General features: G+C 45.1%; 1 protein-coding gene across 1 annotated transcript; it reads right to left on the reverse strand.

The window, feature by feature from the left end:
- Positions 1-37,474: 37,474 nt before the first annotated feature.
- IKBKB (inhibitor of nuclear factor kappa B kinase subunit beta) lies at positions 37,475-99,312 on the reverse strand. The gene is made up of 22 exons (XM_068272287.1): positions 99,157-99,312; positions 93,130-93,252; positions 90,855-90,949; positions 90,474-90,591; positions 88,133-88,202; positions 84,385-84,473; positions 78,670-78,759; positions 72,291-72,415; positions 69,721-69,828; positions 67,025-67,154; positions 64,966-65,160; positions 62,909-63,023; positions 61,036-61,159; positions 57,564-57,715; positions 57,115-57,176; positions 51,791-51,900; positions 50,380-50,429; positions 50,183-50,282; positions 47,143-47,290; positions 46,605-46,675; positions 41,542-41,632; positions 37,475-38,618 (listed from the first exon to the last, which is right to left on the reverse strand). The coding sequence occupies exons 1-22, from the start codon at positions 99,166-99,168 to the stop codon at positions 38,547-38,549; spliced, it is 2,250 nt and encodes a 749-aa protein (XP_068128388.1). The 5' UTR covers positions 99,169-99,312; the 3' UTR covers positions 37,475-38,546.
- Positions 99,313-106,391: the final 7,079 nt, after the last annotated feature.

Here is a 106,391-nt window from a genome sequence, read left to right on the forward strand (position 1 = left end):
GGAAATCTGGTAAATACACTGCCACCACTGTCCGGTTGTATGGAGCGGACAGTCTCCAACGCTATCATAATACGGTAGCCAGCCCAATCACGTTCAACACGCTCAAGTCACCGTTCGGGGAATAATCACTTCCGACGGCTTAAAGACTGTGAGCAATGTGACGTTAAAGAAAGGTTACTGGGTCCCTATATGATGCAATCTCGAATTGTATTTATAATCGAGAAACGAAGTTATCGATTTCGCACAGGAAATCTGGTACTAGCTAATCCTAGAAGGAAGAAACGGTTATTTACAACCTAGCTAGCAAATCAACAATTTATAAGCAAATCATAAAACAATGCGGTAGTATGACTGACTCTTCAGAGGGCAGATTCGTTATAGCAGCAATCAGATGACCAGAAAAGGCACACAACTGAACGATAAAATCGTTAGTTTATTTCTAAACTACATACACACAGCTTATTTTAGAACAGATTGATTGGACAGAGAGAAGAGAGGAAGAGAAACAGAATGTCTGATTATATACAGTTCAAATACCGTTATTGGTAGTCCATGCGGCAATCGCAAGTCTTTGGCGAAAGTCCCAAAATGGCGGTTGCCATGCGGCCAACAGGCCTTTGTTAGAAAGTTCAAAGATGGAGGTTGGCCCGTGTCCCTGCGGGCTGCCAGGATGTTACTAGGCATCAGATTGAAGGTAAAGGACGCTGGACTTTTGGATCATGTCAGTTTTGTTCCTGACTGTAGGTGGGAGGAGTTATGACACATACAAGTCCAGCCTTGCAATTTGAATAAGGCAATGCCCCCTTAGGCAGGGAGAGGTTTTGGGCCAATTCATATTTTGCCCGCTCTCAGCATGCCCGTAGGTAATATCAAGAACCCGGATGAATATTCACAATCAGCGTAAGTGTGTGAATCTGCTAATACCAAACACGAGGAGTCTGGATCGCTAATAGCACCGTCCCCCCCTTTCACCTTACTGGCACTGGTTCCGAAAGATCCAGAGGGCTGAAAATCTCTCAGGACCAGGGTCATGTGGAATCTAATAAACTCCGTGAATTTGAGGGAACTGCGATCTTGGGAACACCAGAAATATTACCAAATTGTGCCTATTTATTAAATACAGTTTCTACAGTTTGGTTGAATCTTTGGGTGCCCAGATGGCGTGATAAGGATCATTCCTGTCTCCTTTCAACTCAGGCCACAAGGCAGCTAGGTGTCGGACTCCTGGTGGGTCTGTGCCGATCAGGCTGGAGAAAGCTACAATTTATGAGCTTCTGTCAACTGATATCTACCCTTCACCTGATGGATGAGGTCATAAACACCTCAGGGGGTCCCCTGTGCTGGCAGAGAATCTTTTCAACAGGAGGCTAATTAACTGACCATGAAAAGATTTCTCCAGCCCTTTGGTGAAGGGAAAAAAAAGTGTATTTAAACCAAAAACTGTCAGTTTGGGTGGTTTGCGAAGAACTAGCGTTGGTAACTCCATGACGCATTCGATATGTCATATCGACGGCGTCACATCTCCCCCCTTTACAAGATTGGGGAAGGAGCGGTTAGCAGGACCTTGACTGAAGCAATACCAACGTGTTACTTGGGCTCCGTAGAGCGGGGCAGCCTGGGTTCCACATGACCTTGGGGGTTGCCCTTTTTGTGTTGGTCAGTGGTTTAGCCAGGAGGCTACAGGGCTTCGCAAACGTCCTGTAGTATCCCGCTGTTCCCAGAGAGGCCTGTACCTCTGTCATGACAATCTGATATGCGTCTGGTTCAACGGTCAGATTGTCAGCTGACAGCTGTCCTAGTACCAGGAACGAGTGATCGCAGTGTTGCTCCCAAGTCGGGGGGAACACAGGGATGTCATCCGGGTACGTGACTGTACAACCGTGCTTGCTTTTCCACAGGTCGTTCCACGCCTGGAGAAAGGTGGCTTGGGCATCCATCATGCCAAAAGACATCCGCATCGAGGCGTTTAAGTCCAAGGGCAGGGTGAATGTGGATTCCAGGCGTGCCTTGGGCACGGTTGGAATCTACCAGTATCCGTAGCTCCGATCTATGATCGTTAGGTAGTTGGCGGATGCCAGCCAATCCAACAGATCACCGAGGGGAGTCATGGGATACGCAACGGTTATTGGGATGTCGTCCGGCATCCTATAGGCCTCACAGAACATGGTGGTCTGTGAGCTAGAGGATTTGCGGAGGACAGCCATCTGTAACATCTCCTCATACTTCATCTTCACTTTTGCTTGCAACTCCGGAGAGGCGCTGTAGGGGATCTGCCATAAGGGCTTGTGAGTCCCCGGGTCCCTTCTGTGAACTGCTGTATCCTGCCCAGGGTTGCTGCGAAGATTTCGCTGTGGGGGCGCAGTGTGCTTCAGCGAGGCCTTCTGGGAGTACGAGAGGTGGGGGGTGACTTTCACATCATCCGCCAATTCTCGTGTGGGAGCTATCAAGCCTGACAGGGGACCTGTGTCTTCCTGTTCTAAGTGGCCGTACTCTCCTAGAACTAACTGCGTTCTATCTGACTGGGCTTCTAACAGATCCACATGGACCGTGCTTTCACCTGGGGTGTCAGTTACATGGGGAATGGGTTCACTGGAGTAGTTACCATTCTCCCTGTACACCTGTAGTGGAGCTTCCACTGCTGGCGGCTTAGCGGTCTGGCCACTAAGCGCACGCAGGTTGGAGTCGCTCTGTAGTATCCTCACGGATGTGGGACTACAAGTCTCAGCCAGCTGCCTAGTGTGATCTGAGGTCAGCTGCTGAAAATCAAACTCTCTGGGGTCAGAGCTGACAGGAATGCCTGCAGGCTCTGAGCTCAGGTTACCAACAGTACTGTGTGTGTCTGTCTGCACAGGTATACCACAATAAACATCACCTTTTGGGTAAATCAAAATCACGTCAATATTGACATTGGTCTGGGGGTCAGAGATATCAGGGGAAGTCAAGACTCCTCCAGATAGTCCTGAGTCCGGACTACCGGTGACACGGAAGGCGTCATCCAGCGTACTCTCACAAACATGCACAACATTATCAAAAGCATTTGCATAACATGATATGTCATTTTTAGCATGAGTGTCACCCGCCTGAAAGTCAGAATTGTCAGAGGGAATCCCTGCTGTCAGCTCTGAGTTCATGCGGCTGGCCATAGAGCATGTAATGGCCAAAGAATGTACAGCGTTTCTATCACAATTATCACTGACACATGCAATTTCATTAGTAATAACAGGTGCAGAAAAAGATAAAAGACAGTCAGTTGCTGGTACATATAAATCAGAGGGTACCTCCCGCCCAGTGGCATTAGGTACAGTAAGCAATAGCAGGTAAGGGTTTGACATCTCCCTGTTTCCCAAAGGCTTGTACAGTACCTGGTGGTCAGGGAGTCCTGCTGGGAACTCCTGCATATCAGCAGAAAATTCCGAAGGGCACACAAGCGTGCCTAGATCAGTGCCAAGCACAGGAGGAGAGGGAAACTCAGCAACAGCCCGCTCTGGAAAACCCACCCCCCATCCGGCCTTCTCGGGACCGGGGATAACAGGGTTGTGGTGGTTGGGCCTGACTTCAGTCAGGGTGAGGAGCTTTTGTGGGAGAATATCTTCCTCTGTGGCAAGGTCGGAACAGACCAAGGAAACATCTGCTTCTGGAGCACTGGAGCAAAAGATGATCTGGTCGTCCACTGGAGCACTGTGAAGATTTCCGGAACCGTAGAGCATCTCTGACACGCTGACAGGCAGTGCAGAGGGTGATGCAGGTGACGGATCAGGGTTGCTAGCCATCTTCGGGCTAGGGATGGTCGTTCTCTTCCTCTTGGGACAGAAGAACTTTATGTGGCCGGTTGCGCCACAAAGATTACACGTGCGAATGGCAGGTGTGTCAGACTGGGATGCAGCAATAGCAGCAGCTGCAGGTCTCGGTGGCACAAAGCTCACCGGACCAGGAGGAGCGAATGCAGTAGGCTTACCTCCTTCCAAGTCTTGGGACAGTGTTCTGTGACTGTCCAGCACCAGGGTTCTCTGGCTGTCAGGTACAGGAACCTGATGGTACGCCCTCTCAGAGGTGCATACAGGAAAGTCTCGTTCCGTGCCCTCTTCCATGGCAGGAAGTTTTGCTGTGGGGGTCACGGGTAGAGGTTTGCATCTCTCCACCGAAACACATAGTGAAGAGTGCAGATTCGATTGGGTTAGCTGGGCCAACTCCAATTCATGTGGGAGCCGTGGCTCTTTGTTCTGGAGCTTGGTCTGGCGAACTCGCTCTTCGTGCTCTGCCTCTAGCCGGAGCTCCTCCGCCTCCAGGAATATGCGCAGATCCTGGCCGGTCAGGTTTGGCAACCATGACGGGCGTATCAGGATTGCAGGGTATAAAGGCATTAAGCAAGGTGGCGACAAGGATTCCATCTCTGGGGTAATGCCACCAGCTCAGCCTTGTTTGTGCTGCAAGCAGCAATGCCGTGCGATTCGCAGAGGGCATGCAAGTTAGGAACTGACCAATTCTGGTTAAACTGAACTGAATCAGACATTCAGAAGAGAAGAGTACAAGAAAGAGTAGGATATAGCAAAGAAAAAGTTAGGAAATGTAGACCAATCTATTGCTATCAATGTGTATCGTTTTGTGCCCAGAACTTCGGTTCTGCAAGACAGGATACTTAATGACCACTGTCTTATTGTTCTGGTTGCAAAGACTGAGTTTGTCAGATCTTTGCGCTCTGATTTCCCAAAAGCTGGCTATGCCTGGTTTTGGGGTGTGCTATCACCACCACTGCCAACCAATGTGACAATCCAGCCCCGCGATCCCGTCGAGATCTGCTCCCGTTAGCGTACGCAGGAAGTATGGGCGCAGACGGACAACGAGACCGGTTGCTGGATCGTCAGAGGGAAGAAAGAAAAGGGCGACAGAGCGTGCCAATCCCGTCTAATCTGCTCCCGTTAGCATACGCAGGAAGTACGGTGAACAGACTGACAATAAAGATTGGTCGCGCAGCTGCCGACAATATGTAATGGGACAAACATCCACCAATCCCGTATTACTAGGCCACTGTTGCCATGCAGGTCTCATGCACTAGAGACTGCTGGAGGCAAATTCACTGTGTGCGTAGTAAACGGTTAAGATTGGTTGGAGGTGCCCATACATGTACAATTTTGATTGTATATACAATCTGTAAACTAAAAATATCGATTTCGCGCTGGAAATCTGGTAAATACACTGCCACCACTGTCCGGTTGTATGGAGCGGACAGTCTCCAACGCTATCATAATACGGTAGCCAGCCCAATCACGTTCAACACGCTCAAGTCACCGTTCGGGGAATAATCACTTCCGACGGCTTAAAGACTGTGAGCAATGTGACGTTAAAGAAAGGTTACTGGGTCCCTATATGATGCAATCTCGAATTGTATTTATAATCGAGAAACGAAGTTATCGATTTCGCACAGGAAATCTGGTACTAGCTAATCCTAGAAGGAAGAAACGGTTATTTACAACCTAGCTAGCAAATCAACAATTTATAAGCAAATCATAAAACAATGCGGTAGTATGACTGACTCTTCAGAGGGCAGATTCGTTATAGCAGCAATCAGATGACCAGAAAAGGCACACAACTGAACGATAAACTAACGATTTTATTTCTAAACTACATACACACAGCTTATTTTAGAACAGATTGATTGGACAGAGAGAAGAGAGGAAGAGAAACAGAATGTCTGATTATATACAGTTCAAATACCGTTATTGGTAGTCCATGCGGCAATCGCAAGTCTTTGGCGAAAGTCCCAAAATGGCGGTTGCCATGCGGCCAACAGGCCTTTGTTAGAAAGTTCAAAGATGGAGGTTGGCCCGTGTCCCTGCGGGCTGCCAGGATGTTACTAGGCATCAGATTGAAGGTAAAGGACGCTGGACTTTTGGATCATGTCAGTTTTGTTCCTCACTGTAGGTGGGAGGAGTTATGACACATACAAGTCCAGCCTTGCAATTTGAATAAGGCAATGCCCCCTTAGGCAGGGAGAGGTTTTGGGCCAATTCATATTTTGCCCGCTCTCAGCATGCCCGTAGGTAATATCAAGAACCCGGATGAATATTCACAATCAGCGTAAGTGTGTGAATCTGCTAATACCAAACACGAGGAGTCTGGATCGCTAATAGCACCGTCCCCCCCTTTCACCTTACTGGCACTGGTTCCGAAAGATCCAGAGGGCTGAAAATCTCTCAGGACCAGGGTCATGTGGAATCTAATAAACTCCGTGAATTTGAGGGAACTGCGATCTTGGGAACACCAGAAATATTACCAAATTGTGCCTATTTATTAAATACAGTTTCTACAGTTTGGTTGAATCTTTGGGTGCCCAGATGGCGTGATAAGGATCATTCCTGTCTCCTTTCAACTCAGGCCACAAGGCAGCTAGGTGTCGGACTCCTGGTGGGTCGGTGCCGATCAGGCTGGAGAAAGCTACAATTTATGAGCTTCTGTCAACTGATATCTACCCTTCACCTGATGGATGAGGTCATAAACACCTCAGGGGGTCCCCTGTGCTGGCAGAGAATCTTTTCAACAGGAGGCTAATTAACTGACCATGAAAAGATTTCTCCAGCCCTTTGGTGAAGGGAAAAAAAAGTGTATTTAAACCAAAAACTGTCAGTTTGGGTGGTTTGCGAAGAACTAGCGTTGGTAACTCCATGACGCATTCGATATGTCATATCGACGGCGTCACAGAAGGATCCTGGCATACGTGTTCGATTTGTCCAAGTGATCGTTTACAAGCTCTAAACAGATGTTGATAGCATCATCAGTGGATCTGTTTGCTCTGTATGCAAACTGGAATGGGTCTAGTAGAGGGGTGGTGTCAAGCTTAATGTGGGACAGAACTACTCTTTCAAAGGTTTTCATGATGTTGGAGGTGAGGGCCACCGGCCTGAAATTGTTGAGTTCGGAGTTTCCCTGCTTTTTGGGGACCGGAATGATAGTGGACTGTTTGAAGCACGCGGGGACCTTGCCTTCCTGAAGGGATTTGGTGAAGATGGGGGTCAGGATGGGAGCTAGCTGCTGTGAGCATGTTTTCAGGCAGGCTGGTGACACCCCATCAGGCCCAGAGGCTTTCCTCGCATTCAGTTTTGACAGGTGGAAGAGGACGTCAGCTTCACACACAGCTGGAGGTGGTAGGGTCAGGTCTGGGACATCATCGTCTTTGGCTGTGGAGTGGGCAGTAGCTGTCTCATGCTCCGCTGCTGCCTCCTGGTTTTCAAACCTGCTGTAGAATCTGCTTAGGTCCTCTGCTAGCTTGGCACTTGGCATTGCCTGCTGGGGGGAGAGCTTGTAGTTCGTGACAACTTTGAGCCCTTTCCAGACAGCTTGTGGGTAATTTGAAAGGAGGTTGCGTCTCAATCTTTCCGCGTACTCCTTTTTGCCGGCTTAGTTCTCGCTTCAGGTTGTTCCTTGCTGTCCTATAGTCCTCCTCATTTCCGGCCTTGTGCGCTGCTTCCTTGCTTCTCCTCAGTTGCCGTAGTTTGCTTGAGAACCACGGTTTATTGTTAGGGTAGACTTTGAAGGACTTGGTAGGTATGCAGGCGTCCTCACAAAAGCTGATATATGAGGAGATGTTGTCTGCCCACTCGTCCAGGTTTGGAGCTTCCAAGGCCTTCCAGTCAGTGCAGTCGAAACAGGCCTGGAGTTGGAGTTTGGCTTCACTTGACCACATTTTGGTTTGGTAGACTTGAGAATGGGTTTCATTGACTCCAGGCGCCTCCTGTAGGTGGGGATCAGGTGGACGAGAGAGTGGTCGGAGAAGCCCAGTGCTGCCCGTGGTATGGCTTTGTAGGCATCTTTCAGCACTGTATAACAATGGTCGAGGGTGTTCCGGCCCCTGGTGGGGCAGGCCACATGCTGGTGAAAACGTGGCAGCTCATGGCAGAGATTGGCTCTGTTGAAGTCCCCCATTACGATGAACAGCGAGTCTGGAAGGGATGACTCCCACTGTGTGATGGTGTTGCTCAAGTCTCGCAGGGCGTGTCTGGCATCGGCATCTGGAGGGATGTACACTCCTACGAGGACAAAGGAGGAGAACTTCCTGGGCGAGTATATCGGCCTGCAGTTGACTATCAGAAGTTCTAGCTCGGGGGAGCAGCTCTTGGCTAGTATCGATGTGTTTAGGCACCATGATTGGCAGATGTAAAAACAGATACCGCCTCCCTTCTTTTCCAGAGAGGACAGTGCTGCGGTCTGCTCGTATTAAGCTGAAGTTTGGGAGCTGAAGGGCATTGTCTGGGATGTCATCCCGTAGCCACGTCTCTGTGAAGCAGAGGATTGGGGTGTTGCTGCTGAGCTCCCTGTTGTCGCTGAGAAGACGGAGTTCGTCTAGCTTGTTAGGGAGGGAGCGGACGTTTGCCAGGAGGACTGAGGGGATCGCCGACCTCAGCCCTTTTCTTTTGAGTCTCACCTGAGCGCCTGCCTGGCAGCCTCTCTTCCATCGACGTACAGGGGGCGCATGGACTAAGCCTGCAATTTGTTGGGCATGGTTCCATACCTCGTTATATAGCAGCCTCACCCCCGGGTGGGTGCCGCATGTTTCCCACTGGAGGAGCTGCACCCTGGAGTAGATGTTGCGCTGGGGTGGCATAGGGGGAGCAGCTATGTGTGGGGGGAGTGGGGCAGTGGTGCTTATTGACCCGGACCAAGCCAGCATGTTGTAATAACAGATAGACCCTACCGTGGCAGACTGCAGGGTGCAAGCTCACTAGCATAGCAACAGGTAGGGTGATAGGTGAGCAGGCGCAGCAGACAGTCCATCCAGTGAGTGTGGCTCAGGCTGATTAAAAAGCATTGCGCCAGGCCTGAGTGACTTTGCCAGTTGTAGTGTGGCGGACACGCAGGATATGGGCTTTGTAGTGGGCAAGCTGAAGGGCAGTGGTAGTGGTAGTGGGAGCAGACAGAACACAACAGCTGTATACAGTTCAATGCAGCGCCAGGGTGCAGTGGTGGTTGGAGAGTTAGTATATAATGTGATGTATGTACAGTGCCTGGGTGAAAAGTTCAACTTAATAGGTAGGCAGTACTGATCGTACGTACCAGGGCTGTGGTGCAGGCAGTGCAGATAGGTTGTGGTATACAGTTATATGTAAATATATGTATTTCTCTACTACAAAATGTGTAAGATTGACCCTAAACTTTATTCCCATCCTTTAAATTTATATATTACTAATTTTAAAATATTAATATGAAGGAAAATGAACCAGGATAGAAAGTACCAGTGTGGTTTGAATTATAACATTTTTCTTATGAAATCTTTATGGTATGCGTGACTAGGGGTGTGACGGGGCGTGATCAGGGGTGTGGCTTAAGTGTCCCTTTTTTCACATCTCAAAAAGTTGGGAGGTATGGAATAGAATGTTCACCAAATACATAAGAAAGCAGTGTTTCCCCCATGATGTGTTGAAATGGGAGATTTGCATCGTGGATGTGCAGAGGATAAATCTGCAGAAACCCTATGATGCTATCGTGCCAATGTGGACCAAAATCTCAAAGGCATGCCATGAAGAATAAGGCAGTTAGGAAGACAAAAATGGGTCAAACTCAAAATTAGCATGACATACCTCAAAGTGCCCAGTGAAATTTATAAGTTTTCCTTTCATATTTCTTTTGGTTCATTTATTAGAATACCATTTAGTAATCATGAGACCCTAAATTGCCAAATACTGCAATGATAACCCCAAAGTAGCAAATGCAGCCACTGTGACCATCAAATAATAAATGCAGCAATTGTTACTTCCGACGTGAAATGCAACAACCATTACCTTCGACACATTAAACACAACAACCGTTACCTTTGACATATGAAATGCAACAAACATTACCGCACCACAGATACAATGAGACAAACGTTACCTCCGACAAATGAAATGCAGCAAACAATTCCTCCGACACATACAATGAGGCAAACAATACTTCCGACTGGCCACACTCTAGGCATAAAACACTAAGCGTTGCGTAAAACGCAGCGTTTATGCGTATAATGTTACTCAATGGGCCGCATAAAAAACGCATGGGTATGCGTTTTGTAATATGCGTTTTTAAAACGCTGGTTTTGTTGCATATTTTTCAAAAACGCATCAAAAACGCACATAATGAAAGTCAATGGTAACGCAATGTAATGCATTTTTATATGCGTTTTAAAAAAACAACAACGTTTTCTGATGTATTTTTGTTTCCTGTTGTCTTCCTAGTGATTTGCATAAAATGCATATCAAAAACGCATGCAAAACACATACATATGCGTTTTGTACATGCAAACCGCAAACGCATTAAAAAGCAAGAAAAATGCATGTGCAGGAAAAAAAGACAAAACACAAATGCACAGAAAACGCATGTAAAACCCACTAAAAAAGCACAAACGCATATGTAGTGCAACGCAACCTTTTCCACACTGCCAAGTGTACAGTGTGCACACAGCCTCCAACACATCTTTCCAATAGTCATCAACTCTACTGTATATGTGCTTTGAATATTTATAACCTTTGTCAAACTGTTCTCCTTTCCCTCCCTAAAGTCCTGGGCCATATGCAATTCCCTTCTTCTCCTGAGTTTTCTCCTAGGTGATATTTTTAAACTTGTTAATTAAATGACTTTTAAGCCACCAGAAAGCAAGAAAACACTCAAGATAATTGTTATCAGTTTTTCACTTACTTTTTGGTACTTTTTTAGCTAAAAATTGCTGGAAAGTTATTTTAAATTGAAGATGAAAAATTATCTCCTTGGAGAAAACTCAGGTGAAAAAGTGAATTGCATACGGCCCCTGGAGTGTAAAACTATATATTAGTTAGATATTTACCTAATTAGTCGAAAGCCTCTGGATAGTCCAGAGTCATCATGGATCCTTCTCCAGCACACCATCCCAGCACTGGGCTTGCACAAATACAGTCCATTCACACGATAGTAAAATCTCGGTAGTAAATACAGTGGTTTGCAAAAGTATTCGGCCCCCTTGAAATTTTCCACATTTTGTCGTATTACTGCCACAAACATGAATCAATTTTATTGGAATTCTACATGAAAGACCAATACACAGTGGTGTACACGGGAGAAGTGGAACGAAAATCATACATCATTGCACACATTTAACAAAAAAAAACCCTGCAAAGTGGGGTGTGCGTAATTATTCAGCCCCCTGAGTCAATACTTTGTAGAACCACCTTTTGCTGCAATTACAGCTGCCAGTCTTTTAGGATATGTCTCTACCAGCTTTGCACATCTGGAGACTGAAATCCTTGCCTATTCTTCTTTGCAAAACAGCTCCAGCTCAGTCAGATTAGATGGACAGCAGCAGGGCCGCGCTACCATAGAGGCAAAGGAGGCAGCTGCCCCAGAGCTTGTAGGGGCCCCCAGTGGCTACAAGAGGAAAAAAAAATTTTCAAATCGACCTTATAGTTTTTGAGAAAATCGATTTTAAAGTTTCAAAGGAAAAAAAATACACATTTAAAAACCAGCCAAATTTAATGGTTAATAGCAAATCCACCTTAAATTCTGGAAACCCTAAATTTGCAGGATATGTTAATCATTGGGAGATCATTGGGAATAAGAGGAAAAAACAATTTTTCAAAAAGACCTTATAGTTTTTGAGAAAATCGATTTTAAAGTTTCGAAGGAAAAAAGTATACTTTTAAATGCGGTAAATTTCACTTTTAGTAGCAAACCTAACGGTAGTGTAATTTTACATGTATCAAAAGAAAGAGCAATAAATTTCCTGACGGGGTTTCCAGGGGGTCCATACGCAGCCGCAGCGCTTTGGCCAGGGATCGCTATACAGCCGCAATATGGCTGTATGAAGATCCCTGGCATTTTTTTCCTATTTTCCCAATTTTTTTTTTTATGTTTAGAGTGTGGGAATTTTTTTTTTTTAATTATGTGGGGTCCCCCCTCCTGAAACTTTTTAACCCCTTGTCCCCCATGCAGGCTGGGGTAGCCAGAATGTGGAGCTCCGACCGATTGGGGCTTCAAACCCTGACTATACCAGCTGCAAAAAAGGTCCCTTAATGTCGATTTTTGCTCCGGGGTATCTGTTGGGGGGCCCCCCCCAGGTTTATTTTGCCCTGGGGCCCCATTGTTGCTTAAACCGGCCCTGAACAGCAGTTTTCAGATCTTGCACAGATTCTCGATTGGATTTAGATCTGGACTTTGACTGGGCCATTCTAACACATGGACATGTTTTGTTTTAAATCATTGCATTGTTGCCCTGGCTTTATGTTTAGGGTCGTTGTCCTGCTGAAAGGTGAACCTCCGCCCCAGTCTCAAGTCTTTTGCAGACTCCAAGAGGTTTTCCTCCAAGATTGCCCTGTATTTGGCTCCATCCATCTTCCCATCAACTCTGACCAGCTACCTGGTCCCTGCTGAAGAGAAGCACTTCCAGAGCATGATTTTGACACCACCATATTTGACAGTGGGGATGGTGTGTTCAGAGTGATGTGCAGTGTTAGTTTTCCGCCACACATAGCGTTTTGCATTTTGGCCATAAAGTTCCATTTTGGTCTCATCTAACCAGAGCACCTTCCTCCACATGTTTGCTGTTTCCCCCACATAGCTTGTGGCAAACTGCAAACGGGACGTCTTATGCTTTTCTGTTAACAATGGACAATGGCTTTCTTCTTGACACTCTTCCATAAAGGCCAACTTTGTGCAGTGCACGACTAATAGTTGTCCTATGGACAGATTACCCCACATGAGCTGTAGATCTCTGCAGCTCCTCCAGAATCACCATGGGCCTCTTGACTGCATTTCTGATCAGTGCTCTCCTTGTTCGGCCTGTGAGTTTTGGTGGACGGCCATGTCTTGGTAAGTTTACAGTTGTGCCATATTCCTTCCATTTCTGAATGATCGCTTGAACAGTGCTCCGTGGGATGTTCAAGGCTTTGGAAATCTTTTTGTAGCCTAAGCCTGCTTTAAATTTCTCAATAACTTTATCCCTGACCTGTCTGGTGTGTTCTTTGGACTTCATGGTGTTGCTTCCAATATTCTCTTAGACAACCTCTGAGGCCATCACAGAGCAGCTGTATTTGTCCTGACATTAGATTACACACAGGTGCACTCTATTTAGTCATTAGCACTCATCAGGCAATGTCTATGGGCAACTGACTGCACTCAGACCAAAGGGGGCTGAATAATTACGCACACCCCACTTTGCAGTTATTTAGTTATAAAAAATGTTTGGAATCATGTATGATTTTCGTTCCACTTCTCACATGTACACCACTTTGTATTGGTCTTTCACGTGGAATTCCAATAAAATTGATTCATGTTTGTGGCCGTAATATAACAAAATGTGGAAAACTTCAAGGGGGCCGAATACTTTTGCAAACCACTGTATTTATATTTCACTACAGCTAAACCTAACCTTATATCACACCAAATCTTTCCTCTACCGATGCCTAACCTTAACCAGTCCCCCACAGCTAACCTTAAAGAGAAACTCCGACCAAGAATTGAACTTTATCCCAATCAGTAGCTGTTACCCCCTTTTACAATCTATTTCTTTTCACAAACAGACCATCAGGGGGCGCTGTATGACTGATATTGTGGTGAAACCCCTCCCACAAGAAACTCTTGAGCAGGTACTCCTGGCAGTTTCTTGTCTGGGAACCTTGCTGCATTGTGGGAAATAGCTGTTTACAGCTGTTTCCAACTGCCAAAAAAATATGCAGCAGCTACATCACTTGCCAGCAGTAAAAATGTCACCATGTAATAAAAACAAAAGTTTGCTTTCCTAAAACAGAAAGAATTTGCGATAATTCAGGTTGGAGTGAGCTCGAGATGTCTCCCAGGCACCACTGCTGAATATATGCAAATTAACCATTGTACCCTTAGAAGCTAAACACACCTCCAGAACCGCTGGAATGCAATGATGTGTCAGCTTGTTAATATGTACAGAGCCATAATAATCCAATATGCATACAGACTGTTTCGGATTGTTTGATCCTCATCAGTGCATGGCATGGATTAATTTGGCTCTATGGAGTAGGGCTTGTAAATCCGAGAGGTACCATGTAATAAATGTCAGAATGTAAATCAGGGATTTAAAAGATTTTACAATGGGCAAACACTGACTAAATCATTTATACATAATCATTGTAAAAATTAAGCACTTTTTTATTACATTCTTTTCACTGGAGTTCCTCTTTAACCACCCCCCATGGTTAAATCTTAACCATTCCCTTCATTGCAAATACAGTTTAAACGTACGTACATCTTTGAGCGTCACCATAGGGGTCTATTGAAATAAAATTAAAGAGGAGAAATTTGGGCGTCCCTTAAATATGTGGAGTCAACATAAAAAAGCATTTATTTTTTGCAGAAGATACTGCAGAAATTACCATATCCTAGTATTAATATCCAAATCGCAAAATTATGATGTAAGATGTATGTTTTCGGGCAGGTTTCTACTGGGGTGCAACATCCGAATTGAAAACCCGTGCTGATGCAAATTTGCATCTGAATTACTATAGCCGTGCCATATAAGGCTGCTAGGATTCCGATGCACTCTGCAAAAAATGCAGCCGGCAGAATTGTTTTTGGGTTGTGCACAATTTGGATGCAGTCTATTGATTTCATTACAGGCTGCGTTTCTGTATCCAAAATTGCATGCAGAAAATGTCTGCAATTTGGGACGAATAAAAAAACAAAAACGTTAAATCACACACAGTGTGAAGTACCCATTGCCATAACATAGATAGAAGGAGTGGCAAGACACCTCCTCTGAATATCTATGCCAACTCTTCACGGCACCAATGTTACTACTCCCCCACCGAATAGGCTCTGTGGGCCTGATCCAATTCACATCTTCTAAGTGTTCTCCTAGGATTTAATTTTTCATCTTTGGTTCTAAATAACTTTTTGGCACTCTGCAATTGAAAAAGTACCAAAAAGTAGGTGAAAAAGTTCTGTCAAAATTATTCTAAGTACAGTAGAGTCCCGGTTATCCAAACTCAGCTAACCAGCATTCTCATCCAACCAGCACAAAAGTATTCACAGTGGTGAAGGCCAACTTTGGATGCTGTTTGTGGGCTCTGCTGTGCTTAAAGGATACCAGAGGCGAAGCATATTCTATAAGTGGGGAAACAGGCATGTATAGGCAGCAGTCCTCATGCCCACCACTCCCCAGTTCTTCTCCATCCCCTTCCATTGGCTCACAATTGGCCCTCGTACCAGACCCCTCATGGGTCTGCCAGGTCACACACACTAGAGTGCAGATGCTGGCCCAGTGGTGCGAGTCCTTGATTGCTCTCCCATGGCCGGGAGCGTTCTGCACATCTGCACTATGAGTTGTGGCTTAGTGTGCATGTGGAGAACAAAAGCCTGAAAGGAGGTACGGGGGATATTTGCAAGCCAACAGAGGGGGGCATAAAAGCATGGGGGGAGCAGTGGGCATGAGGACTGATGCCTATACATACCTGCTCTGCTCCCCCCCCCCCCCCCTCATTTTTAGAATATGCATTGCCTCTGGTATCCTTTAAAGACTGTGTCCCACAGCTCCTCCAAGGTTAATGTCATTTCAATTACTGTATTTTAACATGTGATGCTGGGCATATATGGTTCGTTTCTTCTTATCAATCGAGCCACTGATGGCTCGATTGATAATATCCAACGTGTCCAATCACCGTGGCAGATCGATTCTGCGCTTGATCCCCGCAAGCAGACAATACAAAAAAAACGAGCGGCAGTTAAGAAGCGCCCGCAGGGACGAGCGGGAATCGATCCACGCGCCCGTGCAGACGAGCGAGGACGCGCCGGCATCGAGCCAGCAGCTCGATTCTGGCGCATAAACGCACCGTGTATGCCCGGCATAATACAGAGTACATAGTATGTACAGTATATAGAGTGGGGTATTGTCAAGCAACCAGATTGTACTTATCCAGAATCAGCCGATTCCCGAGACTCTACTGAATTTTCTTGCTTGGGCAAAAAAGTGGATCAGGCCCTAAGTCTCTTACTTGTATATTGCCCCCGTCTTGCAATATGTGACCTGTCTTTGAATCATTGCTAAATCTTGTATTGCTTCCCCTATTTATTATAGTGTAGCATAATACAGTATGTTGGTGCTTTATTATAAATAAAACTAATAATTATAATAATGCAGTATTTTTTCCAAATGATTGGCAGCTGTAGACCCAGATGTTTTTTTTGCAAATGAATGCAGTCTGCATGCGACAGAAAATGCCCATGTCCACAGCTGCTGAACATACTTTTCAATACAAAAAATGAGAACCTACCTGGATTAAAAAAAAACAACAAAAAACAAAAAAAAAAACAGACGGATGCAAGGTTTCCCTGGGAGCCAAAAATAATTTCACGTTAGAAGTAATGTATCTTCCCATAGCCAAAATGTATGTAAATAGGACAGTTTTGGAAGGAAAAATAAAATTTAATGTGTATAAATTGCAAAGGTTTTTATTTCAATTCGCAATTCAATGAAATGTCATAGAACATAGCAATTGCATAGACATATCCATTACCTTGTGAAATCAGGATAGGGCCTCATTCACACTGTCAAACACAGATGGCCATGCGATCAGAACGCAACGCACGTGATCACACAGCCATTTGCGCAGCCGTGCATTGGTGATCCCATTCTCTTCAGTGAATGGGTCAGCGCTGCGTGTTGCTGAAAAATGCATGCAGCTTTGCGATATCACATTGTACTGCTGCGCAGCGCATGTAGTCTGAGCATCAGAGTGCAGTCTATGCATTTCTGATGTTCTTGCCGATTGCAATCCATACGCGTTCCTGAAGTGTGCACAACAACAATTATAGTGTGAACAAGGCCTTACAGTTTGCCCAGGAAGGTCATAGTGAACCACATAAATCATAATATTTTTAGTTAGTATTTATATAGCGCCGACATCTTCCGCAGCACTGTACAGAGTATATATAGTCTTGTCACTGTCCCTCGAAGGAACTTACAATCTAGTCCCTAACATAGTCATATATCTATATTGTGTAGTGTATGTAATGTAGTCTAGGGCCAATTTTAGGGGGGAAGCCAATTAACTTATCTGTATTTCTTTGGGATGTGGGAAGAAACTGGAGTACCCGGAGGAAACCCACACAGACACGGGGAGAACATACAAACTCCTTGCAGATGTTGACCTGGCTGGGATTAGAACCGGGGATCCAGCGATGCAAGTCTAAAGCACTAACCACTATGCCACCGTGCTGCCCGTGTGGTGTCAGCTCTGTACAAGCTGACACCTCATTACATTGCAGCGGTTCTGGAGGTGTGTTTAGCTTTCAGGGACAACAAAGGGAGGATTTGCATATTCAGCAGTGATGCATTGTGGGACACCTCATATGCTCACTGCAACCTCAATGAACGCAAATACCTTCTATTTTAAAGGGAATGTGAGATGAAGGAGGGTTGGGGGGTGTTAAAAAAAATTATACATACCTGGGGCTTCCTCCAGCCCCCTCCAGGTTGTTTGCTTGCTCGGTGTCCTCCTGGATCCTGTGCAAACTCCCAGGACAGTGCTCCGTTCTGGGGGGTACTGCACATGCGTGGTCCGGCCATGTTTTTGCCACCATTAAGCTCCTGTTGCCAGGGGCTGTGTGCGGCCGGACTGTGCCTGTGCCGACTGGCCCTGACTGAAGGACTTTTGGGGATGAACTGCGGAGGATTCAGGCAGCGCAGGAAGACGCAAGGGCTCGATCAGCCTGGAGGGGGCTGGAAGGAGCTCCTGGGTATGTATAATTTTTTTAAACCTCCCCCCTCGCCATCTCAGGTGTAATTTAAGAAGGCAAATTCCTGTCTTGTGAAAACAGCAAATGGATTTATGTTTAGTAAACAAATAGGGATTGGCCAGTTCTCTGCTGTGCCTCAGAGCATGTAGCATAAAGTGCACAAAACTGGTTTTTCCCCAGTGCTTCTTGCTATTACACGGATGAGATGTCTTGCCCTTAGGATCCTGCCTTGAAAAAAACAATGTCTTATCTAACAGTGTCTTTGCTTCAAGCAGATTCTGTAAAAAAAATATATATATATATATATATATATATATATATATATATATATATATATATATATATATATATATATATATATATATATATAAAAAATATATACATATATATAAAATATATACACACATACAGTATAAAATGCTAATTTAGAAACATGATGACAGTAAAAAGCATCTAGTCCTGCCTATAGGGAGCATTACAACTATATAATTTAAATTTAGACAATGAAAAGATTGTGTAGCCGATTCACACTTTGAGAGCTTTTTAAACGCCAGAGATTTTGCTAATGCAATTCTTTGGGGGATTTTTACAAAATCACATCGCTCCAGTGTGAACACACACATAGGATAACATTAGCAAGAGCTTTTAAAATCACTAGGGCTTAGGAAAGATCTTGTAGTGTGAACAGCCCAAAAAATTCCAATTTTGATGCTATTAAGTCCAGTGGTGTAAGGATTCAAGTTTTGATACTAATAAGCTATGTTCCCACTGGGGAGTCGCCTTGCTTTCCTGTAAAAACAGAATCACAGCGGAGGGGAAAAGTCGCATGTCGCATTGCACATTATGCGTGTGGTGCAATGAAGCATAGGGTAAATATAAAGTATGCTTTGCTGCAACTGTTAATGTTCGCATTATGCAGTACCGCGCATCGCGTTATGGAAACGGATCAGTCGCACCGCACTGCTAACATGCCGATGTGAATGTACCATTAGAGTATAATTGCACTGCGCTAGAAGTGTGAAGGTAGCCTTAATAGCCATAAGGTGGCCATTAATGATCCAATCTTTTTCATCCAATTTTACCATATCTATGAGTATTAGGCCTCTTTTACACTTGCATTGCATTCCAGTGACGTACTTCCTGTCCAACAAGGAGTACATCACTGGGCGAGGGTTGGCGAAGGACCTGTGGGGGAATGGCATATGACACTGTCGGCACACTCTGCTACAGGGTCAAACAAATTACATTTTCTGCCATGGGGGGTGGAGCATGGCACCGCAAATGCAACGGCCATCTGTAAAAACGGCCCCAAGGTAAATAGAGTGAATATATTGAATGGTAAGAAATGGTAAGACTAGATGAAAAAGATTGGATCATTAGTGGCCAGTATTAGGCTCGGTCCATGCCTAAGGGAAAAACGCAGTGTTATCCAGATCAGACATCAGAGGAACTGATGCGCAAACAAAGGAATTATGTGTATAATGTCAGAGGTAATTTTGAGAGAGGCAGTATTTGTATATCAGTTAGTGCTAAGATGGAAAAATAATTTCCGACTCTTCAGTTGTATACCTTGGGACTCGGATGTTCTGGAAGATTTCATCAGTGGAGTAAATAGGAAATAACTTGTTGCTGGTGATCTCCAGCTCCTGGGCATCCTCCAACCCAGAGCTTTTATGATGACTGTAAATCTGTCATTTTTACACCACAAGTAATACAAGTTTTGACTCTGTTCTGCTGTAGGTCCATATAAATATCACCTGACAACATGGTCACGAAAAACAAAACCGCTGCATATCAGATTACCCAAGAAGTGAGGCAGAGCTTGTGCTCTCTTTACACTGAAGGGTGCTGAGTAGCTTGTTAAAGTGGACCCGAGATAAACTTTTACTGATTGCATAATTGTGTTCCTTTCATATACATCATAGGGCATTCCTCAAGCCAAATACTTTTTTTGTTTTGTTTTAATACTCTAAGTTTACACCTAGGCTGTGCGTTTGCAGTTTGTTTTGCTCCACCTCATCGCACAAAGGCACAAACACATGACCCTGTGGCATAGTTACATAGTTATTTGATTGAAAAAAGACATACATCCATCAAGTTCAACCAGAAAACAAGTACAACACCAACCTACTCCCTCACATATCCCTGTTGATCCAGAGGAAGGTGAAAACCCCTTACAAGGCATGGTCCAGGCTCCAAAAGGAAAAAAAATCCTTCCCGACTCCAGATGGCAATCAGATAAAATCCCTGGATCAATACCACTGGACATTACCTAGTAACACCACTGGACATTACCTAGTAGAGTGTGCCGACAGGGTCATATGCATAGTGCCTTCCCCGGGGACCTACTCCCTGCTTTACAGAAAGTATGTCACTGGGATTCCCAGGTTTCCCCATCATATTCCCATCATTACCAGCATACACCCCGCCACTAACATTTTTTAGAAAATTATGCGTCGCCGGTTACTTCCGTTGCATCGCCACGGAGGTCAGCGGGTAATGTGATGTTGACTTTGCGGCGGATCGGGCACTTCCGGCGCAACGCAGTTAGTGTGCTAGGCCCCATCTCATTGCCGTTGTTACCCTGCGGTAAAACAGGGTAATGAAAATTAGGTTTACAATGCAAGTGTAAATGGGGCCTCAATGGTAAGGGTTCCTTTGGTTTCCTTTACTAGAGCATGGGGAGGATCAACAGCCAGTTGTGATGAAACGCGGAAAAGCCGCTGCCTCTCAAGGTGAGGCGGCTGTTTCCGCATCCAGCATGGCGTCACAACGCCGAAAAAACGCCGCATGATGCATAGGCAGAGCGGCGGAATCCGCATTGGTAACGGCGGAATCCGCATTGGTAACGGCGGAATCCGCATTGGAGGCGGCTCCCGCACTCGGTTCACTGGATACATTGCAAAACAGTACTGGTATGGCTGGGACTGATAGTCCACCTAGATTCAGAGTGACACGCGCGCGCGCGCACAGAGGCAGAGCTTAAATAACAGCCAGAAGGGAGTCAGCTGACCAGGCGGGTCAGCTGACATTTTCCACTACTCTCATTGGTCCGGCAATTAGGGAGGTCCTGGAGAGGTCCTTGTGTATATATACTGCTGGCTGTTCACTTGCTCTTTGTCTGGCGTTGCGAACACATACGTGGGAGCACTCAGACCCATAGTCAGATCCTTAAGTGTGCCGGGACCAGCTGGAGCTGTAATCCTACACTTAGCTAGATTCTGTTGATAGCTTAAAGTACTAGTTTGATTGTGATGATCTGTTATGACCTTCTGCCTGCCTGACCATCCTCTTGTATTCTGATCTTGTACCTTGCTATTCTGATACTCTGTTGCCGAACCCCGGCTCGTCCTTAGACTCTGCTTCTGCCTCTTGATCTTGTACCTCGATATTTCTGATACCCTGTTGCCGAACTCTGCCTGTACCTAGACTCCGCCTCTGCCTTCTGAATCAGTACTTTATCTGTTCGTGTGTTTCGATCTGGCTTGTGTGACCTCGAGAACCAACCTCACTATTGGAGGCGGTTCCCCGTCCTGTTAGTGACACTTTCTCCTGAGTGTCACTCTCAGACTTACCTTCCTACTCGCAGCCTGACTTCTCCCGCCTTGGAGAGTTCAGGTCTTCGGAAGGAAGCCGTGCAGTACTCACCACTGCACTGAGGCTCAGTCCTCTTAGTGTTACCGTTACACCAAACACTACACTCAAGTACAGAGGTTAGCTGGTATATCGGATTATCGGTGATACTGCAGATCACTTATAATCTGGTATACATCTGTATTCCCAGTGATACTGCAGATCACTGGTAATCAGATCCTCTCTGTGCTCCACCGTTCGTTACAGAACGCCAGACCAAAGACAAAATGGACGCACGCACTGGTCCTCTGGGTGAACTTGCCACCTCAGTGGATAATGTCAATCGAGTGCTGGGTGAACACAAAGCATTGATTGAGGCTCTGACAGGGTCCGTCCAAACCCTCCAGACGTCAGTGGATGAAGTGCGATCCCCTCCTAGCGCAGACATACGCATGCCCGTTCCAGAACGGTTCTCTGGCCCCAGATCTGACTTCCGCAATTTTAGGAGTAGAGTGTTATCATATTTTGAATTAAGACACCGATCCTCTGGTACTGAGGCCCAGAAAGTCACGTTCATCAAAACTTTACTGGCTGTTGATTCTCAGTCCTGGGCATATAACCTGTCCCCCAGAGACACAGCTCTGACCTCAGTAGAGGAATTCTTTAAGGCCATGGCCGTAATTTACGACGACCCAGATCTTGCTGCGACCTCTGAGCGGAAGCTCAAGCTTTTAAGGCAAGGGTCCAGTCGAAGAGTACGTGGCCGAATTTCGTAGGTGGTCAGTTACCGCCAGATTTGACACCTATGCCCTGATGGATTACTTCCTGTCTGGGTTGTCGGAGGAGGTCTCCGACCTAATGTTAAAGGGGAACTGAAGTAAGAGGTATACGGAGGCTGCCATATTTATTTCCTTTAATCAATACCAGTTGCCTGGCAGCCCTGCTGATCCTCTGCCTCTAATACTATTAGCCACAGCCCCTGAACAAGCATGCAGCAGATCAGGTGTTTCAGACTTTAAAGTCAGATCTAACAAGACTAGCTGCATGCTTGTTTCTGGTGTTATTCAGATACTACTGCAGAGAAATAGACCAGCAGGGCTGCCAGGCAACTGGTATTGATTAAAAGGAAATAAATATGGCAGCCTCTGTATACCTCTTACTTCAGTTCCCCTTTAAGTTTACCCGAGCCCAAAACAGTCGATGAGGCCATCTCATCGGCCATTCGAGTCGAACGTAGGCTATGCCATCAGAGACAGACTAGGGGCAGTCACCGTGTCAGGGTGACATCTTACGCGGCACCTCCCGCTGCACCCCTAGTAACGCCATCTCTGCCTGTCTCACCCTCTCCGGCCTTGCCTCCACCCGAGCCAATGCAGATTGGTCGATCAAAACTGACCCAGGTGGAACGAAGGCGGAGAATGACTGAACAACTGTGCCTGTACTGTGCAGAAGAAGGGCATAGAGTGCGAAACTGCCCTAACGAGCCGGGAAACGAGTCTGCCTAGTAGTAGTGGGGGGTGACACCCTAGGCACACAATTCTCACCCCATAAAGAGAAAAAAATTGCTTCTTCCTTGTACGATTACATGGGATAATAAGTCTGTAGCCACTGAGGCTTTTATTGATTCTGGCTCAGCGGCTAATTTTATGAACTTTGAATTTGCTCAGGAGTTGGGTATTCCTCTCACTCCAGTGAGACCCTCCATTCAGGTCACGGCAGTAGATGATTCCCCTCTGCAACGGAATCGTTCCCTGTCACAGACCCCGGAGGTGAAGGTCACGATAGGGGTACTGCATGGGGAACAACTACAGTTTTTCATATTACATATGTCAACCTCCACTATCATCCTAGGCATGCCGTGGTTACAAGTCCATTCACCACAAATAGACTGGGCTACGGGTCAGGTAACCAGCTGGTCCGATCATTGTCGCCAGCAGTGTTTAGGGAAGGTGACATTGGGCCAGACCAGGGTTCAGTTGGAAGGGGTTCCAGTACAGTATTCTGAGTATGCCGATGTGTTCTGTCCTAAGGCCGCTGACAAGTTACCGCCGCATCGCCCATTTGATTGCCCCATTGATCTCCAAACTGGTTGTATGCCCCCTAGGGGTCATCTTTACAATTTGTCCGGGCCAGAGAAACTGGCCATGCAAGAGTATATTCGTGAGAATTTAGCTAAGGGGTTCATTCGACCATCCCGGTCGCCCGCAGGTGCAGGGTTTTTCTTTGTTAAGAAAAAAGACAGGAGTCTGCGACCGTGCATAGATTACCGGGGCCTGAATAAAATCACGATAAAAAATCGTTACCCCTTGCCCCTAATAGATGACCTTTTCACTCAAGTTACCAACGCTAAAGTCTTTTCAAAATTAGACTTGCGGGGCGCATACAACCTGGTGAGGATCAGAAAGGGCGATGAATGGAAGACGGCCTTTAACACACCCTACGGGCACTATGGGTACTTGGTGATGCCCTTCGGGTTGTGTAACGCCCCGGCCGTCTTCCAGGAATTGATTAATGAGGTATTCAGAGAGGTGTTAGGCAGGTTCGTGTTAGTATACCTGGACGATATACTTATCTTTTCCAACAACCTCTCTGAGCACAGAACACATGTCCGAATTGTACTGGACAAACTGAGGCAGAACTCGCTTTATGCAAAGTTGGAAAAATGTATTTTCGAGGTGACATCTGTTTCTGTTTTGGGGTACATTATTTCCACTTCGGGTCTGTCAATGGATCCTGCCAAGGTCTCTGCTGTGATAGAGTGGCCCCAACCCGTGGGGTTAAAGTCTTTGCAGAGATTCTTAGGCTTTGCTAACTACTATCGGAGGTTCATAAAGGGGTACTCCACTGTTATCTCACCCCTCACTAGTCTCACAAAAAAGGGGCAGATACTAACCACTGGACCCCAGAAGCCCTACAAGCGTTCTCTACCCTGAAAACCTTGTTTTGTTCAGCACCCATCCTGAGGCATGTCGACACCTCTTACCCCTTTATTGTCGAGGTGGGCGCCTCGGAGGTCGGGGTGGGGGCTGTGCTGTCTCAGCGATCAGGGTTACAGGGAAGATTACATCCTTGTGCTTATTTCTCTCGTAGGTTCTCCCCGGCGGAGAGAAACTACGATATCGGCAACAGAGAGCTCCTGGCCATTAAACTTGCTTTTGAAGAATAGCGTCACTGGCTGGAAGGAGCAGAGCATACTATTACAGTGTACACTGATCACAAGAACCTGGAGTACATCGAGGGGGCTAAGAGGTTAAGTCCCCGACAGGCTCGATGGTCATTGTTCTTTTCGAGGTTCAGGTTCATTATTACATACACCCCGGGCAGCAAGAACATCAAGGCAGATGCCCTGTCCAGATGTTTTGAGCTGGAGACAGCCCAGCCCTCTGACCCAGAATCCATTATCCCACAGAGGTTAGTGCTAGCGGCAACTGAGACTTAGGAGGACTGGTCAGAGACTCTGAGTCCCTTCCAGCAGGATGTCCCTGAGGGGAAACCGGAAGGGGTTATGTTTGTGCCCTTACCCTTTCGTCTCCGCATTTTACAGATGTTTCATTCCCACAAGGGCATTTTGCCAACAAATGGGCATGAAGCTGTTGTTTTCATCGGGCTACCACCCACAGACCAATGGTCAAACGGAGAGAACCAATCAGTCTTTAGAGCAATTTTTGAGGTGCTCCGTTGCAGAGGCGCAGAACGACTGGGTCAAATTTCTGCCTTTCGCGGAGTTCGCGCAAAATAATTTGAGAAGCTCTTCCACTGGATTTTCTCCATTCCAGTGCTACGTACACACATGCGACAACGATCGTTCGTTGTTAACGACGAACGATCTTTTAATTGACGAAAGAACGACCGAAGTAAAGTTAGTTCTAAAAAGTGTGTAACGATCACATCGTTAGAACGAACGTTACACCACGTAAAAGCACTTAATGCGCCTGCGCATAAAATTGTAAAATTCCATGGAGAAAAAGTGAAATGCGCATGTCCAGCCTGGTACGAACGATCGTTTCCAACGATGTACCACTTTTGCAAACGATCGTCGTTGGGAAAAATCCGCCGAGACAGAACTTTCTTTTGTAGCGATTTGGCTCGTTCGTCGTTAGACTTAATAGTCGGTGGTTCGTTTTTTGTAACGATCGTCGTTGGTAAAGATCGGGGAACGATCGTTACAAACGACTATAGTCGCATGTGTGTACGCACCTCAGGTAGTGTCTGGAAGATTGCCCAAATTCTCACCATTGCCAGTGGCCTCCACCCCGTTTCCAGCTCTGGAGGCCTGGCAAAAGTCTTTTAAAAACATTTGGCGCACGGTGAGAGATAGTTTGCAAAAGGCGTTTTTGAATCAGAAGGGTCAAGCTGATAAAAGACGTTCGGTGGAGTGGAGCTTCCAGCCAGGAGACTTGGTGTGGGTATCCACACGTCATTTGACCCTGAAACAGCCCTCAGACAAATTGGGCCCCAAGTTTGTCGGTCCGTTTCCGATAGTGAAAAAGATTAACAACGTTACCTATACCGTTGATCTTCCCGCCAGCATGCGTGGGGAAAGGTAATTTCCCTGCTCAAACCTGCAGTCCATATGGGCCCTACTCCTCCTCCTCCTGTCCTGGTAGATTGTCAACCTGAGTTCGAAATAGAGAAAATTTTGGACTCGCGCATTGTCCAGAACCTCGGTACAGTATCAGGTACACTGGAAGGGGTATGGCATTGAGGAGAGACAATGGGTACCGGGGACTTGCATGCATGCGGATGAATTGAGGAAAGAGTTTCATGCCTTACACCCCGAGAAACCTGGTAGGAGTTGTCCGGAGTCCACTCCTCGGGGAGGGGTACTGTGATGAAACGCGGAAAAGCCGCTGCCTCTCAAGGTGAGGCGGCTGTTTCCGCGTCCAGCATGGCATCACAACGCGGAAAAAACGCCGCATGCCGCATAGGCAGAGGGGCGGAATCCGCATTGGGAACGGCGGAATCCGCATTGGAGGCGGCTCCCGCACTCGGTTCACTGGATACATTGCAAAACAGTACTGGTGTGGCTGGGACTGATAGTCCACCTAGATTCAGAGTGACACGCGCGCGCGCACAGAGGCAGAGCTTAAATAACAGCCAGAAGGGAGTCAGCTGACCAGGCGGGTCAGCTGACATTTTCCACTACTCTCATTGGTCCAGCAATTAGGGAGGTCCTGGAGAGGTCCTTGTGTATATATACTGCTCGCTGTTCACTTGCTCTTTGTCTGGCGTTGCGAACACATACGTGGGAGCACTCAGACCCATAGTCAGATCCTTAAGTGTGCCGGGACCAGCTGGAGCTGTAATCCTACACTTAGCTAGATTCTGTTGATAGCTTAAAGTACTAGTTTGATTGTGATGATCTGTTATGACCTTCTGCCTGCCTGACCATCCTCTTGTATTCTGATCTTGTACCTTGCTATTGTGATACTCTGTTGCCGAACCCCGGCTCGTCCTTAGACTCTGCTTCTGCCTCTTGATCTTGTACCTCGATATTTCTGATACCCTGTTGCCAAACTCTGCCTGTACCTAGACTCCGCCTCTGCCTTCTGAATCAGTACTTTATCTGTCCGTGTGTTTCGATCTGGCTTGTCTGACCTCGAGAACCAACCTCACTATTGGAGGCGGTTCCCCGTCCTGTTAGTGACACTTTCTCCTGAGTGTCACTCTCAGACTTACCTTCCTACTCGCAGCCTGACTTCTCCCGCCTTGGAGAGTTCAGGTCTTCGGAAGGAAGCCGTGCAGTACTCACCACTGCACTGAGGCTCAGTCCTCTTAGTGTTACCGTTACACCAAACACTACACTCAAGTACAGAGGTTAGCTGGTATATCGGATTATCGGTGATACTGCAGATCACTTATAATCTGGTATACATCTGTATTCCCAGTGATACTGCAGATCACCGGTAATCAGATCATCTCTGTGCTCCACCGTTCGTTACACCAGTGTGGTGGTTTGGCTTGTAATAGGTGATTAGATCACTTAATAACAATCTCTGGTTTAAAATTGAGTTGTGGAAGCAAGGGGAGATAAAGAAACGGTACACCAGATCATTTAACTATAAGCTTGTATTAAAAACTCAAAGCAACTGCAACCAATGGAGGCAAGCATCTAAAGCTACAGGCTCACACTCAATAGTTATTGCTTGGAACGACAGCTGGTGATCGTTTGGGTGACAGGTTTCAGAACAAACACTGTAGACATGTTGCTTGGCTACAGCCGGGCAACCTATTCTGTCCAATGAAGAGAGAGGCAATGAGAAACAGTGAGAAACAGCAAACCAGCAAGCCGTTTCCCATGGTGGGAAGAACAATTCAAGACAAAACCATTCCTTATTTATTAGACATGGTGGACCTTTATACCACACTGTGGGGGACTGGAACGCCGAAGCTAAACTTCTGACCAACGCAATCACAAGCTATCGTCTCTAACGTCAGTGATCTAACATGTGTATGCAGCTTAAAAGTAGTTTTGTAATATATGCTTTCTCAAAGAGGCATGCTTATCAATATGTGCAGTTGCTCTGGTGACCGCAGTTTCTTTACCTCCAGTTTTCACAAAGTTTACTGCTTGTAAAGCACAGACCCAACTTCTAGTGGTTAAAGGGAAACTGAAGCAAGAGAGATGAAGAAGCTGACATAATTTTAAACCTTGCCTATTTCCTGGCAGCCCAGCTGGTCCTCTAATACAGCACTCCTAGCCATAGACTCTGAACAAGCAAGCAGGTAACTGGTATTGTTTAAAAGTAAATAAATATGGTAGCTTCCTCATACCTTTTGCTTCAGGTTCCCTTTAATGGACAGCCTGCTTGGTTCTACAGTAAATGCCAGACTCCTTTTTTTTCTCAGTCTAACTCAACCTAATAACATCTTGTGGGATAAAAATCTAAATATTTTTCTTCACTATCGATTCAGTGGCTTCCATAAGTTTAATTGCCACACGTTATAGAACGTGCATACAGTAGAATTCCAGTTAACCAACCAGCACAAATCGCCGGGCGTACTCACCATGGTGAGGGAACAACTTCTTAGGCAGTTTGTGGGCTCTGCTGTGCTAAAAGACTGGGTTCTACGGCTCCCCTGAAGTTAATATACTTCCAGTTACTGTAGTTTAATATTTACACACACAGAACACGCACTTTTCTCATGGCGGACTTAAAGAAAACCTGAACTGAAAATTAAAAGTCAAAATAACCATACACAGGTCATACTTACCTCCCGTGTAGTCTACTCCTCAATCTCTTTCTCCTCTCCTGTGTCCCATTTGTCCACTGTGATCGATGCAATTCTCTGTCCTCCATTTTCAAAATGGCTATTACCCCATAACAGCTTCCTGGTCAGCACACTGTTAAACTGTAACATTGCCCACTTGAGCCATAGGGAAACATGGCACCATCATCTGTCCTCTCAGCTATAACTGACAGCAATGGATATATTTCAGTTCTGACAAAATGTTGTCAGAACTGAAAGGGATCATTGTCAAAAGAAAATGGTGAACTTCTGAGAGGAGCTGATTGCAAGGTAACAATGGAATGTTCATTTGAAGTTAACTGATGTGTTTATTTTAAATAACTTTTCTCAGTTCAGGTTCCCTTTAAAGCACCAGAGCTGCAGCCACTAGGGGGCGCTGAGAGAGAGACCCGCTAGGAGGCGCTGAGAGAGAGAGAGCGCACGCGCAAGAGAGAGCTGTAGTAGCTAGGCCTATTTTTAACATTGCATCTCAAGCATCCAGAAAGCACACTTATCCCCCCAATAGCCGGTCTCCCGTCAATGCCGGATAACCGAGACTCTACTGAAATTGATGAAATAATCTCACCATTTCTTACATGCATTTAGTTTAGGATAAAATATGCAGACACAGTTTTGCCATTGACATTTTATTGAAAATGGTTGTGTTGCTTGGCAAATCCTTTGCATTCAGTACAGAACACAATTTGGTGTATTCTACAGCATAATAGCAGCAGGTTCTGGTATAGGGAAGTTGGTGTGAACCAGTACCCACTATTCTGGGTAACAATATCACAAGTATTCCTCGACACACACACACATATATACTATATATTAGGAGTAGTCCATAATTGTGTTTTGGATACTTTTTAACTATTCCCTTGTGCTTTTACTTTATAACTTTTCATATTTTATCTGAAAACACACTAGAATTTAAATGACTACAAAAAGTCCAGGCATCCCGTGAGCTCAGCACAAGTACCCCCACCTGGAGGTATCACATATGGTGAAGCTGGACTGTGCAATGTGAGGCGTCTCTTCTAACTGCACTGACACACAAGCAGTCCCTAGAGCATACATGTCAAACTCTGGCCCGTGGGCCAAATCTGGCCCTCAGAGCTGTTAAATTTGGCCCCCAAGTGGTTTCCCCTCTTTGCATTATGTTTGGCCCACTCTAGACCACCAGGGAAGCTATATTGGAGCCAAGAACACAAGGGAAGTAATATGGAGGCGGTATGGGGAAAGCACTAAACACTAGGGAACTGTATAGGGAAGGGTGGGAGCCACTAGACACCAGGGAACTGAACAGGGGAGGGAGGACCACTATGCCACCAGAGAACTTTATAAGGCAGGAAGGTGGCCAGTAGACATTGAGGTTGGCCCATGACTAGGTCCCAGTGTTCAATTTTGGCCCACTTTGTATTTGAGCTTGACACCTCTGCACTAGAGGAAGCGATTCCAAATCCTTACATGAAATAAAATAGTGCATCTGATTTGCAAACCTGACCGGCATCTATTTAACCATATAATTCCTCTTTGTTTGTATGCATGAATTGCAGTCAAACAATCACTTATGCACCTACCTTTTATCAGGCCCTGCCAGAGCCGGGACAAGATCCTCCAGCACCCAAGGCTGAGACACCAAAGTGCGCCCCTCCATCCCTCTTACCCCAGCCGTCACATACCAATTGCTATTAGACTAAGAGGTGCCCCAAGGCCCCACCCCCTTAATTTCTAGTTATCTGGCTTGCACTCACTGCCATGTATACTCCTTTGTTATTTCTGCCTGCTTCAAACACAATAGGGGAATGATAGCTGAGTGAGATCTGCACCCCCTCCTACACTGCACCCTGAGGCTGGAGCCTCTCTTGCCTCTGCCTCGGCCCTGCTATGGACTAATGATGCCCAGGAGCGGAATGCAAACAACTGATACCCAATACCACACAATGTTTATAGTAATGCTGTAAAAGACTGAATAACAGCACAGTGGAACAAAAACTGTGTTGCTCTGCTTCCCCAGCTCAATAGCACAGACTGCTGTTACTAATGCTTGGTTTGGAAGCCTAGCCACAACACTGGCTTCTGCCAAGTCTCCTCCCACTCAATGCCACACCTTCCTCCATCCCCACCCACCACTTCTGTGCCACTAGGTCTTTTTCTCAGCCGTTTGGTGACCGCATCGCTTGTACCCTGCAAACATCATGGCCAGTCAGCTGTGGAGTAGGGAGAGGGATTGTATTGGAGTCCATAGCCGGATCATTATTGGACTGTGGGTTTTGCCATTAACAAGCAGAGTCCCGTTTGTGACAGCAAAAAATGCAGCTGCAGTAGTAAGGCTATATAGTGTGCTGCTGAGGTAGTCATGCTGCATAATGGGCAGCCTTACTGCCAGATAGACATGCTATCACTAAAAGAAAACATGCAGGATCAACAGTCCAGGGACACATTAGTAAGGGCCCTTTTCCACGAGCAGCTGATTGGCATTGAAATGACCGTCACACTCTCACAACTGCTCGCTGCTGCTTAGTAAGGGCCGGTTCACTCTCGCTTAAAAATAATGTACCGTCAGGACGTTTTTAAGTTCCACTTAGCGCAGGAAGCGGATTCTAATCCTGTCAGGACGTTTTTTAAGCTCCACTTAGCACAGGAAGCAGATCCTAATGTTAAAAATATAATCCGCATTCACTTGTTAAAAAAAACGGATCCGCTTAGCACGTTATGCTTAGCAGAAGGCAGAGTCCGAACTTGGCACATTTTCCCGGACCAGACGGGAAAATGTATGCATGAAAGCCTATAGGCTAGTTGCCTCGTCCGCTTCGCCCCTTTCGACATAATACTCACGTGTCCCGCCCTCCTACACAGCCCGGTGGCCGGCATAAGCATGGGGATCTCCATTGGGCTGCAAAAGACTAATGGGAATCCTCAACAACAGGGAGAATTCTCATTGGTTCATGGTGGACCAATGAAAATTCTCCCTGTTGCTATGGAGAATTGGCCTAATGCTGCCTATGCAGAGCCCCAAGCTCCTGCCGGCCTCTGGGTGGAATATAAACAGACCGAACGGCGGGATAGGTGAATGGTGATGCGTATGGGTGGACGTGATTGACGCAGGAACGGATGAGAAAAATGTTGCAAGCGGATACAAAATGGACGGAACACATCTGCTTAGCGGATGCACTTACCGTTTCCATTTTGCACCCGCTCTAGTGTGAAACGGCCACAACTGCTCACTAAGCACACAGTTCAGCTGCACGTGGAAAAGGACCCTGAATCAGGCCCTTTGACAAAGAAAAAAAATGAAAATAGCTTACTACAAAATTACTAAATTACAATCATCAGTCTTACAGCAACTATTCAAAAAATATTTACTAACACACACTAGTCTCCCTTTAAGCAGAATGAAAAAAAACAACAACATAATATTCTATTGACAAAAAATAGTAGTATTAAAACTCCATGAAAGCACTTTGTCATTAAAAAACATAATAGGCAATTGATATTACATTATCAATAAAATTCATTTATTCTAAGGCAAACCATGTTTTGTTTGACAGAACATGCAAAAATATTGTTTTTTAATATAAAATATAGCTCATGTTTCAAATATAAAAATATTTATTTTTAAACATTTCTTATCATTTTCTGAAATTAACCAATAAGGACCATCATTTCCCTGTAAAAATCTTCTTTAAAATACAGCAACATGATGAGGTCTGATGTCCGATATAAACAATGCCTAAAAAATGACAAATCTAATCGCCAACTTCCATCACTTGTGTGTAAGCTGCGGGCAGCTCAAACTCAATAAATAGGACACAGGGCTTCAAGTGGAACTAAACTCAGAACTTCCGCTCTAAAAAGGTAAGCCACAGCATGATAACCTTTATGGTAAATTATCTTCATTACAATTTATGGAAATGCTTAAAACCCCGAAGTTTTAACTTGGATTCACTTTCCAAGGAGAACTCAAAGGGTTAAGCATCAGTGTTGATGTACGATGATGATGATAAGGCAGTTTGACCTGGCTAAACAGGCATACAAACACAGAGCAGTTTATTTCATTAATGACTATATGTGGAACAAAGACTTTTCATTGTGTGCTGTGCAAGAGTTTGGGCCAGCTTTAAACACGCAGAAAGCTGAAAGGTAATACAGGACGTTTCTCATACTACCAGGTCGAGCTTTACTGTCACTGTTCAATTTGTTTGCATTATTATGTTTTACAGGACAATATATGTGTAGCATAAAGACTAAGGACTTCTCCTTGGCTTCATAATGGACAAGCCGGAAATTGACTACTAAGATCTCACCATTGATGTCCCTAAGACTAAAAGAAAAAAATGGTCCAGCGCATTGACCTGCAGTCATAAAAAAAAATTGTATTTTCTGGACTGATGTTCCATTTACATCTATAAATATTTCGCTTCTTCCCTTTGTACTTACTAGAAGTATAGAAGGCACATTTTCTGGCAAGCGTACCTGGATGTTAAAGAAGTACCCCAGGCAAACAGCTAAACAAAAAGCTGCAGTATGTATATAAAAAGTAGAACTCAACTGCAAATGGATTTTATAATTATCTCCATCTATCCTTGTTACTCAGACAGACAAAGGCCTCAATTCACTAAGCTTATCTACTGTCTTTAATAACTCTTCTAGAGTTGTTACCATGGTGATCAGGCATGTAGTATTCAGGAAACATTTTACCTCAGGCAAACCTAAAGTTAACTATTCTGTTTTTAAGTTAACTCTTTAATCCTTAAAATAACTCCAGAGTTAAAGACAGGCTGTTCATTAACTGCGTGTGAAAATAACTACAGAAGAGGTAAGGTAAGGAATGAAGAGATAAGATAACTCTCTCACTATGTGGAGGTAAGTTTTCTCTTGCCTTATCTCCAGCATGATCTTAGTGAATTGAGGCCAAAGACATTTATATCGTGCTTTTCGACTGACGGACTCAAAGCAAAAGAGCTGCAGCAACTGGCCACACTCTATAGGCAGTAGCAGTGTTAGGGAGTCTTGCCCAAGGTCTCCTACTGAATAGGTGCTGGCTTACTAATACCCATACACCTCTGCCAGTCTGCACAAGTAGGCACGTGTACCTGCACCTGCATTTTGTATTAAGGTTGCTGTGTAAGTACTCACAAGCACGATTGGAGGCTCACCCCTGCATCATATCCCTGACAGGATAAACTATAAAAAACACATTATACCTCACTTGTGTGTTTCTAGCCACCTCTGTGGTCATTATTCATAGCTAGACTTAATGGTCACGGGTGTGGTTAGAAATGTGTAAGCTTTTGCTGCATCCGTTATTTTGTCTGGGATTTAGCATGTGGCCAAGTTGCCACTTACAAGCCATATAACTGGAGTGTAAAGGGCTGTATAGACCCTTAAAGGGACCTGAAGTGAGAGGCATTTGGACGTCGCCATATGCATTTCCTTTAAAGTGTACACGAGATGAAAAAAAAAAATCATACATACCTGGGGCTCCCTCCAGCCCCCTCCGGCCTAATCGCTCCCTCCGCGCCATCCTCCGCCTCCTGCATCCTGGTATCTTTGGCCAGTCTGGGCCAGCCACGCGCGCTCCCCGCCTCGCTCCCGCAACCAGGAGAGTTCAGCACAGAAAGCTCCCGATGACGGGAGATCAGCAGGGCAGGCACACGTAGGCCCTGAGTGGCAGAAGATCCCGTGAGCCCTTACGGAGAAGGCAGAGGATGGCGCAGAGGGAGCGATCAGGCCGGAGGAAGCCCCAGGTATGTATACATATTTTTTTTTCGGCTCAGGTTTTCTTTAAAACAATTCCAATTACCTGACTGTCCTGCTGGTATTTCTGGCATCAGTAGTGTCTGAATCACACACACCAAACAAACATGTGGTTAATTCAGTCAGACTTCTGTCAGAACCATCTGCTCTTCATGCTTGTTTATTGCCTATGGCTAAATGTATTTGAGCAGTGGTGTAACTAAGGAGCTGGGGGTCCCAGTGTAAGTTTTTATGCCCCAAGCATATGGAGCCAAATCTATTCAGTGCAGTTGCAGTGTCAGAGAGGTGAATTTAAAGTAAGGTAACAGTTAAGTATTACCACTATGCAATGTACATGTAGAGGTGTTAATTACCAGCATAGCACCAATGAAAAGCTAATAAGATGGATGGATGGATGAAGGAGCGTCACTAGTGGGCCCATCTGGTCCAGGGCCCCAGTGCTGCGGTCGCAACCTCTGCATCCCCTATTGCTACGCCACTGTATTAGAGGCAGAGTATCAACAGGACAGCCAGGCAGTTTAGATTGTTCAGAGTAAACTTGAAATGAAAAACGTATGAGATGATTAATTGTGTATGTTTAGTAAAGTAAATAGTATAGTACTGTATATACATATATATAAGTATAAGCCTAATTTTTGACCCAAAAAAAGGGGGTTTTGGCTTATACTTGTGTCACTACTTTACAAGTAACCCCCACAGTGCCCCTACTATGTGCACATTGGTGCAACAACTGAGGGAGACCACCTACTTTAAATTTCCATGGGAGGTCCCAGCTAACCTCATCTCCAGTTGTAGCCTTGGAAGGCATACAGGGACAGTGTCTACTGAGTGGTGAGAATCCTTGCATTCCTCTATAAAGTTTTAGATACATGACTATGTGGCTCTGCATTCCTTGCTTTATCTTTATGCCAGCTTAAACTTTACAACAGGAGTTCTTTGCATGCCCATCTCCATTGTAGTCCTATGTTCTGGCTTATTATTGCAATCTGCTGAATTTATGCTGCCTATTTAATATATGGTTGTGGCCAGCCATGGCTGTGAGTGGTGTTGTGGTTGTGCCACCCCCTGGCTTAAACTCTGGTCAAACTTTTTTTCCTTTTTTTTTTTAGGTAAAAATTGGGTGGTCGGCTTATACTCAGGTCAGCTTATACTCGAGTATATACAGTAATATGCTTGGTTTAAGGGCTTAAAACTTACAGAGCAGCCCCGGAAAACCTGCCTTACTGATCTTTAAAATAAACAGACTTAAAGTGGCACTTAACTCAGAACTTCCTCTCTGCTGTAAAAGATTAGCCACAGCATGATAACCTTATGGGAAAAAAAATCTTCATTACAGTTTATGGAAATTCTACAAAAGTTCTACTTCGTTTAACGTTTGCAGAAGCCACTGAAAGGGTTACATCTCAGTGTTTATTATATAGAGAGCTGCCTTGGCAGTGCTCTCCTGCAGTCTATTCACAGTTGCTGATGAGATATAAGACAGGTTGATCTACCTAAACCAACAGGACACCGATAAGTGAATTTCTTTAGCAACTATATGTGGAATAAAGACTTGTATCGTATGTGTTCAAGTCCACTTTAAAATCCCTTTGAACTTTCCAGCACAAAAACCTTATCAGAAGCCTCTCTCATACTCTATTGCCTTCTATTTACATATTTACTGAATCCGAAGAGCTGTTCCGTGAGCTTATTTGCATAGATGACTCTAGGTTTTTGTTTTTTTTTAACATTTGTTGTACTGGAAAACAGAAAGGGACTTTTTTTTTAGTACATCTAGTAATATATGTACACATGTTTATCTCCTCATGTCACGCCACTTCAGCTACACTTTAAAAGGAAATAAATAGGTCAGCCTCCATATGCCTCTTGCTTTAGGTGCCCTTTAACAATTATAATATAATAAGGAACAGTTCAGCGCTCAACAGGTAATAAACATAGTCCTTCCCAGTGAGAACTCTCACAATTCCTATATCCGATCACCGATTAAACCATAGTCCATAGGCACATCAGTCTTTATAAAAAGGACCAAGTCTTTGTGGCTTGATGCTAATAAGTTGTATTATCTTCATACATTCCCCATAGAGAAACAATGTACGCTCACCAGATTCTGTGGCTAATCCTTTCAGATCAGCAAAAAGCGTGTTTGGCCTTGCCAATTATCATCAATCGCATCCGCTCCAGCAATGCTCCTCAGATATCCGGATACATACAAAGAAAATGAACAGCAATAGCATAATACTGTTTAAATACTCTACAGTTTAAAATTGCCACCAGTGCTCCCAGTTTCCAATTCAAACACCGCGTGTGCCTCCACCTCACGGATACACAAGCCTCTCACCAGATGCGGGCGCCGACCCGTAACAGACCAGCACAACAGCGTTTTTCTATATCAGTAGTGTCGTTTCCTCCAGATTAATACTCCTAGAGCTCAAATACGGTTGTACATAGCGTAATTCCGTTTTATTTAATACATAAGTAAAAATAGTGCACTTACAATTTCCATCTAAAATATGCGCATATAAGATTAAGAACAGGATCCTTCAGCGTCTCGCCCAGGGCGGAGCCTGAGGAGCCGGCGAGACGCTGAAGGATCCTGTTCTTAATCTTATATGCGCATATTTTAGATGGAAATTGTAAGTGCACTACTTTTACTTATGTATTAAATAAAACGGAATTACGCTATGTACAACCGTATTTGAGCTCTAGGAGTATTAATCTGGAGGAAACGACACTACTGATATAGAAAAACGCTGTTGTGCTGGTCTGTTACGGGTCGGCGCCCGCATCTGGTGAGAGGCTTGTGTATCCGTGAGGTGGAGGCACACGCGGTGTTTGAATTGGAAACTGGGAGCACTGGTGGCAATTTTAAACTGTAGAGTATTTAAACAGTATTATGCTATTGCTGTTCATTTTCTTTGTATGTATCCGGATATCTGAGGAGCATTGCTGGAGCGGATGCGATTGATGATAATTGGCAAGGCCAAACACGCTTTTTGCTGATCTGAAAGGATTAGCCACAGAATCTGGTGAGCGTACATTGTTTCTCTATGGGGAATGTATGAAGATAATACAACTTATTAGCATCAAGCCACAAAGACTTGGTCCTTTTTATAAAGACTGATGTGCCTATGGACTATGGTTTAATCGGTGATCGGATATAGGAATTGTGAGAGTTCTCACTGGGAAGGACTATGTTTATTACCTGTTGAGCGCTGAACTGTTCCTTATTATATTATAATTCTGAGTGTAGCACACACTTTTTTGCAGAGAGCGATCCAGGGGCATATTGGGCAGTTTTTTTGGCAGCCAGAAAGTGGAGATTAATTATAGAGGAGCGCATGATATTATTAAGAATTTTAAGCCCTTTAACAATTGCCAACAAGACTGATTGTTAGTGATTATCTTCGGAGACCACTTCACTGGACACGTGTGTTGCTTAGATTCAGCTTTGCAGCCTGTTCTTCTCTGAAGAGAGGAGGTGGGTGGAGCCAGGAATCGGCTGTCACAGCACATCACAATCGTATCAGTTGATAACCATCTAGCACATAACCACCTCTAGCACACAGCTAAAGAATGTGCCACTGGTGAGAGTTCCCTGCCCTGTTTGTGTGATGGTAAAGCAAATGCTATAAAGTGGGCCTGAGAAGAAGAGAGATAAAGAATTGATACTTACCCGGGGCTTCCTCCAGCCCCATGGACACTGTTGCCTCCCTCGCTGTCCTCCCTGCTCTCTTCGTTCATCTGCAATCTCTCCCGGTATTAGGGCTCCAGTCACGTCAGTCAGGGTCTATTGCGCTCCAGTTACAGGGAGCGTTCTGGGCCAGTGCAGTACTGCCTGAGCAATAACGTTAGAGATTACAGAGGAACGGAGCAGCTGGGGAGGACGGCATCGGTGTCCTTGGGGCTGGAAGAAGCCCCAGGTAAGTATCAATTCTGTTTAGGTTCACTTTCACCATCTGCTGTGGTGAGTGTGCGAGTTCCTGAAGTTCTGATTACATTCTTTATATAGCCATGTTGTGTCCTGATCCAGTATATAAAAAGAAAAAAGAAAAACTCAGGAAATCCTAACATTGCTGTGGCCTGGGAGGCAAGGGCTCACAGATAAAAGAACTGTCTGTTTTACTCATAGCAATGAATCAGCTACTCAGTTTCATTGTCTAACTCTAACCTGTGCAGACTACATGAAAGTGATCAGCTGATTGCTTGCCAATCTTAGAACATTCCATGAAATGTCCTAAAACAGGTAGAGATTCCTAATGGTACTCCTCTGTAGTTGCAGCTCAGCCTCACGTTGCTGTCAATTCACAGCCACCACCTGATTCCTCTTCTTGTGGAGGCAGCCAAGACCAATCAAAGGACTGGAAAAAAATAAATAAGGAGAATTAGTGCTGCATTTAAAATTCTGCAATAATAAAAAAAAAGACATTTTTATTTAAAAAAAACACAAACATTTAAATTAATAAAAAAAAACAACAACCTTGCAGCAGCAATCAGATGCCGCCAACAGAAAGCGCTCTTGATGGCCAGAAAAGGAGGGCAGATTCGCTTGTATGCTAAGTTGTATGGCCATGCAGCACACTGTTAAAGATGCAGTGTGCTGAATTGTAAAAAAATGAACTGGTCACTAGGGTGGTGTAAGCCTGTGGTCCTAAAGCGGTTATATTTACTTCTGCTTAAAGTGGATCCCAGATGAACTTTTACTGATTGCATAATTGTGTTCCTTTCCTATTGTTTATAGGGCATTCCTCAAGCCAAATACTTTTTTGTTTTTGTTTTAAAGAGAACCCGAGGTGGGATTTAATTATGTTAGTGGGGCACAGAGGCTGGTTGTGCACACTAACACCAGCCTCTGTTGCCCCATGGTGTGCCTCCAGGACCCCCCTGCGCGCCGCTATACCACCCGCAGTGCTAGCGACACGCAGCGTGTCGCCAGCACAAATGTTTACCTAAGCATGTCTGTTAGCGCCGCTCCCCCGCCTCCTCTGTATCGGCGCTACCCGCCCACGTCACTTCCCTCCAATCAGCGGGAGGGAAGGGACGCGGGCGGGTAGCGCCGATACAGAGGAGGCGGGGGAGCGGCGCTAACAAACAGGCTTAGGTAAACATTGTGCTGGCGACACGCTGTGTGTCGCTAGCACTGCGGGGGGTATAGCGGCGCGCAGGGGGGGGGGGGCTTGGAGGCACACCATGGGGCAACAGAGGCTGGTGTTAGTGTGCACAACCAGCCTCTGTGCCCCACTAACATAATTAAATCCCACCTCGGGTTCTCTTTAATACTCTAATTCCCTATAACCGAAAGAAGCCACGCCCACAGGTTTTCAGAGAGCCAAGGCACTTTCAGGCAGTAGCAAGGGCTCATGGGAGCTCAGTCTGGGCAGGAGGAGGGGGAGGTATTACTAGCCAGAGATTTCAGAGGCAGATGTGAGGAGGGAGGAGGAGGGGGGAATTAGGTTTTTTTGCTCAAGGTGCAGATAAGCCTGCTTCTGTGTAATGTTTACAAACAACATGGCTGCTGTCATTGTATCACAGGAATAATCAATCATATTCTATTAAAGCTGTTTGCAGCTAGATTTGCTGTGTAAAGTATCTAAACTTTAGATAAGATATTTACACAAGTTACTTGTTATAGTTAGTTTTTCATCTCGGATCTGCTTTAAAGAGACTCCGTAACAAAAATTGCATTCTATTTTTTATCATCCTACAAGTTCCAAAAGCTATTCTAATGTGCTCTGGCTTACTGCAGCACGTTCTACTATCACCATCTCTGTAATAAATCAACTTATCTCTCTCTTGTCAGACTTGTCAGCCTGTGTCTGGAAGGCTGCCAAGTTCTTCAGTGTTGTGGTTCTGTGATGCATCTCCCCCCTCCAGGCCCCTCTCTGCACACTGCCTGTGTATTATTTAGATTAGAGCAGCTTCTCTCTTCTCTCTTATCTTTTACAAGCTGGATAAATCCTCCTCTGAGCTGGCTGGGCTTTCATGTACTGAGGAATTACATACAGGCAGAGCTGTCTGCACTCTGCAGGAAGAAACAGCCTGACACTTCAGTGGAAGATAGCTGCAGGGGGAAAGAAACACACAAATGTTCTCTTGAGATTCAAAAGGAAGGGTGTATACAGCCTGATTGTGTATGGATGTATTTTCTATGTGTGGACATACTGTACATCAACCTACTTCCCGGTAAGATGCACTGTCTTTCCCAGGAGAGGAAGTTAGGATGTGTGCTCCTAATCCATTGATAGGTTTGATGCAATGAATGTGTTTGCATGTCTGCACTATGCATGTTACAGGGCCAGAGTTAGGACACCTATGTTTACTTGGGTACTTCTGCGCAGTATAGGTGATTAAGCATAAGAATGCATTCTTCTGTGAACTAAAAGCCTGGCTTTTAATTTAGCTGTAGGGATAACAGTTGTGCCTGGATGAGTGAATCTGTGAATGCAATTGTTTGAACATTTGCATGTGAGTGTGCGAAGGGTTAATAGATTTTTGCTGTTTTTTTAGCCACACCCCCTTCAGCACCTCCCTTTCCCTAATAATTTATTTAATGTCCTAACTAGAGGCGATGTGCCTGGATATATGTATGTTTATTCTTATCATTGACCCCTGTGGCTAGGGTCCAATTCGGTGCACTCCCCCTTCCCCTGTATGTTTGTCAGCATGCAGACAGCTTATGCTGGTGTATGCGCATTGTGCACATGGACACATAACGTTAGCTCCCTTGTGCGATTGGTAAGATGCACTATCTGTCCCAGGAGAGGACGTCAGGATGTGTGCTCCTAATCCATTGATAGGTTTGATGCAATGAATGTGTTTGCATGTCTGCACTATGCATGTTACAGGGCCAGAGTTAGGACACCTATGTTTACCTGGGTACTTCTGCGCAGTATAGGTGATTAAGCATAAGAATGCATTCTTCTGTGAACTAAAAGCCTGGCTTTTAATTTAGCTGTAGGGATAACAGTTGTGCCTGGATGAGTGAATCTGTGAATGCAATTGTTTGAACATTTGCATGCGAGTGTGCGAAGGGTTAATAGATTTTTACTTCCTGTTTTGGTGGCCATTTTGTTTGTTTATAAACAAACTTTTTAAAACTGTTTTTAACCACTTTTAATTCGGCGAGGAGCGGCGAAATTGTGACAGAGGGGAATAGAAGATGTCCCCTAACGCACTGATATGTTTACTTTTGTGCGATTTTAACAATACAGATTCTCTTTAAAGCTGATTTTCCATCAGGGACAAGAATGATACAGTGGCAGAGGTGTTGCAGGCTATACTCACCATAAGGCTGCAGTCTGGCTCCTCCAATAAACTTTTCATGGATGACTCCAGGTCTCCACACAGCCTGCGTGACTCTATAACAAGATCCTCACTGTGGGAAGATACACAGAACATCCAAAGCAGTGCATTATTAACAGCGCTGGTCATATTACTGAATACAGCCAAGTACAAATATATAACTGCTTTCCTTGAAAATAAGAGAAATACAGAAATCCTCACACCATCATGAAGCAGATACTCCTCTCCATGCAGATCAGATGTTTCTGACTGAAGTCTGGTTTTATTAGCTGCATGCTTGTTTCAGGTGTGTGATTCAGACAGTACTGATGTCAGAAAGATGAGCAGGAATGCCAAGCAACTGGTATTGTTTAAATGGCAATAAATATGTCAGCCTCCATATTCCTCTCTCCACAGATGTCCTTTAAAGGGAACCTGAGGTGAGAGTGATATGGAGGCTGCCATATTTATTTCCTTTTTAAACAATACCAGTTGCCTGGCAGCCCCCCTGATCCTGTGTCTCTAATACTTTTAGCCCCAGACCCTGAACACGTATATGCAGATCAGGTACTCCGACTCAGCTGACTCTGGTTTTACTGGATTAGCCATATGCTTGCTCCAGGGTTTTGACTCAGACACTACGTATGCCAGAAGATCATCAGGACTGCCAGGCAACTGGTATTGTTTACAAGGAAATAACTATGGCAGCCTCCATATTCCTCTCACCTCAGGTTCCCTTTAAAGAGACTCTGAAGTGAGTGAACCAGCATGTGTTTACTGTAAAGCACCTTACATAGTGCTAAACCGCTGCCAAACGGGTTTTTACCCCCCTGCAAAATCCACGACTTTCTTGCCTCCATGCGTGTCAATCGCCACACGGATCTCCGCCTCTACCCTGCCCCTCTCTGTGTACGCAGATTGAGAGGGGCGAGGAGAGGCGGCGATCAGCGGGGATTGACGCGCTAAGAGGCAGAGCTACAGGGCTAAGCTCTGCCTCTTCAGGAAGCGCTCCCCTGAGTTTACAGAGGGGATTTTGGGGTATAAACCCCTTGTTTTGCTGCGGGATAGCGGCGGTTTAGTACTATGTAAGGTGCTTTACAGTAAACACATGCTGGTTTACTCACTTCAGTCTCTCTTTAAAGAGACTCTGAAGCGAGAATAAATCAAGCGAGAATAAATCTCGCTTCAGAGCTCATAGTTAGCAGGGGCACGTGTGCCCCTGCTAAACCGACGCAATAGCGCCGCTAAACAGGGGTCCCTTGACCCCCAAACCCCCCACTGCGACACTTGGTCGCAGACTTGGTCGCTCCTGGAGGCAGGGCTAACGGCTGCAGCCCTGCCTCCAGTCGCGTCTATCAGCGGCAGATTTCCGCCTCTCCCCCGCCCCTCTCAGTGAAGGAAGACTGAGAGGGGCGGGGGAGAGGCGGAGATACGTGCTGACAGACGCGCGTGGGGCAGGGCTGCGGCGGTTAGCCCTGCCCCAACCAGGAAGCGCTCCCCCGCATTACGGAGGGGATTTGGGGGATCAGGGACCCCCGTTAAGCCGCGGGATAGCGGCGGTTTAGCAAGGGTACATGTGCCCCTGCTATCTATGAGGTCTGAAGCGAGATTTATTCTCGCTTCAGACTCTCTTTAAGCCACTGATCCAGAACTAGAAGGCACATCAATTGCTCTGACTAAAGTTTGATCAAATTAGCCGCATGCTTGTTCTGGGTGTGCAAATCAAATACTGCTGCCAGAAAGATCAGCAGGTCAGCCAGGAAATTGCCAGCACTCAAAAGAAATTAAACACAGCATATCATGCTCACTACTCGGTTACAAGTGTAAATGAACTTGCTGCCTGCTGACCTTCAGCCTGTGATGTCACAACAGCAGCCTGGCTGCAGCAGCGACATCCATCTATTTATGCATGAAATAACCATTAGACAAACTGCATCTGCTGAAAGGATCGGCCCACACTTGTTTCAAAACCGTATCATTGGCTCTGTTTTTTTACCCTGGACAAAAACGGAGCAACGGATACCAATGTTAAAAATAGCGGCCGTCTTCACACACTTCAAAAAACGAATCTGTGTGCATTCCGGGGGATCCGTGGGCTCCGTTTTAGAAAACGGAGAGTCCGGATTTGCCACATTTTCACAATGCCTGGATACCCGCAGAGGCAATGAAAGGCAATACAAACACTGATCTCCCTCTACACAGTGAACTTTGCACACGAAACGGATCCTAAAGCAGATTGCCTGCTGCCTGCTCCTCCCCTCAGCATCAGCTTTGTGGACCTCTTTATCCAATAGAAACACACGGGAAGTACTCGTTTTTGACATGTTTAAACAGACTGGAAACATATGCTGCAAAAGCACAACATTTAGAAAAACGGATCCGTTTAAAACGCATTCCGATCTGCAACTTGACAAGTGTGGACCGACCATAATGCAGTAAAGAGGAACACACAGGCAGGGACTGCCATGTATGGTTTCAACCAGTAACCCATGGAAGACTGATCAATAAACATGACATTTTTCACTGATGCTTTAGGCGCATCCACATAAAGTCTCCCCTGCTAATTTGGTTTCTCATGGCTCTGCTTTAGCCTCCAATTAACCTGAATTGCTGGATTTGCCATTCATTTATGTTCTGAAACTCTTACCTTTAATTCTCTCTGGTGCTAAAAGCTTTATTTCCACAAATCTAACAAACAGCAACTCTAACCAGGTAACCATAAATATATGCAGACGGTATGCAAGTGTCACAGACAAATGGTATGACATTTCTGTCCCTCAGCCCTACCTAATGCCACTGGCTGGAGTTATTGGTTGGATTTATGGATGAATAGAGTTGGTGAATGTCACTCTACTGGCACACTCCAAGGTTTACCAGTTCTATTATAAAAGGCATTTCACAAAAACTGCACACTTCTAAATTCTCTATCCCCAAAACCCCTGAGTGCAAAATGCTATTTCCCCTCACTCACCCCATAACTCCACTCCTGGTGTAAAATACTATTCCCCAGCGCCCAGAGCAAAACACGATCTCCCCGGTGCTAAATAACCCCTACATACCTAGAATAAGCCACCCACTGCAAATGGCTTCCAAACACAAAATATGTCCAGTTGAAGCAACCTCATTTTACTTCAGACATCTGTTTTGATAGGAGGCAGATGATTTCCTACTGCTTTTATTTTCAAGCAACAATTACCTAAACAGTTCATATATAAATTCCAGGCAAAATAAAAATGGACAGTGCAGTGTCCCAATCACCTCCCAACTTAGCTATGCTCCCTGGGGCCCTTGCAGAATCTATGTCAGTGTAGCACCTCACCTACCCACCAGCACTGGTTAGACTCTACTCTGCCAAAGACTTTGCAGAGGCCCCAGGGAGCAACAGTTAAAATGGGGGGAAGACACCTTGTGGGCCCCTAGAGGCTCTGGGGCCCTCGAGCAATTTACCTCCCCCTTTACCTCTATGGTAGCACTGGCCCTGGACACATACTGTGTCTTTTAATTGGCTGACTGGCTGTGCTCTGCAGGCAAGATTAATTTCAGGTGCTTTTTGGTGAGTTGGCATTGCCTTCCTATGTTTTTTGCATTCAATTCTACTAGTAGTAGTGGGTGATTTCTCTGGTGGGGAGGGCACTAGGAGGGCCGTCCATTCTACACAGTAAAACAATAATGGTATCTGGGAGCAACACGCTTTTTTTTTTTTACAACCAAATTAAACTTCAAGGCTTTATTAGTTCCTCCTGAGGCAAACAAACAGTAAAACTGTTTTCAAACAGTCTTGAAAAAGCCCAAATCACAGGGCGAAACGATCATCGACCCTCCTCCGTACCTTGCTTTGATGTCTTGCGCCGATAAATCTATGGTTTTTACTGTAATTTGTTTGCTTCAAGCGGAACTATTAAAGCCTTGAAGTTGAATTTGGTTGAAAAAAAGTGTGTTTCTACCGGATACTATTCTTCTTTTACTGCATATTGAGTTGTTCTCTGATCTGGATGTTGCAGCGCAAGGATGTATTAAGAAGTTGATGGGCAAATATTGGGTGCACTACACTTTGCCTCTGTTACAATATATCTGTTTATTCTACCCCTTGAGGTGTAGCGTGCGGTTGGGGGTCCCAAGTGGTCACAGAGCTCCCTCGACAAATATACGGACATCTTAAAGGAATACTATCGATCTATGCATTTATTTTTAAATGCTGTATGTTGTAGCACACATTAGGACAAGTACTAGGAGCAATTTGATTCCTCACACAGCTGTTCCTCTCAGCTGTAAAATCCTCCATCAGTTTTGGATACAAAATGTATCTAATAGGGCTCCCAGAGGGCTAGACCATGTCTCTGCACAGGGGAGTTGCTATCAACTCCTCAGTTTATAGTTTAATTATCACCTTGCTGAAATAATCTTATTGATATGGTGGTAAGGGGTTAAAGATTCTAGCAATGTGTGTTTATTATCTTTGCTTCTCTTGACTGATAAAGATACTAATAATGCTAATTGTAAACAGTGGTCTGCCCCTCTCAGCAGCTTGTAAAGTGGATGCAGCCTGGAGTGAATCACCACAAGCAGGCAGCCAGGCAACCAGTCTGAGTGTAAACACAGACTAGTGTTATAGCTAGTTATATTCCAGCAATATTACAGCTCATTTAGTTGCCTGTTACAACCTCAGATCAGCCCATTTCTCCTCATGTCTCCTGCATGCTGTGAGTGACACAGTGAAATATATTTGTGAGCTGTGTGAGAAATGAATTTTTAAGCAGGGATAGAGACCTGGGTGAATAAATAAAGTGCCCCTAGCACTGGTGGTAATGTTTACACTAATATAGAGTATTAAAAAAAAAAGTCGATTCAATCGATAGTATTCCTTTAATACGGTAAGAGCACCCTCCAGCTCATTTATACATTGGTTTTGGAAACTTTGCTTATGCTCCAGCTAGGCTAAAAAAAAAGAAAAGGTATTTGAGCTTTGTCATTTCTAGTGAATATGCAGTTGACAGTGAGTTAGGGTAAGGCAGAAGAGGTGTAAATAACTGTGGAAACTGGCTATAAAGACATGCGGCACCACTTACCACCTCATGATGTTCTCTTGCACTGGGGGATTCGGAAGAGTTGGCGGATTTACTGGACCTCGCACTTTACTCTGCATAGAAAGAGAAGAGAGATTAGTGAAAAATGAGACATTTCAGTTGTATTGATTGTATTTTAATGCCGCTTACAACAGCCAAGTGAAAGATAAATGGCAACAACACCTGAAAAATCCTGATTGCAATATACCACTCCAAGTCGCCAAAAAATGTGGGGTAGTAGTGTGTCATCACTGAAAGCATTATGACATCTCAGTGTGACATTACATTATATAGAGGGTAAAATTTAGGGCTTTCATTTGGCTCCCATATAAGGAAAAATATCAGGGCACGCCCACCCTGGGCCTGGTACTGCAGTGCAACCAATACCCTGTGGCCTCGAATGACATCACAGAAGCACCATTAACTGGGCAAATGTGGCTGTAGACTATAAAAGGAAGTAAGGCCCTCTTATCCTAGTGGTGACAAACCGGCGATAAAAGCAGATAACATTATGTGACTTCTGGTATTTTTCCATCCTTACACAAGCAATCCTGAGTAGATCCCACAGTTCCTGCTGTCTCTTCTCCTGCCTCTTTACCACCATTTTCTCATCTTCTCTCATCAGGTTCATGACCTCCTTCACCCGGGGAGCGAGTTCCAGGGCTTTCCTCTTACACGTGACCGTCTTACTGGAGGACAGAAAAAGAACATACATAAATATTCATCCCTGTGCCTTAAAACCCTGTCCCACCTTCCTTGACTGTTCACCGTTGATAAAAGGTGAATTGAGGACTATGTCATTACTCACACAATCCCCATATTTGATGCAGCAGTTGCATAGAAATTTCCTTTCAAATAAGTCAGTCATGTGACCCAGGGATCGCTTTAGCTGTCAAAACAATGATCTTCCCCAGCACAGAGCCAATCTTCTGTCAGCACAGTGTTCTCTTCCTATCCAGTACCTGTCTGCCTTGTGTGTAATAAACCCAACCGCAATCTCAGATCTGCACACGAGCTTCTTCTATGCTCTTCTACAATTACCTCCTCACATTCACGTGTACAAGACTTCTCACGTGCCTCACCCCTCCTCTGGAATGCCCTTCCACAACACATCCGCCACTCTCCCACCTTTGAAATCTTTAAACGCTCCCTCAAAACCCACCTTTTCCGACAAGCATATTCTCTAGCTTAGGCCATGCACCCACTAAATAACCTAATTGCGCACTGCCTGTACATATACTGTATACTTCCCCCACCTCTTGTTTCCACCCCATTCCTTTAGATTGTAAGCTCGCAAGGGCAGGGCTCTCACCCTTTTGTGTCATGGAATGTTATTAATTTAATTGCTTGCACACTGTTAGACATTTATACATTTTAGTCATCCTGTTAAATCAAATTGTAACCAGCAGTGCTGTATCTTGTATCAGTGTTCATATTTGATGTATCTCATTGTCTGTATCATTATGTATCCCTTGTTTGTTTTCTTACATTGTACAGCGCCACGGAATATGTTGGCGCTTTATAAATAAATAAATAATAATAATAATAAAGCGTTTAACCCTTCACACACCCAATCTAGCATCTTTATAAAAGTTGTTTGCGCCTCTCTGGCTGAAATCAGAAACCATATTTCACTGCTCTTTTATTTAACCCCTTTCAAAAGACACGAGGATAAAGGAAGGCTTAACATCTGTAAGGGAAACAAGTGCCCATGGGATGTACTTACCTCAGGAAGATGAAGCCTCTGGATCCTAATAAGGCTTCCCCCTGTCCTCAGCCTGCCCCATTCAGCGCTGGCACCCCAGGACATTACAAAAACAATCCCAGTTGGGGTGCACACATGGGCAGTAGTGGCTTCCCGCTCAGGTTCCTGCAGAAATAATCAAGTGGGATCGGTTCCACTCTACAGCACAGGCACAAGGCGTTCGCATCTGCACAGTAGAGCAGACCTGATCAGACTTGGCTATTTCCGCCAGAGCCACTACTGCACATGCAATCATCAGGCCTCCCCTCAAAAAAACCTTCCCTGAACCCAGATGCAATGACCAGCTACAGACCTGTCTCTAACCTTCCCTTTCTGGGTAAGGTAATTGAAAAAGCCGTATACCTCCAGCTAGAAGCCAACATCTTACAAAACAACATTTATGACCCATTCCAGTCTGGCTTCAGGAAACATCACAGCACTGGAACTGCCCTCACCCAAATATGCAACCACCTGCTCATGGCAAGAGACAGAGGAGAGTGCTCGATCCTCATACTGCTAGACCTTTCTGCAACCTTTGATACAGCTGACCATGACATCTTGATAAGCAGGCTACAGGAATACTGCGGCATTGAGGGCATAGTTCTTCAGTGGTTCCAATCCTTCTTGAGTGGCAGAACCCAAAAAGTGCCTATGGGGCCCTTCCTGTCCACCTCCGTACCACTTAAGTGTGGGGTGTCCCAGGGCTCAATCTTTTCTCACCTGCTTTTCACAATTTACATGTTACCTCTTGGAAAACTAATCCAAAAACATGGCCTGACATACCACTGCTATGCTTATGACACCCAACTATATCTTTGGAGCAGCTAAATATTACTTTGCTCCACTGAAGAAGGGTAGGAGAAGACCTGCTACCATCACTATGGTTATGTCACTTAGTTTGCGACTGTTCAGTAAATGTTAAATCTTAATAAACAATTTGGCCTAAGGCTTAGACAATGGTCTCTATTCACAAAACTTCTCATAAATTACTTATCACTTACGGTAATTGATAAAAATTAACCTTTAAAGGGACTCCGAGCAGTGCAGAAACTATGGAAAGATGCATATCATTTTAAAGCTCTCTTTCTCCTCTTTCCAATGATATATAAACCGCCGCCCTACACCTTTTAGTTTTCGCTATTTTCGCTATTGAAATTGCCGCGCCCGCGATTTCAATCGCGAAAATAGAGAAAACTAAAAGGCGTAGGGTGACGATTTAGGTGTCGTCAGAAAGAGGAGAAAGAGAGCTTTAAAATGATATCCATCTTTCCATAGTTACATTGTATTACACAGAGCGACTTTTTCCTAAAGTCAGCACTGGGGAAAGTGTCGTCCTGTGTAATACAAGTAACTATGGAAAGATGGATATCGTTTTAAAGCTCTCCTTCTCCTCTTTCTGGCGACACCTAAATAGTCAATCTACGCCTTTTAGTTTTCTCTATTTTCGCGATTGAAATCGCAGCCGCTGCAATTTCAATCGCGAAAATTAAAAGGCGTAGGGCGGTGGTTTATATATCATTGGAAAAAGGAGAAAGAGAGCTTTAAAATGATATGCATCTTTCCATAGTTTCTGCACTGCTCGGAGTCCCTTTAAGCACATTAACAAGCAAAATAATAACTCAAATGAAGTTTTTCCTGATTAACTTCATTTCAATATTACTTTTCTTATCTTAATTATATTATATTTTTGGTCTTTGGGAGCAAAAAATGATTTTAGTGCAAAACCCCAAAAAATCTGTGCATTGCAAAATGTCTGAAATTTCACATCATAATTCTGAATTTTGGTGCAAAATTAACACTTTGCTTAATTGGAGCTCGTCACTACTCAGGCACATACCTGAGTTGATCGTATATTAGTGTTACTCTCTTCTCAAAGCTCTGGATAGCCTGAAGGAGGAGTCGCACCATTTCCTGACTGTCCCCTCCCGTTCTCTGATCTGTGGAGAGAGAAGTGTGAGGACAGGTGATGGGGGCGGGCTCAGCATCTGCGGATGTCATGAGAACCAATAAGAGAGCAGCGCAAGCTCAGCCTACCTCTCGGCCTCTCTCGTAGTTTCCGGAAGAGATCCCTGGCTTGCTCCTCTCTGTAAATACACAGCACACAACAGCAGATTTGTGACAGGTTTTATTTTACTGTGGCACAGCTGTAAGGGCTCGTTCACAACATGACACACGCACACGGAAGCGCGTATGATGTGTGACACATAAAAACGGCAGAAGGGCATAGACAGCCCTTCTGACGTTCACATCATAGGCGCTGCGCTGCAGCAGTGCGATGCACTATGATGCGCTTGCGTACTGCTGCATGTGTTCTGTCCGCAAGTGCAGCGCTTACCCATTCACTGTAATGAATGGGATAAGCAGAGCAGTGCAAATGGCGTGCTATTGTACGCGCTGCACTCCGATCGCACAGCCATCTGCGCATGCTGATGTAGACGAGCCCTAAGGAAGCAAATGTAAATATTTTCCATACAGCTAAACAACTGTATTATGGCACTTAAGACATACTTCCAATTTTAAAAGATAATTGTGCTTAAACAGAGGGTGGGGCTCCAATGCCACAATCTATGTAATGACCAATCCGTCATCTGTAGCTCCTTTTCTACCTACTAGTTTCTTTAGAGTAAACAATATCATTACTGTTTACAACTGCCAGTGTGGACTGGGTGGGGATTATGCCTAATTGGCCAGATCTCTCTATTCGGACATCCTAGGCAGGAGGTCCAGTTTAAGCTTTCTGAGGCACTTTTGGGGCATATACTTTAGATATCTGTACTTTTGTCGACTGTGTTGGATTCAAATGGACCATTGCTATTTTTCCCCCTATGCATTTGTCTTCATGCACTGTGCATGCTATGCCTCCTATTCAAAAGCAAACTGCCTTGTTCAAAGTAGAAGGAGATGGGAGTTGGTGTGTCAATTATTATTACTGATTCGTATTTATATAGCGCTGACATCTTCCACAGGGTTTACATCTGTATTGGTTTATGCACTTTTAGCACAAGGCACTCGCACTAAGCTCTTTTCGGTTACCACTGACGAAGCCCACATTTTAGGGGGGTGAAACATGTAGGATTTTTTTATGTAGGGTGTTAACTGTATTGTCTATTTAACAGTGTGAATTGAGGTCACACCTACTGCCAATATACTGGGGTTGTCAAACTTCACAAAGCCTCAATCCATTCTGTATCTCACTTCACAAATATGTCTAGTAGAGGTACCAATGTTTTGGTTTTTATCACATTTATTAAAAGTTTTAGGTCTTAGTCTCCTCTTATAAGGTTAAAACTTGTGGATAAGCACTTCAGCCAGACAATGGCATTTTTTACAGGCGGTCTAAATGACAAACATTCTTGTCCTGTTAACATTAATGAAATCCCTTACATTGGTGTTCTTAGATCTGACCCATTAGGTGACCTATTTGAGTGAGGATCTGATCACTTACAGGTCATCCAGAGTACCGCGGTGTCTTCTACCCAGAGGATTTCTTTGGAGATCCACACTTTCTGTCTGCAAGACCATCATTTTCTCCACTAAGTGCTGCACTTCCTGCTCCTGAGAATGTTAAAAACAGTTGCAGCCAATAATTAATATGGATTTTTTTCCTCAAGAAATCTGTAGTCTTTGTTAACAGTATAAAAATACTGATTTACGACAACACCACTTAAATATTCATGTGCCCCAATATCATAAGAACTTATCGAGTTTATTGCACGTTTCACTTTATCAAATTGTACAAGGTATTTCCTTCATAAAAACGTGGCTAATTTTGTAAAGGAAATCTGTAAGGAAACAAAAAAAAAAATGCATCTTACCCGGGGCTTCTACTGGCCCCCTGCAGATGTCCTGTGCCCGCGCTGGGACAAACCTCAGGTCCCCTGCCACGGCTCAGCAACGTTTTCGGCGACTGAGCCTGTTGCTGACCACTGCGCCTGCACGGCCCTGGCCGTGCGCGTCCTCGTTTGCGTCCCATGTGTAGGCGCAGTACAAGGTTTTCTGAACGCGTATACACCAACCAAGCGCAGTAGCATGGAACTTGCAAGTTGGCAATACCAAGAGTGAGTAGTGGGGGGGGGGGGTTGGATACGATGACGGAGGACCGTTTTGACCCGGCGCAGGATGTCTGCAGGAGGCCGGTATAAGCCCCAGGTGAGTTAAACTCTTTTTTTAAAGTCCTTACAGGTTTCCTTTAATAGTGAATTATAACCAATGCCTGAAGTACGTTTCGCTGCCAAATCCTGCTTTCTTAGAGGCTCAGCAAGAAAATATAGCTTCCTATACATTTCTTTACAGCCAAGTGAGAGTACAGCTAATATCCAAAGATGGGGATCAAAGTCATCATGATCTAATACTATAAGTAGGTTCCAAAGAGACTCAAAGAGCAAAAATTAAATCTCCAGGATAATTATTTAATTAGATTCATATACAATCCCAATTGTCTTCTGATCCAGTTCTGTGCTCTTTGGAATCAACTACTAAATAGCACTAGATTATGATGGCTTTGATCTCCATCTACAGATATTAGCTGTATACTCAATTGACTGTAAAGAAGAGTATATGAAGCTAGATTTTCTCGGATCTGAGGAAGCTGCATTTTCATAGAGAAACATGTGTCAAGCATTGGTTATGTAACGCACTATGAATATTACAATATTAGCCTTCGTTTTGTGAAGGAAATTTCTTGTACAATTTGATGAAGTGAAATAAACGTGATCTGTTCTTATGGTATTTTACAAGTATATTGAAGTGGTGTTGTTGTAAACCCCTATTTTTGTACTGTTAGCAGAGCCTTGGAATATTCTAGCAGTACAGGCAGAGGAGCTGCTTATGCAGAATCTTCTTCCAGTAGATGTTTTCCACTAACATTCCTACAGAAGGTGGCCTGTAACATGATGCAATGACAAATGACAAATTCATAACAACTCACAGCAGCCAGTGACAGCGTGACATTTAATGCTACCCTTGTGGTGTTGCATCTCCTCTGGGTGATCCAAATTCCTCTTGTATGCTTTAATAACAGGTGTGAAAACTGCAGCTGAATCCGTCCCTAGAATGTGTGTATGTGTATACAAGCATGTGTGCCTGCGTGTGTGTTTGTGCGTGTGTCTGTGCGTGTACAAGCATGTATGCCCGATTGTGAATATGCGTGTCTGTGCGTGTACAAGCGTGTATGCCTGATTGTGAATATGCGTGTCTGTGCGTGTACAAGCGTGTATGCCTGATTGTGAATATGCGTGTCTGTGCGTGTACAAGCGTGTATGCCTGATTGTGAATATGCGTGTCTGTGCGTGTACAAGCGTGTATGCCTGATTGTGAATATGCGTGTCTGTGCGTGTACAAGCGTGTATGCCTGATTGTGAATATGCGTGTCTGTGCATGTACAAGCGTGTATGCCTGATTGTGAATATGCGTGTCTGTGCGTGTACAAGCGTGTATGCCTGATTGTGAATATGCGTGTGTCTGTGCGTGTACAAGCATGTATGCCCGATTGTGAATATGCGTGTGTGCGTGTACAAGCATGTATGCCTGATTGTGAATATGCGTGTCTGTGCGTGTACAAGCATGTATGCCTGATTGTGAATATGCGTGTGTGCGTGTACAAGCATGTATGCCTGATTGTGAATATGCGTGTCTGTGCGTGTACAAGCATGTATGCCTGATTGTGAATATGCGTGTCTGTGCGTGTACAAGCGTGTATGCCTGATTGTGAATATGCGTGTCTGTGCGTGTACAAGCATGTATGCCTGATTGTGAATATGCGTGTCTGTGCGTGTACAAGCGTGTATGCCTGATTGTGAATATGCGTGTCTGTGCGTGTACAAGCGTGTATGCCTGATTGTGAATATGCGTGTCTGTGCGTGTACAAGCATGTATGCCTGATTGTGAATATGCGTGTCTGTGCGTGTACAAGCGTGTATGCCTGATTGTGAATATGCGTGTCTGTGCGTGTACAAGCGTGTATGCCTGATTGTGAATATGCGTGTCTGTGCGTGTACAAGCGTGTATGCCTGATTGTGAATATGCGTGTCTGTGCGTGTACAAGCGTGTATGCCTGATTGTGAATATGCGTGTGTCTGTGCGTGTACAAGCATGTATGCCTGATTGTGAATATGCGTGTGTGCGTGTACAAGCATGTATGCCTGATTGTGAATATGCGTGTCTGTGCGTGTACAAGCATGTATGCCTGATTGTGAATATGCGTGTGTGCGTGTACAAGCATGTATGCCTGATTGTGAATATGCGTGTCTGTGCGTGTACAAGCATGTATGCCTGATTGTGAATATGCGTGTCTGTGCGTGTACAAGCGTATATGCCTGATTGTGAATATGCGTGTCTGTGCATGTACAAGCATGTATGCCTGATTGTGAATATGCGTGTCTGTGCGTGTACAAGCGTGTATGCCTGATTGTGAATATGCGTGTCTGTGCGTGTACAAGCGTGTATGCCTGATTGTGAATATGCGTGTCTGTGCGTGTACAAGCGTGTATGCCTGATTGTGAATATGCGTGTCTGTGCGTGTACAAGCATGTATGCCTGATTGTGAATATGCGTGTCTGTGCGTGTACAAGCGTGTATGCCTGATTGTGAATATGCGTGTCTGTGCATGTACAAGCATGTATGCCTGATTGTGAATATGCGTGTCTGTGCGTGTACAAGCGTGTATGCCTGATTGTGAATATGCGTGTCTGTGCGTGTACAAGCGTGTATGCCTGATTGTGAATATGCGTGTCTGTGCGTGTACAAGCGTGTATGCCTGATTGTGAATATGCGTGTCTGTGCGTGTACAAGCGTGTATGCCTGATTGTGAATATGCGTGTCTGTGCGTGTACAAGCATGTATGCCTGATTGTGAATATGCGTGTCTGTGCGTGTACAAGCGTGTATGCCTGATTGTGAATATGCATGTGTGCGTGTACAAGCGTGTATGCCCGATTGTGAATATGCGTGTCTGTGCGTGTACAAGCGTGTATGCCCGATTGTGAATATGCGTGTCTGTGCGTGTACAAGCGTGTATGCCTGATTGTGAATATGCGTGTCTGTGCGTGTACAAGCATGTATGCCTGATTGTGAATATGCGTGTCTGTGCGTGTACAAGCATGTATGCCCGATTGTGAATATGCGTGTCTGTGCGTGTACAAGCATGTATGCCCGATTGTGAATATGCGTGTCTGTGCGTGTACAAGCATGTATGCCCGATTGTGAATATGCGTGTATGTGCGTGTACAAGCATGTATGCCTGATTGTGAATATGCGTGTCTGTGCGTGTACAAGCATGTATGCCCGATTGTGAATATGCGTGTCTGTGCGTGTACAAGCATGTATGCCTGATTGTGAATATGCGTGTCTGTGCGTGTACAAGCATGTATGCCTGATTGTGAATATGCGTGTCTGTGCGTGTACAAGCATGTATGCCTAATTGTGAATATGCATGTCTGTGCGTGTACAAGCATGTATGCCTGTTTGAGTGTATATGTGTGCAGGCGTGTGTGTGTACAAGCATGTATGGCTGCGTGCGTGCGTGCGTGCGTGTGCGTGTGTGTGTGTGTGTGTGTGTGTACAAGCATGTATGCCTGCTTGTGAGTTCTTGTCTGTGTGTGCGTGTTTTAGGACATGGCTGTGTAGGTCTTAATGTAATCCCAAACCCAGGAAAATAAAAGAAAGAAATGGGGGAAGCCTCTGGATAGTCCATACCATTCCAGCGCTGGGTCCCTCCAAACATATTTGACCTGGCAGGTTGAATAGGTTTCTCCCCACAGCAGTAAATAAGCGTGTCCATACTGCGCATGCGCAGGTATGGATCACGTAGGTCCAGTAGAACAAAGGTGGCTTTATTCCTCCGTGCACAAGCACTTGCTTTCTATAGGGCCTGTGCAGCGCATACTGGGCAGTACGGTTACAGCTGCACTGAGCGACCTAGTTTGTACGAAACTTCCCAGGATTTCCCGATGCAGGATATGTGTTCTTGCCGGTTGTTTGAGAAGTCAAGCAACTGGCCCACAGTTAACACTAACCCAGTTAATACTTCCCCTCCCCCCATAGATGAAATGCAGAGCGCAGTGCAGCAGAAAAAACTTGCTAATCCTCTGGGCGCCGGTTCTCTTCCCTTCCTGAATGCAGCTCTCATGTGCACGGCTCCGATGAGTCACGTGAACTGATGCGGGGGAGCCGTACGAGCACACAGCAAGTTACGGGAGTGAAGTAGACCGGCGCCCGGAGGATTTGTGAGTCGTTTCCGCTGCAACGTGCTCTGCAAACTTAGGAACGCCCCCATTCTCCTCCACCAGGCATGCTGGTTGGTTGACTGGAACTTTACTGTAGTTTCAATTGGCCTTTTCCTGTACAAATATACCGGTCAACTCTCTATGATCAGCATGTTCTGCTCCATGGAGAGGGGAAGCGTAAGGGCCAGCAGATGCGAGCTGCCAGAACATATGGCAGAACAATGATTTTCTAGCATGTACGGATACTAACTAGCTGTTGGTTGAACAAATGTACTGGGTGACCCAAGCTGCAAATGTGTAGGGCCTTTAGGGACATTTCACTGTGGGTTCTTCCTGGAACAGGGACTGAGTGAATGTATCAGGTAAATTCTGTTACTATATTTTTCTGCTGCTTTATACAGTAAATATATACTTAAAAGGTATAAATGTAATTTCTGACTGTAAACTTTAGATTCCAGTATACAAGTTGCGTACAACGTTATAACTTCTATAGCTCAGGTATGCCTCCTGCAAAGTTCTCCTGCCAGCTCCAGAATGATATAACTTACCCTGCCGCACTGCTCGACCACTTGCTCCATCTCTCTCCATGTGGAGAGCAGCTTCTCAGAGGCTAAAACAAGAGAAGGGATGGGTGAATATTGGGGACACAATCCAGCTTGTGATAACCATTACATGCAAAACACAATAGACTGACTATTCTATCTATTTTCCTGCAGTCAGCTCTGGTAAATTCTTAAAGTGATATCTAAGCCTTTAAAAAAAAAAATCAGTTTTACTCACCTGGGGCTTCTACCAGCCCCCTGCAGCCGTCCCGTGCCCTCGCAGCCACTAGCGGTTCCTCCTGCCCCCCCCCCCCCTGCCAGCTAGTTTCGTTTTGCCACCAGGCCTGCCCACGCGTAGTCTTCTTCACATTCCCATTCACAATAGCGTCCCGCACAGGGCGTTAGATAGAATGCAGCTCTAATCTTTGGTAGTGTGAGGGCTTAATTATACTTACTGATGCCAAACTCCATCTGCTCGCTGTATTTATCCAGATCGATCTGGATACTGCTCCGGAAGAAATCCAGTTTGGCTTTCAGCTGCTCACACTCAGAGGTCATCAGATTCTTCTTTTTTGAGAGTTCTGTATTGTATCGCAGAAGGTTCACCCTGCAAGACACAACTCTACACTGACAATTCGGAATAAGGAACATTTAATCTGCACCAAACCTTAGGGGCAGTCATTTAGAAGAGCCCAACAAAATCCAAAATGTAAAAAGTGTGTACGCAAAAAAAATTGTGGTATGCACTTTTAGTAATCAAAAACTGGTTTCTCTCATGCATGGTGTGCAGCCACATTCCTGCTCCTCACCGATTGGCTGACGGCAGTTCAGTGTGACACGAGGCTGAGAAAGCAAATACACCTCAACTCTCACCTCTCTGCAGAAGCTGCTGAAATCTGATCTATGCTGTGCTCACATGTGTTTACAAAGCAAGCTAGATATGACAGTGCAGTTCCTACAAAGTTCAATGGGGAGGGCTGGCAATGCATACACCATTTCAGGCAGGAGAAAATAATAAGGGAGGAAATTACAGGATTGGCTTCAGTCAGAGACAGTACAGATGGAAAATGCCTGGAACAGTTTTCTCTTCATTTACTGTATAATGTGGACAGTATAATACATATGTTATGTAAGTAGAACAAGTATTTATCTACTTATATGTGTGTGTTATTTCCTGGGATAGTATGGATGTCCCTGCTGCTTTAATCCATCTCTGATCCTGGCTACTGACATTGGTGAGGAACTTACCTTCTAGTGATGGGAATTCTGGCTCTTCTCAGAGAATCGGCTCTTCTGAATCGACTCCCATTAAAGAGCCGGCTCTCAATCGGCTCTTCATTAAATATCACTAGACACCACTCAGAATCGGAGTAAAAGCCCCGCCCCCATCTCCATGACAACTCCAGACTGCTTCTCTGACTGGTGCAATCCCTCCTGCTACTGCTCTGCTCCGCCCCATACACTCCTACAAGCTAAGAGAGGAGGACTACATCTCCCAGCATGCCTCAGTGCCCTTTATTACACAGCAAATCAGAGCTGTGTGGGGCGGCTGAGGCATCGGCTCTTTTGAAACTGAGAACCGGCTCTTGCCGTTCGCCGGCTCGTTCGCGAACGACCCATCACTATTACCTTCTCAACATCAGGAAAAGCTGCTGCACCAATGCATTTACAGTGTGCAGGGATGAGTTTTAGATTAAGCCCAATCCCTCTCTCCAAGTCCCATTGTCTCTTGTCCTTCGCGCAGGCTGGTATAAGCTAGGGATTGAGGAACCTACTAATGTGAGTTTCTGGCCACTGAATACAAATGTACAAGATCCAGAACACTGGGGAATAATCTGTGAAGTGGAGGAGGGAGGGGCATAAAGATTCCCCTTTTTGTAGACTTGAACAATGCCAAGATGCTAGTATACTACTCCCTCTAAATAAGTCACTTGTGAGGCCACATCTGGAGTATGGGATACAGTTTTGGGCACCACACTATAGAAAGGACATTGACCTTCTAGAGCAGGTACAAAGACGAGCAACTAAATTAATCAGAGGGATGGGAGATCTCACTTACCATGAACAGTTGGACAAACTGGGTTTATTAAACTTGGCAGAAAGAGAGGTGACCTGATTAACATGTATAAATACCTCAGAGGGCAATACAAAAGCTTGGCAGATGAGCTTTTTGTCACTAGGGTTGTACAACAGACAAGGGGACATGATCTGCGGGTGGAGGAAAAAAGTTCCTGCCATCTATTTAGAAAGGGGTCCTTTACAGTGAGAGTGGTTAAATCTGGAATCTCTTACCTAAGGAAGTAGTTATGGCAAACTCTATATTAGCATTTAAAGGGGGCATGGATGCTTTCCTTGCATTGAAGGACATCCATGGCTATAATTACTAGGTAATTCCCGGAAGAGTTGATCCAGGTATATAAGAAGGGGATTCCCTGGCATGCACAGAAAATGGGGGAAGGGGGGGGGGGTGTTGTTTTTTATCCTACCGAGTGATAATAATGTGTCAAACTGAAATCTTTGTTTAACCACTGCAGCCTTCAGTCGTTTTTCACCTTATGCATCCAAGCAATTTCCCCTCCCATTGATTCGCCAATAACATTATCAGTACTTATCTCAATGAATTGATCTATATCTTGTTTTTTCCGCCGCCGCCTATCGGCGTTAGGCGGTCGTTAAGTGGTTAAAAAAAGTTCAGACCCTTAGGTAACAATTTGTGGGGGGTTTTTTAATTGTAATTTTTTTTTAAATTACATTTATTTTGGGTATTTTTTTGGAATGTGGGGTGTAAAGAGTTAATTTTAAATGTAATAAATTGTATTTATTTAAAAAAAAAAAAAATGTATGTAGATGTAATTTTACTATTTGGCCACAAGATAGCCACAGTCCCAAAACATTTTTTTTAGTCCAGTAAGGAAGCGCTCTCGCTTACAGGATGTGAATGGAGGACGGGAATGTTTTTTTTTTTTTGAGAAACATTGCGGCTTTTGAAAGAAGCCGTCGGTCTTTCTAACGGGGACAATTCGTTCCCATTCACTGATCTCCAGGCTAACAGGCGGCGGCACGGGAGCGCGCAGCAGCATGAGAGCAGCCTTTTGGACGTAGCAGCTACACCCAAAAGGCAAAAATGGTTAAAGGATACCCGAGGTGACGTGACATAATGAGATAGACATGTGTATATACAGTGCCAAGCACACTAATAACTATGCTGCTTTCCTTTTTTTCTTTCTCTGCCTGAAAGGTTTAAAAATCAGGTATGTAAGTGTCAGTTCCTGTCTGAGTCAGACTGCAGTGTATCCTTCAGTGATAAGGAATTACAGTCATAAAACACTTTCCTAGCAAAAAATGGCTTCTCAGAGCAGGAAAGCGATAAAAAGGGTCAATGGTTCATAGACTTTAGCTCTGGCATACATCAATGCATGTGTCATTGAGCAGACAAAAATGAAACTGTAAAAACTTAAAAAGTAAATTTAAATATAAAATACAACTGAGGGATATCTAAAAAAAAAAGTCATTTCTAGTAGAAGGAGGACAGATGCAATTGTCTATCTTATCAGTTTATTTTCACCTCGGGTATCCTTTAAAATAAGAAACAATCTCAAATTGTTAAAAATAATGAATTTAAAAAAAATGTTCATCTTATTTTTTTTAATCTGTACTCTTCTATTTCTATCTATCTTTCTATCTTTGTTCTTCCGTATATTTGATATATGTGATTGTTTTATTGCATGGAAAGTACCACTGTTTGATCACAACAGAAACATGTATGCCAAACATAATGCTACAGTGTTTGTTTCGTTCGAAAAAAAAGCACCAGCAATTCCCTTATGGCTATATGCTCGATCGCAGACAATCCCATATAAGTAGGTCATTCTGTGTAAAACAAATATATGAATAGTGTCAGCAAGTGATATTTCATGTGATCCTTACATAGTGGCACGCTGCCCCATCTGTAGTTTGGCACAGTCTTCTTTCAGCATCCGTATGGTCTGCCAGATCTGCCCCCACACTCTCCGCATTTGTACATAGTTCAGCTGGTGCTTGGGGTCCTGCACTGGAGACAGAACAAAGAAGGGTGCTGTCACTAGACTGCTGTCATATTCCAGCAGACCATTCGCTATCTGGCCTTAGGACTGTATTTCAGTTGTCATGTATCTGTACTTAAAGAGGATCTGTAACATCAAAAAGATCCCCTGGGGGGTACTCACCTCGGGTGGGGGAAGCCTCCGGATCCTAATGAGGCTTCCCACGACGTCCTCCGTCCCTCAGGGGTCTCGCTGCAGCCCTCCGAGAAAGATGACGTCAATATTTACCTTCCTGGCTCCTGCGCAGGCGCTCTGACGGCCGTCGGCTCCAAAGTAGGCGGAAATACCCAATCGCCGTCGGGTCTGCTCTACTGCGCAGGCGCAAGTTTCCGGCGCCTGCGCAGTAGAGCGGACCCGACTGAGATCGGGTATTTCCGTGTAGTTCGGAGCCGAGAGCAGCCACAGCGCCCCCGCTGGAGCCTGCAAAGGTAAATATTGAACTGACAGTCGGGTCTGTCGCCGGCTGTTCGGAGGGCTGCAGCGAGACCCCCGTGGGACAGAGGACAGTGTGGGAAGCCTCATTAGGATCCGGAGGCTTCCCCCACCCGAGGTGAGTACCCCCCAGGGGATCTTTTTGATGTTACAGAGTCTCTTTAAAGAGAAACTGTAAAGAAGGATTTACAGAAAATCTGTAACAACCCTGCCCCTTCCCCGGGGTATACTTACCTAAGGAGGGGGAGGTCTCAAGAGCCTCATGAGGCTTACTCCGTCCCCTTCGGGAATGCCAAACACCTCCTGGAACACCAAACACCAGCTAGGTAAATATTTACCTACAGCAATACTTCGTAGGCGCGGTAATGTCTTTCCGACTGGGCTATTTCCACCTGAGCCCAATCAGAAAGCCGCTACTGCTCAGGATGGCAGTAGGCAAATATTGAAGACGCAAATGCGCCTGTGCCACAGCTGACATCCTTGTTGGCTGTGTTTTCAGGGCGAGACAGCGTTGGATCTCTGAAACTTAGGAGGATGGGGAATCCTCATTAGGATCCAGAGGCTTCCCTCTCCCGAGGTAAGTATCCTCAGGGTTATTTTTTTGAAACAGATTCTCTTTAACTTCATGCCAATCAGTAGCGGATACCCATTTGCCTATGAGAAATCTTTATCTTTTTTCAAATACATCATCAGGGGGTCTGTATGGCTGATATTGTGGGGAAACCCCTCCCACAGTGTGATGTCAGGACCCAAGTCCTGACAGTTTCCTGTCTGTGAGCCTTTATGTATTGTGGGAAATAACAGCTGTTTCCAACAGCCAAGCAACCAGTATCTCCCTCTGTGCATATGTATATCTATAAAAAAAAAAACAACCTTTAGCCTATCGTACAGTTAGTGGGTGTGATTATAGATAATGGCAGTTGGTGCTGTCTAGTTTTTTTCCTTGTCTGCCAGTAATAAAGATGATGACGTGCTGGGTCATTGTGGGTCAAACAATATGAACAAATTACATGGCGAATATCAATTTCTTCAAATCTCTCTTCCATTTTTTAACTTCTCATTTTGCAATAGTGTGCCTTGTGTATCTTCTGATGTGCCAATAAAATTGAAGAAATCTTTTATACCCTACCCATGGTGTAGAGGAACATTCTTCGTTTGCTGCCTGTCCAGAGACCCGTGTTTCCTGCTCCCCTGGGCCATGTTCTCATTTTGCAATGTACCTATTGATTTATTTTTTTTCTCCTTTCTCCGACAGGAATGACATAATGTGATCAGCAGATACTCACACACATAGGCAACACTATCAGGATGAGGTCGGTGAGTAATCTGAGGCTCATACACCGTTTTCCGATTATCAAAAAGAAATATTAGGTCGCTTTCACCCTGACGCGGCTCACTGACCTGCGGACAAAAAACATAAGAAATCATAATGTGTCACACTGATGATGCTCTAGGGCAGTGGCCCCCAAACGTTTTTGGTCCAGGGCCAGGTAAACATACTTCAGACCATTGGGGGGCCGGAGTAAACATAAAATGATGTAGAGAAGACAGCGCCTATTAACATGTGCAGTCATCATGTCATCTATTTAACCAGAGCAGATGTTATGCCCCCAACTCAGCAAGTGCAATTATACCACCAACACAGCATGTGCAGACAGTATGCCCCCTCCCCCCCCCCCCCCAAACTCAGCAAGTGCAGATAGTAAGCCCTCCAACACAGCATGTGCAGATATCATGACCCTAACATAGCAAGTCACATGTGAGCCATAATATCACCCAATATACCTGCAAAAGCATGCAGCACAATCTCCCCCATACACAGACACACCACCCCCTCCGTTCACTCCCACACTGACCATGCCCAGGAGAGAACTCCCAGCAGCAGCCATTCATTCAGTCAGTGCCCAAAAATATTCCTTGTGTGCTAGACAGTGAAGCATACCCAGGTGACAACCTGCAGCACAATTGGACTACAGTGTTACCTGATATGGAATTTGATTGGAAGCCAGAAAATGACTGTTTTCTGGCTTCCATGTGCTAGCACTGCAATTCTAGATGCAGGCCACCAGTGTTTAAAGATGCAGTGGGCCACATCTATAAGCAATACATCCTGCACATGGGGGCCGGTAAAAAGGCCTCAGGGGGCCGCATTCGGCCCACGGGCCTTAGTATGAGGATCACTGCTCTAGGGACTTACAAAGACCTTTAACTGATGCATCACCAAATCACTATATCACAAAGAGCCATATAAATCTCCATACGCTCTACTAGTGGTACTAGTGATGACTAAATGCCCTGAGATAGCTGAGTGCAGAATCCATAGCTCCATAGATTTAAAGAGTAACTGTCAGGCTGCAAAAGCTAATTTAAACCTCTATTCTCCTGTGTTAAACAGTTTAGAAGGAAGCCAAAAAGGCAATACTGAAGTTAAAAATCTCTCTTACTTTTGATGTGTGCTGACAGCAAGGCTCTGTATTCCCAAGCCCTTAAAAAGGACGAGAGGCCGCATACCATACAGCAAAGCATTCTGGGGCCCTCCCCTCGGCTGCTAGTGAGAAGTTACAGGCTCAAGTTACAACAGCATGTAATGCAGCCCAGCTCACAGCACTGATAAATCTCCGGGCAGAGTACACTGCAAGAGTCCACTATTGTTCCTAGCCACATGGCTAATTAATATTTACTGCACAGTAGTGTTATTCATTACAAGCTTTTTTGTGAGTGGAATCATTAGGAAGCAGGGAGGACATGACAACACAATTGGCTTCATAGGAGACAGACAAACCTGGAACCTGCCATGAGCTCTCAGGAGCATCATTCTCTGCAAATACTATATAAAAATTATGTGAAGTACAAACGTGGACAGTGAAATGCATATGTAATGTAAGTACAGCCAATATTTAGCTACTAATATTTGTGTTTATTTTCTCTGAGACCTTATACCTAACAGCTCCTCTTTAAAGAAGATCTATAAAAACTCTCCCCCCCCCCCCTCCAATCTATTGTTTCTACCACAGGTAAGGCCAATTCTGGAGAAGCCAATATGTTTTTGGGGGGCTGTAGAAGATAAGTTGAGCACCTGCAGGAATAACGTGCAAACATGATATCATACAAACTCCATGCAGCCCAGACACGCCATGCTGCCCAAACACAATCTTCTACAGTGCTTTGCTAAGTGTCGGCATACAATTTAAGTAGAGGTCATGCTATAGCCATAGGCCCCAGTAAACCAGACTTCAACCCTTGTAAGTACTTCCCCATTTACTTATCTACAATAGAAAAAATCTGCTGATTATCTGCATATACCAACAATAGAGTGTAGAGAATGTGCCTGTATTATTCTCACCATGTTGTCTGACACATATTGTACGAGAGGCTGATGAGGATTCAGTGCCAGGCCAGAAGCTTGTAGTAGTTCTTGTTCCTCCTCCGGAATGCCCGTGTCCTGCTGCAAGCGCATCTTCAGGGACTGCAGAGTCTCCCCCTCTGTCACCGGGTACATGTGTGTGCAGCCAGACACCATGTTCAGCACAGACAGCAGCTGGGGACAATACAAAGATGCTTATGTGGAGAGCCATAGAGATTTTACCACTGCAGCCAAATCAAGAGCCCACAACCAAATATTTCTTATATATCTTACAAACATCAGAACTGCAAGAATAGCAGGACTGCAGGAACACACCAACAGGCAGTTTATCAGGTCATTAACCTCCTCGTATGCTATTTATGCATACTTATAATTACAGTGACCAGATGCCTCAGTTTACCTGGAAAGTAGAAGTACCCAGACGCACTCCCCTGGTTGTAAATGAGGTGCAATGATCCAGCCACCAAAGTATCAAGTAGCACTTAAATATCTGTATTGCAGAAAGATCAGCACACTCAGATGTATAATGCAAAACTTTAAGCTCTTTTAATACAAAAATGTTTCCATAAATGCACTTTGTGTACAACAAGGACCAGCAACTTGCAGTAGATAGGCGCCAAAGACACCCAAGGCCATCAAATGCCTGCTGGCCGACTTGTGTAAAGAGTCTGTGAGGGATTCCAAAAGCCACACTCCAGAGTAGTCATGTCTCAAATCATGGCGACAGACACTGGCCTAATGCTGTTTCGGGCATTTGCCAGTTTTCAAGCCAATAAATGTGCACTCCTGGAGACGGGCAAATGCCCGAAACAGCATTTGATGGACTTTGGGTGTCTTTGGCGCCTATCTACAGTGAGTTGCTGGTCCTTGTTGAACACGAAATGTATTATATGGACACTTTTTGTATTAAAAAAGCGTGAAGTTTTGCATTATACATCTGAGTGTGCTGATCCTTCTGCAATACAGATGTCCCAGTTTACCTGGGACATGTCCCAGCATTAGGGTCCTCCATCTCAGGCACAAATACTGTAGGTCCCAACCAATGTCTCAGGTGAGCTGCCGAATGCCCCAGCTACCAGACTCTGTAGTTCCACAATTGTGTCCCGTGCTCCATGCCTGCCTCCTGAAAACACTGGCCTGCCCACAGATCAGAGGCAAAGTTGGGGGGAGTGAAGGGCCACCCTATTACTCTGACTACCAATCTTTCTTCTTTTGTGTCCCCCACTGGAAGCATTCGGGCTAGTGGAGCCGCCTCTGCTACGTAAGGTGCCTGTAGGCTCGAGCCTACAGTGCCTTAAAAGAGAAATCGTAACCAAAAATAGAACTTTATCCCAATCAGTAGCTGATACCCCCTTTCCCACGAGAAATAGTTTCCTTTTCATAAATGGATCAGGGGGTTCTGTATGGCTGATATTGTAGTGAAACCCCTCCCACAGTGTGATGTCCTGACCATGGTTCTGACAGCACAATGTGGGAGCCTTGTTGCATTGTGGGAAACAACAGCTGTTTCCAACTGCCAAAAAAGCAAGCAGCTTCTCCTTCTACTGACATCACCCGCCAGCAGTAAAAATGTCACCATGTGATTAATGTCAAAACATAAATCAGGTAGAGGAAAGATTTTACAATGGACAAACACTGACTAAATCCATACATAATTATTGTAAAAATGAAGCACTTTTTTATTACATTATTTTAACTGGAGTTTTTCTTTAAGTTAAATCTGGCCATGCCTCTGGTACTCAAAGATGATGCAATACTTTAGGATAAACAAATAAGGGGCTTTCTAGGGAACCAGGACTTTAAAGATACACTTTGCAGTATCTGGGTACTGCACACAAAAGAAATCCAAATTGGGGAGTTAAGTCCTCCAATCGACATGCACTTCTGTTATGTTCTGATATGCAGTTATTTCATGCAGCCTTACTATTACAGCTCTATGTGATGCAACTTTTAGTTTGTAATTACGCAATGACTTACAGTATGTGTTGTAATGATCTCTGCCAGTTCTGATACTTTTTTTTTTTTTAATTATACTCACCTTGAGGTTAAGAATGGCATCCAGAGCTTGAAAACAGCCAACCTCTGAGTTCTGGGGATCTGTGCCCCTCTGTCTGGGGTGCCACATTAGCATGCACTGCAGCCAGCGCTCTAGCTTGGTAGCCAGGGTCCTAGGACAGAGAAAACAAACATAGCTAATGTACATTTACTGAGAAACATAAAAGCCCAATTAAACCTAAAACCAAACAAGTCAAAGTCTAATAACAGTAGGATCAGTGATTATTAACAGTGTATAAAAGCAAGGTGGTGGACAGAACACCTGTTTCATGGGCCAACTACAAATGCCAAATCCCAGTACGGGTTTCATGCGCTTCCCCCTGGATCCATCTGCTGGCTGGGTCATTCAGTTGTGGTCATGTGACATCCAAAGTGGGAGGAGCCTGTGTTTTCGTGGTTTTTTTTTTTAACACCTCTGCTTGTTGCTGCTCTCTGGCTTAAAGAGAAACTGTAACCAAGAATTTAACTTCATCCCAATCAGTAGCTGATACCCCCTTTCCCATGAGAAATATTTTCCTTTTCTCAAACGGATCATCAGGGGGCTTTGTATGGCTGATTTTGTGGTGAAACCCCTCCCACAGTGTGATGTCAGCACCTCACAGGACTGAGGTACTGACATCACACTGTGGGAGATTTGTTGCATTGTGGGAAATAACAGCTGTTTCCAACTGCCAAAAATGCAAGCAGCATCTCCTTCCAGTGACATCACCTGCCAGCAGTAAAAATGTCACCTTGTGATAAATGTCAGAATGTAAATCAGGGAGAGGAAAGATTTCAATAGATCTCAACACTGAAGAAGTCTTTTTACATTTCAAAATAGGTAAAGCTGTGTCACATCATGTCAGATTGAGCCTACAGAATCATATATAAGCCTCTGTATGTTACATTCACTTATGTACAGTTCTGATCCAGTTCTATATAATGCCTATAGAAGAAACGTTTTAAGTAGCGCTGTTCATTTCTTTGCTATGTTTGATTTAATTCTGGTCAGCTGCTCCCACTTGATAGTTTTTCTTTGGTGTATATGCAGAGCCTCTGTTTGGGTTCAAGGTGCGTTTTGTAGTTCCTGGGGGGGCTCAGCGCATCTCTGAGCTGAGGCCATCCAGAGGCGGCCTGGTGATGCGCTGATCCCACTTTTTCTGCGCAATTCTTAAATTTAAATTTACTGGTAGCGCGCCCAGGCTATGCATATGCATAGGTAGGTTTTAGTTAGTGTTAGGTCCCCTCCCATGGAGGAAAGACTTCTACGACAGTGGGAGGGACAAGTACCTAACAAATTGCAAATTGTTAGTGAAACTAACATCCTCCAAGTGGTAGACAGGTCATGTGTGTGCTCATTGTGTATTTGAATCCCATGAGTGGGGTGTGCACTTTTTTGCAGGTAAGCACTCATCTGTTTTTAAGTAGCGCTGTTCATTTCTTTGCTATGTTTGATTTAATTCTGGTCAGCTGCTCCCACTTGATAGTTTTTCTTTGGTGTATATGCAGAGCCTCTGTTTGGGTTCAAGGTGCGTTTTGTAGTTCCTGGGGGGGCTCAGCGCATCTCTGAGCTGAGGCCATCCAGAGGCGGCCTGGTGATGCGCTGATCCCACTTTTTCTGCGCAATTTTTATAGAAGAAACGTAACGTTTCAAAAACTTGCAATAAACCATGTACAGTTAGTCATTAAAGGTATCACCGGAATCAACGCTTGTTGGTATGATGTCAGCATTTCGGCTCCTCGACTAGCACCGGACCACACCTCACTTGCCTGCTTTCTGGGAACCACAAATTCCTACCTCCACATACACACATGGTTTCTACTGTAAAGGCCCATACACACGTCCGTTTTTTGTGAACGACGGGTCGTTTGAACGTCCCGTCGTTCTCCCGCTAAATCGGACGTGTGTACAGACTGTCGTTCGTGTGATAAGAGTGAGTTTGAGCGATCCGCCCGGCGGATCGCTCAAACTCACTCTTGTCACGCGAACGGCAGTCTGTACACACGCCCTATTTAGCGGGCGAACGACTGAACGACGGGACGTTTAAACGACCCGTCGTTCGCAAAAAACGGACGTGTGCATGGGCTTTAATACAGATTCTGGGAACAGTTATCTAGCATCTACTGTTTCTCCTACATTGCGCGTCACATGGTCATTTCTGACTGACCAACTCAGCACATGATTCCACAGAGCAGAGGAAGAAAACTGTATTGCAGTTCCCAGCACATGTGGCCAATGAAACAGGACTTCTGTCCCGCAATTTGCTACTATACAGGTAGTCCCCGGTTAATGAACGAGATAGGGACTGTAGGTTCGTTTTTAACCTGAATCTGTTCTTAAGTAGGAACACTGTGCCATCTCTATCCCCTGTGCCTCCTCTGTACCCCCCTGTGCCTCAATTGTCCCCCTCTGTATCACCTCTGCCCTCTGTATCTGCTTATACAATTTTAAAAGCCATTTTTTCTTTGAATTTTTTAAAATTGATTTTCTCAAAAACGAAGTCCAATTTGAAAAAAAATGTTTTTTTGACTTGTTCCCATGGAAACACAGAATCCATGGCATTCGTATCAGCGGGTCGTTCGTAAGTCGGATGTTCATAAGTCGGGGACTACCTGTACTCGGATTATATTTTGTAAAGAGATCAATGAACAGAGAGAGTATAGGAGCAGATGACAGTACAAGCAAGGCATCAGTCTTACTCGCTGAGGTGATTGGGCGTTGGCAGAACACTGGAGAATTTCACCACTCCTGATAGGTCCTCATACACCACAATGTGTTCATTGCGTTTTTCCCGGATTTTTCCATGCCTGTACACAAAAAGAAATACAGTTTTGTAATATAGGTGATACACACAGAAATAAGACACTGGTGACCGCTTCCAGAAGGATGACTGTATGCAAAATGCATACACTATGCATAATGAATGACCCATTGGCTTCTTAGTCATTGGCTATTTTTACAACTTTTTATTTAGGGCCTGAGCCCACTAACGCAGTTGTGTCCACTTCTGTCTGCTTTTCAGCATCCATAACATTGATGTTGTAACTGAAAAGTGGACACAACTGCATCAGTGGGCTCTGGCATTTAATGTTCAGCTAAGGGCGGGTTTCCACTTGCGAAGTGATGCGAGTGTGGCTACGTAGCCACATCGCATCACTTCCGCCGCTGGCCGCATCATTCCGATGCGGAAGCGTATTGAGGAGATGGGACGCACCTGCGGACGGACGCGGCCGTGCGAAAATCTGCAGCATGCTGCAGATTTTCGGATCGCTCCGCACTGCACAACATGCACGTAGTGGAAACTCTTCCACTGGTGTGCATGTGTTTCAGGACACCTGCAGTGCGGTGCGATGCGGCTATATAGCCGCATCGCACCGCTCCTAGTGAAAAACGGGCCCTTAGGGCCTATTTCCACTACACGCAGTTTGGATGCAGAATTGATGCAGAATTGATGCAGAATGGATGCAGAAAAACTGACTCCAATGAATGCCTATGGGAAAAGCTGCATCAGAAAAATCGCGCTTCGTGGAAACAGGCCCATAGACATTCATTGGTATCAGTTTTTCTGCCTCCATTCTGCATCCAAACTGTGTGTAGTGTAAATAGGCCCTAAATGAAAACTCATCCCATTACACTATACTGCAAATGTGCTAAATGATGCTTAAAGGGAACCTGAAGAGAATAAAAATATTTAAAATAAAAGACATGACATAGCTGCAAATGAATATTACATACTAACCTCACCGTCAGTTTCTCTCAGAAGCTCACCATTTTCTTCTTACAGTAATCCCTTCCAGTTCTGACAAGATTTTGTCAGAACTGAAATATACCAGTTGCTGTCAGTTAAATATCAGCAGCTGTCAGTTACAACTGAATGTGCAAGGTAATGTCCATGTTTCCCAATGGCGCAAGTGGGCGATAACAGTTTAACAGTGCGCTGACCAGGAAGCTGTTATGAGGTAATGGCCATGTTTAAAATGGAGGACGGACAATTCGATTGATCACAGTGAACAAATGGAGCACAGCAGAGGAGAAAGAGATTGAGAAGTAGAACACACAGGAGGCAAGTATGACCTGTGTATGGTTATTTTGACGTTTTATTTTCAGTTCAGGTTCTCTTTAACCCGACAAATAACCCTCAGAGGCAGGGTGCACACTTTTGGAGGCGTTTATTGCCCAGGAAAATCGAGAACCAATCTTAATCAATCTGCTAGTTTACACATGAATGCGTTTTTCCCATGTAGAAAAAAATACCTGACATCGATGCAGCAGTGCGTACTTTTTCTCTATACATTATATTACAGGCGTCCCACAATGCTGAATATCCAAAATGTCATACTTTTTGCAGAGATCTTAAAAACGAAACTGTAAATCCGATTAAAACAAACTGTTTCACTTACCTGGGGCTTCCCCAAGCCACCAGCAGCCATCCTGTCCCGCGCCGGTCCTGCACGATCCTCCATTCTCTTGCCAAGGCTGAGTTTCGCTGCCATCAATTAGTACGTCGACAGCAACTGCACCAACTCAAGACGCTATTGCGGGCTGGAACGCAAAGAAAGCTTGCATAGCCCAGGGCGCACAGGCTCAGTTGCCTCGACTTACAAGATGCCATCGACGGTAACGAAACTTAGCCACGGCGGGAGAATGGAGAATCGTGCAGGACTGGCGCAGGACAGGGCGGCTGCTGGGGGCTTGGGGAAGCCCCAGGTAAGTGAAACAGTTTGTTTTAAACTAATTTACAGTTCCGCTTTAAATAGCGAAAGAACTGGTGCAAAGGAATGTGGCCCAATTAAACAAATAAAAAATTATGTCCAATATCGCGACAACCAACAGACCCTCGGCCAATGTTCCCCTAGTGTAACGTTTCTCCCCGTGCTCTGGCACGTGTGACATAACTATATGCACCAGTGCCACATGGTACAGGCACTCGCTGTGACAACAGACACCGGAGGAGGCCAGGAGTAGTGCCGGCAAAGAGCTAAGACTTCAAAACACCGGGCATAGGGGAGACACTTTACACTTGGGGGGCCCAGCAGGGGGTGGTGCGAGGGCAATTCCAAAAAGATTTCATTCCAAAATCTACTGGAAATCTCTGTGCAGTGTGTGGTCGGGTAATAGATCCCTCTCTGATCAGATTCCATCAGAGAGGGATCTAGCTAAAGGTTAATCTGGCCATACATGGAGTGATGTATTGCCAGCTTTGGTGAATTGAAACAAATATTGTGAAGAGAACCGCAAATCCTCTCAAGATAAGTAGACCAGTGCTCACCATTGTACAGGCTGCCAGTTTGGAAGAAAAGGCCGAAATCCGGTTATACATTCAAAGGCCAAAGTGCCAAAACTCCAATAATCCACTGTAACTGTGTACTTCTGCTGCTCCAGTAACTCCGGGGCCTGAGACACAAGGAGGAAACACATCACACAAAGATAGCAGCCATAGTGGACACAAGGTGGAGGAGGTCATGTGACATGGAAGAGCAAGATGTCTGTCAGAATACATGTATAAAGCTATGTACATACATTTCTGTCACACAGTATACATGTGCAGCCCACCGATCTGATATGCACAGGAACCTGCTTGGAACAAAGTACCGGTCAGAGGAACCATCAGACACACACGTGTTCTTCAGCTGTTTGACCAACTGACCACCGAAGGGGAAATTAATCAGAATGATTGACTCCCGAAAAGTCGCCCATAAATCAGTTTTTGGCTTACATGTACCAGACCTAAGACCCTGTGCACATATGCAGTACTGGTTGGCTGGAATGATTAGTGAAAGTTTCAGGTGACCTTTCTTTGTAGAAACACACTGCTCAGCATTCAGCTAGCTGGACTGGGAAGGTGATCCAGAGCGAGCTGTGGTGGAGAATAACAATAGCAGCAGGGCATGGGGTTCCAGGATGTCTGATTGCAAACTAGCAGCTGGCCGGTGTTGTGTCTGATTACACTGCCTGTGGATTTGCGCTGCCCCGCATGCGCAGGAGACTGTGCGGCCACATTTCCTATAGAATGATGCTGCTGGAGGTAAAATACTAAATATCTCCGCTCCCACACCTCTTACACTCCCCAAATTTTCAGGGTAGAGAAGGGAGCCCCTGAACGGCCTCTATGCCAAATTGCAGCTCCCGAGACCCGCTGGTTCCCGAGATAGATATCTCTAATCTATCTCCTGAACCAGCGGGTCTCGGGGGCTGCAATTTGGCATAGAGGTCGTTCGGGGGGTCCCCTCCCTACCCTGAAAATTTGGGGCCCGTTTCCACTAGTGCGGTGCGAATCGCTGGGATTCCACCGCTGACAAAATCGCATGCGGATGCGATTCCGCATGCGATTTTTGCCCCGATTTCGCATAGGCAGGCTATGAGCGATTTTAACCATGTCACTGCCTGGTTCAATTTGCATTAGTTTTCGTGCGAATTTGCACGCGAAATCGCGGCAAAAAACGCATGTGCGTTTTCCATATTAAATACATAGCCTGCGAATCGCCTGCATTCCTCACGCAGGCGAATTCTGCAGGCCCTACCGTGCAGAAAAATCCTGCACAGAAAAACGCACCAAAAAACTGACAAGTGGAAACAGTCTCATCCACTTGTATTGGTTATGCGAATCCGCATGCAGACAACGCATGCGGATTCGCTCTAGTGGAAACGGGCCCTAAGAGGTGTGGGAGATATTTCGTATTTTATCTCCAGCAGAATCATTAACTTCACACTGAGCATGCGTGCTACTCAGTGTGGAAAGGAGCTTCCGGGCAGCGCAATCAGACATTACACCGGCATCAGGGGAAACCTGCACACACCCTGCAAAGCTACCCGAGAGTCAAGAGCTACTGTTTCAGGTGATCAAGGTTAAGGTGGCCATACATCTAGAGATTTAGCTCCACAATCAACCATTTGTTTCGATCAATGTATCGAATCGAGAGAGAGTCGAGTGTGTTCCAGTATGCCCAATCCATGAAAAGTGGCTGATATGTCGAATCAAGCAGCTTAGTCGACCAAGCAGGATGGAAGGTATTGGTTGATTGCACAGGAATCGCCTACTGTTCATATGTCATTCGATTGACTCAGAATCCATTTTTTTTGCATTCAGAGCATGGAGACACAACATCGGTCAGATGGATTAGTAAAGGAGAATCGCATAGGATATCGCCTGCAGTGTGTGGGCCACTAGTCAATCGACTTTCAATCAACCATACTGAAGTCAATCGACCAATAAAGTCGATTGCTTTGTCGATTGAATCAGAATCGCCAGATGTATGGCTACCTTTACAGGTATGCACAAACCCTAACAAAGCTTGTATGTAATACTATTCAGTAACAATATCACGCACACGCACGTACAATATTCCCCTCAAAATAAGCCGTTTGTTTGAACTGTGGCCATAGCGATAGCAGTATGGACAACCTCCTGTGACTAGAGTTATACAGGCACACCAGTTACACTTTTACTGTTGACCACAGATAAAGAATAAAAAAAAAAAAAAAGTCAGTTTCCTGTTTAATACGTGCTTGTATGTGAGAAAATGCATCTTACATCAGAACCCCCCCACCTTTACTGAAAAGAACATATAAACAAGCTAACCAGTGTGCATTTCCTTTCCCACAGAGGCCAAGCATGACCATTACTGAAGCTATTAAATAAAGAGCTACAAAACACACCACAATAGCAACTAACCAGATTTCCCTGTACTACATATTAGTTAAGAGATAATTGCTGACAGTTAAAAGGGAACCTGAAGTGAGAGGCTGACAAATTAATTTAAATTTTAAACAATACAAATTGCCTGGCTGTCCTGCTGATCCTCTGCCTCTAATACTTTAAAGGGAACCCAAGGTGGGTTTTAAAGTGGTCTGAAAGTCAGTATTTCTACTTTGCTCTAAAAGATTCCTCACAGCTTTAAAGCTACTATCCCAGACATTGTTTTTTAGCAGACCATCACTGAAATGGTTAAACAAAGCATTTTGTCCTGCTATTCAGCTTCAAATCCGCATCCAAACTGGAGATAACAGTATCTTTGTTTATATTCCAATGTTGATTCATTTGTCTGTAACAAGTAAAAAACACTTTCTGAGAAGCTGTCTCTGCTTCAGGCACACACACCAGTTCAGAACAACTCATTAGAAGATTTTAATATATAATAAAAAGCTGTTGGAATAAAATGCAATGACAGTTTTCAGGGCAAGGAAAGCTACACTTTGGAAACTTGTAATTTGTAGACAGACAATATTACTTGTGCACAAAAACAAATATGATAACTGTATGAATAATACAAAGTAGAAAAACACTTTTGTTGAATGTTATGTCAGAGTTTCAGACCACTTTAAGAATCCTATTAGCACACATAGGCTGGTTCTGCATATAATCACCAGCCTCTGTTACTATACTGTGCCCACCCAGGTCCGCCCTGCGCTCTGCTGTCCCCCATAAATCAAACCGCCGTGCTAGCAACATGCAGCGTGTCGCTAGCAGGCCGTTTACATGTAGACTGTCACTCTCGGCCAGGAAGGGACGCAGGCGTGGATCGGTGCTATGGAGGAGGTGGGGGAGCGGCGCAGAGTGACAGTCTATATGTAAACAGCCTGCTAGCAACACGCTGCGTGTCGCTAGCATGGCTGTGTGATTTATGGGGGACAGCAGAGTGCAGGGGGGGCTGGGGGGAGACAGTATAGCAACAGAAGCTGGGCATTATATGCAGAACCAGCCTCTGTGTGCTAACAGGATTCTTAAAACCCACCTCGGGTTTTCTTTAAGCTTAGAGACCCTGAACAAGCATATGCAGATCAGGCGTTTCTGACAAAAATCTGACAAGATTAGCAGCATGCTTGTTTCAGGTGTGTGATTCAGACACTATTGACCAGAAAGTTCAGCAGGACTGCCAGGCAACTGGTGTTGTTTAAAGGACTTACGAGGCCAAAATGTCTAAAAAAGCAAAGTACCTGTAAGCTGTTTAAATGCACGGAGGACGCCGTTCGCGCCCTCCGTGCAGTTCCGCCGGGTCCCCTTCCTGAGATCGCCCCCCGCGCCGACCCCGACCCCCCAGGCCGGGTCGGGCTCTCGTGCCGCTCTCAATATGGCCACTTCCATTGGCCGCGGCTGCGCAGTCCGCCTGGCCGCGAATGCGGCTGTGCAGCTCTACGGCCAACCCCTCCGATCCACGCTACAGTGCGTGGTTCGGGGGGTTGGCCGTAGAGCTGCGCAGCCGCACTCGCGGCCAGGCGGACTGCGCAGCCGCGGCCAATGGAAGCGGCCATATTGAGAGCGGCACGAGAGCCCGATCCGGCCTGGGGGGGTCGGGGTCGGCGCGGGGGGGCGATCTCAGGAAGGGGACCCGGCGGAACTGCACGGAGGGCGCGGACGGCGTCCTCCGTGCATTTAAACAGCTTACAGGTACTTTGCTTTTTTTAGACATTTTGGCCTCGTAAGTCCTTTAAAGGACAACTGTAATAAAGTAAAGAAAGAAGAGCAATCAACTCAATAAGGTGTGGAAACGTGACATTAGAAACACAAAATATATACTCATGATGAGTCACAGCCCCAACACCATCCACATGCACAAATTCTAGATTTTTGGCTTTGGAAAAAGTTCTTTAAAGAGAACCCGAGGTGTGTTTTAAGAATGTTATCTGCATACAGAGGCTGGATCTGCCTATACAGCCCAGCCTATGTTGCTATCCCAAACCCCACTAAGGTCCCCCTGCACTCTGCAATCCCTCATAAATCACAGCCGTGCTGTGTTTACATCTGTAGTGTCAGTCTCAGCTGCTCCCCCGCCCCCTGCATAGCTCCGGTCCCTGCCCCCGTCCCTTTTCTCCAATCAGCAGGGAGGGAAGGGATGCAGGCGGGGACTGGAGTTCTGCAGGAGGCGGGGAGAGCAGCAGACTGACACTATAGAGATAAACACAGCCAGCTCTGACAAGCTGTTTGTCAGCAGCGTGGCTGTGATTTATGAGGGATTGCAGAGTGCAGGGGGACCTTAGGGGGGTTTGGGATAGCAACAGAGGCTGGGCTGTATAGGCAGATCCAGCCTCTGTATGCAGATAATATTCTTCAAACCCACCTCGGGTTCTCTTTAAAGAGAACCCGAGGTGTGTTTGAAGAATATTATCTGCATACAGAGGCTGGATCTGCCTATACAGCCCAGCCTCTGTTGCTATCCCAGACCCCCCTAAGGTCCCCCTGCACTCTGCAATCCCTTATAAATCACAGCCACGCTGCTGACAAACAGCTTGTCAGAGCTGGCTGTTTATCTCTATAGTGTCAGTCTGCTGCTCTCCCCGCCTCCTGCAGAACTCCAGTCCCCGCCTGCATCCCTTCCCTCCCTGCTGATTGGAGGGAAGGGATGGGGGCAGGGACCGGAGCTATGCAGGAGGCGGGGGAGCAGCCAAGACTGACACTACAGATGTAAACACAGCCTCACAGCACGGCTGTGATTTATAAGGGATTGCAGAGTGCAGGGGGACCTTAGTGGGGTTTGGGATAGCAACAGAGGCTGGGCTGTATAGGCAGATCCAGCCTCTGTATGCAGATAATATTCTTCAAACCCACCTCGGGTTCTCTTTAACCACCTGTAGTTAAAGTGGACCTCAACTCTTACACAGGACAGAAGGACAACAAAGAGAAATGCACCCAGTATGCATTTAGAGAGTTTAGCCTGTCTATTTCCCTCTCATTTGTGTCTAATCACAAGTTGTAATCTGATCTCTCCCCTGTGTCACATGACTGCCACGGCAGAGATGGTAGATAAGCTCATTTGAAAGCACGAGCTGTTAACAATATTTTTGCTTCCAAGAATCAGGAAGTGGAAATAGTGCAGATTTATTTTAGGATTTGTATTAGCTGCAACAAAGAAATGTTTTTTTGTTTAACCACTCTACGACCGCTTAACGCCGATTGTCGGCCGCAGAGTGGCTCCCACAGGACTGCCTAACGCTGAAAGGTGTCAAGTCCTGGGGAGGACATTAGCGGGGATCGCGCAACCTCGCTTGACAACAGTCTGCCATCGGCCATTTGTTTTGATTGTACAGGGCTGCAGTCTAACGCAGCACTGTACTGGGGCCAGCCCTGTCACTTCGCTGTCCCCAGACCGGCTGCGAACGTTATCCCCTCTTATAGGCTGATGCCTATGAGAGAGGATTGCCCTGATTGGTTTTTGGGGGCAGGGAGAGGGGAGGGGGAAAAAAAATACACATTTATTTGAAATTATATAGAACATAAAGTAATAAAAAAAACAAAGAGCAGCCTGCAGCAGTGATCAGATTCCACCAACAGAAAGCACTGTTGGTGGCAACAAAAAGAGGGGAAAAAAAGGCCTGTGATCCTTAAGTGGTTAAAGGTTATTATGCTGTTGCGTATCTTTTAGATCAGAAAGGACATTCTGAGTTCAGGTCCACTTTACATCTATGCCAGGCCTGTGGCTACGCAAGCCTAACATGACATTGATTTGCCACACTGTTCCCCCTTCCATACTACCGTAACACACGTAATGCTCTGCATAGCATCTATAGAGGACTCTGCTACTAAATTGTTGGCTGAGGAATCGAGTCACAAACCCTTCCGGTGACAACCATTGAACATGTGTACACACCTTTATGGTCTCATTTCTCTCTGCAGATGCATGACAAAAATGACATTATTACAAGTGTCCCCTTACCAGATATTGCAAGGTGCCCACAAAGGAGGTGCAGAGGCTGCCTTGGTCCAGCTCTTTGGCATATCCCAGGTCTATTATTTTGTGAATCAACTACAAACAACAAACAACTATGTCATTCAGAGAAATAAAACTATGCATGTGTCAGTAATCAGCCACAATACACATGTTGGTAAAGCAAGGCAAGCTAATACTGGCCTCAGTTAGGTGTTACCATAAACTCAATATAAAATACCGATCGGAAGCTGCCGTTGTGAACCAGATTAGACACTTGGGCACCAGCACTTCGCTAATGCATAGCCAAACGCCTGACATCAGCTATAACATCAGCTGTAGTGTATAGCCAAGCTGCATACTCAACCTATATATCAGGCGCTCAGCTATACAATAACTGCTGACACAGAACGTTACATCTGCTAAGGGCCCTTTCACACTAGAGGGCTTTTTCGGCGTTTTAACGCCACGGCCAAAGTGAGCGTTTTCCAAGGTAAAATGAAAGTCCATAGACTTTCATTTTACCTTTCACATCTAACGCCGCGTTTTGGAGCATTGCGTTTCAATGCTCCCAGGCGCTTTTTCTGGGCCTACCGCGGCGTTTCTTATTACAATTGATAGTGATGTATTGGCGTTAAAACGCCTTCAAAACGCCTGCAGCCAAAACGCAGCGTTTTAGCCTTTTACCGCTGCCTGTAGTGTGAAAGAGCCCTCATGAACACAAAGGAGGGTAAATATCGGTTATGGTTATAGTTTAGGAGTTATTTTAGGAGGGTTGGAGTTAGGAGAGAGGGTAACATTATATAGGTAATATTGACAATTAGGGTTCGGTGTCAGGAAGGGTTATATGTTGGAATTTGAAAGGGGAAATGGTTTGTTAAAGGAAAACTGTAGTGAGAAGAATATGGAGGCTGCCACATTATTTCATTTAAAAAAAATACCAGTTGCCTGGCAGCCCTGCTGGTCTATTTGGCTGCAGTGGTATTTTAGTCACACCCCAGAAACAAGCATGCAGCTAATCTTGTCAGATCTGACAATATTGTCAGAAACACCTGCTCTGCTGCATGCTTGTTCAGGGTCCATGGCTAAAAGTATTATGCTGGGAATGCACGGGTCAATTCTGGCACTCAATCGTTTTGCCTGATCGATTCTCTTATCTTTTTTAAATTCACTTCAATGATAAATCGATAAATCGAGCGGCAAAACAATCGAACGGTGATCGTACATGTCGGAAATGATCTACCTAACCATTTTATCAGCTCTGAATCGAGCCGTGTATTCCCAGCATAAGAGGCAGAGGTTTAGCAGGACAGCCAGGCAACTGGTATTGCATAAAAGGAAATAAATTGGGCAGCCTCTATATCTCTCTAGCTTCAGCTGCCCTTTAAGTGATAGCTGCGCGGCAGGGAGATGTACTAAAAACGTGATTATTAAAAGGACAAAGATACCAAAAATAATATCATGGCACTTCAAAGTCTTGCAAAAAAAAAAAAAAAAAAAAAAAAAAAAAAAAATCGATACAACTTTATTCATACAAAAAAAAAAAAAAAAAAAGAGTAAAATGAGTCATAAATTAGTTTTCTCCTATGTTGCTGTCACTTACAGTAGGTAGTAGAAATCTGACAGGTTTTGGACTAGTCCATCTCTTCATGGGGGATTCTCAGGGATTTATTGGTTTTCAAAAGCACTTAGTGAATGGCAGTTGCTCTGTCCAACTGCCAAAAAACTGTGTAGTGAGCAGGGAAGCTGGCCAGCATCATTGTTTAAATCCTTTTTAGGGAATATCTATATAAAGAATAAAAGCCTTGCTGAGAATCCCCCATGAAGAGATGGACTAGTCCAAAACCTGTCACTTCTGTCAGATTTCTACTGCCTACTATAAGTGACAGCATTATAGGAGAAAAGTAATTTATGGCTCATTTTACTCTGGAAAAAACATACTTCTTATTTGTCTATGTTTGCACATATTTTAAATTGTACTATTTTTTGCCATAGTGCCCCTTGGAGTTTATAATGTAGGTTATATAACTAGTACAGAGGCACTTCAGGCGGTAACAGGTTTTACTGAAGACTAGAAGCACTTGGCTCCCAAAAATAGAACATGACTCACAAGCTAAATTAGCACAGGGGGATTTTCTTGACAACAGCATGTTCAATTCTGTATTGAAAAGCCCCTCACTACATCATGCTCCAATTCTGTAATCCTTTGACTGCATCTGATAGGATACAGCACTAGGGTGAAAGTTATTTAAGGGATGGGCCCCTTGACACCCACTAGGCCCCAGGCACTTGCCTAGGTTGTCTGGTGGATGATTTTGCTCTGCTCTGGCGAGCCATATTATGTCAATGTAATGAAACTTGTGTATGGGGATTTGCATTGTGCTTCTACACAATCATTTGTACTTAATGGATTGTTGTATTAATAAAAATTATTACAATTTTTTATTGATGTACTTGTGATTGTAGGTATGGATTAAACACATTTATACTTTATTCCTCTTTCACCTTAGTTCATTTGACATGGACAGCACACCCACACAACATCCAGCTCCTTGGCAGCAGTTTATTAACAGAAATGGTTCATGAAATGCAAAGAATCCCAACTTGCATGTAAATGTAATGCAAATTGTATGCAGACTAATTTGCATTTAATCTGCATGCAAGTAAGGCCACATACACACATCAGACCATATTCTTTTGAAAATGAAAGATCACAGACCAATTTTACCCCCTTCCATGTAGTATGAGAGCCATACCTACACAGTCTCTTTTCTATGGAGCTGAACTCCCCATCAAAAAAAAAATCTTTGCAAGATGCTGCACACACAGATGCTGTACAGACACAAAAGATCAGTATCTGCAAAAGATCTGTTCCTGCCAAAGATCCGTTCCTGCAAATTGCATTCATAGTCTATGAGATCTGCAGATCATCATACACACCTTGTTTAACCACCCTGGCGTTCTATTAAGATCGCCAGGGTGGCTGCGGGAGGGTTTTTTTTAAATAAAAGAAAAACTATTTCATGCAGCCAACTGAAAGTTGGCTGCATGAAAGCCCACAAGAGGGCGCTCCGGAGGCGTTCTTCTGATCGCCTCCGGCGGCCAGAAGTAACACGGAAGGCTGCAATGAGCGGCCTTCCGTGTTTTGTTTACTTCGTCGCCATGGCGACGAGCGGAGTGACGTCATGGACGTCAGCCGACGTCCTCACGTCAGCCGCCTCCGATCCAGCCCTTAGCGCTGGCCGGCACTATTTGTTCCGGCTGCGCAGGGCTCAGGCGGCTGGGGGGACCCTCTTTCGCCGCTGCTCGCGGCGGATCGCCGCAGAGCGGCGGCGATCAGGCGGCACACGCGGCTGGCAAAGTACCGGCTGCGTGTGCTGCTTTTTATTTGATGAAAATCGGCCCAGCAGGGCCTGAGCGGCAGCATCCGGCGGTGATGGACGAGCTGAGCTCGTCCATACCACCCGGCTGGTTAACTGACATTCATCTGCAGATCAGACAATCGTCTGCAGATCTGAAAATCCATCCTGGTGGATCTGATCTGCAGATGAATGTCAGTTAAACAAGGTGTGTATGATGATCTGCAGATCTCATAGACTATGAATGCATTTTGCAGGAACGGATCTTTTGCAGGAACAGATTTTTTGCAGATCCCGATGTCTACAGCATCTGTGTGTGCAGCATCTTGCAAAGATTTCTGTCTGATGGGGACTTCAGCTCCATAGAATAGACTGGGAAGGTATGGCTCTCATACTACATGGAAGGGGGTAAAATTGGTCTGTGATCTTTCATTTTCCAAAGACTATGGTCTGATGTGTGTATGAGTCTTTAGTGCGCTTCTGTCTGCTTTTTATCAGCACATAATGTTACAGTTTGATACGCGTTGCTGAAAAGTGGACAGAAGCGCACTAGTGTGAATGAGGCCTAAGAATTATCTGCATCTCATTGGCCAGCTCTAGTGATTAATGCTTTTATAATTCTTGCGCATCCATTATATTTCTATTATTTCTATTCACTATGCCATATTTAATATCTGACCTGGAGTCTTTTATTATGGGCAGGGCTGCCATCATCCCTTTAAATATTGGCACATCTAAGTTATGCAGGTTCTGGGGCTACTAACACAATCAGTACCTTAAAGAGAGCCCGAGGTGGGGTCAAAAAAAGAAAAAAAAAAAAAAAAGTAGGCTATCTGATCCGCTAGGCTGAGCGGATCAGGTAGCTGCAAAAGCCGCCACTCCCGTGCGTCGCAATGGCCCACTTTCACTTTTGTGACCTCTGGGTCACGACGCTGCACTGAGAGAATGTGTGTTTCTCGCAGAGTGCAGGGAGGCGGGGGAGTGGCAGGGGGCGCGGCAAGGGAGAGAGAGCTGCCCAATGGCAGCTCAGGAAACCCTGCAGGAACGTCCCTAGCGGACGTTTTGAACAGGGAATTCCTCTTACCTGTGTTTACCTGGTGTAAATCTGGTCACTAAATTCGGGAGGCTGTAACGCAGCTCTGGGGAGAGGGGGGGGGGGGGGGGTTGGCAGAGAGCGGCGGTTGGGGGACATAGAGCCATGTCTTGGGGCATAGAAATGCCTCTGTGTCCCATCTGCCCCTTAAGATCCACCTCGTGTTCTCTTTAAACGCATCTAAATGTATAATTCCCATGTGCCAGTAATTAAAGGTTGATCTGGCAACACTTCGTATAGCTTTAGCTAAGCATACAAAATATGACAGAGATGATGACACAAGACTCAGTGGTAACAAACTGGCCCCGGCATGCAATTCACCTCTTACAGCTCAGTTGTTTAAAGGACACCTGAAGTGAGAAGGATATGGATGCTGCCATATTTATTTCCTTTTAAGCAACACTTCTTAGCTGTCCTGCTGATCCTCTGCCTGTGAAGGTGCCCATACATCAGGCGATGATGGGCAGATTCGACAAAGCGACAGATCTCTCTGATTGAATCTGATCGGAGAGAGCTCTGTTGGCTGCCCATACACAGCAGGCCAATTCCCAATCGATTTCAGCATGCCTTGTGACGGCCACATCTGCCTCTGTCCCCCCTAAAGTTTTATGTGCTCCCCAGTGTCCATGCATTTATAGTTTACCAGTCTACTGTCCCACAGAGTCCGCACGCTATTTCTGCACTGGCGCCCCACATGACTACCGGCGCATACGGTAGCTCGTGGGGTGCATGTGATGTCACATACGTGCGCCACGTGCAATATGCTGGTAGTCACGTGGGGTGCCAATGCAGCAGCAAAGGGGTTTCTGTCGCATTCGTACTTATTGCACAACTTTACCACAGCTCCCAATCGAGCACGACAGTCAGAGATTTCCCAGCATGTCCGATCGTTACATTCATCCAATTTTGGCCCGAAATTGGATGAATCGCCAATTAGGCATGCTCTCGATTATTAGGCATGCTGTTAATGACACGATGATGTTTGATTGGCGTCTAAGTCGACAGATATATGGCCACCTTAGCCATAGATCCTGAACAAGCATGAAGTTTGACTGAATTTGATGCGTGCTTGGCTCAGGTCTGTGATTCAGACACTACTGGTGCAGGAAAGATCAGCAGGACACTAGGCAATTGGTATTGTGTAAAATAAAATAAAAATGGCAGCCTCCATATACTTTAGGTGTCCAATAACAGCCCATATAGTAACTTAGTTCTGTATTCTCTATACACATGTAACATAAGCTGGTGTTCCCCCCTATGATGTCAGCGTACCCTGCCCTCGCCTTGCTGGAGGACGATGTTCTCTGGTTTCAGATCTCTGTGAATTATTCTGTTTTCGTGGAGATACCGAAGAGCAGAGGCTGGAAGAAAAGCAAACAGCTTATTTCATATGCAAGCTACAATATGGCAGAAGTAACACATAACATTTCTATTGTCATGGTTTGCTAAAGTGGCAGTAAGCTTACCAGTTTAACTTACCTAGGGCTTCTTCCCGCCCGTTGTAGTCCTCCTAGTCCCTTGCTGTCTTTCCGCTCTCCTTCCTTCAGCCGCTGTCCCCTCCACAAGCTGCATGCACGGCCCCAGGCCAAGTGTTCCCCCGTAGATAGTAGCATGCTACTCTTGCGCACCTTCACATGTGCTGAATGCTCCCAGCAAGGGGAGAGTGATCAAGTCTCCTGTTGCCCAAGGCCGTGCATGTGCAGTAGCCCACGACGGGCTCAGTTGGCCAGATTTTGGAGCACAGCGGCTGAAGACAGACAAGCAGTAGACAGTGAGAGTGAGTTAAACAAGGGAGCTTTCCTAAGCCTGTGTGGGCAATCAACGACAGAACCTGTGTTTTTGTTTTGTTTTTACTATATACGAGAATGGTTGGTGGCGGGAATTTTGTGGGTTGCCTCCCTGTCCTCCAAATTTGGTGGCTGTATGAGGAGTTATTAACATCACAGGCCAATAGAAACTGTCCCTACAGCTGAAAGATTGTACTGTAGAAAACACTGCTGAGGCAGCCTGCCATTTTGGGGGCGTGGCATACTGCAAAAATCAATCCAGGTGATCACACTAATTGTTTTGCAAAATGAATGCTGAAATTGTTTATAAAGAAAAAATATTAAGAAACAAAAACCAGTCATCATTATGTTAATATTACCTACAGACAATAACACTCTAATCCTAATCTTGCTTCAAAGTATCCACATAGATCTAAAAGAAAATTACTTGACTAGAGTTATGCCTAGTACACACCATACAATTTTCTATAAGATTTTTCTGTTAAGGTGCGTACACATGCACTACCGCCGGCAACGACGGGTCCACCGGACCCTCCCGCTGGGCGGGCGTTCCAGCAACAGTAGTGCCCGTGTACAGTCTGACAGGCAGACTGATAAGGCTGTTTAACAGCCATATCAGTCCGCCGACAGCGCGAACACACGTGCTACTGTCGGCTGAACATCCGTCCAGCGGAAGGGTCGTTGACGGCGGTAGTGCGTGTGTACGCACCTTTTTTTCTGTAATGCTGGGAATACACCATACAATTTTTTAGATTTACCTGCCAGATAGATAAATTTCCAACATGTTGAACTTTATCTATCTTACCATCTATCTACTGAGCAATTAAGCATTGTTCTACTCAGCAGGAGATGACCAGAAGACAATGCACCAGAGATAATGACCAGTCTCTACAGAAAATAATGTAATTATGCATTCTAACAGAAAAACTAGCAGAAAAATCTAACAGAAGAATCTAATGCTGGGGATACACGGTATGTTTCTGTACCGTGTATCGACCAGCTGATCCGGCCAGCTGATAATATTCAGCTGGCCCGATCAAGTAACTCGACTCCCGCCCGCTCGATCCCCGCCGGCAGACAATGGCAGGGAATCGAGCGCTGATAAGGAAGCGCCGGCGGGGACGAGCGGCAATCGATCCGCGCGGACGAGTGGGGACGCGGCTGGGGTCGATCCGGCGGCTCATCGAGCCGCCGGTCGACCCGTCTATTCCCAACATATCAGAAAAATTGTATGGTGTATTCCCAGCATTACTGGGAATACACGATTCGTTTTGTAGCTGATTAGATGATTCGATAGATAATTTCCGACATGTCCTATCTCCCATTCGATTGTGTTGCCGCTCGATTTCTGATAGAAGTGAATGGAAAAAGATAAGAAAAACGAGAGGAAGATAAGAATCGAGAGCTGAATCGAGAGCTGAAATCGAGGGGCAAAAACGATCGAGAGCAAGAACGCACGGCAGAAACGAACCGTGTATTCCCAGCATTAGACTTTAAAGGACCACTGAAGTGAGAGGAATATGGTGGCTGCTATATTTATTTTCATGTATTTCCTTTTGAACCACGCAAATTGCCTGGCTGATCCTCTGCCTCTACTTTTAACGAACAAACAACTTCCAAAGGAGTCATGTGGAGGTAGCTTGCTTAAAGTGAACCAGAGACGAAGCACCCTCATGTATTTTACCATATAGATCAGTGGGAACATTAGAGAAAACACCTACCCTGCTTTCTGTTTCATTCTTCACTGCTCAGCTTGCTTCTTATCAGCCCTGATAAAATTCCTGACTGAGCATTCAGTCTGGCTTTCCTCAAGAATCATTATAGCTGAGTCATTACAGCAGAGCCAGAAGGAGGCAGGCTTGGGCTTGAAAAGACATCAGAGAAGACAGACTCAGCTATAATGATTCCTGAGCAAAGCCAGACTGAATGCTCAGTCGGGGATTTTATCAGGGCTGATAAAAAGCAAGCTGAACAGTAAAGAATGAAACAGAGAGCAGGGTAGGTGTTTTCTCTAATGTTCCCATTGATATATTTCAGTGGTGCCCAACCTTTTTATTTCCTGAGGGCCGCACTTCATATCAAGGTAAATTTCCCAGGCTGGAACACATACATACAAAATTTAAATATAAATCTAACATTTTTCTAGTAACAGTTAACATGGTGTTGGAAGAGGAAAGAAAACGGCAAACCAAGAATTGTTGTACTCACCATTTGATGCCCATTTTCTGGGTTACCTGGGTGTATGTGCAGAGGCTTTCTGGGTGATCCCCCACCCCGCCCAGCACAAGTGCTGTGTGAGCTGAGGGTATTGAGGCCTACTATTCAGCAAAAGCCAGGGTCTCAATTAGTTGCCGCAGCCTAGCCGCTGGTGAAGAGCAGCGTGGAGCAAAGTTTTTTCAGCTTCAACAGATGGTAGGGTGAGATGTAAGACTGTCCCCTGAGATGAAAGGCCGGAGCAGTAGCAAATCATCTGGGAGAGGAGAGCCAAAGCAAGAATCCGTGCTGAGGAGGAGGATCGGGGATTGTGTCATAGGTTTACACAGCGTACTCGCGTTCTTTGCAGTAGCGCTGTGATAGAGACTCTCGCCCATTGGTTGTTGCAGGAACCTCCCTCCAATAGGAATAAGGCTGATTCCTATTGGAGGGTGGTTCCTGCAGCAACCAATGGATGAGGGTCTCTAACTATCACAGCGCTACTGTGGAGAACGCGACTACGCTGTGTAAGCCTATGACATAGTATGACACAATCCCTGATCCTCCTCCTCAGGACACTTCCGCGGGCCACAAATGGCCCATGGGCCTTAGGTTGGGCACAGCTGATATATATATGGTAAAATACATGAGGGTGGTTCATCTCTGGTTCCCTTTAAAGTGTACCTGAGGCGGTTCTTCAATTAACAAATTGGACACAGAGGCACGTCCTTCATATGGGAACATGCCTCCGTGTGACCTTTGTGCCACTCTCAGCCCCACCGTGCTGCAAAAGTCTACAAAGTATGGTGCAATTAAAAAAGAACATTAATATTGGCAGAAACATCTTTATTGTAATGCCCCCTTTTGGTGGTTTATTCTTGCATCAAAAATCACATGAAGTGGAGTAAAACTGCCCCACCCACACCTAGAATGGTTGTGACTCTAGAAGATAAATAATAAAGAATCTGTATTGACTCCTATGGGTTTCTGTACTTTATACATTGTCAGTGGCAATACTGAAGAAGAAGATTTCTACTTACAGATGTCACTCAAGAGAGTCAGTATTGATCCTTCCTTCAGTCCACAGCAATTATCATACTGATTCAAGTGCTAAATAGAAGAAAATATAAATTACTACAAGACATTTCCAGTTTTACATACAGACCAATAAAGCGATATGGCTGGTTGTATTTTACGCTGTTTCTATCAGGAACACATAGAATTCAGTTTAGAGTCAAGCCTGGAGTATGGTAAGTATGCGCAATCTAAACTAAACTGCAATAAGGGTACAACAGTACGACTGCATTATTAAGTGCAGATGTTTAAAAGTGGACCATTGCAGTAAGCTTCCGCTTTGTCAGAGGCTCTATATGCAGATGTCACTCTGCATAGAGTCTCTGACGAATCAAAACTGTACCATGAAACGGCTGTCAAGCCGCTGTTTGTACCCTCACTGCTATCCTGTATATGTATGTGATGTGCTTTTAACCAACTGATGAATACATAAAGCTAGGAATTGTTACCCCAGTGCCCGGTTACCCTCTCCATTTATCATTATACCTCAACGTCAGCACAGGTATGCAAGCTGTTTTAAGGCACTCTGCCTTTGGAAACGTCTAGTACCAGTATCTTGCTTCTTCTGCTTTAGGCAATGCTTACACATTCAGTGGTTTGCAAAAGTATTCAGCGCTCTTGAAGTTTTCCACATTTTGTCATATTACTGCCCCAAACATGAATCAATTTTATTGGAATTCCACGTGAAAGACCAATGCAAAGTGGTGTACACATGAGAAGTGAAACGAAAATCATACATGATTCCAAACATTTTTTGCAAATAAATAACTGCAAAGTGGGGTGTGCGTAATTATTTAGGCCCCTTTGGTCATAGTGCAGTCAGTGGCCCATAGACATTGCCTGATGAGTGCTAATGACTAAATGGAGTGCACCTGCGTGTAATCTAATGTCAGTACAAATACAGCTGCTCTGTGAAGGCCTCAGAGGTTGTCTAAGAGAATATTGGGAGCAACAACACCATGAAGTCCAAAGAACACACCAGACAGGTCAGGGATAACGTTATTAAGTAATTTAAAGCAGGCTTAGGCTACAAAAAGATTTCCAAAGCCTTGAACATCCCACGGAGCACTGTTCAAGCGATCATTCAGAAATGGAAGGAGTATGGCACAACTGTAAACCTACCAAGACAAGGCCGTCCACCTAAACACACAGGCCGAACAAGGAGAGCGCTGATCAGAGGCTCATGGTGACTCTGGACGAGCTGCAGAGATCTACAGCTCAGGTAGGGGAATCTGTCCATAGGACAACTATTAGTTATGCACTGCACAAAGTTGGCTCTTATGGAAGAGTGACAAGAAGAAAGGCATTGTTAACAGAAAAGCATAAGAAGTCCCGTTTGCAGTTTGCCACAAGCCATGTAGGGGACACAGCAAACATGTGGAAGAAGGTGCTCTGGTCAGATGAGACCAAAATGGGACTTTTTGGCCAAAATGCAAAACGCTATGTGTGGCGAAAAACTAACACTGCACATCACTGTGAACACACCATCCCCACTGTCAAATATGGTGGTGGCAGCATCATGCTCTGGGGGTGCTTCTCTTCAGCAGGGACAGGGAAGCTGGTCAGAGTTGATAGGAAGATGGATGGAGCCAAATACTGGGCAATCTTGGAAAAAAACCTCTTGGAGTCTGCAAAAGACTTGAGACGGGGCGGAGGTTCACCTTCCAGCAGGACAATGACCCTAAAACATAAAGCCAGGGCAATGGAATGGTTTAAAACAAAACATATCCATGTGTTAGAATGGGCCAAAGTCCAGATCTAAATCCAATCAAGAATTGGTGGCAAGATCTGAAAACTGCTGTTCAAACGCTGTCCATCTAATCTGACTGAGCTGGAGCTGTTTTGCAAAGAAGAATGGGCAAGGATTTCAGTCTCTAGATGTGCAAAGCTGGTAGAGACATACCCTAAAAAAACTGGCAGCTGTAATTGCAGCAAAAGGTGGTTCTACAAAGTATTGACTCAGGGGGCTAAATAATTACGCACACACCACTTTGCAGTTATTTATTTTTTGTATTTTTTTTAAATGTTTGGAATCATGTATGATTTTCGTTCCACTTCTCACGTGTACACCACTTTGTATTGGTCTTTCACGTGGAATTCAATAAAATTCAATAAATCAATAAAATTGATGCATGTTTGTGGCAGTAATGTGACAAAATGTGGAAAACTTCAAGGGGGCCAAATACTTTTGCAACCCACTGTATGCTATATATCTAGGCATGCCCATTATCCCTGCGCCAATGTTATGATTTATTAGCACGTTACATAGCGTAGCTGTACACAGATGAAGTATGTCTGATAACTAACCTTGCGTAGGTCACCTCCCAGGCAGAACTCCATAGCCAGGAGAGGAAGATCATTGGGCGCCAGCTTCTGCAAGCCCTCTGGCACTTCACGGGCAGAAACCACATTCCTGTGATTCAGTCTGTAGGCATATGGAAAAGTAAAGTAAGCATAAAGCATACACACAAGCAACACTTACATCAAATCCAAATGACTAAACAACCTTCTTGGGGTGAGGGTTGGGGGTTGTATACAGATCCACATGAAAGCAGGATAGGGAATGTGCCAAAAAGCCATTACTCTAAGCTAGTCAGACAGCAAGGGATTCAAAATCAACAGAATTTACACAAAGTGGATAATGCAGTTTAGGTTTCAACTGCAGTTATTCTAGGACAAAAAGCTCACTTTTTCATAATTTGGATTTCTAAGCACCATCTCTCCCTGTTCTTTGGACTCAGCTCTTGCCGACACTGTTTGATGGCCACTTCTTCTCCAGTTTCCTGTGAAGGAAGCAAATAGATCGTACTGGGGAGAACGTAAGAAGAATATGGTGACTGTGAGCAGACGGTGAGAGCAGCAGAGGCAAGGAGAGCAAAGGAGGAAAGGAAAAGCAGAGGTAAGAGCTGAGAAATATGAGGTTTAAGCAGGACTGGATTTACCTTCCAGAAGCCTATAGGCACAGATGTCCTGGCACCTAAGGCTACACCCTCAATTTACAGGCTCCTCCCCAGAATTTTTTTCCAGCATGGTGGCATGAAAAAGTAGCCGGGTGGGCCGAGATGAGAGAATGCAGGGCCGGCACTTCTCTGCTTACAGCATAGGAGGAGGTGAGCCGATGACAGCCGGGTGCTCACCAAAACTAGCTGGGTGGAGCACCTGGCTAAAAGAACCTGGGGAGAACACTGATGTACCTACAAACCCCCTCCGAACCGCACCACAAGTGTGCCGCTGACTAGCCCAGCTGTCACTCCTCCCTTACTTCCCTTGTCCATCATAGGGGGCTGCAGGTGTCCCTTAGTATTAAGTAGTCAGAAGTACCCTCAATATTAAGTAGCTTGAGGTGCTCCCAAGTATTAGGTAGCTAGTGGAACCTCAGTATTAAAGGGAACCTTAACTGAGAGCGATATGGATGTTTCCTTCTAAAACAATACCAGTTGCCTGTCAGTCCTGCTGATCTCTTTGGCTGCAGTAGTAGCTGAATCGCACACCTGAAACAAGCATGCAGCTAATCCAGTCTGACTTCAGTCAGAGCACCTGATCTGCATGCTTGTTGAGGGGCTGTGGCTAAAAGTATTAGAGACACCAGATCAGCAGGAGAGTCAGGCAACTGGAAATATTTTAAAAGGAAAAATCCATATCCTTCTCAGTTTAGGTTCCCTTTAAGTAGCTAGAGGTGCCCCTCACTGAAGGGAGCTCTCATCAGTGGAATGCAGAGAGCAGGCTGAGTAACGCCTCATTTACACTCATCATAAGGACTCTGGATAGGATAGGAGGGAGAGAGGCACTCAGGAAGTGAGCCATGATTAGGCACCTGAGGGCACGTGCCTACAATGCCTTATGGCAAACCCAGCCCTGGTATTAAGAAAAGAAAATGAGAAAACATAGCTTAGTGAAAGCAAGAAAGACAAGCACATAGCACCTCTGACATATTAATTATCCAACAAAACTTGATTTGTGTCTTTTGTCCAAGTGCGCCATCTGAAATAAAAATCCACAAAAGATTTGGCACTTTCATCCGTGTCAGCCAGTGAGACCAGACCACTGTACTGAAAGGAAAGTGTAGCAAAGGGACGCGATATCTCGCCCTATTAAATTTCACATTTAACTGGAGACATCTTGTTTTGGAAGCAGATTGGGTGAGAGCCTTCCAGTTTCATTTCTGCATATGCCACATATCGTTGTATATTGTCTGCTGCAGCTGGCTTCCCCCGCTCCTCAGATGTGCCCCATGTGTTGCTTGGCTATTGCTGTACGCTGTGTCTGTGACAATACATTTTGAACTGCGAACTTAGCAATAAGTGTGCTGCTGCAATCTGTTCATAGCCCGGTACGTGGACATGTGTCTTACCTGTGCTCTCAGGAATTAGTGCTTCCTTCCATTTGCTCACGCAGATCATAATTCATTAACCCGTGGGAAATATCAAGGACTTTATGAGAACACTTCTTGGAGGTCATATCCCCTTTAGTAAAACTGGCCAGCATAGGTAGCATGTGTGTGAGTTGTGTGAACAGGATGGTCTGAGTGTATACAGTGTATACAGTGGCCACTGTACTCTGAATAGCAGCCATTATTCTAGTGACAGCCTTGATAGGCTGAGGCTTTTTAATTAATTTTACTGTAATTTTGTACTTTTTGCATGCTAAGAAACTACCTTATCTCATCAAATTTTTCCTATTAATAAAGCAATTGATTATCTACAGTGCTTTAAACCACTTATTTCCTTTTTACAATTATGCTTCAGTACGGTTGCACTGTCCCTTGAACTAAGGGCCTCAGCTTGGTCAATTCTTAACTAGAATTGATAAATTGGAGGAATTGGAGGTTTATTAACTTTTTTCCTTTAACTGGATGCAGGTGGATTAAAAAAAAAAAAAAAAAAAAAAAAAAAAAAAAAAAAAAACAGGAACTTCCACAAACATATAATTTACGAATCATTTCAATGTGTTGTGTTATCCTTACCCTATTGTGCCAGCGTAGGACATAACCAAAGCCGCCAGTGCCAAGCCGCTCCTTCATATCCCAGGGCCCACAGCTCTGTGTGTGTGTAGGGGGAGGCCAGCTGGTCCTGTATGGGGAGGCATCCTGAGGAGAAAACAGGACCAATATATGTCGGGGGTTCCACATTCTCTTTTCATTACATCTGGACTAACCACTCCCACTTTAGCTGCCTTATATCCCCACATCCAATAACTTCTTTCACTGGAAAACACACATGGCCCACCACAACCCTTCCATGCACATGCAGATGAACACCGCTCTCCAGACACTACATGCGTTTTTTTACTGTCTTCATCTGTGCTGCCCTCCTTCTACCGCATGCGTGGGGACAAGTTGCCCAAATGTTTTTTTTATGAGACCACATCAAGTGCAGGTATGAGGACAACAAAACCCCCATGATTTAACACCCTCAAAATTGCAAATGTGAAGAAATAGAGGGTATTGGTAAGCTATCTAGTGCTACATACTATTAGGCCATACATGTCAAACTCCGGCCCGCGGGCCAAATATGGCTCTCAGAGCCATTAAATTTGGTCCTCAAGTGGTTTTCCCATTTTGCATTATGTGTGGCCCACTCTAGACCACCAGGGATGCTATATTGGAGGTGAAGCCCTAGAACGCCAGGGAAGCCATATGGGGGAGGTGGGGGAAAGCACTGAGCACTTGGAAACTGTATAAGGGAGGGTGAGGTCTCTAGACACCAGGGAACTGAATAGGGGAAGGAAGAACACTAGATACCAGGGAACTTTTTAGGGGTTGGAGATGGGCCACTAGATACCTGGGAACTTTATAAGGGAGGAAGGTTGACACTAGAGATTGAGATTGACCTGCGACTAGGTCCCAGTGTACAATTACGGCCCACTTTGTGTTTGAGTTTCACACCCCTGTATTAGGCTGTCTTCACACTTATCTGTTCGATTTTCGCCAGATTTTTTTCTCATATTTGTGACTCTGCATTTTACAATTTTTTTGCATCTGATTTTTTCTTTTTTGTTTGCGTTTGTATGCAAATTTTCCCATTCTGATTTTCCCTGCGTAACAATGAAGTCAATTTACATGAAATTGTATGTAATTCATTTCACATTCGCATTTTTGCAATTTCCATTGACTTCCATTGAGTGCGATTTGCATTTCCAGTGTGGAAGAAGAAAGCATACACAGTGGCTGTCCTTTTTCTGAAAGAAATTTGCACAATGCCGCATGTGAAATGTAATACCATTGACTTGCATTAGATGTGCGGCGAATGCAAGTCTGTAAAAACTGAACTTGCTTTATAGTTTACCTGTGCGCTGCTGCCTGGCATGGTGCTCATCTGTCTTCAGATTCATCCATTTGCGCTTGCATGCTGCCGGTGATGTTACACACACGATACGTGCTATACACCAGCAGCGCACAAAGCGCAAATGGAGGAAGCCAAAAAAGGATGAGTACAAAGGTGGTGACATCGGACAAGTAATGTATAAATGCACGCACAAGGGGCACATTTATATTAGAGGGGCAGCTACGGAGGAGACGAGGTGAGGATTTAAGGGGGGGGGGAAGCTAAGGTCAGGCATTATGAAGAAGAAGCACATAGGGGTTGATTCACAAAGGTTACTGTATATACACGAATACAAGTCGAACTCGTGTATAAGTCAACCCCCTTAAGCTGGATTTTTTTATTCACTCATGTACAAGTCTACCCAGCAAAGTTATTGGCTTTACTTGGGGCTCAGGAGGGGTTAATGACTGCACTGCATACAGTATTGCAGCCATTAAACACTGTCTCTTAAAGAGACTCTGAAGCCTTGTTAAAATAATGTTTGTATTTAAAAAAAACTCTTAAGCATGTTTGCCCTAACTAAAACACTGCATCCCTGAAGCTGAAAACTAAATCAATCACCCCAAACTTGCTGGGGCGAATTGCGGGGCTCCTTCCGTAAGAGGCAGAGCTTTTGGCTGCAGCTCTGCCTCTACACACGTCCATCTGTGGCGGATCTCCACCTCTCCCCGCCCATCTCAGTCTTCTTTCACTGAGAGGGGAGTGAAAGAGTTGGAGATACGCGTGGATTGACGCGCATGGAGGCAGAGCTGCAGCTGAAAGCTCTGCCTCCTTAGGGCAGAAAAATCCACGACCAAGAAAGTCGTGGATTTTGCCAAAGGTGTTAGGGGTGATTAATTTAGTTTTCAGCCGCGGGAATGCGGTGGTTTAGTTAGGGCAAACATGCTTAAGAGCTTTTTAAAATAAAAACATGAATTTAAGGAGGCTTCAGAGTCCGTTTCCTCCTCCAGGCTTTCAAGTGCTGCAACTTATTTTTCACCTTAACTGTAAGGAGTGCCAACGCATGAGATAAACAAATAAGGAGAGATAATTCATGAGATAAATAGAGAAGGAGAGCTAAACCATGAATTATGTCAAATAAGGAGAGCTAAACCATGATTTAACTTAGATAAGGAGAGATACATTGGGAGTTCATAAATAAGGTGAGATAATTTAACAGTGAATCAGGCCCATTGTTTAGGTCACAGGTGTCAAACTCCAGGCCTGGAGGGCCAGATCCATGCCAGTGTTTAGGATGGACTAATGCTGAATACACACCATGCGTTTCCGCGTCGAATGCGTCCGTCGATACGCGTCGATTTGATTATTTCCGAGCATTTCCGAACGCATTTTGATGATTTTTAGGTCGATTGCCATGTAAGGTATGGCAAATCAACCTAACAATCCATCAAAACGTGAATCGGACATGTCGGAAATAATCGAATTGATACGTATCGCCGGACGCAACGAAAGCGGAAACGCATGGTGTGTATCCAGCATAAAAAAGAGAGGAATGTGTACTACCTGATGGACCACACCTTTCCTGATTCAGACCCATCAATTAATTTGAGCTGTGTCAAAAATGTGTGAGGACCTCGGCCCTCGTAGGACCGGTTTGACATCCCTGGTTTAGGTATAGACGATCCACGAACAGCACTGAAACCCAGAGGACAGTACCACTGCAAAGCTAATAATATAATATTGAAAACCCAAATTAACAGACGCAATGTAGAAAACATGTGCCTCCCATGCAGCTTCCTGAACAGTTATGCCCATACCCTAAAATCACAACTGCTTGTAGGATTTGAGCAATGATGGGAGCCTTGGCAGAGACAGACAACTTCTGACATGTTCCTCCAGATAAAGCTGCACTCGCTTTACAAAACAATGTATTGCTTGAAGGCAGATGCAGGAGAGACCTCAACTATTACTGAAGTGTCTGAATAAGCTGAGACATTCAGCTATTATGTCTACCATGACATTCACAAGGTTGTCACTGGTGAGCTCACTCTAGAACATACATGTCAAACTCCTGCCTGCGGGCCAAATTTGGCCCACAGAGCCATTAAATTTGGCCCTCAAGTGGTTTCCCCAATTTGCATTACGTTTGGCCCACTCTAGACCACCAGGGAAGTTATATTGGAGGTCAAGCCCTAGAACACCAGGAAAACCATATGTTGGAGGAAGGCGGAAAGCACTAAACACTAGGGAACTGAATAGGGGACGGTGGGGGGGGGGGCCTCTAGATACCAAGGAACTATATACGGTAGGGTGTGGGCCACTAGACACCAGGGAACTGTATAGGGGTTGGAGGGGGATCATTGGACACCAGGGAACTGTATAGGGGTTGGAGGGGGATCATTGGACACCAGGGAACTGTATAGGGGTTGGAGGGGGACCATTAGACACCTGGGAACTTTATAAAGGAGGAAGGTGGCCAGTAAAAGAGTTATGCATGGAGGCGGTGAAAATGGTCAGTTAATGACCAATCAAAATTGGATGTATGTATGCACCCTTAGGAGCCCTCAAACACCTTAACAGGAGGGAATAAAGTTTAGAGTCTAATGAACACATTTTTCAGTAAGAAAATACATATATCATACATACATCAGTCTTGAAAGAGGGGACAATGAGGAAGAAAGAGGGACAAATGAGGAAGAAAGAGGGACAAATGAGGAAGATAGAGGGACAAATGAGGAAGAAAGAGGGACAAATGAGGAAGAAAGAGGGACAAATGAGGAAGAAAGAGGGACAGAGGGATTGGGCTCCCAAAGAGGGACTGTCCCTCCAAAAGAGGGACAGTTGGGATCTATTCCTAGGGCACCATTACATCTAAAGCGGACCTGAACTCAGAAATTCCTCTCTGCTCTAAGGGCCCGTTTCCACTTGTGCCGCATGCGTCTGCGAGATGCGCGGCGGCACTTCCGGGTCTGCGGTTATGCAGGTGAATCCCATCAGCCGTGCCATGCATGGCTATGGGATTCGCAACCTCCCGCCCAATTTTAATGGAAAAGCCGGCCGAATCGCTAGCGTAAGCGGTTCGGCCGGCGGCTTTATTACTCCCTAAGGCAGAGTTTCCCTGCGCGATTTGCCTGCGGGGAAACTCTGTGGATTCAGCGTGTAAACGGGCCCTATAAGATACATAACAGTATAATAACCTTTAAAGAAAAACATTTCTTCATCACAGCTGATACAAATCCTGAAATACATCTACACTGTTTCTACTTCCTGCTTTCATGGAAGCAGACATTTTATTTATTTATTGTACTTATAAAACGCCAACATATTACGCAGCGCTGAACATTAATTTAGGTTACAGACAATATTTAGGGGTGACATACAGCAATATGACAATACAGGAATATAAGAAAACCAGATCACACAGCACAGTATGAGTACAAGGTAATGCTTAGTCAGTCACTGGATGGGAGCATGGAGATTAGGCAAGTTAGGTTCACTCAAATGCATAGCATGGGTTCACAGTAATGGAGGTGCATGATCAGGTAGGACACAAAAGGAGGAGGACCCTGCCCAAAGGCTTACAATCTAGAGGGAGAGGTAAGAACACGAACGGTAGGGGACCAGAGTTCAGCTGTGGGTTTAGAGCACTTGTGAGGGGTAGTAGGCCAGAGTGAAAAGGTGAGTTTTGAGGGCTTTCTTGAAGATGTTGAAGGAGAGGGCTGCCCTAATGGGTGGAGGTAGGGAGTTCCATAGTGTTGGAGCAGCTCTTGAGAAGTCCTGGAGGCGTGCATGGGACTGGGTGATGCCGGGGGCGGTTAGGCAAAGTTCATTGGAAGAGTGGAGTGAGCGGCTAGGTGTGTACCTCTGAGTAAGATCGGAAATGTAGGTTGGACAGGTTTTGTGGACAGATTTGTAGGTCAGACACAGTATCTTGAATCTGATTCTGGACTGGACAGGAAGCCAGTGGAGGGATTCTAGGAGGGGATCTGCCGTGGTGGAGCGATGGGAGCAGTGGGTAATTCTGGCTGCCGCATTCATGATGGACTGCAGTGGGGCTGTTCGGGTCATAGGGAGACCAGACAGAAGGGCATTGCAGTAGTCAAGGCGGGAAATTATGAGGGCATGGATGAGGAGTTTGGTGGTGGCAGAGATATACATATTGTTAACATCCTTTGCTCTCAAATGAGCTTATCTGATGTGGCAGTCAGGTGACACAGGGGAGAAATCAAATTACACTTATGATTAGTCACAGATGAGGGAGCATTAGACAGGCTAATCTCTGTAAATACATACAGGGTGCATTTCTCTGTTTTCCTTCTGTCCCGTGCAAGAGTTCAGGTCCACTTCAATCCATCTCTGCCCCACATTATTTTGTTTTGCCCCCAGGGCCTCCCTGTCCCAATGTGTTCAATGTGGATCTGCCCAGTCCAGATCTACAGGTCCCTTCTCACATTTAGAGACTTTTATGGAATCACTTATTTGGAAGTTCATTCACAACAGGAGAGGCCTTAGGTGAAGTTGATTATGTCAGATCATTCATAAACAAATACAAAAGTTTCCAGGGACTGACCTCCTGAACATGGAACTGTCCCTGCACACCAGATACAACACATATAATACATACATCTGTATCACACAAACACTTATCACGTTATATAAACACAGGAGCCACAATCTAACATAAACAATGGCGGGGGAGGGGACACGGCACAGGTCACACTTCCTACCTGGTGTGTCATGTGCGGAGCTCAGTCCGGGGTCTCTGTCCGTGTGCTGTACAGATCTCTGTGTGTGTATGTACAATGTGTGTGTATGTGGTGTGATGATCAGTGCTGTGTTGCTGGGAATTGTGTGCTGTGTTATTGCTGTACGCTGCACTTCCTCATTCATTTCCCGATATGACGTCACCGGGGGCGGGGCAGCCCTTGAAGGAGCATTGAGAGTCATGCCAGTGAGTGTCCTGCTCTGCAGGAGGCAGTATCTGCCTGCTGTGCGGTGAGACTGCCAAACATGGAATCTCCTTGGATGGGTGAAGTGAAGAAACTCCACTTTCATTGACACATTGTACAATAATACATCAGTAACACTTGTTCCTGTCTTTCTATTTTCATTTGCAGCAAACTGAATTACCAACACTCAGGCCTCATTCACACCTAAAATCAAAAAACGTTTAGCATTTTTGTGGGCCTTTTTTATACCCCTCTCCCAGCGCTCCACTGCGCACTGCGTTTCTGGTAAAAGCGCTTTTCTAAGGGCTCTTTCACACCAGAGCTCTTTTTCTGCGTTTCAAAGCAAAGTCGAAACTTTAACCAAGGTAAAATGAAAGTCCACAGACTTTCATTTTTAACTTTCACACCCGACGCTGCGTTTCGATGCGTTGCGGTATGACGCACCGGATGCTTTTTTATCCCGTTGGCAGAATTAATAGCTGATTGCGTCGCACCGCAGCATCCCGACGATATGCCGCAGGCTACAGGGCCGGCGCTACCATAGCGGCAAAAGGGGCATTTGCCCCGGGGCCCCGACCTCTGCTCGGGCTCCAGCAGCGCTGACCCTGCGATATTTTCTTCTGCCAGCCCGCCCGCTCGCACTGCTCCCCGGGGCCCTGCTGCAATTACATTAGCAGCGATAATTATCTTATCCCCGTCGGGTGAGCGAGCGGGCAGCGGCTGCACTAGGAGACATGCTGCCTCCCTCCCATTCTATAACCCAGCGCGTGTTTATGACGCACTGGGTCATAGAGTGGGAGGGAGACCGCATGTCTCTTAGTGCAGCCGCTGCCCGCTCGCTCGCTCACGCGCTGGGTCATAGAGTGGGAGGGAGACAGCATGTCTCCTAGTGCAGCCGCTGCCCGCTCGCTCACCCGACGGGGATAAGGTAATTATCGCTGCTAATGTAATTGCAGCAGGGCCCCGGGGAGCAAAGGGGTGGTGGCGGGGGCGGGGGGCCCCAACACTGAAGTTTGCCCCGGGGCCACAGGGCACCTTGAACCGGCCCTGGCAGGCTATTCAACGTGTGCAGGAAACGGCTCCTGCACGCGTTGGTAGATGTGAAAGAGGCCTAAGCGCTTTTTCCAGATTGGATTTGTAATTCACTCCCTGACAGAAGTCAGGAAGTGAACTCTTTGACCCGGAAAAGAATAAATACAATGTATTTATTTTTTTAAATGCTCACGCAATTGCTGCACAAAGCGATTTTGTGAGCGTTTGCGTTTTTCCTATATCTTCCATTGAGGCAAAATCGCCTCAAAAATGGTACAGGCACCACTTTGCTGATCAGCTTTGCATATCAGCGCACGAATCGCGCTGATATAAATTGTCTCATAGATATTCATTGCACAAGCGTTTTGTGGGCGATTTTAAAAATCGCGTGTGCTTGAATAAAGGCCGAAAACGCCCCTAGTGTGGACGAACCCTGATAGATGCTGAAATTGTCTCCTGCAAGCCTTGAATCTCGTTGTGAATAAGAATAGCCTAGAATCTTTCCATCTTGCTGTATGAGTAAAGCTGAATACCCAGCGGCAGATACGGCCAGATGGATCAGGGATCTCCACCAAAAAACGATCGTTTGCCCGATCCATCTGGCGGAATCTGCAAAAGTCGTTTTCAGCATCGGAAACAAGCGATCCTGTAAATGATCGTTTATGTGATCGCGGCAAAACTCACACAAGTCAATGAGAATTGGGAATGATCCTCAACGACTCAATCGGACATGTCGATCGGCGTGCAGTATGAGAGGAGCGAGAAGGCTCTATGGGACCCAGAGCCTCCCCTCTCCTTGGGTGAGTATCTGTTTTTTTTTTTTTTGGGGGGGGGGGGTTTGCTTAAGACTTTCTTTAATTGCTTGTGAATAGCATTATAATCGTGGGTCGTTAAAAATCCTATAGAATGGATCCTTTATAATGCCTGAGCAGGATTGATCAGTGACCGCCTCACACACATAACGATCATCAGCTGAAACGGTCATTATCAGCCTGTTTCAGTCAATGGTTTTCGCGTGTGTGTAGCTTAAGGCCTCTTTCACAGTGCGACGTTAAAGTCGCACGTTAGAAAATTTTATAACGCAGATTAACGCACAGCAATACAAAGTCTGTGCGACATTGACAGTGCACGCGTTGCGTTGTGTGTACCGTGTAGCAATATTTAGAGAGTGCTGCATGCTGTGCGTTTAGCAATACATTTGCTGCATTATATGTGTTGCACATGCTCAGTAAGGTTTTTAACAAAAAAAATGTAACGCATGTGCCGTTTTCGTTCCATGAGTATGCGATGAAAACGGCGCACCGAGAGACACATAACGCAGTGCAAAATAACGTCCAATTTCATAACCTACATGCGCTGCGTTAGGGGCACGTTGTGCGACTTTAACGTCGCATCAAACGCCACGTCCCAATGTGAAAGAGGCCTTAGACTTAGTTCACACCAGAAATCTCACTCATCAGCACTTAGCAATTGCTATTTTGCAGAGTGCTTTTCAGAGAAATTTGTAATGAATGTGCGTTTTTGCACATTCTTTCAAGCTGAATCGCTCCAAAAGATGCTACACGCAGCATGTTTGCAACTTGAACAAAATCACAACACTGCCATGGGAACACCCTCATAGGGTTACATTAGCCAAGTGGTTTTCAAATAGTGGATTCTTTGAAAAGCGCTTAAAAGCCCTCTTGGTGGGAGCCAAGCCCTCAGGGGTATGTTCATAATATGTATGATGTGTAATGCTCACACATTGCAATGCACACTGTGCATGTCGAAATATGCACGTTTCAGTACACGGGCACATATTTGCATACAAAGAGCAGCTCCTAGCAGGTGGGCTGAGGAAGAGTGCAATGTGCTTGGGAGTTGTCTGGGGGCATCCTTGTCACTTTTGGGTGACATCGGGGTGGGAGCTCCTCTACAGGGTCTTGATTCTCAAACGAAGCAGTACATAACGGACGCTTCAGCTAAGTGGCATCTAGCATGTGTATCTAGCGCAAAGAGGGGGCAGAGGAGTCTGGCAGATGAACAGGGACAAGTAGAAGGTGTAACTTTTGCGGGGAAAAAAAATTACCGTATTTTTCGGACTATAAGACGCTTCTGACCATAAGACGCACCTAGGTTTAAAGGACAAAAAACAGGGGGGGGGGGGATGTATACTAAACCTGGTGCATCCATGGTGAAGGGGCATCTTGTGGATTATGCCCCCTTTGTACCTCATGTCCCCTTGTACCTATTGTGTCTCTCTGTGTCCTCCTCTGTCCCCCTTGTGTCCTGCTGTGTCCCCCATGTGTCCTCTGTGCTCCTTTGTGTCTCTCTTGTGTCCTCCTCAATGCCCATTTGTGTCCTCCGTCTTTCCCCCTGTATCCACCTCCACATGGGCACAGTGCAGGGAGTCCCCAACATTGCGGCGCTTTGGAGGTTCGTTTTGGCAGGCGTTCACAAGTCAGGAACTCCCTGCATCTGGACTATAAGACGCAGTGACTTTTTTAACCACTTTTGGGGGAGAAAAAATGAGTCTTATAGTCCAAAAAATACATAACCAACCAGTATGCTTTTGGAGTATGGGAGGAAACCAGAGCTCCTGGAGGTGAACCAGCCCCAAGTGTGTTCAGTAAGGATCTGCCCAGTCCAGATACAAGTTTCTTCTCACATCTGGAAACTTGTATGGAATCATTTATTTGGTTATAAGTTCATACACAACAGGAGAGGCCTTTGGTGAAGTTGACACTTCTGCAGTCAAACAGACCAGCAGGGCTGCCAGGCAACTGGTATTGTTTAAAAGGAAATAAACATGGCAGCCTCCATAGTCTTCTCACTTCAGTTGCCCTTTAAGTTAGATAAGGAGAGGTAAATCATGCGTTAAGTCATTTAAGGAGAGCTAAATTGTGAGTTAATAAATAAGGTGAGATAATTTAACAGAAATTGTGAATCAGGCCCAAATATTGTTGTTGTCCTTTTATAAAGTGCTAACATATTACTCTACACTTTCCTAATATGCCATCATGTGTTGATTGGGAACACACAATAAATCAGGCCCAACGTGTGATTGTTGGCCTATGTTGAGGTGTGAAGCTGGCGTAGCAGGACGAGGAAATGGGCCATTTTATTTAGAGCCAAAAATAGAGTTTGCTTGTATGGAGCTTTGTCTATATCAAGCTTTGGCCATCGTCAGGCTAGTTCAGTTCTATAGAACAGGCCCTTTGAGGTCCTATAATAAACTTCATATTTCCTGGGTGCCTTGTTGCAATAAAGTTAACTGCAAATCATTGTCACAATTTCAGGTGTCTGTGTTTCTTCTTCTAGCAGGAGGGAAGTTACCATACCAAAGAACCTGTGTGTGTGTCTGTGTGTGTGTGTGTGGGGGGGGGGGGGGGGGGGGGGGGATTAGTGGAGGTGGAGGTTATATTTATTAGGCTTGGCATGTGAGATATCTATGCTGGGGTTGTGAATGACAGAGATGGAGCATTTCTGTGAAGAACATAGTCTATCCTGGTTATCCCACTCATGACCTCAACCTTTTCACTTCAGAGAAGGTTCTGTTAATTGTAACTTTTTGCTATTATGACATAAAGTTGAGCAAAGTCAGCTTTTACTCACACATGCCAATGAAGAATAATTGAGATGAAGTTGGAAACCCTGATTTTCCCATACAGATTATCTTCATTCCTGAACATTTAGGTAATGTAGTGACGTGATATCAAAGGCCTGATATGCTATTGCATCTCCAAAGACCAACATTTATACACAAGATTTTCAGCAAAGATGTAATAATTGGATTATTGCCTGCATGCATCTTCTGGGCCCATATCTGCCATGTACCAGATTTATCAAAGGCACAATTCTCCAGAATCCGGAGGTTCTAATTTATTTAGATATTTGAGTAACAGGATTGTCAGCCACAAAATCAAATTCCATTTACCCTCTGCTCTTTGTTTATTAGGTAGTCTACATGCTGTCTGCATTGCAAGCATCCCAATATAATCATAAATGTTTCTGCTGTGATGAATCTTATCTCAGTCAGCCTGGCTATATTCTGGTACATTGCAGAGGAGAGGGAAGCTTGTTATCTACCCTCCCACATTCCTGCTCCTCACTGATTGGCTGAGGACAGTTCAGTGTGACATTAGGCTCAGAAGGGAAATACACCTCACCCCTCTGCAGAAGCTGCTGAGGGTAAAGATGTAATTCGGCTTCCAGCTATTGCTGGTGGACGAATTACAGTGTTTTTATAGTAATTTGTACTCTGTCTTTTGGCGGCGCCCAAATTACTCACTGAGCGTCGCTACAGCCGTAATTCCTATTATGCCAGACAATCAGCAGAGACAGTCGCTATCAGCCCCCTCAGGTGACTTTAATCTAGCGTATGCACAAGCCTGTGGGTCTACATCCTCAGCAACTATTGAGCACAGAACACATTCTAGTATGCATCTGTGATCATTACCCCTGTGACTTTTAAGGGGAATATGAAGTGAAAATAAGCTTATGATATAATGATTTGTATGTGTAGTACAGCTAAGAAATAAAACATTAGCAGCAGAGATATGAGTCTAATATTGTTTCCAGTACAGGAAGAGTTGAGAAACTCCAGTCGTTATCTTTACAAAAGAGCCACTGATATTTCCGACTTTCAAAGTCGCAGAGAGCTCTGTCTTATGAAGCTTATTATCTCAACTGTCTGTCACTGTATTTTGTTTTTTCTGCAGAGGAAAGTTCAAAAAGTCTTTAGCCTGCACTGTGAAATAATTTAGAATGCTGAGTGTAGTGTGTAAACTGCAAATATTAGAGAATGATGCAATGTTATAAAAAAAAACACTATATAACTGAAAATAAAAATATGAGACTTCTTTGCTTCTAATGTTCTAGTAATTATCCGTACTATACAACCAATTCATTAAATCATATTTTTTTTTTTGCTTCAGTGAAGACTAATCAATAAAGTCCTCTCTTATGTCCAGTCACCCTCTCTCATCTGCACAAGGAAGTGATACTCAAGTAGACATTTCACCTCTCCTCAGCAACAACTGGCATTTCTTCAATGTCTTGTACTGCAGTGTTCTTCAGCCCAGTCCTCAAGGCCCACCAACAGTATGTTTTGTGGAAATCTACAGAGGTATATAATCAGCACAGCTGAGACACTAATTACCCCACCTGTGAATGTTTGTGGTTTCCTGCAAAAAAAAATTACTGTTAGTGGGCCTTGAGGACAGTGCTAGGGAAATCTGCTTTATTGTATTCATATTCCATCTAGCCACAGCATTCACTGCGTCTCTGTCTGATGATGTCATCAGGCTAAGGCCAGAAACCCACTAGGACTGATTTTTCTGAGTGCTTTGCGATTTGAAAACTCTTGTTAATGTAATGCTAAGAGTGTGATCCCACTTGAGTGATGTGATTTTATAAAAATCCCCCATAACATTGCATTAGCAAGAGCTTTTTCAAATCACTAGTGATTAGAAATTGCTCCTAGTGGGTTTCTGGCCTTAGACCTGGTGCATCTGTCAGAGGAAGCTGCATGCAGTACAGGGATAAGAGCACTGAAATTGTGATAGGCAAGGGGAGAGGTAAGTTTTCTACTTACAGCATCAATTCCACTCCCAATCTCTGGGGAGAGTTAGGACCACTACTGAATGGCACCACATAGTAGAGTCTACATAATAAGTACTGCATGGAGGCCCTATAAATGGGGGTGTGCACTATATATTAAGCACCTAATTAGGCCCCATTCACACTTGAGCGTTTTGCCAGCGATTTCGGCAAAACGCTAGCGCTTTTGAAAGCGCTAGTGTAATTAAACCCTATGGGCCCGTTCTTACTTGGGCGGCTTGCACTAATCGCCACAAATCGCCCAAAATCGCAAAACTCAAACGTGTAGCCTGCACCATTTTCAGGCGATTTCCTGGCGATCGCATTTTAGTGCTATAGAAGTGCTAAATGCAATCGCGGAGAAATCGCTTCAGTCTCCAGTGATTTTTCCATGTGAAATC

Source organism: Hyperolius riggenbachi, chromosome 3, assembly GCF_040937935.1.
Source record: "Hyperolius riggenbachi isolate aHypRig1 chromosome 3, aHypRig1.pri, whole genome shotgun sequence".
Lineage (NCBI taxonomy): Eukaryota > Metazoa > Chordata > Amphibia > Anura > Hyperoliidae > Hyperolius > Hyperolius riggenbachi.

Coding starts and splice junctions, on each gene's coding strand:
- IKBKB (XM_068272287.1), bottom strand. Junction 57,716..61,035: donor ATGGGGCAGCGTGCCACTAT/GTAAGGATCACA, acceptor TGTGTCTTGCAG/GGTGAACCTTCTGCGATACA. Junction 41,633..46,604: donor CAAGAGAACATCATGAGGTG/GTAAGTGGTGCC, acceptor ATCTTCCCACAG/TGAGGATCTTGTTATAGAGT.